The 105961-nt window shown below is 38.0% G+C and overlaps 1 protein-coding gene across 1 annotated transcript; it reads right to left on the bottom strand.

The window, feature by feature from the left end:
* Nucleotides 1-3180: 3180 nt before the first annotated feature.
* Nucleotides 3181-71284, bottom strand: SYT14 (synaptotagmin 14; the record flags this gene model as incomplete). Its single annotated transcript, XM_081314270.1, has 6 exons — nt 3181-3574; nt 11719-11908; nt 21158-21607; nt 26802-27070; nt 68219-68437; nt 70411-71284. The coding sequence occupies 6 exons, from the start codon at nt 71282-71284 to the stop codon at nt 3261-3263; spliced, it is 2316 nt and encodes a 771-aa protein (XP_081170396.1). The 3' UTR covers nt 3181-3260.
* Nucleotides 71285-105961: the final 34677 nt, after the last annotated feature.

Raw genomic sequence — 105961 nt, forward strand, 5'->3', positions numbered from 1 at the left:
ATAGAAAGTAATAGATGTTTTCCATTTCCCGTACCCATCCAATGTTTTATGCCAAATCAAAGGTTTATTATGTTTACAAGGCCATCAAACATTATTTATGTGTACATTGTAATATTCAAGCAAGGTGTATACCATTTCAAAATTAAGACAAAAGTATTGACATGACAGTGGCAGAAAAACAAATACTATATATATATATATATATATATATATATATATATATATATATATATATATATATATATATATATATATATATATATATATATATATATATATATATATATATATATATATATATATATATATATATATATATATATATATATATATATATATATATATATATATATATATATATATATATATATATATATATATATATATATATATATATATATATATATATATATATATATATATATATATATATATATATATATATAAATTGCTCCACATCTATCTTGCTTTCCAACAAAATAGTTCATTAGATGTGTCTATGATAGACTATATTTTAAAAAGAAAAAAATATAGAGGAACAATTCAGATTAAGAAACTTCCAGAATCAGGAATTTCCTGGATCATAATCACAGTTTTTCATCATTCTTTCTTCTTTAAAAATACTTTATCCATTCTTCAAGGCACTGTGATGTTGCAAGTCTTAATTCTAAACATGCATTTCAGAAATAAGCTCTAGTACATATTTTATGGTAAGCAAGTTTGGAATTGAGGCTAAAATCTATAAATAAAATCTAAATATTTAACTTTTAACCAAAATGCAACTAAGTAAGGATTTTCAAAATACAAAGCAAGGCTTGTATAAAGGCAAATTAACAAGATTTAGAACTGAAAATAATACAATAAATTGTACTATTATTCATATTTAAGTTTGCAAAAGATCCTGAACAGTGTTTATTAACAAAATTACATTTCTTGTGCTATACATTTCATGCAACACAGGAAAAAAATCATTTGATAAACCTTTAAAATCAATCAATTTAGCATCACTTTATAGTTACAAATTTAAGTGGTGGAACATGAAAGGCACTGAATAACAATTTTAAGACTACGGCTGAGAAATTTTAAGGAGGTTGTTAAAATTTTTGAAACTGGGAACGTTACACATCCTTCATGTGATGGATTTGAATCCATTCATGCAAGTCTGCAATGTCTTTGATCTCAAACATAGCAGCATTCAGTATTATTGTGGGTAAGAGTATTAAACATGTATTTAATCAGTCTACTTTTAGTATTAAAAAAATGCATTGATCCTTCTTTTTTTCAGCTTCTCTAAAGCCAAAGCTAGCACTTGAATAGAATTCATCAGCTCTGGCTATGTTTACAACCAATATAGATTCCATGGACATTGTAAGTGTTTTCAAGCTGTACTTTCTTTTATCATGATCTCAACACTATATTCATGGCAAGCAGTGTCTTAACCTTCAATATAACTGAAATCTTGTGGTCGTTGGGAAGAAAGAGGTGAAATCATTTATTGCAAGAATTCTTGAATAAATAAGCGTATAATACTTTCTTTTTGCCTTTTGGTACTGTCCATGAGGTGTCCTCTACCAGTCCTCTACCAGAAGATGGTAGAAGACAGGAAGGCCTGGAAGGCCTCATGTTGTCCATGGGGTCGCGATGGGTCGGACACGACTTCGCAACTAACAACAACAACAACACTTTCTTGGATATATCAACTATTGTAATTCATGAAACTGTCTTTTTCAAGTTTGTTTGCATGTGCGTGAGAGAAAGAAAGTGAATTAACTGGTGGGATTAAGTCATTATTTAAAATTACTCAGATATTATAATTCCAAAATGTTATCATCATTGAATTTTTAAAACTTTCTGTTTTTAAAAATATTTATGTATTTCTTGGATTCTGAACTGCCAATAACCATATTTCATATAAAGACCAAATACCTTAATTAAAAAGCATCTATGAGTGAAATTCTTACTTAAAGCATCTCTCACTGAGAGATCCATGACAGAAACTGCCTGCAAGTTGTCATCAGCTTCTCCAAGCCTCTTATAATGGGTGAAGGGACTACTTTACTTAAGTCCAGGAACTTCTGGGTGCCCAGTGAATTGTTTTACATTTTTCCTTTAAAAAGTAGACCTCCCACCACATCACACTGCTTTGCCCTACTGCGTTTTATGGAGAAATTATATATTATCGTCTTCTACTTGTAAACCTCCATGTTTTTTCCTCAGTTTCTCTTTTTTTATGAGCATAGAAATTTTATTAAGGAAAGGTGGAACAGTCACATAATATCTTTTGATTAGTACCATTAGAAACATCTATATGGAAGCACAGTTTCAAAGAAAAGAATTCTGCTTTTCAAAATCACATATCCAAAGCTCCCTTGTGCAAATCTTTGGATCCTGTGCTTTCCAGCTGGCAAATGAGGAATCAGAAAATTGAAAAGTGCTCAGTGCTTACACTGGGTCCTATTTCATTAAGATCCAAAGAAGGCACACAATGAATAATCCTGCATCATAGATATGTTAAACTGAAGACACCATCCCAGTAATTTTTAGAGGTGAGACCTACAGTCTGGTCAAACAAGTTTTACAACTTTTGAAATAATACAAAAGCCTATTTATCAAGAGTGAAAGTTATGTATCTTTACACCATAAATGGTAATTCTCTTTCAAAACAATTTCAGCTCTCTGGAAAAAAAAATTATGTTTAAAGCAGACACCACAGAGAATCTCATAAGTAATCAGTATCTAGCCTCTCTTGCATAGCAACTCTTCAGATGTACACTGTCCGAAATGTTAAATCACCAAGAATGAAAAAAAATACTATTGCAAACCTACAATATTTCTCTCCTATTGTTGAGCTTTCTTTTACCATTTAATCATACTTCTTTCCACCTCTAGATCTTCTTGATAGATCATCTACAACACAGAGCATAACACTACCAGAAGAAAATAAAACCATCAGAGAATTTCATACAAATAAAGGATTTACATAAAAGTTGCATGTTAACCAAAATAAGAATAGGTGAGAGAATCCTAAATGTTTCATGATAAAGACTAGTGGTTTCTGTCTTCTGTATCTGGTGCTTTAAAAAAATCAGTAATATTAAATGAAAATGTGAATGTTTATACTTCTTCACAGCATTTTGTGCATTTTTAAGAGGAATGTTAATCTGAAATACAAAAGCTTGTAATTTCTGTAAGAGTCTCTTAGCTGTATGAAAACAACAATCTTATTGTACGTTGACATTCAGTTGAGCTTCAATTCTACGTTAAGATTCTAATAAAGAGTGCCACCTACATATTTGTTGTCCTTTGGATTCTTTCATCTCAGTCCAATGGTTCAGCTCCTCTTCACCAGAACTGTTCAAACCTAAAGAAATCCAGCCTATCATTTCCTTTCGCTTCATGCTGCGTTTGTTATACACAGATAATATAAGTGTAACATCAGAAAGCTGAAAAAGTGCCACTTGAAAAATAAAGGTCTCCTTGTAGACTGGATTTGGCTGCCCTCTTCGGATGGATGTCTTGCATTTGGACATCTCTTGACCCATGGAATTCAGCAATGTCAGCTTAACAAATGTATCTACAAAATAGACAATTTGATACATGAGTTGTATTGGACAAACCATTTCACCCACTATATCAGACTATCTTTAAGATTATGATGTATACCATGTTGGATTTGAACAATTGACTAAACCTAATAATGTGACAGAGAAAAATATTTCATTGTGACTTTTACTTAACTGTACTTATTCTCTCATAGTAAATTGACTTAGAGGTATACCTCATAATCCTACTATTATCCCTTGCTCATTTGCACCAAGCAGACACATATAGCATTAACACTTAGCAAGCTACAACTGGCACAGCACTGTAAAGCATATCAGAGTATTTAGATCATATAAATAGGTGTATAATGACATGAAAAAAGAAATTACATGTAAAAGAATGGGATTGGAGTGCAGTGATAACATCACAGTGTTCATGATGAAATGTTTGCTTAAAAATCTCTCTGCATGGATGTGGTTTATCGTCAAGATTTTATTGGATTTTGTACAATTAAAGTGCCAAAATATAAAATTACCCACATAAAAGTTTATATTTACTCATGTGAATAAAGCCATGCATGATTTTTGCATGCAGATATGTGGTGCAATAAGTAATTAGTACATAATTCTTTTGTACTAATTTTAATGAATAGCATGTCATGCCATACTATTCAAGTATAAAATCTTTGCAATGTTTTTGTATAGGAAGCAGTATAAAATAAATTTAATAAATATGATAGTTAAAATATTCATAGTACAATAAAAAATCCTAGATGCACAGAAGATACATTCCATACCCACAAAGGAAAAGGAAGCCAACCCCCCTCTCTGTCTGAAGCTCCATGTGTGCACTGGAGCTACTAGACCGTGAATATGAATTCAGTGAAATAGCATTTATATTCAAAACTTTAATTGTTACTGTTGTGTGGAAACACTTTGCCTGGGAAAATACAGTCATAATTATTGAACTGAATACATACATCAATTTGTTTGTATTTAAAAACAGAAAGATTTTCTGTGTTTTATTTATTTTAGTAAATGCATGAATTTGAATTTTTTAAGAAAGAAATTTGGATTGTTTAGAAAAAGAAATGCAATAATGAAATTAAATGTCCAGACATTTATTCACATGTTTATTTTATAAATCTTTGAAATACCACCATCCATAGTCAGAGATCAGCTCTGTCTCCATTATAACAGTGAAATAATTATTGTACATCATCAGAAACCAACATGGTAGAAAGTGGTGGAGAGCTTTGAAGCTGGCAGATTTCTTTTGCATGAAAAAGACAACATCTAATTAGCCTCCACAGGAACTCACCTCGTATTATATAAACCTGTCCACCTATCAAGTGTTTTAGACAACAGAACAGTCCATCTGACAACGGGGTGGGGTGGAAAGCAGTAAAAGAAATAATGACCAGATGTCAATAGTTGGGTGACACAGGATAAAAGGTTAAAGTTTAAGAGGAAACACTATTCACCAGAGTGAAAGAAAACAGCATCTTAGCAAATCAGTTTTAGAGAAAAGGATCGAGCAAAAGGATGGGCAGGTAGATTAATGAATGAATTTTGTTATGTTCACTGTGTAATCTTTAACAAAAAAAAATTACACGGTTTAAAATAATGTAGTATCTTAATAGTAATTTCTGTTGGGTTTAAAACACAAGCTCATAGAGATTCATGCAAAAGATCAGGCTACGAACTAGAAATCCAATATGTTCTTTAGCAGACCTTCCTCTTTTTCATGCAAACTCCAGCTTTCTAAGTAAGGATTAATTAAATGAACTCAGACTAGGGAAGTTCAATAGAATTACAAAATTACAATAAAATAAATGATTGTTGAAAGGCATTCTGTGTGTACTGTAAACAAAATAATGAAATCTGATAAAATTAACTTAGCTGGCTACTTTATTCATTTAATGCTACTTTGCTGCATCTTCCATCTGAGAAAATGATTTAGGCTAAAATGCAAGTTTATTAGATCAAAGTTTTAAAAAATAATTCAAAGCTACATGGTTTCTTCAGTGCACATAGAGAGCTTCTCATAAGTTCAAATTTCCAATTCAAATTGTAACATTGGGATAGCACTAAATAAACAATAATTAATAAACAGATTATGCCCTATGACATGCACAAGATCCCCTAACCTAGAGTGTGAGTCCACATGAAATGGAAAATAAAAAAACAAGCATTTTTTAGCACTATCAAGAATATCAAAATAGGTTTTTATTGATTTTGCAACAAAGATCATTTTCTGCTTTCATCTAAAAATGGTGTGGACATTCCTCAGCACTCTCTCTTCTCTGCCATTTCATCCTTTGCTGATTTTGGCGTTAAACTAATCTTTTAAGCAGTCAACAGACAATTTTACTACAGTCACAGTCTGATATATTTTAATAATCCTTTTGTCAGTTGTGCTGTCAGATGACCTCTAGCAGTTCTATCAATTCAGGATCTATTGGCCATTTAAGATGGGTACATGTATACTTTTTGTGGGTCCTAGGCAGTGTACTCCAGGGCCATACAGCTTTGAGCAACAATAATTTCTGCATTGTTGATGTTTTTAATGCCACTATATTTTCCCTCTGTATAAGCTCTACATATCTCTCTGACTCAGGGAACTTGGACTGGCCTGAATACTAGTTGACCAGGCATGCCTGTATGGTGAAGCAGAAAAGAGAGAGATAATTTATTTCAGACACTTCTGATACAATTCTCTCACTAAGCCTGTCTACTGTTGTTTAGACTGCTTCTAAACACAGATTTTCAGCATCTCCAGAAATTCTGTGAGTTGAAGTCCACAAGTCATAAAAGGGCCAAGTTTGAAAACCCTTGTATTATACTTTTGTATGTCTTCTAGACACCTATCTGCAATCTAGCACGTAAGAGACATTCAGAAATTCTAAGGATGTTTTGATTAGAAATAAGGAGTGTAAGAAACAGGAAGCATCTTCTACAAATTGTGTACTTGGCAGACTCAACAAGATTTTTTAAAATGTAGTAATAACTATGGCCCCTTCATGGATTACTGCCGAAGGGGCTTGCGTAATTCAATGAAGCTATGAGCTATGCCGTGCAGGGCCAGCCAAGACGGACAGGTCATAGCCGAGAGTTCTGACAAAACGTGATCCACTGGAGAAGGAAATGGCAACCCACTCCAGTATCTTTGCCATGAAAACCCTATGGACAGTACCAAAAGGCAAAACGATATAACGCTGGAAGATGAGCCCCTCAGGTCGGAAGGCGTCCAATATACTACTGGGGAAGAGCAGAGGGCTAGTACTAGTAGCGCCAGAAAGAATGAAGCGACTGGGCCAAAGCCGAAAGGACGCTCAGCTGTGGATGTGTCTGGTGGTGAAAGGAAAGTCCGATGCTGTAAAGATTTTTTCTCCATAGGAACCTGGAATGTAAGATCCATGAATCAAGGCAAGCTGGACGTGGTCAAACAAGAGATGACAAGACTGAACATCGACATCTTAGGTATCAGCGAACTAAAATGGACAGGAATGGGTGAATTTAATTCAGATGACCATCAGGTATACTACTGCGGGCAAGAATCCCTCAGAAGAAATGGAGTAGCCTTCATAGTCAATAAAAGAGTAGGAAAAGCAATACTGGGATACAATCCTCAAAATGACAGAATGATCTCAGTTCGAATCCAAGGCAAACCATTCAATGTCACAGTAGTCCAAGTCTATGCCCCAAAGACCAGTGCTGAAGAGGATGAAATTGACCGGTTCTATGAAGCCCTACAGCACCTTATAGAACTAACACCAAAAAATGATGTCCTTATCATCATGGGGGATTGGAATGCTAAAGTAGGAAGCCAAATGATAACTGGAATAACAGGCAAGTTTGGCCTTGGAGTACAAAATGAAGCAGGGCACAGGCTGATAGAATTTTGTCAAGAGAATACGATGGTCATAGCAAACACTCTTTTCCAACAACCCAAGAGACGGCTCTACACATGGACATCACCAGACGGTCAACACAGAAATCAGATTGACTATGTGCTCTGCAGCCAAAGATGGAGAAGCTCTATACAGTCAGTAAAAACAAGACCAGGAGCTGACTGTGGCTCAGACCATGAGCTTCTCCTTGCAAAGTTTAAGCTTAAACTGAAGAAAGTAGGGAAAAGCACTAGGCCACTCAGGTATGAATTAAATCATATCCCTGTTGAATATACAGTAGAGGTGACAAATAGATTTAAGGAATTAGATCTGATAGACAGAGTGCCTGAAGAACTATGGACAGAGGTTCGCGACATTGTACAACAGGTAGCAACCAAAACCATCCCAAAGAAAAAGAAATGCAAGAAAGCAAAATGGCTATCTGAGGAAGCTTTGCAAATAGCTGAGGAAAGGAGGGAAGCGAAAGGCAAGGGAGAAAAACATAGATATGCCCAATTGAATGCAGAATTCCAGAGAATAGCTAGAAGAGATAAGAATGCCTTCTTAAATGAACAGTGCAAAGAAATAGAAGAAAACAATAGAATAGGGAGGACCAGAGATCTTTTCAAGAAAATTGGAGAGATGAAGGGAACATTTAATGCAAAAATGGGCATGATAAAGGACCAAAATGGCAGGGACCTAACAGAGGCAGAAGAGATTAAGAAGAGGTGGCAAAATTACACAGAAGAACTATACAAGAATGAGCTTAACGTCCCAGATAATCACAATGAGTTGGTCACTGACCTCGAGCCAGACATCCTAGAATGTGAAGTGAACTGGGCCTTAGAAAAGTTGAGCAACAACAAAGCTAGTGGAGGTGACAGTATTCCAGCTGAGCTATTCAAAATCCTAAAAGACAGTGCAGTAAAAGTGCTACACTCAATTTGCCAGCAAATTTGGAAAACTCAACAGTGGCCACAGGATTGGAAAAGATCAGTTTACATTCCAATTCCAAAGGAGGCAGTGCCAAAGAATGTTCAAACTATCGCACCATTGCACTCATTTCTCATGCTAGTAAAGTCATGCTTAAAATCCTACAAGCTAGACTTCAGCAGTATGTGGATCGAGAACTACCAGAAGTACAGGCAGGATTTCGAAGAGGCAGAGGAACTAGAGATCAAATTGCCAACATACGCTGGATCATGGAGAAAGCTAGGGAGTTCCAGAAAAACATCTACTTCTGCTTCATTGACTATGCTAAAGCCTTTGATTGTGTGGATCATAACAAACTGTGGCAAGTTCTTAAAGAGATGGGAGTACCAGACCATCTTATTTGTCTCTTGAGAAACCTATATGCGGGTCAAGAAGCAACAGTGAGAACTGGACATGGAACCACTGATTGGTTCAAAATTGGGAAAGGAGTCCGGCAAGGCTGTATACTGTCGCCCTGCCTATTTAACTTATATGCAGAGCACATCATGAGAAAGGCAGGGCTAGATGAATCAAAAGTTGGAATTAAGATTGCCAGAAGAAATATCAACAACCTAAGATACGCAGATGATACCACTCTAATGGCAGAAAGTGAAGAAGAACTAAAGAGCCTCTTGTTGCGGGTGAAGAAGGAGAGTGCAAAATTTGGGTTGAAACTTAACATTAAGAAAACCAAGATCATGGCATCTGGCCCTCTCAATTCCTGGCAAATAGATGGGGAAGAAATGGAGGTAGTGACAGATTTTGTTTTCCTGGGCTCCAAGATCACTGCAGATGGGGACTGTAGCCAAGAAATTAAAAGACGTTTGCTCCTGGGGAGGAAAGCCATGGCAAATCTAGACAGCACACTAAAAAGCAGAGACATCACCCTGTCAACAAAAGTGCGTATAGTCAAGGCTATGGTCTTCCCAGTTGCAATGTATGGCAGTGAAAGTTGGACCATAAGAAAGGCTGAGCGCCAAAGAATTGAGGCCTTTGAACTATGGTGCTGGAGAAGACTCCTGCGAGTCCCTTGGGCTGCAAGGCGATCAAACCGGTCAGTCCTAGAGGAGATCAATCCTGACTGCTCTTTAGAAGGCCAGATCCTGAAGCTAAAACTCAAATACTTTGGCCACCTAATGAGAAGGAAGGACTCACTGGAGAAGAGCCTAATGCTGGGAAAGATTGAGGGCAATAGAAGAAGGGGACGACAGAGAATGAGGTGGCTGGATGGAGTCACTGAAGCAGTAGGCGTGAGCTTAAATGGACTCCAGAAGATGGTAGAGGACAGGAAGGCCTGGAGGAACGTTGTCCATAGGGTCGCGATGGGTCGGACACGACTTCGCAGCTAACAACAACAACAATAACTATGGAGGAGAGATTTTCAGTAGGACCATAATGCTTCCATTAATAACCTGAATGGAAATTGATCCCTACTCTGCAATAATTTATAAGTGGGGGAGAGGTAAACCATGAGTGCAAATGAGGACTTCCTTATGCTAAGTAAATTTAGCATGATAAGTTTTGGGTTTTGATCATGGCTGGGAAATGAGATATTTGGACTTCCTTCTTTATTAATTCTGGCTGAGATGAAAAATGGGCTTCTCCACATCTAACATGAAATGTAATGATGTTGCTAACCATATAATTCGAGCAACACCTAGAGTGATCAAAAGCGCACAAGTGATTTACAAATAACTAAAACGTTATTATACCTTGAGCAATATAAGCATAACATCAGAAAGCTAAAAAGAGTGCCACTTTTATACAGGATTTAGCTGCTCTTTATAACAACTTGTAGGAACCTTAAAATACAACCGTATGTTTCTTTCAGTAAATAGCACCCTGTCGTGTTCATATCGTTTCATGTATATTATTAGTATAATTTTCTTGATCCTTTACTATAGATTAAAAATAAATTATTTAATTATTTGTTATCAGAAGGAATAAGCAATAGTTAACAGATATCAATATTATAAGGGCATCGTGTCAAGTGCTCCCTTTGGTCTCATTGTGTTTCTGAGAAGGGACCTGGTCATCTGAAAAATGCCTATCTGCAGGCATGATAAAAACTGTGATGTATCTTTTCTGTGGCTGCTTTCTGAGACTGAACAGCCTTCCCTCTGAGATTCAGACGGCCCCCACCCTATTCTTCTTCCAGAGGGCTATGAAGACCTGGCTCTTCACCCAGGCTTTTGACTAGAGGGTAGATGGAACCTCAGCAAATCTAAGGACATGAAGAGTATGAAGAGTTTATACAGGGCTATTTTTTCATAGAACGCTCAGAACGGAGTTCCGGCATCTTTTTTGGATGGAACCTTGTAGGGTAGGCAAAGCGGGTTGTATGACATGTGTGAGTTCCGGCACCTTTTTCTTTTACAAAAAAAGCACTGAGTTTATATGATATTGCCAAACCATGACTAGGCTAATTGTGTGTATTGTGGGATTCAGTTAGTTTTACTTATATTATTTTTATTTAATATTATCGTAAGTACCTAGGATTATATTATTATAAAAGATATAAGAAGTCATATAAGTTTCCTAAATAAATGTTGGTCTTGTTTAATTGTACTTTTTAGTGAACTTTTGTAGACATAGCTAGACAGTTTTGTAGTTTTATAGACTTTTGTAGGAACTGGATTTGGGTCCAGATTTCAGATGTACTTTTGATTCCATTTTGCAGAATCTGGTCATTAGAAATGTACAAATAGTTAAATCATTTATGCCAATTGTAAATATATTTGTATTTAGCTGAAGCCATCTTACTACATTATTTAATTTTATTCTTGAAAAATATACACCACACAAATATACATGACCATCATGCATATTTACTTGGAATGAAGAATAAATAGTTCTTTTAATCACCACAGAGAATATCAAATGTATATTACGACATGCCGCTATCAAATTCCCACAGATTTATAACATATTATTTTAGTATTATTAACCACAGGGATGGCAACCCATCTACATAAACATTTATCAGCACACAATTTTTAAAATACATTATAATTTTCTATAATGGCTTTGTTATGTGAGACATTAATAGTTTAGTAGTTAATCATTAAGATAAAGGCAATTTATTAGCCAGTCAATCATAAAAAATTAAAAGGATCTTGTTGAATCGCAACCAATATTTAGAATTTTAGATTACTGCCATTTCCCCAATGAAAACATGAAAGAGATTAGCTGATTATTATACTATTTCAGTTTGACTGGGTAAGGCTAAATGATAGGACTGAAGTCCCTACCAGTGAAATCCCCCCAAGTGCAGAAGTATTAAGATGAAATAATATATATATTCTACTCACTGGGTGGTCTGTTTGCTGCCAAGTTTTTGAAGTGGCTGCCTTTTATCACTTCTGCTGCTAGTCTTCCAGTTGTGGCATTATAAAGCAATCCGATGAGGATTTCGGGAGCTGAGCCATGTGCCAAAGATTGACAAGAGGAGATACTTTCACTGCAGGATGCCTCTGACATGCTCATTTGGGACTCACAGCCCTAGAAGCAAAAACAGTGTTTGCAACCATTTAAAGTCATCACAATAGTGAAGAATCTGCTCCTAGTATTAATTTCCAGAATCTTTCATTCCTAATGGTGCATAACATAATGGAAATACATAAATAAATGAATAGGGGGAACCTATAAGCCATATTTATAGCATTAAATGCAAACTAAATCTCCACTGTTTGTCACACCTTATGCCAAAGATGCATCACAAAGACTTACAGAATTATCGGCAAATGCTTAGCAGAGCTCTTTGAATAGAAATGAATTTATCTGCTTAATTGTTTGTTTACTGGGGCTAAAGATATATAATCATAATAGATTCTGAGCAGTGGCATACAAATCTAATAATCAGTTAAAAATAAATAAAATATATAAAGTATATAACTGAAAATATCTACTATTAACAGACCTTTGCAAAGAGGCATTTCCATTTAGGGGAAACCAAAATAAGATATCAAGTCACAAAGACACATTATAATAATAAAAAAAAAATAGGCCAGAAAGCGGGAATCCACAGCATCCATGACCACTGGATATCTGCTAATTTGTACACATACAACAGCATATGAAATTAAATAATATAGTTTGTTTTAAACTAGGCATTTTTTCACAAACAAGAGAAGCCCTGATTTTTGTCTGCTTGGTTTTTGTTTTATTTAAGAGCATTCATTCAAATACGGAAGACTGAGAAATAAATAAATAAATAAATAAATAAATAAATAAATAAATAAATAAATAAATAAATAAATAAATAAATAAATAAATAGGGAGGGAGGGAGGGAGGGAAGAAGAGAGGCACCATGAGGAAGGAATGGAGAGAGGAAAGAAAAGGAGGTAACAATAGACAGGAAGGAGGAAGGAAGGAAGATTTTGAAGCTCCCTGCCAACTTCCCACAAGGAAAGTCAATGGGGAATCTGGAAATTGCTCCCATTCCCACTGCTTTTTTTCCTGCCTGCAGTCATTCTGTTTCTCTGTTTAGGTAAGGAAATAGCTTTGAAAAATATCCTAATGGGACATGAGTTACCTAATCCAATTTATAACCCGGGCATTTCCTGGCGGTTTTAACTACATCCAACATCATTTTGCTACCCTGCGTTCCCCCCCCCGCCCCGCCCCCCCCCCCAAGATCAGTCACGTTTGACAATGTGATGCTTCTGGTTGTGAGAAATAGTGCTACTAGCTGTTGTTAAATACATAAAAGAAATCAGAGAATACCATCAATAAGATGTCCCTCTATACAGTTCTTTTAGATTGTTATCTGTCTGCCTTCTTGAAGTTCTCTTTCAGCTGATTTCAGCGGTGTGTTTGACTCAACAGTAGAGTCTTAAGAACATGCTATCTGTCTTTCTCAGGCTTCCAACCAAAAGGGTAAAGAGCACATGGCATAGGTATAGCCATCTCTTTAGATATTCCCTTGACTATCAGAAAACAATGAAATTATTATATACAAACCTCACCAGCCCCATACAAGACTACTTAAAGTAAAATCAAAAGTAATGTAAAAAAGCATAATTTTTAACTGAGCATAACCAGGAGACTGAAACATTTCAATATTATTATGTACAGACTTAATTTATTATTCCAGAGTCTATAAAGCTATATCAAATTTTCTTTCTGAAATCATAAGTGATATTGAAAATACATACTTAGACAAATTATTCTACAGACAAAAGCATCACACTATTCATAGATTGGTTTTATTCCCAAACTTAAACTATTAATGTATGTTGAAAATGAAATGACAAGCAGAATTGCTATACTGCAGTAAATCAGTGTTCCAATTTCCTTAATAAACATTTGACGAGGTAACAATAGGACCCATGTGCTACTTTTCTCATTTAATACTTGATCTACGATACCTTTATAAGATTTCCAATAAAACTTACATAGTATGTCATAGTGAGATAAAAATTAAGAAGATGAATTATTTAATCTCTCCGGAATATGATGTGACAAGGCAGTAAAATTATTGCTTAACTATTTTTTTATATATATTGATGCCTGACAGACAGATATATGTCTATCATATGTTGCAACTTTCACTTATAAGTCATAGACAACTTTCCATGTTAGTGCCTGCCCTCCCATGAGACACATTTTGTATTCAAACAGGAGATTAGAAAGAGCAGGGCCCAAACCATCGATTACAGTGAATGCACTCACAACTATCTGTATAGAGCAGACATGTCAAACACAAGGCCTGGGGGCCAGATCCGGCCCGTGAAGTGGTTTCCTGTGGCCCGCGAAGCCATCCTGGAAACAGTGAGGGAACGGCCCCTTCTGCCTTGGCCCTGGCCCAGGGACCCTCCTTCTGCCAGAGACCCTCAAATCTGTCTCACTCCTGCCCAGGCCCCCATAGGCACCCTTGATGCGAACGATGTAGAGCTGGCCATGCCCACCCAGTAGGCCATACGCACTCTAGCCATGCCCACCCAGTAGGCCACGCCCACCAGGCCACACCCACCCGGCCCCTTGAGGGCAACCGCAACGCTGATGCGGCCCTCAATGAAATTGAGTTTGACACCCCTGGAACTATAGAGCATCTACATCCATCTGCTGCATATTGTCCTCAGAGGCAGAAGAGCCTAATATGTCAACTAGGAGGAAGGTTCTCTTGTAGAAGGAAATGGGTAGATCTCTCCATCAGTGTTTCTCAGCCTTGGCAACTTTAAGATATTTAAGCATATTGGCTGAGGGATTCTGGGAGCTGAAATCCACACACAAATTACCAAGGCTGAGAAACACTGATCTAAATAGCTCACATGCTCTTTGTATATAAAATGCTGAAGTTGGGCAATAGCCAGCGTATCTCTCTAGACTGGTCAGTGAGGAAGAAAGCAGGTCTACTTTTCAGAATATCTAACATGTCTTGTTTTGAAGGACCTCTCCTCAGAAGGAAATACTGTGGGCGAGAAGGCTGGCATATTGTCTATGCCAGTGGTTCTCAACCTGTGGCCCCTGGAACCCTGGGAGGCCTTAATGTCATCACAGGGGGTCCATGAAGGCTTGAAGATATATTATGATTTAAATCTTGAGTTAAGTCTTGGTAGTGTGTGGCCACAAAAGGTATTTAAAGGGGGTCCGTGGTGAAGAAAAGGTTGAGAACCACCTGTTCTATGCTATAGCAGCACAAATGGTCTGACAATGCTTCATTTTAAGGAAGGGTCCCTACATGCAGAGTACTGAGGGATGGGATTATTTGCAATGTGACCAAGGAAGGAGGAAGCTTATGTTTCAGGGAGCAGAGTTTCATGTTCTGGCATTGGAGCTGCCTATTGTTTAAAGGAACACAAACTAGACTTTTTTCTAGGCACTAGCTACTGGAATCCAAGATTTTAGGCAATCTCAACCCACAGCAAGATTAAAGACTCTGAATATTCATATCAAGGTGGTGGGTTTCTTACACATTTTGAGGCAAAATTTAGAGAGAGAAAAATCTGAGCAAATTATATTTAAGATATACAGGTGACCAGTTTTTAAAGCTAATATACAGCATTATAAATAAAGAAGATATATAACAATAAGCAATAAAATTGCTGCTGAACTGGAATTGCATGCGTAGTGGAGGCACTAGAGGTCCATTGTCCATTAGTACTTGATAGAGTCCTTGATAGTCAGTTTGGTGCAGTGATTAACACATCAGGTTAGAATGTGGAGTTAGTCCTGCCTTAACACAAGATCAGCTAGGTAACCTTGGAGCAATCACTTTCTCTGAGCCCTAGGAAGCAGGCAATGGTAAATTATTTCTGGGGAAAAACTTGCCAAAAAAACTGCAGGAACTAGTCCAGGCAGTCACCAGGAGTCAAAAACTGACTCAAAGGCTCACATGTACACAACACACAAACAATAGCACAGTCACTCTATCTGAACATATCAGGTGGGCAGAAACAACTGGATAATTAAGTTCTATGGTATGAACAGCATAGGTAAAAACCAACACTTTAAATTGCACTTAGAAGCTGACTGGCAACCAGTGCCATTTGTCTATTACGACATACAGATGTAACAAGATGTGCCTATTATGGATCATGCTGCTACATTTTGAACCAGCTACAACTTCTGGCTGATCTTTGAGGGCAACCCCACATAGAGGATTTTGTAATAGTCCAATTGCAAAGTAACCAAGATGCAAGTGACAAATTATTTGAAGATTCAAGGCATTCTTCTCAAATCTTGCTAATATGTATGCCCAATGGCAAGTCTACCTTATGCCAAGACCTGCCCTGCATTTTGAACTCCTTAGCTGGGCTACATGATTTAGCATTTGTATAACTAGTCTCAGGGCTTTTTTTCTAAAAAAAAAAAGGTGCCGGAACTCTCATCTTGGTGGGTGCAGGAGGCGGGGGGGGGGGGGTGCTGCTGCGGACACGGGTGTGAGGGGTGTTGGTGGTGGGCTGCCCCCCGGGGCTGGAGCTGGTGCAGCTGGTGCTGTGGGAGCAGCGGGGCCCACTCTATACGGCAGGGCTGCACGGGCAGGCAGCGGATACGGTGCGGGCTAGGCAATGCAGGGCGGCCACTTAGGCGCGCAGGGCGAGGCGACGGTGGTGCTGGTCCAGCACTGGGTAGGCCACCAGCCTGGTTGACATGGGTGAGCACAAGGAAGGAGTGCACATGGACTCCACAGAACCCACCTCCCGCTCCTTGTCCTCTCTTACTTACCTAGTTGAGATGGTGTAGTTGGGCAACAGGGAGGAATGCAAATTTCCTGCCAACTCACCTTCGCTGCAGACAACTTGCCGGTGCAACGTTTGCTGGCTGGGTCTTTTGGCACGCTCAGCAGCAATTCCTATTGGCTTTCGAAAGCCAATAGGCTTTTGAAAGCCAATAGAGGGAGTAGGATAGCTTGTGCAAAAGCTGTTTGTGTGTGTGTGTGTGTGTGTGTGTGTGTGTGTGTGCGCGCGCGCAAAAAAGGTGCCAGAATTCCACTCTGAGCATTCTATGAGAAAAAAGCCCTGCTTTTGTTTTAATCTTATGATTTTAAAAATATATTTTTTCTATTGTAAGTTGCCCCAAACCTCACCATATGGATTGCATACTATTATTATATAATTGGTAAATAAAGGTAGAACATATGTTAAATATACATCAAATGATAATATGCTTCCCTACAAAGTCAATTCTTGCTCAATGACAGACCAAGGAGTTAACTCGGAAAGGCAAGAGGAAAATCTAGAAGAGGTCTGTGCAACTTGTAGAAGGGAAAGGCCCACACTGATAAATTAAAAATCTTTGTGGTCTGCAAAAGAATGCTGGTGAGCTAATCAATATTTGGTGACTAGAGGTGCATCTACAGGGTCAGAGCATGTGGTCATGGTAAGCCATGGAGGCACTAGGCAACATGACCTTCAGGGCAGTGGTGGTGATTTTATTACTTTTTTTAAAAAAAAAGTCTGTGCTCTGTCCAAGGGTGCTTGGTAGGCTGCATGTACAGGCCTGGTCTAGAATTTATTTATTCAACTATCTAGAGCAGTCATGTCAAACTCATGACGTCATGTGACATCACAAGATGTATCGCACTTTTTCCCCATTGCTGGCAATGGGGTGGCCGTGGTTTCATTGTGACGCATCTGGCCCACGGGCCAACAGTTTGACATGCCTGATCTAGAGACATCCGTTTTTTGCATTGCAAAGGGCCTTTCATCTGTTGTATATATGGTTTTATTTGTGTGTGCAAAAAGGATTCTAAATTGAATCATGTCCTGGTGTGAAGTCTGATAGCTTGAATTAAAGAGCCTATAAAATCTCAAATGACTGCAGTTGTTTTGTTCAAGTATGCTAATGTTCTAAGGTAAATATTATTCATACTATATAATATCCAGATGAGCACCTCAGTAGCATATTGTAGTTCTATGAGGTGTGGTGGGCTTCATAATTTGTTGACTGAAGAAACCACCATGCCATATGTATATATGCAACTGCCATTATTTTTCAAGCTACATTACTTGAACACATGGCACACATCACAAATCAGATTCCTCTGTAATGCACTATTCCTTTGCATGACCGTAGGACATTTAGAAACGCAATTACGTTCTTATGCTTCCAAAGCATTCTTCCTTATCTTCCTGTTACATTGATAACCATAAAAATACTCAAGGTCTCTTGGGATAAGATAGAATAAGTATGGTATTTAAGGAATGCAATAGAAAGCATTCATAATGCACAATGTATTTAAATTTCATTTTGTTTGAGGCAACTTCTTATAAAAGAATTGCCATTAATTTGTTTTAATAAAATAATTTAAATAAATTTTTACTTGATTTCAAATTAAATTAATTTTATTGGTTGACAATGAGATTTTTTTAGTACAATTGCCAAATGCAATAAACTGATTTTAGATATATGTGTGCACTAATTATTTCAACACCAATACATTTTAATAATACATTCTATTTGTAAATGAATGCAAATGCAAATTATAATTTTTTTGTGCAAAAATAAAACAAAATAACAGATTTAAGAGCTGTTATCATTAGTTATCCTTAGATAAAAAATAATTCCATCATCCAAAACCTGGCTATACTGTATTTAACGAACAGATGCTTTGGGATTAAAAAAAAAAGACTGACTACATTTGATTGTGTATCACCATGGCATTAAAACAAAATTTGAACAGTGTATGAAAAATAAAGGTTCCCAAAACATCTGCAGGCTATATCTATACATTTTCCTTGATAGCATTCTATTGCTTTCTTTTTAGCATTTTTTTCAACTTCCCAGCTTAAAAAAGGCAAGGTGTCCTGCACCAGGAGCTGAAAGTTTGTTTAAGCAGGTTGCCAGGCAACCTGTTCACACTTGGCCCTTCTTACCCTCCCACTTTTAAATTAGCCTGTACGGATGGCATTACCTTCAATTTGAGCCATCTGAAGATCTGTCGCTGCAATGCATTCTGGTGCTCTGCAACCTGGCTGCCTGAGGAGAATTTGGCTCTCCGGAACAGTTTCCTTTAGCTTTTGTGTGTGTGTGTTTGTGTGTGTGTGTGTGTGTGTGTGCAAAAAAAGGTGCCGGAACGCCGTTCTGAGCGTTCTATGGGAAAAAAAGCCCTGACTAGTCTGAATTTACTTTAGGACCACTGAAAAGATTTCCTCATGGAGTTCTATAGGAACTGAGCAAGTGTATATAAGGACCTTTTTTATGTCAGTTAAGCACTGTGGAAATGAGTTCAAGACCAGGTAATTCAGAGTGTGCCATATGCTTTCTATTCTAAATGTTAATAGCAAGAACATTAAGCTCACATATCTATTGATACGGGGAATTTAACACATAGTAGAAAACTAGGCTTCACTATTTCCATGCTAATGAAAAGCAGCAGTATGTTTAGAAACAGCAGCTCCCAGTTTCATTTGATTCATCGGATGCATTTTTGCAACAAAACATTAAATGACTAGAAATATTGAATAGTCCATATGAAGTATTCAAAGGAGAGTCAGAGAGATGTGAACTCTCTAAACCAGACATGTCAAACACAAGGCCCGGAGGCCGGATCCGGCCCGCGAAATGGTTTCATGTGGCCCGTGAAGCCATCCTGGAAACAGTGAGGGAACGGCCCCCACTGCCTTGGCCCTGGCCCAGAGACCCTCCTTCTGCCAGAGACCCTCAGATCTGTCCCACTCCTGCCCAGGCCCCCATAGGCACCCTTTATGCGAACGATGTAGAGCTGGCCATGCCCACCCAGTAGGCCATACGCACTCTAGCCACGCCCACCCAGTAGGCCATGCCCACCCTGGCCACACCCACCCGGACCCCTGAGGGCAACTGCACTGCTGATGCGGCCCTCAATGAAATTGAGTTTGACACCCCTGCTCTAAACAGAAATATTTAGTCTATTGCAGGTTTTCAGATATCCATAGATAGATAGGTGGCCACAGATAGATCGATTTCTTTTTCCTTTGAGTGACAGAAAGTTCAGAGATTGAGCAGACTACCACCCAACCCCGGAGCACACCACAATTAGGGTTATTTGAGCCTATAGCCCACTGGACAGATTCACTAATTGTTCTGCTACTGAAAAAGATCTCATCACGAATTGCTGTGTAAACGAATACTGTAATCTTGTGTGGGGGTTTTAGGGGAAAATGGGTATCACTCCTGAGCAAGTGTTAGGGAACAAAGAGGGAGAAAGGAAAAGTATCACTGTGTCCTAAGACTGAGTTGTAAGGGGCTACCTCCATAGAATGCAGAAGACTTAGCCCTGAGGAAACTGGATCTTAATTAGAAAATAAATGACTGGAAGAGGTGGACTTAACCCTTTCCTGTTAGCTCCATCTTTAATTATTGACAATAACCTCCAGCCATCCTGTCAATAGATGCTTAAACTTGATCAAAAAGGAGAAATTTCCTGACAATGAGAATAATTAATCAGTGGAACGGCTTGCTTCCAGAGGTTGTGGTTGCTTCAACACTGGAAGTTTTTAAGAAGAGATTGGACAACCATTTTTTTAAAAATGGTATAGGGTTTCCTGCCTGAGCAAGGGGTTTGAACTAGAAGACCTCCAAGGTTCCTTCCAAGTCTGTTATTCTATTATTTCTACTTTCTGTCATTCATTAAAAAAAATCCCTGAAGAGGCAAAAGTAGTATTCAAAAAGTAACAATATAATATACAATATAATATATATATGATAAATATATTATACAATATAGTGGAAAAACCCAAAACCAATCAACAGAAAGGACCAATTAGCAGAAAGAAATGATTTAATCACATGTATTGCAGTAGCATCAAATTGCTTTAAAAAGTCTAGGTAAATACCTATTTTTTAGCCAGGCACAAAAACATCCGTAAGATTAGTATAAGCCATACTTATAGCAAGCATACTTTACACTTCTTGAGAGCAAGCAATACTCATAACTAGAACACAATAGGAATAAATTTGATGAATATGCCTTGCACAGTAGTTGGAGGAGGCAAGCTAGTTAGGAAAAAAAGAGACCTCGTCTTATACGTGGGTTTCAAATCTTTTAAGAGCTTGCAAATCAAAATTGATACCTTGACACTGACTTGAAATGAATCTTTGACCTCTCAGAGATCACTGAATTCTCATGGCATCCAAACAGCATGATCAGTGATAAGAGATAATGAAAAGTGGTTTTTAGGATACCTTTCCTTGTTCTTACAACTACCCTACAGCAACACCTAGCTTCAAATTTCTAAGATGTGTTTAACTATATTTACTAGTGGCACCTCTTTTCAGAATCACTTACATGACTGAACATTTATTCTATTTGATTTAATACTTACAGAAACGTTGTATGCTGGTTCTAGAGTCACCGGTACTGACATCTTTCCTTGAAGATTTAATTTGGTTAAGTAAAATATCTTTTCTCCTAAAATTCTTTCTCTTTTTACACGACGTATACTGTACAATCTAAAGCGTACTGCATAATTCCCAATCATCTCAGACTCAATATGATTAAATTTAAATGTCTCAGTAAAGACAGGGCAAGGACCACGCTGGATGCTGGTTTTTGCCCTCTGTTTCTTGATAGGAAGGAGAACTAGGTGTACTTGCCACAGACTTCCACTTGTCTTGCTGTAATTTGGAATGTCTGTGACAGCTGTGACTGTTATTAGAAGCCTCTGTTCCTGTGAGTCATAGTCAAAAGTCACATCCAAGGTGCCATATTTAGCTTCTGGTTCTGGATCAAAAGATTTAGGGAGCTGTGATGATGATCCTTGAACTGACAGATCCTAAATGAAACAGAAAAAAGTAGCTTTATGGTCATGCACATGTGTTTAAGTATTTATATTACTACTGATATATATATATATATATATATATATATATATAATTTATATAGATATGGATAAATATATGCTTTTATTGCAAAGAATTAAAAATAATATCTTTGCTTGCATTATAGGAAGTTTTTGTTTATTTAACATATAGAGCAATCAAACATTCTATTAAGAACAATATATGCACAGCAACAAAAATATACTTTTGTAGATTGCAAAAAAAGTAAAATGGAACATGGGGAAGAGTATCCAAAGTCTTATTGGATCTTAGAACAGAGGGGTACGTTTATAGATTTTTATAGGAGATGTGCCTTAAGCCAAAGAGATGCATACATAAATCATTTATTCTTTAAGTATTGTCTACTAGAAATGTGGAAAAACATTTTGAGATTGAAATGTTCCAATCCTCAAATATCCAAACTATCCATTATTGGAATGGCTCATTCTGACCATATTAGAATAGGTCTGATTCAAAATAAATTGCTCTCACCTCAGTAATGCATTTCAAGAATTTTGATAGGATCAAAATGCATCCCCACTCCAATCTCAAAATTGGAATGATGTTTCCAATGACACAATTGAACATTTGAGGTTGTGACACGATAAAAACAAAACATGTGCATATCGCTACTAATATATTTACCCATATATTTTATTTCACTGACAATTGTTCACACAGCTTTTGATTTGTGGTGTACATTCTACATCAGGGGTGTCAAACTCAATTTTATTGAGGGCCGCATCAGCATTGCAATTTCCCTTGAGGGGCCGGGTGGGTGTGGCCAGGGTGGGCACGGCCTACTGGGTGGGCGTGGATGGAGTGGGTGTGGCCTACTGGGTGGGCGTGGCCAGCTCTACATTTTTGCGTCAATGGTGCCTATGGGGGCCTGGGCAGGAGTGGGACAGATCTGAGGGTCTCTGGGAGAAGGAGATGGGACTGGGGCAAGTGCCGAGGCATGGTCCACTGGAGGAGCCTCACTGTTCCTTTCAGGCCATGCGGGGGGCGGGGGGAGAGGCTGGACGGTGATGCGGAGGTCAATGCCCAGTCTAGCCCTCAAGCACCTGCAGCACTAAGCCCACCCCCACTTCCCCAAGGGGGTGCCCAGCTGCTGTGCTTGCTCTCCTTAGCCAGGTTGCTCATGATGGGTACGAGGGCAACGTCAAGAGGGAGGCCCACTTCCTCTTCATGTGAGGAGAAGTGGCTTTGTTTCCAAAGCTTCCTTAGCAATAGGATGGGAGAGCACCCAGGTTAGGCCAAGAGGAGGGGGCAAGGGGATGGTGAAAGGGCAGCAGGGAAGGACTAAGGCAGGACTTCCCTCAGACCCTCCCTCTCCTTCCTTCCTTCCTTCCTTCCTTCCTTCCTTCCTTCCTTCCTTCCTTCCTTCCTTCCTTAAGAACAGAGTGATGGGAAAATATTTGAGATGAGGGAGGGAGAAAAACAGGCAAGAAACGCAGCTGGGGAAGTGTCATCCTTCAGGAGGAATGAAGAAATGTACCATCGCCTGGAAGTGGCCAGCACATGGCCCTCTCCTCACAGCGCCAAGAGCCTGAGCCGGGTGGCACAAATCTGAAGAGAAGCACAATGCTGCCCAGCCCCTAGCTTGCCCGAAGTAGGCAGGGCCATGTGCTGGCCACTTCCAGGCAATGATGCATTTCTTCATTCCTCACAAAGGGTAAGACCTCCCTAGTGTGCACCCAGGGTGCCGGGCTGATGCGGCAGGGGCCAGTCCCTCACTGTTTCCAGACGGCCTTGTGGAGCTAAGACTGAATGTATTTCAGCATAGATGACCACCACAAAATTGTACATTGGCTCCTGGACGGCCTGGGCCAGAGCCAAGGCAGCGGGGGCCGTTCCCTCACTGTTTCCAGGATGGCTTCACGGGCCACATGAAACCACTTCGCGGGCCGGATCTGGCCCCCGGGCCTTGTGTTTGACATGTCTGTTCTACATGGTTGCATGACAGAAACTCCATACCATTTGTTTGATCCTAATAAAGATATGTACTAGGGCACAGGTCTGCAACCCGTGGCTCCAGAGCCGCATGCGGCTCTTTCAGCCGTCTCCTGCGGCTCCCAGTCCTCTGCCATGTGCAGTCCAAAAAAAAAGTGGGACTAAAAAAGTTCAGCCAATCAATTCAAATATGCAGGGTAGGTGCATATCTCGCCTTGGCTCCACTCTTCAGTCAAACCCTGTTCTCCGCATGCTTGCATGTATGCGCATGCGCACACATTTTTTTGCGGCTCCCAGTTTTTCATTTTGTGAGGGAACCGGTTCCGAGTGGCTCTTTCACTGTTTCAGGTTGCTGACCCCTGTACTAGGGGATGCAATTATCTAAGTTAGCATCTTTATTTTGTATTTTAAAGTTAGAATGAGAGCTTCTTGATTTTTGGTTAACTTGTAACTTGCCGGCATCAAGCTCCCTGCGCCCTGTGCGTTCCCACAGAGAGGGCCTCCTCAGGGTGCCACCGATCAGAGAATGTCGATTGGTGGCCCCCAGGGGGAGATCCTTCTCTGTGGGCGCTCCGGAGCTGTGGAATCAGCTACCGGTAGAGCTCCGGATGGCGCCCGATCTTCGCTCCTTTCGTCGCGATCTCAAGACGTTTCTGTTTGTACAAGCCGGCCTAGCCTGATGGGGATTGGTGGGGTTTTTTATTTTTGGTGTCTTAATTTTATCTTGGGGTTTTAGAATTGTATTCCAATTGTTTTAACTTGGGCAATCATTTAATCTCTTTTTAATGTTTGTATTTAGTATTTTATTCTGCCCTGTGAACCGCCCTGAGTCCTCAGGGAGAAGGGCGGTATATAAATATTATTAAATTAAATTAAATTAAATTGTAGAATTTGGATTATCATTATTTATAAAACTAATTAATATTGTAATTTTTGTGTTCCTTATCGAATAGTTCTAGCTGCTGGAAGTTCTAGCTGCTGGAAGACAACTAGTTAAGAGCTGCTGGATGACATATTGATGCATTCTACAGCAGTTTCAAAACATTTTTTTTCCTATGAAAATTCATTGATGCAAAACCCCTGCTCAAAGCTCTGTGCAGCCCTGATGATTACTATGTTTTATAATCCATGGTTAGAGCAATCAATGTATTCTGATTCTGAATGACAATATTCCTCTAGTATAGATTCTGTATTTTTCTCATAGTTATCAAAGATGCAGTGCTGAATTGTAGTTTTTCATTAAAATGCAATAAGGAATAACAAAACACACTGTTTCCAACAAAATTATACTGATTGCAATAACAACAAAATAAATATAAAACAGAAAACTGCATGACAAACTTTGGTCAAATTGTTATTACACAGAAGCAAGGATGCACAATGTAAGTTTTATGTGAATAGTTTTAAAAGGTAAAGATGGTGGTAATCTGAATTATGTGTCTATGTAGCAGGTAAAAGGTAAAGGTAAAGGTTCCCCCGCACATGCGTGCTAGTCGTTTCCAACTCTAGGGGCCGGTGCTCATCTCCATTTCAAAGCCAAAGAGCCAGCGCTTGTCCGAGGACGTCTCCGTGGTCATGTGGCCAGCATGACTAGACGCCAAAGGCGCACGGAACGCTGTTACCTTCCCACCGTAGTGGTCCCTAGTTTTCTACTTGCGTTTTTACGTGCTTTCGAACTGCTAGGTTGGCAGAAGCTGGGACAAGTAACAGGCGCTCACTCTGTTACACGGCACTCGGGATTCGACCCGCCAAACTGCCGACCATCTGATCGACAAGCTCAGCGTCCTAACCCACTGAGCCACCGCGTCCCTATAATGAAGCAGGTAGGCGGGTTTAAATCATGATATTGCATAAATAAACAAAAGTGACAGATTTTGTATAATGTAATGCCATTTTGATACAAATGTGGATTCTACAAATGCCTCTGGATAGTTGTATGAATAACAACTTGTCCACTTTCCTTAATTCCTTGAGTCTCTTTTACAAAATATGCATTTAGAGGAAAGGGAAGGAAAATAGGCCTACTTTAAAATGCAATATTGTGGAGTTGATGATATGTATGTATGTATGTATGTATGTATGTATGTATGCACGCACGCACGTATAATAATTTTGTCTGCTCCTCTAAGGCTGAACTTTGAATCTCAGCCTGTTATGTAAAAGTAAAAGGTAGTGTTTCATCTAATTGAGCTTGAGTTCTGGTGAATTCATTGACATGTCTACAAAGATTTTTTTTCTGTCCTCTTGCATAATATGCAACCCAGTAGGACACCCCACCTCTCTGGTTTGAGCTATTCTCAAAAAGCTAAACAGGGAAGTGGTTCGTCACTGCCTTCTCACAGGATTTTTTACAGCTTTCAGTCTAGTGTCTATAACCCTGGATTTTCAGGTCTCTCTTATCCAAGTCTTAACCAAATCAGATCGTGCTTAGCTTTTTGAGAATAGCTCAAGTCAGAGTGGTGTGGTGTCCTACTGGGTTGCATATTATGCAAGAGGACAGAAATGAGCAACATTTTGGTGGTCAAAGGCAACAATTAACACTTGTAGAGAGGACAGGAGTCCAAATACTATATAGTCAACAAGGTTTTGTTATATTGTTTTTGTTGAAATTGTGATAAATATATAATCTGGCATAAAATTAGAGCTTTTATATGTTTCCTATTCCAAAATGGCAAGAGAATGCACCACCAAAAGAGGTAGAACAGTTGGGGATCATAATATGCCTCAAAGTAGGGAAATGTAAGTATTAGCTCAGGAGCTCTACTTATCTTGTGGTACATTCTTATAGGGCCTACACCATAATACTTTAATATGAAGATTCTAAGACAGGGGTATCAAACTGCCGGCCTGAGGGCTGGATGCGTCTTGCCAAAACCGTGCCCACCCCATTGCCGGCAATGGAAAAAAAGTCATGATACGTCACGACATGTCACATGACGTTGCAGGTTTGACACCCCCACTCTAAAATGTTGCTATGCAATACAAGTATTGTTCAAACACTGGCCTTCCTTTTGCAAACACAAACTACTTCTGACATCTCTATTAACCTGAGAAAGTGTTTAAAGAGGGTTTTTTCCATTGTTTCTCAAAAAGCACATATGTAGGTCAGTGGATACCTGTCAATACATAATAGAAATGTACTTAAAAAACTCATACTTCATTTTATGCTAAACAGTTTTGGGAATTTTTTTTTACCTCTGGGCTAAGGACAGCAGTACTATCACTAGGCACATCTTCTTCATATCCTTTGTTATGGAAACTTTCTATTTCATGCCCATTACTTCCTTCACTTGGGCATTTATAAGAACATCTTGGACTGTTGCTGCACTGAGAGAATTCACATTTGCTCTCACCAACTTCAGAAGGTGTACAGGAGAGATGCGGAGAGCCACTATCATCCTGGTATGGTGGAGGCTGCAATTCATCAAGAGGAGGTGTTTGTCTCATTCTTTGAATACAGTCTGCTGTGAAGAAATGACAGCATAGTCTTTCATTTTATAAGTAATATGACTAGAGGGTAGGCACAGGATTTGTTTAGCTAGACCATATTCAAAGAGGGGTTCTGATCTAAAAAGAACTTATTCTATGTAACCTGCTAATGCCTCATAGATCCAGCTGTTAGTTTGCCCAGCTTCCAAAATGGTCCACCTTTGATAATTTTCACTGCTATTAATAGTTTAATTCAACTATATTTTGACCTTGTATATGCAATAGAAACCATTATTACATTTTGATATATTTTAACTTTGCCTTGAATAATAGGTTTGCATCTATCAATATGCATAATGCTTCTTTGACTATTATCATTTAGCTGATGTCCTGATCCCACATTCAGTCAGTTTCGATTCTGCAAAGTATACCAAATTATCATAAATGGTCTTATTTATGTGATTAATTAATTACTTAAATGAGTCAACTAAAACATTTGTTCAAAGAAAAACATACAGTAACTCTACATAGTAAGATACTTTAAAATTTATACTCATTTATACTCATTGAACTGGCATTCCACCTTCTATTTTTATTAAATAAAAGGGCTGCATCTTTTAAAATAAACTGCTTGATATACACACAAACATGCATATCTAAAAACAAACATGTATTTTTTTCCCAAAATCAGTTTCTCATCATATGCACATTAATAAAGATATGATTAATTCTTCAATTTAACATTCACAAAACTCAAATAATCTTACAGTAATTTATAGTTTGCAGATCAGTGGAATACCATAATATAGTTTAAAGCAGGAGAGACAGAAAGTACTCTAAGAAGAAATAATCAACAGATCTATAAGGAGAAATCCATTTGAGAATGCAGAATATTTACCATTCTCCTACCCTACCCATTTACCAGCAAACATTTGTTTTAAAAAATCATTATTTCATAATTTCATAATAGTAAAGTTGGAAGGGACCTTGGAGGTCATCTAGTCCAACTCCCCGCTCAGGCAGGAAACCCTATACCATTTCAGACAAATGGCTGTCTAGTCTCTTCTTAAAAACTTCCAGTGTTGGGGCATTCACAGCTTCTGGAGGTTGTTCCACTGATTAATTGTTCTAACTGTCAGAAGTTTCTCCTTAGTTCTAGGTTGCTTCTCTCCTTGATTAGTTTCCATCCATTGCTTCTTGTCCTGCCTTCAGGCGCTTTGGAGAATGGCTTGACTCCCTCTTCTCTGTGGCAGCCCCTGAGATATTGGAACACTGCTATCATGTCACCCCTAGTCCTTCTCTTCATTAAACTAGACATACCCAATTCCAGCAGCCATTCCTTATATATTGTAGCCTCCAGACCTCTAATCATCTTTGTTGATCTTCTCTGTACTCTTTCCAGAGTCTCAACATCTTTTTTAGATCATGACCAAAACTGGATGCAGTATTGCAAGTGTGGCCTTACCAAGGCATTGTAAAGTGGTATTAATACTTCACGTGATCTTGATTCTATCTCTCTGTTAATGCAGCCTAGCACTGTGTTGGCTTTTTTGACAGCTGCAGCATACAGCTGGCTCATATTTAAGTGATTGTCCACTAGGACTCCAAGATCCCTCTAACAATTACTACTATTGAGCAAGGTACCACTTATACTATACAGTACCTGTACATTTGGTTTTCTTGCCTAAATGTACAACCTTATTTTTTTCACCATTGAATTTCATTTTGTTAGATAGCGCCCAGTGTTCAAGTCTGTCCAGATCCTCCTGTATCTTAAGCCTGTCTTCTGGAGTGTTGGCTATTCCTGCCAGTTTGGTGTCGTGTGCAAATTTGATGAGTTCCCCATCTATCCCCTCGTCCAAATCGTTAATGAAGAGGTTGAAGAGCACTGGGCCCAGAACAGAGCCCTGCGGCACCCCACTACACATTTCCCTCCATGTAGATGCAGTTCCATTGTTAGGATTTATATAATGAAAGTTTCAACTAAAATGTATTAGAATTTTTAGTTTTTGGAAATGTATGTACTGTCAACAACAACTAGAGCCCAACACTAGGTTTATTCACTTGATGTGAGTAGCCAATGAAATACATACAAGTACAGTAACCCAAATCCCCTTTTTATGCTGTTCAAAAGAACAGAGATGCATTGGAGCAGGTGCCACAAAGCAAGCTTGTAGGTTTGCAATTTGACAGCATACTTATACAGTTTTAGACAAAGAAGCTTTACAGCTTTGATTATTATTAATGCAAATAGGTAAGTCCCTGCTTAACATCAATCAGCAGATAAATACAAGTATCTTTTCATTATCTAAGTTCTCCACCTCCGGGTGTGATCTTTACTGTTCATTTACTAATGGTGAATTTTCATGATCTTTGTACTTTCCAGCACCTTCTGCCTATTTGACTCAAACACTTGCAGTTTTAACTGTCATTCAAAAAGAGGGTTAATCTTTTCAAAAGGGCTTCAAATTATCCCATCATTGGCATTTACAAATATTAGCCCTTTCTAAAATTTGCCAGATAATACTCCAGAAGAAGTCTACTCTCTGGAGGGAAAAAAGAGTTGGAGAAACTATTAATGCTACTAACCAATTGCAGTGGGTTGTGAACAAGTTTATATTTATATTTAATTGATTTTCTAATTTTGCAATTAAATATTTAAAAAGCAAAAATGTCAAGTTACAACATCAGATATTTCCTCTCTTTATTCCTTAATATCTACTATCTTATATTGAATTAATATAATTCTTATTATCAACTAAGTAAAAGCATCTTTGTTACATTTATCAATAATTTTGAACTTATACATATTTAGTTGTGTTTAGATTCAATCTTATATACATCAATGTCCTGTTGTAGCTTTTCCCCCAGGCTTTAATTTCCCCTCAATATTCAACTTAACATTAGGTATGTTATAGTTTCTAAGCTTTAGGTAACTAGAGTTTCCCTTATCTCAACTTCTACATTTTCCCCTTTTTATAACAAAATCTAATATTCTAAATATACACCTTACCCATTTGCATATAGTCTTATTCTATTTTAAAAAAAATTCACCATATTAAATCAAAAATCTATTAATCTTATTACACATCTTACCCATTCAGTTATATTACTTTATTTTCTAAAAAAATATCTATATTCAACCATCTTCCACCTTCTAATCAATAGTATAAAATTCCTCCTAATAAATCAAAACCCTAGTTTCTTTCAGCCTTACTTTGGCTTTTTTCCTTTGCCAACTAGCCATCCATGTCAGTATTTTTAATTAATCAAACAGTTCTCCCTCTATTATTGTGTGTATTATCTGAGTTAAGAAAAACCATTTAATTACAAATTTTTTTGGAAGAACTAGCCCATATTTCTTTGATCGCCTCCCCATTATTCCAGTTTCCCACAGCTGTCCTAATAGGTTTATCTTCCATTCAGTCTGTTCTTCTTCCTTTTCCTCAAGTTTCTTCCGATTCATGAAAAAAATATTTTCCATTTTCAATGTTGTCACTCTCATTTCCTCATTGGCTGGATCTGTTGATCAGTTGGGTCCTCTGTCTTAATATTTAGTTGTTCCATTTCTCCTGTTGCTTTCTGCATTTGGTTGTAGTCAAAATCTGGGTCTGTATATTTAAGCTGGCATTGTTGTTGTTGTTAGCTGCGAAGTCGTGTCCGACCCATCGTGACCCTATGGACAACGTTCCTCCAGGCCTTCCTGTCCTCTACCATCTTCTGGAGTCCATTTAAGCTCACGCCTACTGCTTCAGTGACTCCATCCAGCCACCTCATTCTCTGTCGTCCCCTTCTTCTATTGCCCTCAATCTTTCCCAGCATTAGGCTCTTCTCCAGTGAGTCCTTCCTTCTCATTAGGTGGCCAAAGTATTTGAGTTTTAGCTTTAGGATCTGGCCTTCTAAAGAGCAGTCAGGGTTGATCTCCTCTAGGACTGACCAGTTTGATCGCCTTGCAGTCCAAGGGACTCGCAGGAGTCTTCTCCAGCACCATAGTTCAAAGGCCTCAAATCTTTAGCGCATAGCCTTTTTTATGGTCCAACTTTCACTGCCATACATTGCAACTGGGAAGACCATAGCCTTGGCTATACGCACGTTTGTTGACAGGGTGATGTCTCTGCTTTTTAGTGTGCTGTCTAGATTTGCCATGGCTTTCCTCCCCAGGAGCAAGCGTCTTTTAATTTCTTGGCTACAGTCCCCATCTGCAGTGATCTTGGAGCCCAGGAAAATAAAATCTGTCACTACCTCCATTTCTTCCCCATCTATTTGCCAGGAATTGAGAGGGCTGGATGCCATGATCTTGGTTTTCTTAATGTTAAGTTTCAACCCAACTTTTGCACTCTCCTTCTTCACCCGCAACAAGAGGCTCTTTAGTTCCTCTTCACTTTCTGCCATTAGAGTGGTATCATCTGCATATCTTAGGTTGTTGATATTTTTTCCGGCAATCTTAATTCCAACTTTTGATTCATCTAGCCCTGCCTTTCTCATGATGTGCTCTGCATATAACTTAAATAGGCAGGGCAACAGCATACAGCCTTGCCGGACTCCTTTCCCAATTTTGAACCAATCAGTGGTTCCGTGTCCAGTTCTCACTGTTGCTTCTTGGCCCACATATAGGTTTCTCAAGAGACAAATAAGATAGCCTGTTATGCCCATCTCTTTAAGAATTAGTGCAATTAGTGCAGGTTCGCATCCCACCAGGCTCAAGGTTGACTCAGCCTTCCATCCTTCCGAGGTAGGTAAAATGAGGACCCAGATTGTTGGGGGCAATAAGCTGACTTTGTAATAATGCCGCTTGGGGTGTGTGTGAAAGCCCTAACAAGCAGGCATATACATAGAATGAAGGCTACTGCTAAGCTTGTAAGCCGCCCTGAGTCTTCGGAGAAGGGCGGGATATAAATGGAATTAAAAAAAAAAACTTGCCACAGTTAGTTATGATCCACACAATCAAAGGCTTTAGTATAGTCAATGAAGCAGAAGTAAATGTTTTTCTGGAACTCTCTAGCTTTCTCCATGATCCAGCGTATGTTGGCAATTTGATCACTAGTTGTTCTGCCTCTTCAAAATCCTGCCTGTACTTCTGGTAGTTTTCGATCCACATACTGCTGGAGTCTAGCTTGTAGGATTTTAAGCATAACTTTACTAGCATGAGAAATGAGTGCAATGGTGCGATAGTTTGAACATTCTTTGGCACTGCCTTTCTTTGGAATTGGAATGTAAACTGATCTTTTCCAATCCTGTGGCCACTGTTGAGTTTTCCAAATAAGTTGGCATCTTGTTCCTTTATGTTGCCTCTCATTTTGTTACATGCTGAAAGAATGGTTTCATGTATTGATTTCAACATAGAAAGAATTTTTTCCTGATCTTCATCCATATTGTCTTGATAATGTATTAAATTAAGGATTTTAAAATCAAATGTTGAAAGTAGTTTTTGTAGCTAGATGTGTGACATCTATTTCACATGTTGCGAATAGTCTTATAATGAAAATTGTTTGGCAGATAAGAATTTATAGTCCAGGATGCAGCTGCCATGGACGTCTGGAAGGCGAGCTCCGTCTTCCGCGTCCAGTTTTGCTTCACTGGGGGACTCTGGAAAGGGTCGAAAGTTGCCCTGTGGAGGTGGACCAGCAAGGAGGGGATCCCCGTTGGATCACAGGAGGGCAGTAGTCCTTCCGCTTGATACAGGGCAGCCTTCCAAACCAGCGGACAAAAGACCAGCCATAGCAATATGGCTCATCACTAGGCTGCAGACAGCTGAAGTCACACTTACCACCAGGCAATTTTAAAGCAGCACGGATGAGACTGGATGAGATCTACCTCTCTTAAATCCTAACTATATTTTTTACCTGCATAAGCTGCTTAAAGTACTTTCCCCCCCTGTGGAGAGGGAAGGGAGACTTTATCCCTCCCTCTAGAAACAGTGGCAACTGATTATCCAGGGGAGTTTAAATCGTTGAAAGAATAACTTGATCCTAATTGGAATTCTATTTTTTAAAATTTGTGGACTAAAAGATTTTCTATTCTTACTGAAGATTGGGGTTTTTACTTATAAAAAAGAAGCAAAACTGAAAAGATTATAAAAACTTTGGATTTAAAAGAAAACTTTAAATGGTAGGGGCGACATCTTGTGGCTAAACCTGATACTACAATTTGTTATTGCTTAAAAGAGACTTGGCCAGCAGCCCAGACAATAGATAAGATTTATGTAACCTTGAGACATCAGCTGTGAGAAGCTCAGCTGTGTTTCATATCCAGTGACAATTTTTTTTGCATTCTCTGATTGTAAAGCTTTTAACCTAATACACTACTAAGAGAATATGGATGAAGATCAGGAACAGATTCTATGTTGAAAGCAATTCACCAAACTATTCTTACAGCTATTGATGAAATAAGAGGTTACAGAAAAGAACAAGATGTCAGCTCAGATATACAAACTCAGACTTTGACTACAACTAAAAAATCAACTACACAGAAAATAACAGAAAAGGTGGAAGACGATTTGGCACAGAAACAAAGCCAGAATAAGACTGAGGAAATTTGGGGTCTTGACTTACTCGTGAGAACTAAAATAGAATATACTCAAATAGATAAGATATGTACTTTGAATACTAGATAATGTCATGAGTTGAGATAAAGAAAACTTTGGTCATTTATAACTTAGAAGTATAAATATTAATAGTTAAATTTGAACACTGATTTGCTTATAAAGGTTAAATGTAAAGTTAATTAAGATATATATAAGCGAAAAATCTATCAATGAATGTAATAAATATGATTTTATTTAGCAATAATAATAAAAATTATTAGTTTAAATTTGAAATAGTAGATATTAAGAGAAAAAGACAGGAAGTATTAAATGTTCAAATAGGAGGAATTTTGGTTACTAAATTTAAAATATCTGGAAATTACAAGAAAATAAGAATATTATATTATATTACTAATTAGTTGATGTAAGATTGTGAGAATTCAAATAGATAAGATATTTATTCTGAACATTAGATCTTGCAATGAATTGTGATAAAGGGAATTGGGGTTATTTAAAATTTGGAAATTATAAATATCAAACGTTAAATATAAATATAAATGGGAAATTAAAAATTGGGAAAAATTAACCAGGACATTGATTGTCTAAAAAGATTGAATGTTAAAACACCTAGGATATGTATAAGCTAAAAATTATTGATAAATATAAAAAAGTTATTTTTTATTTAAGCAATATAATAAGAATTGTTTTAATTTAAATATGAGATAGTAAGTACTAAGGGGAAAAGAGAGGAAACATTTAACGTAATAGTTTGAGATCTGTACTAAAGATATTTGTATGTTATTGAATAATTGACCAACTGAGCCGCCACATTGCTTTTCAAATATTTAAATGTAAAACTAGAAAGCCAATAAAATTTTCTTTTTTAAAGAAAAGAATATATAGTCCAAAGTATTCCATCATCTCGTGTAGTAACAAAGACTTCTCATGTAAAGAAATAGGAAAACATATAATTCCCCACATATAATTCTGAAACTCAATAAAGGTTTATCTTCATAGTTCAAACAGGCCAGATAAACCGCCTTGCAGTTCCTTCTTTACAGCTGTGTTTCTCACAGGTGGTATGTCAAGGTCGAGAGGGTTTTTTCTAATTTCTGGGTTTCCAGCCAAGTCTCTTTTAGTCAATAACAAATTGTAATAGCATATTTCACCACAAGATGTCACCAATGCCATTTAAAACTTTTAAATCCTGAGTTTTAATAATACTTTTTCAAGTTTTGTTTCTTTTCTTTTTAAATAAAAGCCAATATCTCCAGTAAGAATAGGAAAACTTTTAGTTTCCAAATTTCAAACGTATATGCATCCAATTAAATTAGAATTGTTCTTATAATTACTCTTTTCCCCTAGGTAGTCAATTGCCACTGTTCTTAGAGGGTGGGGTAAGAATTCCCTTCCCTCTCTCCTCACAGGGGGAGAAATACTTTGGGTAGCTTTTGCAGGAAAAATATTTAAAGTCTTAAAGAGAAGATCAGATCTCACCCAGTTTCATCCACGTTGCTTTAAAGGTACTTGGTTGTAGTTTTGACTTCAGCTGTCAGCAGCTTAATGACGAGCCATATTGCTACGGCCGGTCTTTTCCCTGCCAGTTTGGAGAGCTGCCCCAGATCAAGCGGAAGGTCTGCTGCCCATCCACAATCAAGCGGGGGTCCTCTCCTTGCTCGTCACCCCTATAGGGTGACTTTCAACCCTTTCCAGGGTCCCCCAGCAGGATAAAACTGGACACTGAAGTTGGAGCTTGTCTCCATGCATCCGCCAGCACCACGATGGCAAACCGAAAGCCTAGTTTTTATTTATTTTATTAATCAAATTTGTACAGCTGCCCATCTCACCAAAAGCAACTTTGAGTGGGCACAACAATCAGATAAATATAAATATAAAAACAACAGATATAAAAATATAGAAAACTACATTAAAAATAAATACCCATAGAAAACAAATCTTTTTCCTGCAGGAGAAAAATAATGATTTATAATTACTAGCATTAATGTTTCAACTGTAGTCTCCATCCTGTCCCATCAATTTCAAAATGTTCAGTTGTTCAGTTTTTCTTTAATTTTGTCTTCCATATTAGCTCCTTCCAAAAATACAACATTAATGCCAGTTATTTTATATTCCTCACAGTGTCCCAAAGGTCTCTATCATCTCTTCCTATTTTTGTTCTAATGTTCAGTTTTTGCAAACTACTTTTTTTTCTTTCATTAACATCTGTAAATTGTTTCACTTTTGTGAGTCAAAACTTTTAAAGAATAGCTACACCAAATCTCATTTTGCACATTAACTAGCTTTTTTCTTATTCTTTAAATTAGTACATGAAAACATATATGATTAATTATCATCCTGATTCTATCAAGTTTCTTTAGCAATGTACAGCTTGATTATTTTTGCAAGTAATGCTTTGTAATCAGGCCTATTTTCATTCTCCGTGGTATACTCTGATACCCCTTGCTTCCCTTTTTCTGCTATTCTTTTTATGCAGCATTCTTCGTGTCTATTTTTAATCTAACCTAAGTTTCGAACGTTTTAATTCTTCAGGGGCTTCTAGCAAGTGTTAAAACAATTTAAATAAAACATGAAATGAAATACATGTTTAAAAATTAAACAAAATTCTTTAGTCTGAAATATTAAATACCCACAGAGGTTTCTACTATGCTACACCAGCGTACTGAGTGTAAATAGAATTTCCATCATATTTTAATATTTTTGGAGTTCATCTCACCAAATAACCCTGCTCTGTATCATGGTTATAGGATATCAATAATAAATATTTAATGAAGGTGTGCAACTTTTTACTTCCCCTTTCTTTTCAAACAAAAAAAATACAAGTAAAATTACACACAAGCAGGGCTTTTTTTTCTCATAGAACGCTCAGAACGGAGTTCCGGCACCTTTTTTGGATGGAACCTTGTAGGGTAGGCAAGGTGAGTTGTATGACATGTGTGAGTTCCGGCACCATTTTCTTTTACAAAAAAAGCACTGCACACAAGTATACCTAGCTATCTTACAATGAAAGAGTCATCTCAGATTCCAGTTGCAAAGGTTTTTCTTATAAAATCTATTTTCCCAATGAAAATAATAAGTATGAAAGACAACTTACAATGTGAGAAAATCAGTATGTGTTGTGAGAAGTGAAAGCAAGTAATCTAAGGCTTAGCAAAAATAATGGAAGAATTATCCAGAAGTAAGTCCCACGTACGATCAAAGTTGGCAAGCTATATAGTATTACAAGCCACATTCCACCTCAAACCTGATTTTTGCAATCTCCAAAGCTGTCCCAAAGATGGATAATGTGGTTGTGTACAATTTTAATTATTTAGCTGTTTAAAAAATAATTTTTAATATTAAACAAAATCCTTTTAAGTGGCTAGAAAAAAAAACAAGCTAGAAAATCCTGGCTACTACACATAGTTGTGACTAATTTCACTTTTTTCCTGGAGAAACTCCAGACATGGACTGCATATCTTTAGTGAATCAATAAAATATATGCAAAGGCCTACTTAGAGGAATAAAAGTCAAAATGGGGATGGGTTTAGCTATTTTTTTGTTTGGAAAATCTTCTAAAATGTAAAAAAAGAATAACCAAGGAAAATAAATTCCTTCTTTAACCAAGGAAATTAAAATTCAGTTCTTTAAAAAAAGAACTTCAGTAAAAGTTAGAAGAATAGTTATGAAAGACATGACATAGTAAGTTTTTCCATTACTTATCAATTCTATACAAGGGAGAAGGAGGGAAAAGAGAATGTGGCAGAATGAAAAAGGGAGAAAGAATAAAGGAATGAGGGGTGCTTGGTGCTGTCTGAGCTTGGTGGTTTCCTTGCAAACGTACCATTACCAAACTAGGTAACATTATCAGTGCTATGTTATCACCAGTATATTAGCATTGATGATGTTAACTAGTTTGGTAATGAAACATCTGCAGGAAAATTATCAAGATCAGGAACACCAAGGATTCCACAGTTCAATCTTGAGCTACAAATATTCTATCAAAAGGAACAAGAAGAGCCATTCACATCTGCTTGAATATAGTTTTATTCAAACAAAATAAATATTCTTCTTTTAATTCACTATATAAACATTTTTGCCTATAATTCTCATAAATTAAAGTCACTATCGTGTGTTCCCCATTCTTCAGTATTAAAAAAATAAAATAAATTAACAGACCTGTCTGTAACATGTATTTCAGTGCAATTCATACAAAAGCTACCTCATTAGTGAAAATATTGAAATTGGTAAGAAGTGTGTACTATGTATGATATGAACTGAAATTTTAATTTCCAGTTCACTTTCTTATCCCTAAACTTTCTGCATTAAAAGTGAAAATATTTATTGTGCATCTAATTTTTAGCAGTTTTTCCACTTTACTCACAGATACAGTATTTAAAAACAAAATCAATTGGATCTTCATCACCAATGCAATTAATTAATATTGGTTAATTAGTAGAAAGGAAAGTTAACAACAATAAGGGGGAAGAATCTTGGGAACAACTGGCCCAAAAGCCTTAGGATATGAATCTATGCTAAGGATATTGTCAACTTGCTTTTGTAAAATTGATTTTTTTGTAAAATAATATATGGTATGCAGGTTAGTCCCCCAACCCTCAATTAAACTTTCAAAAAACAATTTCACTGGTAGAAAATATGTTTTGATGCCTACATTGAAATTAGTTTTACACAGCTTGCAAAGCAACCCATTGGAAGGTGGTTGATAAGTAGCTAAGAAATCTCATAGTTACAACTGTAAAATGTGGGTATAATGATTCTGAAACAAACAAACAAACAAAAGAACAAAAATATTTTATTGCAGATCCATTTATAAGCTAAGTGATATTATATTTTATTAAAATGTTCCAATGGTCTCTTTATGATCACTTTGATTTCTTCCATTATAATATATTGTTATATTTTGGAACTAATTTGGCAACAAAAAGACAAAAACAAATGGATTTTCTTTCCCTTAGTGCAAGCAGAGTATATTAATCTGTTCTAACAAATTTTAAATGTTTCCATTGCCAATTCTATGCAAAAATCAACAAAGATGCAAAATTATTTAACAAAAAAGTGCGAAACAATATTAGAGACGTATTTTCTGTAGTGTCTCAAAGGCAAAAAAGTCTACTCAAGTCTACTCAAAATATTCTCATCTGAGTATTAAGGAAAACATTAAACTTCTTCTCTTTTCTTTATACAAACTATTCAAAACTTAGGGAGGAAAAAAAATTGCAGTTAAGTGAAAGAACATGGTAGTATGAATGAAATGGAATAAGAGAACTGCTAAAAATATTGCTGAATGCTCTCCTCAACATCTGTATTAGATAGAAGAAAGGAGTATGAGAAGCTGGAGAAATACCAGGGCCTGAAAAAGAAAGTAGAGAGGATGTGGAAAGTAAAAAATAAAGCGGTCCCAGTGGTGGTAGAAGCACTTGGGGCTCTGACTCCTAACCTGGGAGAGTGGCTCCTATAGATCTCAGTTAGCTCTCCGTTCAGTAGAGTGCAGTGTTAGGAAGTTATTGCACAGACCCCTAAAACTCCCAGCCATCTGTTAGAAGACCTGAGATTGAGGAAGAGATATACCACCATGTGCTGAGAAGGGAATTATTTATACACACAAACACAAATTCTATACAATTTTATATAATCCTAATTTTCATGCTCACCAAAATAGCAGGACATACTATCCTCTACTTTTTCATGCAGACTATGCTATTATTATATCATGACCTCCTATGGAACTTAAAATACCTGTAAGCAAGCAAAACCATTTGGTATCTAATTTCAAAACAATCCGAATTTCTGATTTTTGCCATGAGAACAAAAGTTGGATGAGAGAGGGGATAGGTTCAAGCAAGCGCAATATCTTCAAATATCTTGGGGTAGTCTTCTACTCCAAATCATGAGTACACAACATGAAGCACATCTAGTACCAATAGCTATTAATAATGTGTTCGTTCATTCATTCATTCATTTAAATTTCTATGCCCTCTTTTGTTGGTAAAGGTGACCAATTTACTACTAACTTCATTAAAACAAAATCTTTGGCTCAAAACTTAAAAAGTGTGCAGATAGAAATTTATTCCAAGAAGGACAAACCGGAGCCAGTGCAAATGAAATGTTTAAGAACTATCTCTGTTGACCCTAACGTCTAACATCCAGCTTAGACTGGAGACAAGAATGCCTACAATTCAGAAATGAGCTTGGAGGCTGATGGTTAAATAAATTCTGTTCTTCCCAACAGGTTTGCCACTTATAAACTGGAAATTGGTGGTAGAACAGAAGCTTACATCATTTGGACTTTCAGCACTATTTTTAATGTTTGGGGGGGGGGGGAATCAGGCTTAGCAAACAGTCCCCAAATAATGAATGATATGGAATATCAATACATTGTCCCAGAATAACAGAATTCAGCTTGTTATGGGTGTATGGTAACTAGCAAACTATTTACATACTGTCACCTTCCCCCAAGCTGAGAAAAGCATTCTTTGTAGAGTAGCTAGATGCATCCTTCCCTCTGCATTGCTAAAGGCAGGTATGCTAAAATTCCATTAATTGAGCATTTCTGCCCAAATAGTGCTCTTGAGATAAAGAGAATACAGAGTAACAGAGTTGGAAAGAACCTTGTCCTTCTACTCCAATCCTCTGCTCAGGAAGGAGACCCTATACCAGGGGTGTCAAACTCAATTTCATTGAGGGCCACATCAGCATTGTGATTGCCCTCAGGGGGCCGGGTGGGTATGGCCAGGGTGGGCGTGGCCTACTGGGTGGGCGTGGCTAGAGTGCGTATGGCCTACTGGGTGGGCGTGGCTAGCTCTACATCGTTCGCATCAAGGGTGCCTATGGGGGCCTGGGCAGGAGTGGGACAGATCTGAGGGTCTCTGACAGAAGGAGGGTCTCTGGGCCAGGGCCAAGGCAGTGGGGGCCGTTCCCTCACTGTTTCCAGGATGGCTTCGCGGGCCACATGAAACCACTTCGCGGGCCGGATCCAGCCCCCGGGCCTTGTGTTTGACATGTCTGCCCTATACCATTCCAGACAAATAGCTTCCAATTTCTTAAAAACTTCCAGTGGTGAAGCAACCACAACTTCTGGAGGCAAACTGTTGCACTGATTAATTCTCGTTGTCAGGAAATTTCTTTTTATTTCTAGGTTGACTTTCTTCTTGGATCAGTTTCAATCCATTAATTTTTGCCCTGCCCTCAGGTGTTTTGGGGAATAGGTTGATTCCCCTCTTCTCTATGACAGCCCCTCAAGTATTGGAAGACTGCTATCATGTCACCCAGTCCTCTTCAATAGACTAGTTCCTGTAACTGTTCATCATGTTTTAACTTCCAGACCCCTAATCATCTGTTACTCTTCTCTGCATTCTTTCTACAGTCTTAACCTCTTTTTTGTATCATAGTAACCAAAACTGGACGCATTAGTCCATGTGTGATCTTACCAAAACAGTATAAAGTGGTGCTAACACTTCATGTGATCTTTATATTGTCCCTATATTATTGTAATCTATTGGCTATTTTAGGTAACTCTATTGATGGCTGTTATTTAAATGGTTGTCCAGTAGGACTTCTAAAATCCCTCTCACCGTTACTGCTTTTGAGCCCAATAACACATATTCTATACCTGTGTGTTTGTTTTTCCTTAGCACTGAAGTGCATTTTGTTGGATGGGGCCCAGTGTTCAAGTCTATGAAGATCCTTTTGACTCTCTTCTAAAGTGTTGGCTATTCCCCCGTTTGGTGTCATCTGAAAAATTGATGACTTCCCCTTCTATCCCTTCATTTAAATAGTTTATGAAGAAGTTGAAGAAAACTGGACCTAAGAAAGAATTTTGGGGTATTCCACTGCATGCTTCCCTTCATATAGATGTAATTTTATTGAGGTCTACTCATTGGGTGAGATTGATCAGCTAGTTACGAATCCATCTGATAGTGGTGCTGTCTATCCCACATTTTTTATAACTTAGCAACAAGTAGGTTGTGTCAAATAGATATAATGCCATTAAGGAATACTCATTGAGTACGGTTTGTCAACCAAGTACAAATCCATCTGGTGGTGATGCTGTCTATCTCACACTTTTTTAATTTACCAAGAAGTAAGTTATCGAATGCCTTGCTGAAGTTTAAGTATACTATGTCCGCAGCATTTCACTGGTCCACTAATTTACTCACTTTGTCAAAGAATGCAATAAGATTTGTCTGGCATGGTCTGTTTTTGACAAATCCAAGTTGGCATCCAGTAATAGCTTTGCTTGTCTCTAGGTGTTCACTGATCCATTGTTCAACTATCTTTTCCAAGATCTTTCCAGGTATTGATGTTAAGCTGATTGGTCTGTAGTTTCCTCAATCCCTTTCCCCCCCTTTTTTTTTAAGATGAAAACCACTTTAGCTTTTTTTAGTCCTCTAGTAGTTCCCCATGAGTCTTTGAAAGATATGATTCAGTGATTCCCAGGTCATGGCTGCCAGCTCTTTCATATCTCTGGGATATAATCCACCTAGTCCTGGTGATGTGAACTCATGTAGAGTGGATAGATGTTATCTTAAGTCAGCCATGTTTGCTTAGTTCAGCCCTGTTATGGAAGCATGCTGGAAGACTGGACCAGCAACTTGTGAAGTTCATTTTAGAAGATTTGATACCCTACGTCACTCACTCAATAGCTAGGTTTTGTACTGACTCAGTTGAAATACTAAGATGGTTAAAATGATAACCTTCCTTGCTTTCTATTTCATTATGCTGCAGTTTTATAGATTATAGTTATATATTTCAAAAAACTTTATTTTTGGATATGGGGACTATTCCATAACGGTCTTAGATTCGTTGTGCTTTACTCCTATTGTATATAGCTTTAATATTATCCTTGAGAATAACTTTGGAATAAATACTGTATGCTGTAATATACTATCACAATAGTCTCTTCTGCTACGTGAGGTGTTTTTTAGATTAGGGTTGTAGCTTCGTATTTTCTATTTGTTGGTCTCTTATTTTGCTCTGGTCAAAAAATACTATGTCTATGGTTTCTATCAGTTCTACACATTTCACTTGTTTAAAAAATACAATTTCCTTAAAATCTTGCAAACCATGTAGAAAAGCATAGTTCTGGAAACATTCAAAAATAGTTACATTAACGCTTTATACACTCAAGTTCATTTGAAACATAAAGGCCATGGTTTAACTACATAGAATACAACACTTTGCTTGACTTATACTGAGAAACATGTATTGTAACATCACTTTAGTTAATGTTCCAATATTAAGAGGTGATCACAGCGGCAACATAATTAGTTTCTATAGCAACCAAGAAGAAATATGATGAAACACATTGCAATGTACAAAGATGGGTTCTTTACAAACAGGATTATTTTGATAAATTTTAGCTGGGATTTTTTTTTTTCATTAAAATATTTCTTCTAAATTATTCTTCTGTCTTTTAGATATCCCAAAGGTGCTTTTCTAAAAGGCAACTGGACTTTCTTAGGTTTTTTCCTTGAAAAACTTTTGCTTCTCATTCAAAAAACTTCTTCAGTTCTTTTAGACCTTAAAAATCTGGTTCAGCTTCCACACATAGTAGTTTGCAATTTATTTCCTCTCAATTAAATTTAAGGCATCATCATCCTCCATAGTGAGGGACTATCTTGATGGGATTATGGGGTTTGTGTGTTCTGAAGAAGATGAGAGCAAAGCCAGAGGTCCAACCATATTGTATATCATCTTTCACCGAAAATAAGCCCCACCCCCCAAAAAAAGACCTACCCTGATTTGGGGGGATGGGCCTAATATAAGCCCTACTCCAAAATTAAGCCCTAATTAGGACTCTGGTCACTCCGTCCCATCTCGCTGCCGCAATGGGGCAGGAGGCCTTGCGGCACATCACACTGTTGCCGACGAGGCAGGTGGGGGAGAGGGTGGAGCTGCTCCATGCACCCCACTTCCTTCAGGGGGCCCCCAGCCAGGCCATTCCTTGCTCAGCGACCTTCCCTTTCACTCCCCTCCCGAGCCGGATTGCCATGCTACAGAGGATGGGTGGGGTATTCCTGGTCCCCCTCCACCATTTTGGAGCCAGGGGGAAGTGACAGCGAAAGGCTCCGCTGCCGCTGTATGCTGCTGGAGGGGCTTTCTTTGCATTTAGCCTCACAGATTACCTGCCTGGCGGCAGCCTCCTTCTCCTTCTCCTACACCAACTCTCCCGTGGCTTGTGCTGTGACTGGGTGGCACAAGCCTCCCCACTTCCCTCCACCAGCCCTCTGTTGCCGCCACTGGAGAGAATGGAGAACGGGGAGCGGAGCAGTTAGCTGCTGCAAGAAGATTGCATAGAACAGGGGTGTCAAACTGCCGGCCTGTGGGCCGGTTGCATCATGCAGATGCCGTGCCCACCCCAGCTCCACCAATGCGAAAGAAGTCGCGATTTGTCATGATACATCACATGACACCTGTGGCATAGACCAACTATAAACAGTGGAATGACAAAATAGCAACAAAGGTGCATTGGAAGATCTGCAACAAATATCATTTCCAATCCCTTGCTCAAGCAGGAAACCCCATACCATTTCAGATAGGTAGCTTTCCAGTCTCTTCTTAAAAACCTCTAGTGATGAAGCATTTACAACTTCTGAAGGCAAGCTATTCCACTGGTTAATTGTCCTGTCAGAAAGTTTCTACTTAATTCCAGGTTGCTTCTCTTCTTGAAGGTTTCCATCCATTGTTTCTTGTTTTGACTTCTGGTGCTTTGGAAAATAAGTTGACCTCCTCTTCTTTGTGGCAGCTCCTTAAATACTAGACTACTACTATCATGTCACCCCTAGTCCTTCTTTCCTGTAGACTGGCCATATCCAATTCCTACAACCATTCTTCATATGTTTTTGTCCCCAGGCCCTTAATCATCTTAGTTGCTCTTCTTTGCACTTTCCCCCCCAAGTCTCAACTTTTTTTTTTGTAATGTGGTGATCAAAACTGCATCCAGTATTATAAAGCGTTACTAATACTTCACGTGATTGTGATTTTCTGCTTCTGTTTATACAACGAAGGATTGTATTAGCTTTTTTGGCTGCTGCTGCTGCACACTGCTGGCTCATGTTTAAGTGATCATCCACTAGGACTCCAAGGTCTCACAGTTACTGTTTTTCAGTCAGGTTTCGCCTAATCTGTACTTGTACCTTTGGTTTTTCCTGCCTAGGTGTAAAACCTTGCTTTTCTCCACATTAAATTTCACGTTGTTGGATAGGGCCTGTTGTTCAAGTTTGTTAAGATTTCTGAGCTTGTCTTCTGGGGTGTTGGCCATTCCTGACAACTTAATGTCATCTACAAATTTGATGAGTTCCCCTTCTATTCCCCCAAGTCATTTATGAAGATGTTGAAGAGTAATGGGCCTAAACAGAACCCTGTGGTACCCCACTGCTTGCTTCCCTTCATGCAGATGTAGTACCATTAAGGACAGCTCATTGAGCATGGTTTATCAGCCAGTTACAAATCCATCTACTAGTGATCTCACATTTTTTTAGCTTACCAAGAAGTAGGCTGTTGAATGCTTTGCTGAAGTCTAAGTATACTAGGTCCACAGCATTTCACTGGTTTATTAATTTAGTCACTTTTTCAAAGAATGAAATAAGATTGGTTTGGCACGATCTGTTTTTAACAAACCTGGGCTGGCTACTATTTATAACTTTGTTTCTAGATGTTCACAGATCTGTTTTTTGATAATAATAATAATAATAATAATAATAATAATAATAATAATAATAATAATAATAATTATTATTATTATTATTATTATTATTATTATTATTATTATTATTATTATTAAATTTCTATACCGTCCTTCTCCCGAAGGACTCAGGACGGTGTACAGGGCAATAAATACAATAAAAATACAATGTACAAAAGTTAAGAAAGAATTAAATAATAGCCCAATTACAATAAAATTTAATAAAATTAATATTAAAATACCCCAAACCCATCAGACCAGGCTGGCTTGTTCAAATAAGTAAGTTTTTAGGTCACGGCGGAAGGAGCGAAGGTCAGGAGCCATCCGGAGCTCAACCGGTAAACGGTTCCAAAGGTCTGGCGCGCCCACAGAGAACACCCTCCCCCTGGGGGTCGCCAGTCGACACTCTTTGACCCACGGCACCCCGAGGAGGCCCTCTCTGTGGGAGCGCACTGGACGAAGGGAAGTTGATGCCGGCAGCAGGTGCTCCCGTAAGTAATCTGGACCCATGCCATTTAGGGCTTTATAGGTCATTACCAGCACCTTGAATCTCACCCGGAGGGCAACCGGAAGCCAATGCAGCTCGCGGAGTAGAGGTGTTACATGGGAGTATCGGGAAACCCCCACCACCACTCGCGCGGCCGCATTCTGCACCAGCTGAAGCCTCCGAGTAGTCCTCAAGGGCAGCCCCATGTAGAGAGCATTGCAGTAGTCTAAACGACAGGTCACGAGCGCATGAGTGACTGTACGCAAGGCATCCCGGTCCAGATAGGGCCGCAACTGGCGCACCAGGCGAACCTGGGCGAAGGCCCCCCTAGTCACAGCTCCTATATGATCTTCCAAGGAGAGCTGTGAATCTAGGAGGACACCCAAATTGCGAGCCCTATCTACGAGGGGTAATACCTCACCCCCCATGATTAGAGGTGGAATAATCTGAATTTCCCGAGATGCCGGCACGCACAACTAGTCTTGTCGAGGTTGAGCCGAAGCCTATTCCTCCCCATCCAGACCTGGACCGCCTCCAGGCAACGGGACATCACATCGAGGGCATCACTGGGGTGGTTTGGGGTAGAGATGAAAAGCTGGGTATCATCAGCATATTGATGATACCCAACCCCAAAACCACGAATGATCTCACCCAGTGGCTTCATATAGATGTTGAAGAGGAGAGGCAAGGGGACCGACCCCTGAGGAACTCCACAAATGAGAGGCCTCGAGGCCGACCTCTGCCCTCCTGCCAACACCGACTGCGAACGTCCCAGGAGGTAGGAGGAGAACCACTGCAAGACAGTGCCTCCCACTCCCAACCCCCTGAGATGCCGCAGTAAGATACCACGGTCGATGGTATCGAAAGCCGCTGAGAGGTCTAATAGGACTAGGACAGAGGAACAACCCCTGTCCTGAGCCCGCCAGAGATCATTCACCAGCTCGACCAATGCCGTCTCTGTGCTGTGCCCGGGCCTGAAGCCCGATTGGTATGGGTCCAGATAATCAGCTTCCTCCAGGAACAAAGGGAGCTGATGCGCCACCACGCTCTCAACAACCTTTGCAAGAAAGCGAAGGTTGGAGACCGGACGATAGTTGTTTAAAACAGCTGGGTCCAGGGCAGGCTTCTTGAGGAGGGGTCTCACCACCGCCTCCTTCAAGGCGGTGGGAAAACTGCCCTCACTCAAAGAAGCAGTTATCACTGCCTGAAGCCAGCCTCATGTCCCCTCCCGAGCCGCATAAACCACCCAGGAGGGGCACGGGTCCAATAAACACGTGGTGGAGCTCAGCTTCCCCATAATCCTGTCCACCTCTTCCAGAGTCACAGGATCGAACTCCTCCAGATGATATCACCAAGACCGCCCATGTCCTCACCATCAGACTCTGCCCAGTCAGAGTCCAAACCGGTCCGGATCCGAGCGATTTTGTCCGACAGATGTTGGCTAAACTCCTCGGCACGACCCTGCAAGGGCTCCTCCCTTACCTCCTGATTAAGGAGGGAGTGGGTCACCCTAAACAGGGCGGCCGGGCGATTATCTGCGGACGCGATGAGGGTAGCAAAGTAGTTAGACCTTGCCGTCCTCATCGCCGCGAGATAAGACCTCATGGAGGACCTTAGTCGCAATCGGTCGGATTCAGACCGGTTGGACCTCCAACAGCTCTCTAGGCCCCGTCTCCGACGCTTCATCTCCCAGAGCTCTGCGGAGAACCATGGAGCCCACTGGGATCTGCACCAGGTCAGGGGCCGCATGGGTACAACTTGGTCGAGTGCCTCTGTGGCTGCCTTTTCCCAGGCTTCCACTAAGGCATCGGCCGAGCTGTGAGCAAAGGTGGCAGGTGGGGACCCAAGCGCTGCCTGGAACCGCTCAGGGTCCATTAAGCGCCTCAGGCGGAACCATCTTGTTGGTTCAACAACCCCACGACGGGGAGTGGCAAAACAAAAGACCAGTCGCAGGAGATGATGATTGGTCCATGACAGGGGCATAACAATTGGGGAACCCCCACCCAGATCATCTAACCACCGCCCAGATAGAAAAATCAAATCGAGCGTGTGACCCCCCCCAATGAGTCGGGCCCTGAATTACTTGCATCAGGTCCATGGCCGTCATGGAAGCCATGAACTCCTGAGCTAACTCAGATGATCCCCCCAGGGATGGTAGATTGAAGTCACCCAAAATCATAAATTTGGGGAACTCAACCACCAACCCCGAGAGGATGTTGAGAAGCTCAGGCAGGGCTGCTGCTACACGACTAGGCGAAAGGTACACCAGCAGCAAGCCCAACTGAGCCCTAGGGCCACATCTCAGGAGGAGAGACTCACACCCGGCTATTTGGACAATGGTGGCCTCCCGCGGACATAAGGTCTCCCTCACAACTATCTTGCTGGAATTGGCTATGTCTAGTTTAATGAAGAGAAGGACCAGGGGGGACATGATAGCAGTGTTCCAATATTTCAGGGGCTGCCACAAAGAAGAGGGAGTCAAGCTATTCTCCAAAGCACCTGAAGGCAAGACAAGAAGCAATGGATGGAAACTAATGAAGGAGAGAAGCAACCTAGAACTAAGGAGAAACTTCCTGACAGTTAGAACAATTAACCAGTTGAACAACCTGCCTACAGAAGCTGTGAATGCCCCAACACTGGAAGTTTTTAAGAAGAGACTGGACAGCCATTTGTCTGAAATGGTATAGGGTTTCCTGCCTGAGCAGGGGGTTGGACTAGATGACCTCCAAGGTCCCTTCCATCTTTATTTATTTATATTATTATTGTTGTTGTTGTATATTTTAATAGCAAGATTTTAGATTCATTTATGAATCTATTCATTTTTAGAACCAGTATATTTTTAGGCTTTTAAATACCATTTAAACTGGTACATCTTCTTGTTATCACAATTAATTACAAGCATATGTCTAAGCCTTTTATGAATTTTGCCCTTATAATGCGACCCATTATTGTGGCTCACTTTATCCCCTTGAGTTCTAAAGTATCTTTGGAGTTGCCATGGATACCAGTGATATGCTTTCTCCCAAACTGCTTTGTATATCTTACCAAACACTAGAAACTCACATAGTAGGAATCTGAGCCATCTATGGTTTTCTGCTCTCTTGATACCACTCCTTAAGTTTACTACCCCCTCAGAAACAAGCTGCACAATAGTACCTACTAGATGAAATATATCAGTAACTATTTTTGTTTTTTAAAAATAGAATCAAATTGATCAACCCCTCCCTAATGTGCAAATTCAATGAGATTGAGTTTTTACTGTCAATACTGCAGTTTCTTATGGTAGTAATTTGTGAATGTGAGAAATAACACTGAAGTTCTCAAGTAAAATACAAGCAATGTTCCGTTTTAAGACTCAGCTTAGAACACGGGACACCCACCAGTTCTGCTCATAAATATAACAGCATAAAATATTTTTTTTTATCCCATTTATATCCCGCCCTTCTCCGAAGACTCAGGGCGGCTTACAATCTAAGCACAAATCAATGTGCTTAGCAATAGCCTTCATTCTATGTATATGCCTGCTTATTAGGGCTTTTGCCCCCCCCAGCGGCATTATTACAAAGTCAGCTTATTGCCCCCAACAATCTGGGTCCTCATTTTACCTACCTCGGAAGGATGGAAGGCTGAGTCAACCTTGAGCCTGGTGGGACTCGAAACTGCACTAATTGCAGGCAGCTGGTGTTACTTAAGGAGGCATCAGCCCACTGCTCCACCAAGGCTCTTTTACATATTGTTCAGTGAAACAAACTTAGCAAACTTAGCAATTATTCCATTTATAATTCTTATTTTCCTCAGGTAAAATTCAAGAGAGCATAGATTGGGTTCTGGGGCATTGTGTAATTTAGATGCTGAATAGATCCAGATTCTTCTTCAGCAAAATCTGCCCTTTCAGGCTATACTCTGGAAGCAAAAACACCCTTTTTCATTATTCTTTGTCTTCCAAACTTCATTCTAAAAGCAGAGGATTTACACAATGTTATTTTCATACCTTTTGGAAATTTCATTCTCTTTCTCTTAAAGTTAGATACTTCTCAGGGGTATCTGAGTGGAACAATACAATTAAGGGGGTAGCTGAACCATGCAGTTGAACTCCAATCCTTTTTCTACGCACTTGTGCAAACTCCTGATCCTCTTACACTGATTTGCAAATTGATCTGAAACTACTTATTACATGCATCTTCTATAAAATCTGGATAAGACAACACTTATTTATGTATTTATTTATGCTTTTTGTCACCCTTCAAAAGCAGATTATAAGATTGTAAGATGATCTGAACTTATCATAAACAAACAGAACAGGAATAGTTAATCTTCTAGATTAAATTGTGACAGAAGGTTCATTTATGTAGCCACAGCATTTGTGAAGAAAACACACGCTTTGTCCTCTTTCAGAGTTACATGAACTAAAAGAGTGGTGATCATACAGTTTCAGATTCAACAACTGATATATCTAAACAGACAAACATAAGATTGCACTATAACTAGTAATCCTCATTGTACAAGAATAACACACCAATACAAAAATGTGTGATATTTTAAGGCCTAAGGGATACACTTGGCATCTGAATCACAACGAAGAACAACATAAAATCTGTATTTAGTTTGATAGTATTTACATTTAATTAAAATTAATTTATTTCAATGGTATTGGTTACTCCAGGGCAGGGGTGTCAAATTGGCAGCCCACGGGCCAGATGTGTCACGCGCAGGCCACGCCCACTCTGGCTCCACAAAGGCAAAAAACGTCACGATACGTCACGATGCAATTGAATTTGACACCCTTGCTGTAGGGTATTTCATAATTCCAACACCGTAAATTAAGAACTATAAATGTAATGGCTACATCCCAGACATGAACATCTACAACAAGCTGATTTCATCAAAATACACAATATGCAACAGGCTAGCACAATAAAAACTCTGCCTCTTACATATGTACATTGTAATGCAAGTACAAAAGAAGCAGAATTTGCATTACTATGTGTTATTATACCTTTTTTTCATTTGCCCTATGGCTGTCTATATCCACGAGGCTGCAGAATGTGTAACTGTACTCTGTTAAATAACCTGATTAATCCGTAATTGGATAATGGCATGCTGGCATGCACAATTATTTGTCCCCCATAATGAGGCTTTGTGCTCAGGACTGAAATCTAAGAGTTAATGTACTTTTCAGAAAATAAAAATGATCTCAAGACCATTTCAACTTCTATTTGTTTTTATCTTAATCAGTTTTGGAGCATATCTAAATGCAATCAGCTTTTTGGAAGCAGTCATTTACATCATCTGTATCCAGCTAATGAGTAAATGTATTTCCCGGATTCATAATGAATATATTGAATAATTATTATACTAGGGATTGGTAAAGTGAAAATTTATTAGACTATATGAAATTTGGATGCCACTCATATTACACATAAGACTGTATTAAAGTTGCTTAATATCCAATTGAAGGTTGTCAGCAATAGAACATGTAGCTATGATTCTTCTGCCATCTGACTGGGGAAGTGAACTGCCAAACAGAATTAAAGATAGAACATTTCCAAAGCCAGGTGGCCTTGAAACCCACAGCCACTCAATCTTGCCAGGGTTGAGCTGAAACCTGTTTTCCTCCATTCAGACACCCACTGCCTCTAGCAAGAAAGGACCTTGGTAACCCAGGGCAATGATATGTAGTTGGCTATTATTAGCATACTCATGATAATGCACTATCAACAGGTAACTTTCTCCAGAGGCTTCATGTGGATGGAATTACTATAGCATTGTATCTCCCAATTCCCTGAGCCAGCTCAGGAGAATGCCACGATCAAATGTATCAAATACTGCTAACAGGTTAAGGGCCAGGACGGATGGACTATCCCTATCCTAACCACAACAAAAATCATTGACAATCTTGATCAGTACCATCTCAATACTGTGGCCAGACTTGAATCTTGACTGAAAGGAATCCAGATAATCTGCCTGTTCCAGGCCCTACTGTAGCTGTAAGCTGACGACCTTCTCAACAACTTTTCCCAAAAAAGGGATTTGTTAGGTCCAGCAATATCCTCTTATGGAAAAGACAACCAACCGACTCTGACAAGGAGTTTGTAACCATTCTTCCCACATATAAGCATTTACTATTATCCAGACCCAATCACCTGTTATGTCCTAGAACACAGGTCTGCAACCCGCGGCTCCGGAGCCGCATGCAGCTCTTTCAGCCGTCTCCTGCGGCTCCCAGTCCTCTCACATGTGCAGTCCAAAAAAAGAAAAAAGTGGGACTAAAAAAGTTCAACCAATCAATTCAAATATGCAGGGTAGGTGCATATCTCGCCTTGGCTCCACTCTTCAGTCAAACCCTGTTCTGCGCATGTGTGCATGTACACGCATGTGCACACATTTTTTGCGGCTCCCAGTTTTTCCTTTTGTGAGGGAATCGGTTCCGAGTGGCTCTTTCACTGTTTCAGGTTGCTGATCCCTGTCCTAGAAGAACCTAATCAACCAGGAAAGACAGGGATCTAAAAACTAAAAGTCAGGGCTCAAACTCACAGCTCTAGGGACCCTGCCCTCTTTATCAGGGTCAACATTTTCAAATTCCTCCCAAATAGCAGGCAATTGGCTCAGGCAATTTACAGATCTGTACAATCTGAGTCCAACTACAAGAAATCTGAGCAATTTTATCTGACAAGTGCCTAGAATCCTCACTGTGACCCTGCAGTTGTTCTCATTGCCCCTCCTTATCTTAATCTCTAGTTTTTCTAGTTTTGGGAAACAGATCCAACTTCTCTTGGGTTCAGAAGAAAGAGACAACTATCCCTTCATCCTATTACACTACCATGCAGCAGATAATAGTCACCTGGATAGTCACTCCATATTCAAAATGTTGGGCGTGTTCAGCTTTCTATTCTTTCAGATTTACATCTACTAAATATACACTGTTATTAGCTCTATTTTTATCTGCCACTCATGCAGTATACTTAAAATTCTGAACATGTTTACATTATCCAAACAGCAGGCTAATGGATCTCCAAAGTAGGCAGTCATGCATAATTCAAATCAGTATCCTAAGGCTTGCAACTTCAAGTAAAATGTGCTTCTAAATTAGATAGGGTGTGACTTTAACATGAAAAAGTATAACTAATTTCCTTTTTTATCTGACAAATTGATGCATTTTGTAAAGAGCTGACATTAATGTGCAATATCTATATAATGGTGCATTTGTAACTTTCTGTTAAAGTGATGAACTGCTACAAAATAAAGTAAACATGATGGCTGTAAAACAAGTCAATGAACTCTTAACTATTCAAAGTTTAAAATAACTCAGCAAGTACCAGTAAAACAAAAAGGAGATTTTAAGAAAGTATTGTACAAATTCCTAAATTTCTGAATAGCCATAGAAAAAGCAGTACATTCAAAAATTCTGTACAACAATATGCCATAGACTGATTTTAAAAAAAATTAACAGAAGAAGGGGGAGAGGGTAAATTCAGGTTGCAACTGTATTACCAAAATTGGAAGGCGTTACCAGTCTTTCCTGTAGCAGACCTTGTTTTGGATGAAAAACTCCACTGATAAAAAGGGGGGAAATGCAAAATAGGGTCGCGATGACCCTGATTTAGTTTGGAACTGACCTGATATAATAGATCTGTGAAGAAGTAAAATATGGTCAAAAAGCAACAGATAAATGGAATGATTTCTTCACACATTATTATTACTATTGTTTATCATACAGCACATACCTTCATATAGAACTTGGTGAATAACAGATATAGTAATGGCCATCAATTTAGCTTAGTTTAAAAAGGATTTTATAAATGATATTTAATACTGAAGGTAATCAGTATTATTTTCAGTTGCAATGGAAATAGAAATTTTGAGTAGGACTTTGATTTAATTTAGCATACTTACCTATCATACTAATAGCCTGCCCTAGGTATTAACAGGTCCAAGCAATAGAGACTATATTAAAAATATAAACTCAAAAATCTAATACTGAAAAGAATTATTAATTATATAAAGAAAATAGTTACTTAACTGCCTTAATACAAAGGCAGAAAAGTCACATAGTAAATGTAAAACAGTAGATAGCTGCCTGAAAAACAAAAATACAAAAGCAACAAAAGGAGAACACATTTTATTAGAGCAAAGTATAGTAGATTCTGGTGGCAAAGTTCTGCAATCATCTGATCAGGGTTTTTTTTACTATTTTGCTGTTTTCCAGCAAAAAAACCCCATAATATTTATTGGATAAGCTGAATTCAGACTTATAAATATATGATTCACTTAATGACCATATGATTTGCTTAATGACTATAGTGACTTGTTTAATCACTGTCATAAAATTGAGTCAGGTCACATGGTGTGATTTAACTTACAACTGCAACAACTTACAACCAAAATTATAAAAATATAATAAATAAATAAATAAATAAATAAATAAATAAATAAAATTCCAGGCTCAGTTGTGGTTCTAAATTGAAGACTACTGTATTTAAATCCTGTTGCTATTTAAATAATATTTTTGCATCCAGCGAGGTATTAGAAACGAATATGTTTCAAACAGGACAAAAATTGTTAGTTTGTATGGCACCTTTTAGATGTCACAAACAGACAATGTTTAGAGCACCTGTGGGAAAATACAGCACCTGAAATAGACTGTTATTTGAATGCTTTCAAAGTAACTCTACAGAAAAGAACAATTCAAAATGGAGTACAAAGGAATGTAGTAAACATTCAAGTATCTGCCTAAACAAAAAAGGTATATATGTGATAAATAATGAATGATGAAGATGCCATTTGCAGATCATGTAGCTTTTTTCACTTGCTTGGTCACCACTACACACTATATTTTAAGATTTCTGAAAACCACAAGCAATAATTAGGATACTGAAAAAGAAAAAGACATAAGAAAAAAAAACCTAGAGAAGAGTTGAAGAAGAAAGAGTACAGAAATTTAGACAAAGTCCCCAATATATGTGCATAGGTGGAGGTGACAAAATCTCTTTTTGGCTTCTTTTGTCCCACATAATTTCTAACAATTCCAACTTGTAGCAAATATTTAAATCCTTTTTCCTGCAATCCTCCAAAACCTAAGTTAGATCTATAAAAAGCTAATTCACCATAATGCAGTGCTTGAAATTCCAAATGATTTTCTGAGTCTTAAGAATCACATGGACACTATAGTCCTCTTCTTTTTAAAATATATTTCATAACCTCAAGCAGAGATGAATAAAAGTATTAATGTCAAACAAGTTGCTCACTTAACAGTAAAAAGAGAAGTGAAGAAAGAAAGATTGCAGACATAATAATCCTTTACCACAGAAATTTATGGAAGCTGACAGAGTCTTTAATCTCCCCATAAAGACATATATTATGATAAACTGCTTGACTGGAATACAATTCAACTTTAAATAATCTTCAAAATCTTCAGATCAATTACAATAAATAGCTATGCAAGTGACTCCGATGGAAGGTGACCTAGTGTAGTAGAAATATTCTAATGTTCCTAACTAAAAATACATTACAAATACTGTACCAGCCTTCTCCAAAGGCCTACAAACTTTGTTGCTTTTAATTAAGACAGCTTGTAGCTAGAAGGCTTCGATGCTGAATTGTTTGAAGGGCGGGGGGAAGACAGTTGGAAAGAAAAAAGACACTGGGTTATGAGAAATGGTTTTATTTGTCTTTTTTTCCTATGCAAGTCTTTCTATTTTAAAATCTGAACTGTCATGAAAAATGTCTTAAAAGCATTTCAGATATCCCTTTGTTGTCTGCTCTTTCATTTCATTGTTATTCTCATCAATTCTTTTTAATCAGGCCTGCTTCTTCTCCATGTAATAATAATGACTGACAAATCTGCAGTTGAAAGGCTGTTTCTAAAGACGAAAAGTAGTTATTTTATTAATGTACTTATTATTATATAGATTCCTATATAGATTTTGTGTGAAAATAAGGACATGCAATTTATATACAAATTTATAATGCAGCCTGTCAGGAGTGATTTCATTTAAGGATTCGAATGCAAACTGAGCAAAACAATTAAAGCAGAATGCTATTTTAAACTCATTCATTTGAATTATATGCCAGTAGACAAATTAGATGTAAAAATATACTTTTGTTAGCTGACATTTTGGCTATATTTTCAAGAGCAAATCTAGTCAAGATACGAATAATTATCTCAGAACACTGGAATGAGAGACCTACCATGAGACTCAACAATGCTGTAAACCTCGTTCTTCCTATATTTCCACAGTTAAAAGAAAGATTGGGCTGCTACCAGATGCTGCAGCTAAATTGGGAAAGGGTGGTGGATGGCCAATGTCCAGAGGATATGATAGCAAAGACAGGCTACTCAACTCAGTCAAAATCTGTAACACTTGTAAACATGAGCTTAAGGTACTTGAGCATGAGGCTATGGCAAACACAGCACTCGAAGACCGAATAATATCAACTACTATTATCCAAAGTTAGTCTCCACACATTGATGCAGAAGAGTGTATTGGTGAGTTGTATGGTCAAGTTCAATCTGAACTTGTACAACATGCAAACAAAATGTGCTATTTGTGACTGGAATTAGAATACCAAAATTGAAAATAGTTCAGGATAAAAATGTAGTTTGATTATATGCTCTATAAAGAGAGAAACAAAACAGAACGATTTATCAGATTCTGCCAATCCAATTATTTTTTCATCACTGTTGTTGTTGTTGGCTGCGAAGTTGTGTCCGACCCATCGCGACCCTATGGACAACGTTCCTCCAGGCCTTCCTGTCCTCTACCATCTTCTGGAGTCCATTTAAGCTCACACCTACTGCTTCAGTGACTCCATCTAGCCACCTCATTCTCTGTCGTCCCCTTCTTCTCTTGCCCTCAATCTTTCCCAGCATTAGGCTCTTCTCCAGTGAGTCCTTCCTTCTCATCAGGTGGCCAAAGTATTTGAGTTTTAGCTTCAGGATCTGGCCTTCTAAAGAGCAATCAGGGTTGATCTCCTCTAGGACTGACCGGTTTGATCGCCTTGCAGTCCAAGGGATTTGCAGGAGTCTTCTCCAGCACCATAGTTCAAAGGCCTCAATTCTTTGGCGCTCAGCCTTTTTTATGGTCCAACTTTCACTGCCATACACTGCAACTGGGAAGACCATAGCCTTGACTATACGCACTTTTTGTTGACAGGGTATCTCTGCTTTTTAGTGTGCTATCTAGATTTGCTGTCTAGGAGTAAGCGTCTTTTAATTTCTTGGCTACAGTCCCCATCTGCGGTGATCTTGAAGCCCAGGAAAATAAAATCTGTCACTACCTCCATTTCTTCCCCATCTATTTGCCAGGAATTGAGAGGGCCGTATGCCATGATCTTGGTTTTCTTAATGTTAAGTTTCAATTTTTCATCACTAACAGTCTTCAAAAAAAACCAAAACAATATCTAGAGCAGACATGTCAAACTTGCAACATCACATGACATTGTGTGACATCTTGGGACTGTTTTGCAATTGCCGGCAATGGGGTGGGTGTGGCTTCCACATGACGCATCCAGCCCATGGGATGGCAGTTTGACAACCCTGACCTAGAGTATATACACGAATATTGGCAGATGTGACTTGTGACTATTGAAAGTTATGATGGGTCTCTGCAGTACTACTTATGACCCAGATTTGTTCCAGCAGCTACCCTCCTTGTGGTCACATGCTCATGTTTTGAATGCCTGGCAACCAGCCCATATATATGGCCATTTGCAGCATCCCACAATCCCATGATCACTAGTTACAATGTTTTTCACCAGAATCCAGCACTGACTTTCAGTTTCTGGCAAAAAAATACCCAATGTTTAAAATGGAATCACCTAATGACCTCGGTGTTCACTCAATGGATATGGTGTTAGTTTCAGATGCTGCAAAAGAGGTCATAAAATCAGGCGTGGTCAGTCACGTGCTGACCTGCTTAATGACTGGTGTAATTTACAACTTAATTTTGGGCAGTTATGACTGACGACTACCTTACACAGAAGTCAAATTGACTATGTTGTTGATAGAAGAGCTCAGTCATAACAGCAAAATCATAGCCAGGGGATGACTGTGGAACAAATTATGAACTGCTCACATACAAGCTCTAAATTAAGCTAATTTAGAAAATGAAAGTCAACCAATTTCCAGGTATGATCTTGAGCATTTTCAAAGAGAACATCATTTCAAGGAGAACATCATCAATTGTTTTCTAGTCTTGAACCTCATGAATAATGTACCAGAAGAACCATGACATTAAATCAAGGAAATTGTTAAGGATGAATGTGAAACAAGACTGCCAAAGAACAAGAAACAGAAAAAAGCAAAGCTACGTCAAAACAATCAAAGCTGTCAAGAAAAGAAGCCAAAATCAAGAATTTCAGAGGATTGTTAGAAGACAGAAGAAACAGTATTGCAATGATATTTGTAGAAATATTGAAAATGGAGACAGGCATGCATATAAGGAGAATTATTCAAGAGATCTCTGAACTCATAAGGAGGCTTCAATCTCAAACAACTATGCTATAGAAACCAGTGGTCAAATGTTAACTGATTCAAAGAAAATCAAACATATAGAACATCCAAAATACTTAGACATATTTCTTACTTATAAGAATCTCTTTTACTAGAAGATGAAATCAGTCCAACACTTCAGTCAAAAGTCTTGTTAACCAAGTCAAAAGGCTACAGTTATTGAGGGAATGGGGAGGTGGTGGTTCAGCAATTAAAGATGCTGAGCTTGTCAGCTGGAAACCTGACAGCCTGGGTTCAAGACCTGAGCACTGAATGATGGAGTCAGCTTGCATTACTTGCCCCAGCTCCTGCCCACTTAGCAGTTCAAAAGCATCCAAATGCAAGTAGGTAAATAGATACTATTTTAGTGGGAAGGTAACAGCATTCTGTGTGCCTCGGCATACAGTCATGTTGGTCACATGACCATGGAAAAGTGTTTGGACAATGCTGGTGGCTCCCTTGGTTAAGAAACGGAGATGAGCACCGACCCCCAGAGTTGGTCACAACTGGACAGGGGGAACTTTTACCTTTATTGAGGGAATATCTATAGAAATATGATTAGCAAGAGAAGAATCTGTAAAAGTTCTAACCAAACTGTCAGCAAATCTGGAAAATGAAACAGTAGCTAACATACCAATACCAAAGAAAAGATACCTAACAGAGTGTGTAAACTATCATACAACATCCTTAAATTTCATACATCAGCAAAATACCATTCAGCATTATTTAGCACAGTTTAGAGTCTTACATGAAAAGGGACATTCCAAATATTCAAGTGATCTTTAAATCACACTGGGAACCAGAGACAAAATAGCTGTCATGTATTGGATCAAACCCCATAAGAAACCAATATATATTTCATTGTTTATAGAAAACTTTTTATTGTATCTATCATATCAAGCTGTGGACTGTCCTTGGGAAAATGGGGATCTTAAAACAATTTGTTGTCCTATAGACAAGTCAGAAATTATATAAAATCTGGATGGAACATGACAAAACAGACTAGCTCCAGGTCAGCAAAGGAATGAGACAAGGCAGCACAGTCTCCCATATCTCTGCTGAATGTATATTGAGGGAAAACTGAATTAGGAGAATGTGGTTTTAAAATTGGGAAAAGAAACACCAATAACCTGCACTACATTGATGGCACTATTCTAACACGTGAAAGTGTAAATGATCTGCAATTTCTGTACTAATGAAAATGAAAAAATGGGTTAAAGATTAAATGTAATCTTTACATTAAATGTAATCTTTACAATTGAATCATGGCAACTGGGACAGCAACCATCCTAATGGACAATGAAGATACAAAAGTGGTAAATAATAATTATGAGAAATACACGTTTGGAGGAATCTATGATTGGGGTTAAAATTGGTGATAGAAATATCAACAGCCACCAATATGCAGATGATATAGCATTGCTTGCGGAAAGCAAGGAGAATCCTGAGTGATTAATCCTGATAGTCAAAGATGAAACTGAAAAATTTGGACTGCATCTTAACATCAAGAAAACAAAGTTAATGGCAACTGCAGAGAACACACAGGTCAGAGTGCAGATCGACAATGAGACCATCAAAACAGTAAAGGAATTGACCAAAATGGTGACTGCAACCCTGCAATCAGAAAGCACTTGGAAGAACTGCAGTGTCTGGCATGAATAACATTTGGAAGAGTAAAGACATCAGTCTCCCAACCAAATGCAGATTAGTTAAAGGATAAGGTCTATTTTGTGGCCATTGAGCCAACATTGTCCTGATGGCATTTAAAGCAAGTGTGATATGTTATTATTTTGTTAAGTGTCTTTCATTAGCTTTCACAGAAGTTCATAAATGAAGACCAGTAACAGCAATATTTACATTTTCTGTTTATAGTTCTTTAAATCTAAGATATACAGACTATGTTGGTGGCTGCTGACATATACTCTGTCTTCTGCATACAATTATAATACAAAGCTGTATCAGAGTAAAACCTGTTTAAAAGACTTGAGTAGCAGATTTTGAATACAATGGACAGTATCCTTATCAGGATAGCATGCCAAAATAATGGACTTGTCCATTATTTGGAAAAGCAGTTTCAACAATAGACTTTGATTTCCCCAAAAATGGATATGCTTCAGTCCATGTTTGATTTCCAAATGGGGGAAGGAAATTGCTAGGAAAATTGGACACATTGGTGGGATATTCCGATACTTTATGTTTATATTCCTGTTAGTAGGGAGAAATAGAAAGTACTGTGAATATGAAGTAAGGTGATGGGAAGTGTATTGGGATGATGGTGATTAAAAATCAAGAAAAGGAGGAAATTGGTCAGGTAGCATCTTGGGAAAAAGTTAAGTTGAATGTGGGTGAGAGCAGCATGTTAGGATAGCAGTTAATGTGGGAAGGAAGTAAGCTGCTGGGAACACCAACTGTTCAAATAGTAGGCTAATGGATATAAGGATGATTTAGCAAGAACAGCAATTTATTTCCTCCAACTGGTTCTTATCCTGAACAATACTTTGTTGCTGACAAACATTCGGGAAAAATTGTTCTTAATGTTAGTCTTGAGAATGAGTTCCATTAGAAGGCTAACTCTGTGACTGGAAAGAGAAAGGGGAAAAAAAGGAAATATTTGGATTTAAGATGTACCGGCATTTAAACCACCTGTTTCCCAAGCAGTCCATTAAAACAAGGTTTGGCTCTATTTAAATACCAATTTAATTATCATACAAGGTCACATCTGGACTGCAAAATTCCAAATAGTCAAGTAAGAAACAAGTAGGTCCAAACCCACTAACAGTCCATATTGTTGAAGCTTATATGTGATAGCTCATCTATCGTGTGTTTTTTTTGTACAAACTGCTGTCAATTGTACTGACAGAGATTCTGGAAAGTCTTTCAAAACTACAATTCTCAGGGTTCTTTTTAACTTAATGTCCCATAATGCACAAGGTTTTCCTAGTCTATAAACTGATTTTTTGGCGGGAGGCTTACAATTACTATTGAACACGCCTAATTTTTTAGGACAGGATCATCTGGTCAAATTCTGTATACAAATGAATGTGATCCAGCCAACTTCCAGTGTATAATGAGGGAACAGTTGTGGAAGGATACTTGCAAGTCCATGACATCCAACTAAGGTTACTAAACCAACACTTTCAGGTATTTTAACAAATTGGATCAAAACCACTTAAAGTATTATATGTAGGTGGCATAAGATTCTGGTTTGTTTGTTTTTTGGTGCAACAGACAAATTAGGCTGGCAACTACAAGTCTGTGTGGGAAACAGAAGCAGTTCTGGATAAAGGAGTTAATCCCAAATCAACTCCTTTCACAGAAAAGTCCACCTGAGACCTTTTCATTTGTGAGAATTGCTTGCAGCAGTATTCTATCTTCCAAGGCATAGCAAAGGGCCCTAGAATCAACTTCACTGAGTAGAATTGTGCCCTTATTATGAGAAAATGTCTGAAACTACTTTTAAAATGTGTTATTTTACACCTACATATATACAAATACCATTTATGCATAAAAAATATGTGGGGTTGAAATACAGCATGTATATCTTGCATTGTGATGTGTATTTTAGTACATAGCTGTTCTTAATAAAATTATCCTAAGTGTGATAACTTTGTTTTCATCAAAGAAAACTTTTCTTCTTCATAAACAATTTGTATGTGCCAGCTCTTAAGGGCTATATAGTTATATAAAATCAGTTACAGATGGAAGGTACTCCATGCAAGTTAATTTCTTAAAATCCAAACCAAGCAGATATCCTCACCAGAAGGCTGCAGTTTAGTGGTAGTGGTTTTTGTTTTTAAAAGCAAAATGCCAGAGTGTCTGAATGAGGAATTCAGTCAGGTGAAACCGCTGAAGTTTAGAGAAAAATCTCACAAGCTTTCTATAGTAATGATGTGATTAGACTATTCAGATTAGAAAAAAAAGATATAGTAAAGTAATACACAGATGTATTCAGTTATGGACAATCATTTTGTAGCAGACATCCCCTTACCCTTTATCTTGGGTCTCTTGGCTTCTTGACTGAGCCAATTTTCTACTACGGTCAAAGATTGAGAAAGTTGTTGAATATCTTCAAGAAAGTCCAACAATATAATTCACAGATTACATTAAACAGAGAAATTACAATCTTCACCATGTCATAATGTGCTATAAACTAAAAACTCAACTGAAGCCTGTCATTATCTTTAAAAATATTTTATTAGCTACTGCCTTTCGGTATAAATTTTATGCTATTTTATACTATAAAACATAGATATTAACTTTTCATTAAGTGTGTTACCGCATTGTATTTTATTGCATGGGGGTGTGTGAGAGAGTAGAAAGCATCAGTCAGAAGGGCCAAGATACAAAATAAACAATGGCATACCATTCATACATCTTTCTACTTCTGTTTTTTCTTCTTGTCTGTTGGGCAGTTTTGGGGAACTTGTTTTTTATTGTAACTGTGGCAAGTCTATCTTAGCCCTTCTATCTCAATTTTTGTAAGTTTTTTTTATCCTAAAGAGGCAGGAAAAATTGCTACTGGTTTAATTTAGCAAGAAAGCATTTGGTTAGTGGTTAAAAAAAAGGACTTTAATTGCTTGTATCAGGAATAAAAATACAAGATCTCTATTTTATCACTTATATTGTAAATTTTATGGCATTTTTCTTTCCAAGAACTGAAGCAAGATCCAATATAAGTACCTTTTTAAGGTTTGCCTTTAAATTTTACCTAAAGGTTAATCTGCAAATCCATCATTTTAATAACTTTAAACATTTCTCAATAACTTTTATTTGGAATTTCCCTTGAAGTGATTTAAACTTCTTTTACTAAGGGTAGCTGAATACTTTTTTATCTGTATAGTGATCATCATTTTGAAAAAAGATCCTTGAAATACATAGTGGACATACTTCCTAAAATATAAATATCCAAGGTCCTTGGATATTTACAGTATATATATATATATATATATATATATATATATATATATATATATATATATATATATATATATATATACAGTATGTATATATATACTGTAGTATCCGTAAAACCCTAAACAATTAAAAAAACAAATTTGTTTTTCATGAAACATTGTTCTTAAAGGTAAAGGTAAAGTTTCCCCTGCACATGCGTGCTAGTCGTTTCCGACTCTAGGGGCCAGTGCTCATCTCCGTTTCAAAGCCGAAGAGCCAGCGCTTGTCCGAGGACATCTCCGTGGTCATGTGGCCAGCATGACTAGACGCCAAAGGCGCACGGAATGCTGTTACCTTCCCACCGCAGTGGTCCCTATTTTTCTACTTGCATTTTTACGTGCTTTCGAACTGCTAGGTTGGCAGAAGCTCGGACGAGTAACAGGCGCTCACTCTGCTACGCGGCACTCGGGATTCAACCCGCCAAACTGCCGACCTTCTGATCGACAAGCTCAGCGTCCTAACCCACTGAGCCACCGCGTTCTTAAGTATAGGTAAATAAAGTAGTTCACTATTATATATCTGTTGTTATAAAAGCTAGAAAGGATGCTGTATTGTTAAACTTTAATTTTATATCAATTTTTATTTTATTCAGTATATATGTCAACATAATACATATATAAGGCCTAAACGTTGTTTTATAGTCATCATTTCTAATGTGAGGCAAGAATTTCAGTAGTTCAGCTCTGATCATTCATGAGCAGGCTGGTGGTATTTTCATCTTGTTAATGATGTGCTGGTTACTGTTTTCTCTGCCATTATGTCCTAGGATGGGCAGATATCTCTCCATTGCAAATCAAATCGATAACTGAATCTTCTTCATTAATGTTTTCCTGCATTCAAAGTAAATTCATTTGTAATATGTCATATTTCAACATGTTCTTTCTCTGAAAAAGTTAGAAATAAGCCTAAATATGCTTTGAACATTTTAAGACAAAGTGTGCTGATACTTTTGGTAACAAAATCAGTACTTATGAAATACTAAAAGCCATATTGTGCTAAACATCTATTTTTATTATAAAAGTTACTCACTTGAGTTGTTGAACATTAAAACTGCAAATTCTTGGAAAACCATAGTTCCATTTTTATTTTCATAGGGAAAAAAATCTAATTTTTGTTCCCATGAAAGAGAAATTGTAGTCATACAGGATTTAACTTTCCAAAACTGTTTATTTCTTATTCTTTTTCAACATAAAACTAATAAAAATAGATGCCTGCATGCTTATACTATATGCTAAACAATTCCAAAACAATCAACCACTTGGTTTGGAAATTATTACTATCCTCCCTTGTAAAAAAAATAATCAAATGTTGATGAACAGTGCCTATCCTGTAGATCATAGATTCCCCACCTCTGGACCACAGAATGGCACCAGTCGATGGATCACCAGGAATTGGGCCAGACAAGCAAGTGAAGCCACATCCATGCATGCATGAAATCCACGCAGTGTACGGAACCATGCTTCCCAAGGTCTGTGCAAAAACCGCCCCCTACAGAACCAGGCCCTGGCAACCAAAAGGTTGGGGGCCATTGCTGTATATACATTGTCAGAAGTGAAGCTGAGTCATAAAATCAGATACCCAAAAATATACAATATAGAAGTTAGTATTTCCCATTGATAAAATGTTGCTTTTGGTCTGCCATGTGAATGGCTGAGAAAAGCAAATTGAATGTACAATATTTTTGCTGTTTATCAATAAGAAAAATAGAAACTGAGTGTGAAATATGCAGACAGTCTCTCAGAACTCTACTACTATGGCTTGGCCCGTGAGGTGAAAAGCTGGAAATCTCAAATATCCTCTCCCTTAAGCCCTATGTGGCCAATCTTTTGGCTTGCCTGGGCCACATTGCATGAAAAGTTGTTGTCTTGGGCAGCATATAAAATATATAGTTTTATAATATAAAATCACATAATAATCTTGTGGGTGGCATTTACTAGCTTCCAGGGTTGCATGTGATGCTTGGACCGCAGATTGGACATGCCTGGAATACACACTCAGACTCTTCCTTTCTATCTGCATATAGCAGCTTGGTGGACCTCTCCCTAACCCTAGTCTAAAAACCCTTTTTACAACAGGTGCTGTTATTCTGATGAGAGATAAAATTAGGGAAAAAATGAGATAATTTCAACAGAACCACTTCCCAACATGTTACTAGAAGCTTCCAGCTCTTTCACTCACTCTTTTCGGGAGACACACCAATTCATAAAAGTGACAAAAAGAAAAAAAGGATCATATAAAACATCCAATTTTAACTGCAAATTCTAACATACAACAACACACCCTCATGGGGAGAAGGATGGATTAAAGGTGGATCAAGGGTCTTGATGAAACAGCTGTTTTCAGACTAAACGTTTGCAGCCAAATCGCCAAGCTCGGAGATCAAACCAACAGCCCCACAACTGTTTTCAATTGAGACAATCAAAGATGCAGCATTGCAGTTTGACCACAAGATGGTACTGGTCAGCAACAAACTGCTAATATATATACTGTATGTATGTCTCTCTCTCTCTCTCTCTCTCTCTCTCTCTCTCTCTCTCTCTCTCTGTGTGTGTGTGTGTGTGTGTGTAATTAAATCCTGTAAAAGACAATAACAATGCAAAAAATAATAATAATCAAGTTTATTTTAAGAAATCTGTCTAAAAGACAACCTCCTCCTTGAGCAGCTATTTTCCTACAAAGACCTGAGTGGTCTTTAAACAACTACAGGCTTTGTATCCTGCAACTGATTACTATATCCCAATAATTCAACAACAAACACTTGTCGTGGCCTTGGACTATTAGCACGCTTGCTCAGCACTATTCCCACTTTCTGTTTCATATCATAACATAAACAAGTAGAGCTCCACTCATAGCCTGAAGCTACTGTATGGCATAATCTTTTGCATAAATACAGTATATTCTAAGAAAAGGTATCTAGGTTTTCTAGGTATGGATCCAGGTAACCCACTTCCTCCAGAGCCTTTTGTAGCTGCAGACCTACCCCCTTCTCAATAACCTTTTGCATCCCCCCTCCACTTTGGGGGAAGGGTGGAAATTGGAGCCTCTTCCAATCCTCATAGGTAATCCAGAAGTATATCAGGTCATTGATAATGAACGCCACTGGATGATATAGGAGGCCAGGATAGTTGCATCACCATCATTCTCACTTCATTAGAGGTCACTGACAAGCATGAGCGATTTTGCATCAGTATTATGCCCCAGACTGAAACCTAACTGATAATGCAGACAATCCATTTCCTCCAGGGTCCTCCGAGCCACAGCCTGACCACCTTTAAACAAAGGAAGGTTGAAGATTGACAAAAAATTGTCCAGTACTGCTGGGTCCAGGCATGGCCTCTTGAGGAGGGGGCAGACTATCACCTCCTTTAAAGTAGGTGGAAACTCCTTTTCAGCAAGGAAGCTTTTATCATAACTTGAATACAGCTGTGTATTCTCAGGAGCCTTTAATCAGCCAGGAAGGACATGGGTCTAATACGCTGGTGCCAGAGCTTACAGTCCCAAAGATTCTATTCCACTTTTTCAAAAGCCACCCAATCAAACTGAGCCCAGATAACCAGACAAAACAAAGGACCACTCATCTTCCTAGGACCAGAACAGCTGGAGGTCAACGCTGAGTGCATCCTAAAACAATTTTTCAACAGATGCTTTCACAGTGGCCCTAGAAAGGTTTATCTAACCACTTCCTTATCCAGAAAGGACCAGATCACCTGAAACAAGGTCACCAGGAGACTATCAAAGAAACAGGCATGTTTCACCAACCCTTATTGCTACAAGTTAGTCCTTAATAAAGGCTCTTACTTTATCTGGTCAGAACCATTCTTCATCTTCCACCAGAGACAATATAAGCATCTCTTATGAAACTTCATCTCCCAGAGTTCCTCTGAGAACCAGAGGGACATCTGGGCTCCAACCACATAGAGAGTTTGCATAGGCATAATCTATAAGGCTGCTGTCCCTTGTTCATTCTAAACAGTGACTAAGGCCTCGATTGAAGCATAGACCAGAGCTGCAGGACTTAGCCCAAGTTTCCTCTGGAACTATCAGGTCTATCAGGCAGTTAAAGGTAAAGGTAAAGTTTCCCTTGCACACGCGTGCTAGTCGTTTCCGACTCTAGGGGCCGGTGCTCATCTCTGTTTCAAAGCCGAAGAGCCAGCGCTTGTCCGAGGACGTCTCCGTGGTCATGTGGCCGGCATGACTAGACGCCAAAGGCGCACGGAACGCTGTTACCTTCCCACCGGAGTGGTCCCTATTTTTCTACTTGCATTTTTACGTGCTTTGGAACTGCTAGGTGGGCAGAAGCTGGGACGAGTAACAGGCACTCATTATGCTACGCGGCACTCGGGATTCGACCCGCCAAACTGCCGACCTTCTGATCAACAAGCTCAGCGTCCTAACCCACTGAGCCACCACGTTAGGATGGATTAACTGAATAGGTTGTTCCTCCTCTTGCAGCAGGGGCAATCTGGTAAGCTCCAAAGCTAGCAGGAAGTGCTCCATCAGGTATTTTAAAATTCAGTGATACCTTTATTTTACAATAAAGTTTGTATGCAAATTTCCATAGCAATTTATGTCATTTGCAGTATGCCATCATTATACAACTTTGTCATTTCTGTAATGAAAATAAAAATTTGAATGAAAAAAATGTCATTTATTTAAATCATGAAATTGACATAAATTGACATAATGTAATTTGCATCAATGCTCATAATGTTGTTCTCATGCAATTGACAGAAAATTGTTCTGATGAATGAACGATTAGAATAACAGACAACCTTCTTTACCAACTGGTCTTTTAAACCAAGATTTCACATTTATTGCTTTCTTTCAGGTTGACTTTACATATACTAAGCACTCAGAAAACAAACACATTTTAAACATCCAGGTTTTTTTACCCACAAATCCTAAACTATTTCCAAAGTACAGTCATTTTTAGGGTGTACTGTTATCTATAATTTTTATCTTACAAATGCAATGTCTTTAAAATACTTTTTAATATGAGAAACAAGAACTATAGCAAATCATGTCATACCTTCATCTACAGAGGCTTCACTACTATACCCATCATATTCTGCAGACAAAGGACTATACTTTTGTCTGGTTTCCCAAAGATAATTTTTCTGTTGTCTACTGTCGCCTGCTGGTGGCCATGAATTTTGTGTTCTTGACAAGGCTTCATGGTATTTACCCAGTGCCTCATCTTCACTCTCCGATGATGAACCATGCTGGTCTTTATTTCTATATAAGTTATCTATTTTGGGAAAAGAGAAAAAAATTAACAGATGGTGATATATTTGTTATATTTGGCTAGACACTGAGTAGCTTAAATATCAAAATAACCAGACAATCAACTAAATGTATTCATTTATTAGTTTTATTAATGCTTCAGAAAGCACAAAACCTCTAGTGGAGAAATAATCAGGTTCTAAAGGAATATCAGGGTTATCTCTGTTGTTTTGTAGCTTTTTGATATCATTTAATTCCTCCATTTGCGTTTTATTTTGTCCCATCCCAATATTTCACTGAATTTCTTACTTTTCTTTCTAGAAAGGGTATCAGATTTATAAATAACATTGAAATAAGTAGTTTACATTATTCTCTCTATTGGATACATATTTTTATTAACAAAACCTGTTTACAGTTGTTGTTTTTTTAGCAGAAAACGTCAGTAGGATCAGATCTTATTAATATTTGAAAAGAAGATCGCAAGAAAATTCCAAGGCTGCAAGCTAGTTTGGGAAGTCAAAAAATACAGAGAAAGAAAACAATAAGAAACTAGTTCTATATTGTTGCTATGCAGACTAATGGATGATTCCAGGAAGTCATCAGGAGTTGTATGTCTAAAGCAAATCTTTTTCTTACCAAGCAGGAGAATGACTTCATTATGACTTCATAATTTCTATGTAGGTTCTCTTTTACTATTATTTCTGAGAGATTCATATGGGTACCGGTAGTTCTTGAATTACAACCATTTGTTCAGTGATTGTTCAAAGTTAAAGCAGCTCTGCACTAATGGTACTTACGCCTGGTCCCCAAAGTTATGCTGTTGTAGCACCACTGTGGACATGTGATGAAAATTCAAGCCATTGTAGTCTGCTCACACTTATGACGGCACAGGGGCTTCTACTCCCCACACCCACCTAATTCACCCCATTTCTGGCTTTTTGCCTCCCTGCATTCACCACCCCTGCCTCCTTGCATTCCATTGCTCCAGCTGACCAAGCATATCCAGCCTGGTTCTTCATGAGGCAGCAGCTGGCCATGTGAGGCCTTCTTCCCATGCTCCTATGTTGCAATTTCTTCATGAGACCGGAAAGAAGGGCTCACACGGCCAGCAATTCATGAACTGGGCATGCTTTGTCAACTATGGAAAGTATTATTTTTATTCAATATGATACATACAAAGATCAAGGAAAAACAGAGGTAAAATGTGAAAAAAGTTCAATAGCTGGTATTTAAGATAAATAGCAATGTTTAGTACAGAAAAAATGTTTTGAAACCTTAGAGGTATGAGGGTGAAGCTTGTTCTCCAAGCTTGTGGGAGAACGAATCTTCACCCTCATCCTACACCCGAGCTACAGATATTCACCATCTTAGAGGTATGCCAGTAAATTGTGCAAATCAGTATTCAGAAATTGTATACAGTGTTAGCAAGAATATAATGCAATTTAGGTAATCATTTTTTCACTGACTCTCTGAACCTCTGTTGTTGCCTGAAAACCTCTCAAAAGGATTTGAAACTGGGGGTGTATATTACTTTGGATTTGAACACAAAATGATATTTTTGGAATACCTGGGAACATAAAAAAGAGTAACTATCTACCATTCCTTAAACAAAATGCATCTTCTTTTGGAGGCTGCACAGCATCTTTTTCTACAAAAACATAGCGTATTTCGAGGAGTGGCAGGAGACAGATATTAAATTTGTGCTGCTACATACTCTGGAGGACCTTTATGCCTTCAAATCCAAATATTACACAGTCTTATTAGAGAGCCCTTCTGAGCCACAGAGACAAAATTGTAAGTGGTGAAAGAAGAGAAGGAGCCATTTTATGAATTGTACTTTTCGTTCATAAAAATAGAGCTACAGTTCTAGAAAAATACACATCTCATAAAAAGAACTGTTTTATAGATACATGAATTCCATAAAACAGCTAAGAAGAATGTAGTAAAAGATCTGGAAAGGCTGAATGAATTAAGTATGGCTATGATATGACACCTCACCTTTTTCTGGTGTCTTCTTACTACTCACTTCTTTTAAAAAACTTTCTGAGTACTTATTCTTTTCCTTTGAAATATCAGATGTTACATTTTCTTCTTGCTTTGTCACAAGTGTCTTGTATTTGTTTCCTTTTACTTCATGACAACGGTTTAGTTTTTCAGATCTTGAGTCTGACAGTTCTAGTGTTTGTTCCTCAGTTTCTTCCAAATTCCTGAATGAAATACTATGTACTTCTTTAGTGTTTTTCAAGTCAAGTTCCGTTGGGTTTGGCTTTATTTTTTCACACACACTTTCATTAGATTGGTTTGACACAGTATGTGACTGTCTACCTGATTCATGATTAAGAAATTCCTCTGGCTTATAAGTACCGTAATTCTCTCTACAATCTTTTGGTATCTGTTTTTCTAAGTACCGGTAGTTAATTTTGCACTGAGCATGTTTTATATGTGACTCACAAATTTTTGTCTCAATAAAAAAATTCTTTGGTTCAGGAACATTTTGCTGAGAATCTACTTTGCCTTTATCAGGACAAAGCCCCCTACCATCATCTGTACATATTTCTGAAGAAGCACTTTGTCTGTGTTTTTCTTCTGGTACACATTCTTCTCTCACAAAATTTTCTTTAACGTTATTTAGTGAGGTCACTTTTTTATCTTTGTCTGGCAGAAGTTTACCTTCTTGCACTCTACTAGTTGTGCATTCTGTCTGAAAACTGCTCAACATGCTTGTTACCTGCTCTGTAATAGAGTCAGCTACTGTGTAGCTGACATCACCAACAGCACTAGTAAAATCATCTACAGCGTTACTTAATGTGTCAACCAGGGAAGACACAGAAGGAACTCTGAGATTTTGTTGCAAATGTTTGAAAAATGACATATTTCAATTGTATACTAATAAATTAATATGTTACAAAAAATCACAATATTGTGAATGTGTCACTCCAACAATTTATTTATCTTTAACTAAAGGGCAATTAAGATTAGTCTTCTGGTTTGATTATCTTGAAAGGAATAAATAGGAAAAGATATTTTCTTTATGAAGCCAGAATCAATCCTTTTCTAGGATTTTTACAATATTATAGTAAAACATGAACTACATATAACCAGATATTTAAAATATTGAACAGCAGATACTGGATTTTATTCTACACCTGCAAAGGAAAAGTTTAAATATTTAAAGAATATACCAAAATGAATATGCTTTGGGTTACTACAAAACAATAATTAATAACATGCATCCCCTGCCTTTTTCCTAGTATAAAGAACTTATACTAGAAGTTATGCCCTAATATAACTTCATTCCAGACTGCAAACATTCTAAAGGCATGGATATGATCTAAACAAAATATAAACATAAAAGCCTAATTTAAATTAATGGGTTTATCTAATTTCTGGTTGCACTCAATGTAAATAAAAGTTAAAACCCATCCACCATACTCATTAGTTAGATGTAGTGTTTTGAGACACTGCAGCAACATCCAGGTCAGGGCTATGATGGTGCACTCAGTAGTCAGAAAGGACAATGTATCAGAAAGGAAATAACTCAATAACTAATCTTAGCTTCGGTTGGATAGTCTCTAGCTTTCTTTATATTGAGTCATCTATAAGAACATTCTCCCATATATCTTGGAAAATACATTTGTTTTGCTATATATTAGTATGATGGTATAGTTTATTAATTGTATTTAGGAAAGTGTTTTTTTTTCCAAATGTTTTAAAAGCTCAACACTTCAACTAAATAAAATAAAATAATTTCCCTAAATAAATAATAATGACCAAGCACTATAGACACATTGATAAAAATATTGAGTTTACCAGATATGTTTTTATTTCAACCAAACTTTCATTCCATGATACATTACTGCCCTAGAAGTTTTCTACGTCTTTCAAAATCATATGTTGCAGAATTTTATACTTACGCAGTTTGTCCTGTGAATTTTTTTGGGAACTGCAATGGGAATTAAGGTCTGGGAGACCTCCAATATTTTCAAAACACATCTTCTTGTTAATATACAGAAAAAGAATCAACAGCAAGATGATAAGTACCCCAACTGCTGATAGAAATCCAACTGCCTCAGGAGATACTAGAAGAAACAAAACCATAATCAGAGTGCAAGACCAACACAATTTATAAAAACCAGATTATCATATCTTACCCTAAATTATATGCAAGTACATAATAAGTAGTCCTCAACTTATGATCATAATTGAACCCACGATTTTGGTCATAAGACATGATGGTCATGACTTATGTGACCATGCTCAATTTTATAATTTTTTGTAGTGGTTGTTAAGTAGACGCCATGATTGTTAAGTGAACTTATTGATCATTATTGGGCGATTTTTCCAGAAATCAGAAATAAATGCCAGTTTCCAGCAAAACTGTCATGCAGGTAGTCCTCAATTACAGTCAATTACTGTTTAAATTACAGTGGTGCTTGCAACCATTGCTTGAAATTATGGCCATGCAGTGCCTCTGAAGCTACGTGATTGCGATCTGGGCTCTTGGCTTGTGGTTGCACACTTTCAATAGTTTGCTAAGCCCTCTGTGAAAATGTGATTGGCATTTGCAATCTTCCCTTCTAGCTTCTGGTCAACTGGGAAGCCAGCAGGGAAGGTTGCAAGTTGCTTTGTTTTTACAGCATAGTGCACCAGCTCCCCTCCCTGCTGCGGGCTAGAAAGTCCAGGGCAGATAGGACAATGCTGCTGCCGAAACATGAAACTCTCCTAGTATCATTTATACAGTGCATCACACCAGCTTCCTGCCCTGAGAAGAAAGAAAGAGAGAAAGAGAGAGGGAGGGAGGGAGGGAGGGCCAGCATGCTGAGCTAGAGAAAGGAAGCTCGAATCATCGTGATCCCAAGCTTCCTTTCTTCTTTTGCTCTATTCTTTTAGCAACCACATCTGGGAAGGCTGGGACAGCAGTAACTGAGCAAGGCCTCCACATGGACACCTCACTTCATGACTTCAATGACCTACAATTGTATTGGGCAGACTCCATTACAGTACCAAGTTTAGGACTACCTATAAATCATGGTCACATGACTGCAGGACACTGGAAGCAGCCCTAAATATGGGTCAGTTGCCAACAGCTCAACATATGAGTTATGTGACAGAAGAGGGCACCCAAATATTGGAACTTTGAATCCAGTATCATGAAGGCTTTAGATTCTGAATCTGATGATGACATGGAGCTAGCTCCTGAGGTATCTATGGAAGGCAAGCAGTTGGCACCAGTTGAACAGCCAATTGAGTGGCAGAAGAGGTGGGGCTGGTCAAAAGACAGAGGGAACAGCTGCTGCTGTTATGCAGTGAGGAAGATGAACTGCCACCCCTTTCCAATGCAAGGGCACACAGAGCAAAGTGTAGGGAAGAGCAATGGAGGTCAGTGAGGCTACTTGTGAGAAAGCAACCCTACTTTCCCAAATGAGACACACTGGGCTGTTCTGAGGAGCTTGGAATTAGAAATGATGTCAAAAAAAATCCTTTGTTACTCCAACTCTTTGTGCCTTGCCTCATTTCACTTTGCCTTGTCTCACCTCGTCTCACCTTGTCCCTTTGCCTCATGCTTTTGGGAACCGACCTGTCCACAACCTCTTCTATGCCTTCGACTCCAGAACCATCTGACCCCTCTTATGCTGACTTCCTGGAACTTGGAACTCTTTATTTATCCAAGCTGCTAGACACGTGGGAACTTGGTTACTTTACATGCATTGGAACATGGCTTTTTGTTACACGTTATAACTAAAAGTTTGCAACTGCCTCATGGGTGTGTGCGTGTGCTTGGCCCGAGACAGGACATCTGAGTCATAAGTAGCTTTTTCAGGTTGCATTGTAACTTAAAATGGTAGCTAAGTGACTGGTAATAAGTTCAGGACTAGCTGCAGGATCTACTGTCTGATTTTAAAACTTAAATCTGACTTGATTACCAATCAGTGACAAACTCTGGACTCTTATTTTAGAATGCCATCAATGATTTCTCATATAAATTCTATCAACCAATCACTGAAGGTAGATTATCTTTTCCAATGATCCCAAAGAGTAGTTGGAGTCAAACTTTTTGCATCATGACAGGTCTCCAAATTAATTGCCTGTATTTCTGTCTGGTTTCTGCAGTTCCCAACGCTATCCTTTGGACTACAGCAGGGCTTCCCAAACAGGGGTGCTCCCACCACCCTGGGGGTGCGAGATGATAATCCAAGGGGTGCAAAAACTTGGGATTTCAAAATTATAGTGCATATGCATAATTTGTTGCCGTTATTTCGAACCTTTGTAAGGGGTGCGAGAATATATCAGAAGCGTTCTAGGAATGCGGGGTATAGAAAAGGTTGGGAGCATCTGGACTACAGCATCAGAGGAAACAGCAAGTAGCAATCTTAGGACCATCAGAACTAACAAGACAGTATGTGAAACTGTACGTGGAGCTGTTCAGGGAGGAGGGGAATGTAAGTTAACTTATGCTCAAAGCAAAACCAGTCTAAAAGGCAACACTGAGTACCTATGCAAGTAGTCCTTGCTACCAATGGCAATTAGGACTGCGTTACTAAGTGATGCCGTTCTAAAGTGTGATGCCCTATGATCACACTGAATTACAATGGCAGTTGTAGCATTCCTGTGGTCATCATTAAGCAAGTCCTATGTGGTCATTAGGAATGATGTCACATGATTGCTTTTTGGAACCTCCTGCCATCTTCTCATTGTCTTTGCTTGTCAGAAGCTGAAAGCCAAGGTTGCAATCACATAACTACAAGCTTACTGCCAACCACTCGAAACATGATCATGTGACTGCAGGAATGTTGCAACAGTCACAACTGCAAGGACCGGTCATAAGTCTCCTCAAACTGTCACAGTTTGTTAAAAACGACTAACTGTATGACGTCTCCTAATCTGAGAGAAAAAGCTTCTGATTCTGGACTGTGGAAATAATATTTTTGGATATTTTTTTGGAAAAATTGAACGTTTTTTAAAAATTAATTTTTACGTTTTATATAATCATAAATCCAAAATTTACTTAATGGTCTGTTATTGTCCTTTATATATTCAGATGGTAGCAGTAGTTAAGAATTATTTGAAGCACTTGTAACTGGGGTGTCAACTTTTTTGTGCACATTTGAAAAACAAATGTGAATTTTGATTTATTTACTTAGTTACAATTAAATATAATTAACATAAGAAACAAAAAACAAAAAAAATCCTCTTCTGTCATATTTCAAGTTATCAAGTTATAATTTGATAAAAATGTTTGAGATCTCCGAGAACCATATTCAAAGTTTTTGTAGCTGCATGTAATGCTGTATCCTCAAGTAATGGATCCTTGCCCTACAGACCTAGATATCTTAAGGAATGTCTTTTTCCATATAACATTTTCTTTCATATTTATGTAGGAAATTTGTTTCATATTCTTTTTCTATTAGATATGCAGTGATAAATTATAAATGGCAGGACTTTACAGTTATTATTTGTAATATTCTTTTTGCCAACAATAGTTAAAGTGTTCTTAATATATTACACAGTTTGCAACATGTGTTTTTTAAAAACTGAAAAAATGAATACAATGTTCATTATTAAGTTTGATATCAAGTGACTTATCTTAAAAAACATTAAGAGCACAAATATTCCTTTCACTTTTGCTAGAAGCTTGGCTCTAGTTTAACCAGAACTCAAATTATTTTTTCACTATTAACAGTTGTAACACGTTTGAATGAGGTTAGGAAGAAAGTTTAAATCTAATCCTTTTCTCAAGAGAAACTGACATTCTGGGATAATCCTATTTTGAAAATGGCAGGAAAACAGCAAGAAAACTATTGATATTCTGGATCAGCTAACCATTAAACTGTCTTTCAAAATAGTCACTATTGCAGTTTGTGATCCTATCAATAAATACAAGGAATCCTGTTCATCACAATCAGGAATCAAGGCAACATGATATTATGATACAAAGCATATTTAATGCAATCAAAATATTAATTATAAAGCTGTAATCAAGTATATTTACTTGTCCCTTTACTTGTCCTAAATAAACCCTTTATTTAATGCTATTTAATGGGGTTAAGGGAATACAAGAAAGAGGGTGAAACTTTAGCATCATCTAGATCAGTTTAATGACAAATGTATGTATTTGGAAGATGTATCTTGTATCAATTGGCACACTTGGATCATCTTTAAGGAGTATAAACAGCCTTTATATAGAAGACATGAGTTTATATTAATACATTTAATAAATCTATAATTCAATTGAAAAATGGCATCAAGCAGCATTTCTATTTCCAAATAAAGAATGAGGTACAGTGCAGTACATTATGCTGTATACCACCTCAATATAGTGGTAAGCATTTAAGTGGGCATAAATGAAACAGAAGCAGTATTTTTTTTTTTATTGAAAAGTTTTAAAAATACAGTTTTCCTTTAAAAAACCCCCTTCCCCCTCCCTCCTCCCCTCCCTACCTCCCCCCTTCCCCCCCTCCCCCCCTCCCTCCTCCCCCCCCACCTCCCCCTAACCCCCCTCCCCCCCCCGGACTTCCCAGAGCTAAATACAAGGTATATATATATAAAAAAGCAATCATAAACAACCATATACTAACAACTATAAATTCTAAAATCCATCACTCTCTAACTTATACAGGATCAAACAAAACTTAGCATTATTAAATATATATAGAAGACAAAATAAAAAAAGAAAAAAGAAAACGAAAGAAGACTTATTCAAATGCTAGATAAAACTTCTTGACCCTATACTTATTCTGGATAAACTCAATCCATTTTCTCCATTCCATAATATAATGTTCTTGCGAGTAATCTTTCAAATAGGCCGAAATCTTCGCCATCTCTGCCAAGTCGGAAACCTTTAAAATCCACTCTTGTATAGTCGGCAGTTCCTCTTTCTTCCAATATTGACCTATCAAAAGTCTTGCTGCCGTAACTAAATTCAACATCAACTTAGAGTCCACAACTGTAGCGTCAACAATTATTCCCAACAAAAAAAATTGCGGACAAAACTTTATCCTCCGTTTAAAAATCTTCTGCATATTCCACCAGACTTTTATCCAAAAAGCCTTGACCTTTTTACATGTCCACCATATGTGAAAATATGTTGCCTCTTCATCACCACACCTCCAACATTTAGGCTGATAATTCGGATACATACTTGCAAGCTTTTTAGGATCTAGATGCCATCTATAAAACATTTTGTAAAAGTTCTCTCTTAAACTTTGAGCTTGAGTGAATTTTACATTCCTCACCCAGATCTTTTCCCACGTGTCCATTGTAATAACTTCCTGAATGTTTTGGGCCCATTTTATCATACAATCCTTAACAAGCTCTGTTTCTGAATCGATCTCTATCAATGCAAGATATATCCGTTTAATATGTGCTGGTCCTTGATTTCTAATTTGCTTTATCAAATTTTCATCAGTCGTTGCAAATCCATTTTTTTGGTCTTCTTTCCACCTGGCCTGTAACTGAATATATTGAAACCAAGTCTGAACAACCTTCTCTTCTCGCAAGAAACTATATGATTTCAAGCACCAAATATTCCTTTCCAAACTTAAAATTTCCTTGTAAGTAGTCTCATCATGTTTGAAACCAGCATGTATATTTTCTATTGCGTGTTTTGGGATTGCCCACAATGGTATCTTGCTGCTTAACTTATGTCTATACTTCTTCCAAACTCTCAGCAATGCCTGTCTTAAAATATGCATCCTAAACACAGTATCTACCTTCTTATCATACAACAAATATGCATGCCAGCCAAACAACAGATCATGGCCCTCAAGATTTAATAACCTCGATTGTGTCAAATTAATCCAATCACTTATTCCTACTAGTGCAGCAGCTTCATAATATAATTTAAAATTAGGCATTTTAAGGCCACCTCTCTCACGAGTATCCTGCATAATCTTAAGTTTAACTCGTGGCTTTTTCCCTGCCCACACAAATTTATTGATACCACGCTGCCATTCCTCCAAGTTAGAGTCTTTCTTAAGAATCGGTATCATTTGAAATAAGAATAAAAATTTGGGCAGGACATTCATTTTCACTGCTGCAATCCGTCCCAACAAAGACAATTGCAATTTTTCCCAACTCTCCAGTTCTTTTTGAATTTTCCCCCATAACTTTTCATAATTATTTTTATATAGCTTTGTATTAGAGGGCGACAAAATCACCCCCAAATATTTAACCCTTTTAACAATCTCAAATCCAGTTAATCCTTCTAGGAGAGCCTTCTGCGAAACTGTCATATTTCTAGCCAAAATTTTAGTTTTCTGTATATTTACTTTAAATCCAGAAACCTTCCCATATTGTGTTATTATCTCCATCAGGTCCACAACAGAGTTCTCTGGCTGGGTCACTGTAACAACCAGATCATCTGCAAATGCTCTCAATCTGTAATCCTGATCTCCAACTTGTATCCCCTTAATTTTTTCCGAATTCCGAATCTTAACCAATAATATCTCTAATGTTAATATAAATAACAAGGGCGATAGCGGACAGCCTTGCCTTGTGCCCTTCTCAATATTACATACCGTTGTCAAACTATTGTTAACTATAATTCGGGCAGTTTGTTTTTGGTATAATGCCCTAATCGGTTGTAAAAAATTTTCCCCAAAATCCATTTTGTCTAAAACTTTCAACAAAAATTGCCAGTTCAATTGATCAAAAGCCTTTTCAGCATCTAAAAAGATTAGCGCAGCAGAGATCTGGTTGTGCCTTTCCAAAAACTCTAACACATCAACTATATGTCTCACATTAGTTTTCATTTGTCTTCCACTAATAAACCCCGTTTGGTCCCCATGAATCACCTGTTGCAGAACCCTCATCAGTCTATTAGCCAAAACCTTAGCAAATATCTTATAATCTGTATTTAAAAGCGATATCGGTCTGTAATTTTTAACTAAAGTAGCATCCTGGTCTTCCTTCGGAATCAAAGAGATAAAAGCTGTTCTCCAAGACGGGGGCACCTTTCCCCCCCTCTGGATTGTCTGGAACAGTTCCTTTAACGGTTTTATCATCTCTAATTGTAAGTTTTTATAATAGGCCGCAGTCAAGCCATCAGTGCCTGGTGCTTTATCCACCTTCAGTTCCTTAATAGCTATAAAAATTTCTTCTTCTGTAATCAGTTGGTTAATCCCCTCTTTTTGTACTTGCGTAAGAACCGGGATGCTAGCCTTCTCCAAATACGTATCAATATCTTTTGCATTAATGTCCTCTTTAGTATATAATTTCGAATAAAAATCCACAAAGGCATCCTTAATAAGATTCTGTTGATACACAACCCTTCCTTTATGCTCAATCTTATCTATATTAGATGCCCTTTGTTTTTTCCTCAGTCTATAAGCCAACCATCTGCCTGGCTTATTAGCATTGCAAAAAGTATTATGCCTAGCAAACCGCAGATTGGTCGCCACTTGATCAGCCATTAATTTATCAAATTGTCCTCGTAACAGTCTAATAGCCTCCTTGATCTTCACCTCCTCTGGGTTCAAAATCAAAGCCTTTTCTTTTTCCTTTATTTCATTCTCCAGTTCTTTCCTTCTAGTTTCCACTGCACGTCTATGTCTATTATTCATATATATCAACACCCCTCTCATATAGGCCTTGCTAGCATCCCAGACCATATCCATAGAGGTACCCTTATTCATATTCATCTCAAAAAAATCCTTCATCCGCTGTTTGCATTCTTCCACATTTCTCTGATTTCTAAACAAATTCTCATTTACGCGCCATGAGCGTCTATCTCCTCTTTCCTTATCAATCTCCAACCACACTGGACTGTGATCAGAGATAATTCTTGCGCAGATTTTCACCTTTTTAGTTCTCAAAAGAAGATCATTAGTCAACAAAATAAAATCAATCCTCGAAAAAGATTGGTGTCTATCAGAATAAAATGTATAATCCTTCTCCCGCAAATGTCTCTCACGCCAAATATCTCGCAATTCCAGGTCATCCTTCATTTCAAAAAAAGATTTAGGCAGTCTAGCGTGACTTGGAATGCGTTTAAAGGCTCCAGCCTTATCCAACTGTACATCCATAACTCCATTCCAGTCCCCCATAAAAATAAAGGATTTATAATCCAACTGGGTAAGCTTTGTATGAAGTAAACTAAAAAAGTCAGCTTGTTGTTGATTTGGAGCATATAATCCAACTAAAAGCGTCTTTTTACCTTCAAACAACAGCTCGATCATAACATATCTTCCATGCTTATCTGCTTCAATTAGGTCCGCTGTTAAGGCACTTTTAACATAAACAACCACTCCATTTTTCTTATTCTCTGCAGAAGCAACAAATTGCGTACCCAGCCTCGAGTTCAATAAATACTTTTGATCCAAAACTCTAATATGCGTTTCTTGCAGGCATATAACATCTATCTTAAATTGTTTTAAATATTGAAAAACTTTCTTCCTCTTCTGCGGTGAGTTTAGTCCATTAACATTCCAGGTTAAAAATTTAGTTGCCATGTATATCCTCGAGAAGCTCTTGGACCACAGCTTTGATAGGACTGGTTACTTTAGGCCGTGCTCCTCCCACAGCTTGGCTATGAATGCGATGTGAAGAATCTGAAGACTTTTGCTGATCTTGTTCTTTTATTTTCTTTGCTCGTTTTAAAGCAGCACGCGTCACTCTTTGCTCTCTAGGATCATCCAAAAAGATTGTAGCTTGATCTCCTCCAGCACCATTTTCCTCTGTTTCCTCCTCTTGTTGTTCTTCTTCTCCAGATCCCTTTCCAGCTTCCAGGAGCGTTAATGGGGTTGCTTTTAAGACATTATTGTAGAAATCACGTGCTTGTTTCACAGTAATCAGCCTATACCTTTTACCTTCATACATCACCATCAGCCCCTCTGGAATCTCCCATCTGAACCTTATATCTCTTTGCTTGAGCTCTTGCACAAGAAATGTATAGTCCTTTCTTCCCCTTAAAATCCTTGGAGGAATTTCTTTTAAAACCAAGACTTCTTGTTCAGCAATCACAACCTTAGCATCATAGGCAGCTTGTATAACTTGATCTCTATTTTCTCTTTTTGCAAAATAAACCACCACATCTCTAGGCAACTTTCTCTGTCTGGCAATCCATGAATTCACCCGAAACACTTTATCCATAGCTGCTCTTATTTCAGATGCTGGCTGGTTCAATACCCCTTCGAGAGCCTCAGAGATCAGCTGCTTTAAATCTTCTTTAACATTCTCTTTTAAGCCTCTAATTCTGACAGCAAACTGCATCTGGTAATATTGGGCATGGCTTAACTCCCTTTCCAACTTGCCTCTTTCAATTTCATTCTCCCGTGCTTTTACTTCTAGTATAGCATTCCTTTGAGCCAAATCATCCACTTTTTCATCTAAATCTTCCACACATTCCGCCACTTTATGCACTGAAGTCAAAATGTCTACCTTCATCACGCTGTACTTCTGTTCCATCCTCTCTTCCATTCTTTCCTCAAATTTCTCCAATTTCTCCTCCATCTGTGCAAATTTATCAGCAATTGATTGATTAATTGATTCCAAAAGTACCTGGGCATGTTTATCCAAGGCATCTCGCAAATCCTTCGATGTCAGCACTTCAGGAGGGTGCAATGCCTGTAGTGATGATTGTTGCACCGGCGAGGATCCTCCACTCCGAAGAGTTTTAGAGGGAGGTTTAGCCGCCATCTTTTAATCCTCAATTATGACGCACTTTCAATTAAAGTTTAAAAAGTCCAACAAGTTAGAGAGTACAGTAAAATAGTCCTCTTCACCTTTTCCTCTTGTACCGCTCTGCCTGCTCCTTTAAATCATAGTCCTTTCTTCAGGCAGGGATGGTTCGCAGACGCCTGGCTCTGCTCCAGGAAGTTCGGAGCAGAGACGACGGCCAGCTGGGAGCAACCCAGGCTTCGGGGGAGTTCGATCCTTCAGCCGCCCAAGCTCGAAGCTCAGGCGGCCTCGGAGAACTCTACCCCTACCTGGGGCCTCACCCCCTCCTCTTCTCCCGAGGAAGGGGCTTCAATTTCGCCCGAACAGCTGATCGGCGCTGTTTCGGGCGAAAAAACAAACAGCTGAGCCGCGGGCAGCCAGGGGAGGCTGTCTTCAGCGCTGCGCCGCCAGCGGAAGTCCGAAACAGAAGCAGTATTAATTCATTACAGAACTGACTCCTCATCAGTTTAAATGCCAGGAATTGATACCAATTATATAGATGACATCTACAGTGACATCCTAAATAATTATTCAAAATTGTATCCTGAAAGCTATTAAAACATTAAAAAGTAAATTAAATGAATGATACATTTTCTAATTATTATCAATACTTTAAACATTTTTAACAAGCCTGGATAGTTAGATTTAACATTGTTAATACATACAGAAATACAAAGAATGATTAAGATTTACTAATTTTTACTATATCTATTTTTCTTTAGCAAATTAAAATAACATACTCCTTTACCACAAAATCAATATTTCTTTCACACTTAAAATTCCAACTATACTTGAATATAGACCTAAGAATATTATTTAGTAAGATAAAATAGATAGAATTATATTTGCAATGTTTTCTTAACTTACATAACGTGTTGACTCACAATTTCCAATGGCATATGCCTTGTATATTTATCTCACTTCATGTCATTGATAGCTTAATTATTAATGATGTCAGTGAAATGTTATCTGCCTTGTGTACAAATGAAACTAATATGGGCTTTATCTGAAACCCATCATAGCCAATTAATATACTTATGCTTTAAAATTCCATTCAATTTGAAGTTAAACATAACATAAAGAAGAAATCTAGCAATTGACAAGTGTAAAATGCAAGCATTATTTATACCAGGAGCAAAGCTCAAATTTTATACATCTTTTTCGTGCCACGCAATCAACAGGCTGAGGGAATCACAATTCTGGAAAGAAGTGGTGGCTACCTGTGTCTTGAAATGTAAGTGATTTATCTAGTCTTGGGTTAGCTTCTAACTTTGATCTGGCTTCATTGCAACTTAACATTGAGTTGAGGCATTAGGCTAGGATGAGAATATGAGATGATAGGTCACAATACGCAGTCCTGGAAGAAAAGCCTCCATAATGGGCCAAGGTGTGGAATGCGAAGGGCCAACCTGTCATGAAGGCTGGTACGGAAGCAAAATGTCATTATTTCTCTGGAAATAATGTAAGCACTATTATGTCGTCCTCCACTACCTGCAACTAAAGAAGTCCTTATTAACAAAGCAGTAGCACACCCATCCATAGATGATAGGATTCTAACAATGTTAAGAAAATTGCATTAGCTCAAAATCCATTTCTCACAGGTCATGATGAGCACTGAGGTACTAAACATCAATGGACCAGTGCAGAGATTTCAGGATGTAAAGTGAGATATTCTTTTCTTGTCCCTAATCTCTCAACTCTGGCAATATACATAGATATACAATATACACAGCATAATTAAAAACTAAGTGAAATAAAACCAAAAAGTATCAAATTCAAATATACAAAAATGCAAATTACTGTCATTAAAACCAAGGCAGTTGTAATTCTAAGGGAACAGAAAATACCAAATTTACTGTTGTAAATAACCACTTTGGAATAAAAGCAATAGGAAGAACTAGAGCTTAAAAAACCCTAACAATATGTAACTAAGTATATCGAGTAAAAATCAAGTGATATACAATAGCTTTATTTATTTATGCTACAGCAATTATGAAAAGAATCAAAGAGATTCCCAATGTGTCAAATCTAAAGCGCATTTGTATTGTGAAAGGGCATGTTTTTCGATGGTATTTTTTTATACATTTCAGGAATCAGCCATTAGATGGCATTAGAAGTCAACTAATGATACAAAAGGCTTCAGCCTACACTTTAAAAAGGGTTTTTTTAGTTCCTCCAAATTACTGGAATATTCCTCTTAATATTGGGCAAAATCAAGTTAAAATTAATAAGCATTATTTTTGAAAAGGAAAGATTTATTTATTTGCTTAGATCCCACTTCAATCAACAAGTCTTGATGTTTCAGGATCCAATCTGGGTCGGTCACCCGGACTAGAGTTTTGACTTGTGAGCTTTCGTACTTGTGCTGGAGCCCATCTTCAGGGAACTTCTCTCTAGCTAGTCCAAAAGCTGGGTAGTCAAAACCTCTGATCAACCCAGATTGGATCCTGCAACATTATTCTCGGACACGTATATTTACCTTCATTTGTAAGTCTTGAAGTTTGCTATCCTATATAAATTTATCTGGAAGTATATTCCACAAAATTCAATGGTATTTACTCTGATTAGATTTATTGGTTTTCAGTGTTTAATTTTGAATGGATTATGACTATATAATCCTGCATTATAAACATAAATAATAATACAATTGAGCACTACCTATTATCCCTGGCACTCAATATCTATGGAAGTTCTGAGTCATGCAGGCCATAGTTATTAATACTAATCCACACAGGTCTCTTACTATACTAATATTTAGCTTTCTAACTTCTGCTGTAAAGTAACATTTTTTATTAAAAAAAGTAAAATTCTCATTAGGAATCATCAAACTAACATATAGTAATATAAACTTACATTTCATTTATATAACATACATCATTAACACCAATGCTTATCAAGGTGTTCAAAATAAAAATAAAATTATGCAATGCAATGCAATGAAATGTTAGAAAGAAATAGTTAATTGCTGCTTAATCAGAGAACTCTAAATAATAGTTATATCTGCATTACACCATATTAAAATGTTTCTTAAAATGTTTAAACATTTTAGATTACATACAACCCTACTAACAATACAATACACAGTACAAAACTAGTTTATATATTACAAAACACTGAAGAGTGGGAGAGGTGTTCCTAAGAACCATCTGGAATGATTGAAAATCATAATTACTGCAAGAGTAATATAAGCTGAGCCACAAGTCATGTGAATTAAAAATCATAAAGCCCCATCTAAAACAGGCACTTGGATTTCATGATAAAAAAGCATCAGCCTTCACATATATATCAGTTACTCCAAGATACTTAAATTTTTGTCATGATGCTAAAATCCAAACTAAAATTGTGTTAGGGGCAAAAGTATTTTGCCTTAACTCTCAAGCAAATTATCCAGGTGAGCGTCTAAGAAAATAAATTCAAAACAGATGTAGATGCACCATGCAAAATGTGTCTGTAGGACAAATTATAAATTTACCAAAGATAGCCGTATCATATAAGAACTAAACGTCACCACAGCCAATGATAGTTTCCAGGCTGTTGGGTTTTTTCCCCCAGTGCTGAATTTTTTGATAGTTGATTTGTGAAACTCTGTACTGTAATATTCAATACCTTCCAACATTTTACTGTGAAATATTCAGAAACAGTAAATATTTAGATTTTTTTTGCAATTGTGTCTCTGTACTAGTAGAATGGCATTTTTCAATAAAACAGAATTATTCTTTTCCTCTCGAACTTTCTGAACAGATTTGAATTGCCAAAGGATAAGAAAAAAATGGAAATCTATCCAAGTAATTTTGGAATCTATCCATATTTATAAAACTACCTACTTTATAATAATCAGGTAATAATAACAATAACAACAACAATAAAAAGTTGGAAGGGATCTTGGAGGTCATCTAATTCTATACCATTTCAGACAAATGGCTGTTCAGTCTCTTCTTAAAAACTTCCAATGTTGGAGCATTCACAGCTTCTGGAGGCAGGTTGTTCCACTGATTAATTGTTTTGTCAAGAAACTTCTCCTATATATATATAGGTCTAACTTTAATCCATAACTAATTTCAAAAGAAATATTCAGGTTTAGATAAAAATATTAACTATATTTCTTATATAGTCCATGAACTCCACTGCACAATTGAATGACTTTGCTGGGTAAGGGTTCTTTTAAGATGTTACCTATATCAAAGGTGCTTGTCATGTTCTCTACCATCGTTCATACTCTCATGTGTTCTATTTACAATCAGCAGAAATTCTACAAAGTAGATGAAAAGGGGGAAGAAAAAGAAATTATTTCTTTGCTTCCAGTCCATACATTTTAATGATAATGTCCACTTATGTATTATGAACTTTGATTCTATTGGCAAGGTATGATTAATTCAAGAAATCCATAAGAAACATGCTTATTTTAGCATATGATACAGTAGTGGAATAGGGATGTGATGGCTTTCCACTTGTCAGGTGGAAAGCTGAAACCCTGGGTTTCAGACCCGACGACTGCATGATGAGGTAAGCTCCAATTCCTTGCCCCAGCTCCTGCCCATCTGGCAGTTTGAAAGTAGGCAAAGACGAACAGATAAATAGGTACCATTTTGGCCACATGACCATAGAAATGTCTTCAGATAACCCTAAAGTAATTCCAATGTTATGTCCTTGACAAATCAAATCTATTCTTTCTAATATTAATGATAGTGAAGGACCACCAAAACATACAATGTTTCTAGTATTGTAAAATAGCCCTAGTGAACTTAAGTTTTTTTCCCCTAAGTTAAAAGTGAAACTTTATACTAAAGATAAAATATAACTATGGACTGGGGATGAATAAGTATGGTCTGACTGATTGTATTTCTCTATTGTTAAATGTCCCAAAATGTATTACTTACCACCAAAGCATTCATAGTACAAATAATTAAACAATAAACAATGAAATCTAAACATTATTGTACTAAAAGATAAAATGCTAACAAACCATTATTATAGGAACAATGTTAGTTAGTCAGCATATGCTCTTTCATAAAATTTGAATGACAGTATGAACGAGTTCACAGTGTACATCAATCAACAGCCAGGAACAGAATGTAATTTATTATTTTCTTTGTTGTAAAATTATCAGGTAACTTCATATATGATACTCATTATTTATGTATTACTTAAATTTGTTATAGCCATTCAAAGTATGGCATAGAATCCTTTGTATACCGAAAAACTTGGGATTTATTAACATAGAATTTATTTCTATTACTTCAATTTATATTTGAAAGGGGAAGAATAACTTCAGCCAAAGCTGGGTTTGGACTATATCACATGATCTGGATCAACACAACTATATGAATAATTCTATTAATCAAACAAAGCTTAATGGGGCTTGTGTTTTTGGAACTGAGTGTCACAATAGATTGATGGCGGTTAAGATTAGAAGAAAAGGAGCGAAAAATGTCTATGAACAAACTAGTTCTTCTTTTCCTGTAAAATATTTTAATAAAGAAACCATTTTTATTTATCAAATTCAAAATGTATACCATTTTTTTCTCTACAGAACAGCACACATTGAGAAAGAGGGCTCTGCTGTTATGTAAGTGATGAATAATTTGTCAAAATCAAGAACCATAAATAGGTATTGTGGAATATGAAAGAGACTACATGTAGGAAGGCAAGAGGTAACGTTGGTGTTGAAAGAGCAGAGGGAGAAAACACTTTTTTTAAAAAAAATCTTCCATTTTACTCGACTTTAAATTAATCAGGTTTAATTTTTCTTAACCATCTAAAATCATTTAAAATTAATGCTACTGATAAAGAAGTTACAGACCTCATTCAAAAACTGGAGGAGAGGGCTACAGAGATCAACCTTGGGATAAATTGTCTATCTAGCATTTTGTTAGATTGAAAGTGGTTGCATGATCATTCAGTGACATTCAGTATACCAACTTTCTATTCTCTAGTCTACAATTGGCTACAGTTCATTATGTTTAAATTTTCCACAAAATTGTAAAAATTTGTTTCAGTAATATTTCAATAGTTATTTCAATTGTTTATATTTTTTAATGATTTAGTGTTTTAAGGATTTTATTTTAAAACATATAAGGAACGGTTGTTGGAACTGGGTATGTCTAGTTTAACGAAGAGAAGGACCGGGGGGGGGGGACACGATAGCAATGTTCCAATATTTCTGGGGCTGCCACAGAGAAGAGGGAGTCAAGCTATTCTCCAAAGCGCCTGAAGGCAGGACAAGAAGCAACGGATGGAAACTAATCAAGGAGAGAAGCAACCTAAAACTAAGGAGAAACTTCCTGACAGAACAATTAATCAGTGGAACAACCTGCCTCCAGAAGTGGTGAATGCTCCAACACTGGAAGTTTTTAAAAAGAGACTGGACAGCCATTTGTCCAAAATGGTATAGGGTTTCCTCCCTGAGCAGGGGGTTGGACTAGATGACCTCCAAGGTCCCTTCCAACTACTACTACTACTACTACTACTACTACTAATTATTATTATTATTATTATTATTATTATTATTATTATTATTATTATTATTATTATTATTATTATTATTATTATTATTATATTGGGGATGATTTGGGAAAAGGGGTATATCAATTTGACCACTAATATTTTCCTTTTATTGCCTTTAGAAGGACCTTTGGTCAACCACACCTTGCAGCTTGGGGATGAGCACCCTTCCTTATTGCAGAGATGGCTCTTGGTGGGACTCTTTGGCTAATCTTTCTAGCTGCTTTTTAGTCAGTGAATGGCTACCTTCCCAAAAGGGGCTCCCTTCCTACTGTTTGCGTATCCAGAAACACTAGCACGGTAAGCCAATAACTGGTGGTAAATCTCAATTAGAGCTGTCCAGACAGTATTCTAGAACCAAAGCTGTGCTAACCAATTGCACTAAGACTATGCAATCATACACGTCCTGGGAAGCCCATAATTCAGAACTTATTGGCAAGCTTTCTAAACTGATTCAAGGCTTCTTGACATTCTCTTGACTTCCTCTACCATAAATCTATGACCCTGAAACCATTTTGAATAACTCTTACGAAAGTTGAACTGTTGCTGAATTGCAGTCTGAACTACTTTATTCCAGCAGCCTCCTGGGATGAAAGACTGCTAAAAGTGTTCAAGGCCTTACCAATCAGAAAGGCATGTTGCTCTAAATCATTCTGAGCTTATGGTTGGCACATGATGTCTTGCATACTAGCTATTATTACACCTACTCTATAAGCCCTGTAAGACAAACCAGACTAAGAAACCAATTCTATACTGATCTAAAACTACTTTTATTGGAACAACTATATTAACATAATAGCTGTTTATTTATTCAATTTCTATAGCTACCCAACACAACCAAATGACTCTAGGCAGTGTACAATTCTAAAATTATAAAACAATTAAAACTACTTTAAAAGCATTAAAACAATAAAAATATCCACAAAATAAATAAATACAAACAGCAGCCATGATGATGAATCAACTAATAATAAAGCCAAGTAAGAGGGCCCTTAACATATTCTGAGCCTCAGGCCTCGGTACATAGCCAGGTTTTTAAAGCTTTAAAGGTAACAACCAGTATCTTGAATTGCACCTAGGAACACAGTGGCAGCCAATGCATCTTACAGAGTAGTAGTGTTAGGCACCATCTATTATTCATACAGCCACATTTTTTACCAATTAATGTTTCTGAATGCTCCTCAAGGGTAGCCCTATAGAACATGTAACAGTAATCTAAGTGGGAATTTAAAAGGGCATGGGTGGTGATGATGTGCAGGGCCTACTGGCACAAACTGATACACTAACCAAAGGTGCACAAAAGCTCTCATAGCCACAGCTGCCCCCTGTTTTTCAAGTAGGAGCTATGAATTTTCAAGGACCTCCAGATTGCGCACCCTGTCTGGAGTAGTGCCACACATCCAGAACTAGAGATGAAAGAATCTTGTCTCTGGAAGGTCCAAATACCATCACTCCATCTTGCTCGAGTTGAGTCAGAGCCCATTTTGCCCCATCCAGACCTGAATAGCCTCCAGATGCTGGGATAGGATGTCCACAGCATCAGTCAAGGAGGATGGAGTAGAGATATAATACTGGGTATCATCCGTGTATTGGTATCTCACCCCAAACCAATGAATCATCTCACACAGTGGCCTCATATAGATGTTAAATAGGAAAGAAGACAGAACCAAGTCCTGAAGAACCCCATAAAGTAGGAGGCGTGGCCCAGATCTCTTTCTGCCTATCAACACTGACTGACACCAATCCCAGAGGAAGAAGAACTAGTACAACACTTAGTCCCAACTCTCAGAGTTGGACCAGAAGGATACCATGATCAAGGTATCAAATGCTGCTTCAAGGTATCAAATGCTGCTAAGAGGTCAAGAAGAGCCAGGATAGATGTACTATCTCATCCTGCTCCCGCCAGAGGTCATTCATGAGTACGATCAATGCCATCTCAGTCCCAAACCCTGGCCTGAACCCCGACTGAAAGTATCTAAACAATCTGTTTCATACAAGGTCCTCTGCAACTAGCACATGAGCACTATGTCCACAGTCTTCTCTAAGAACAAAAGATTAGAAACTGGGTGAAAACTGTCCAGCTTGGTTGGGTTGAGCAATAGTCGCTTGAGGACTGGGCACACCACCATCTCTTTAAGAGCTGGTGGGACTACTCTTTCAAGGAAGAATTAACTACCACCCAGACCACAATTCATTCCCTCCCATGCAGCTTTAATAAGTCAGGAAGGGCATGGATCTAATATACAAGTGGCTGATTGTTGGGGGCAATTAAGCTGACTTTGTAATAATGCCGCTTGGGAGGGGTGTGAAAGCCCTAATAAGCAGGCATATACATAGAATGAAGGCTACTGCTAAGCTTGTAAGCCGCCCTGAGTCTTCGGAGAAGGGCGGGATATAAATGGAATTAAAAAAAAAAACTAGGAGCTGATAACGCCTTAATCCACTTCCTCAGGTTCCTCTGAATGTGTTTTCCCTCCCTACATTATCTTCATTTGAATTAGGGAGGAGTTTGTCTGAGATGCTTTTTCAAATTAGTTTCTGGGAAAGGACTGGAACATAACTAGCAGAAATTCCTCCTGTCCTTCAAAGCCATTCCCTACAGCCTATTCGCTATATACCCTCTGCATGTAGCCTGGTGGGCAGATGGAGCTGGATCCTTTAAAATTGGAGCTTGGGCCGGCTCAATCAGAGGCGTCATCATCCTGATTTATCTGTCCATCTTTGCACTGGTGGCTAGCTGTTATTGCTGAACCAACTGAGAGAAAGCTCAGGTTTTAGGATGTAGCTTTCCTGCACCCAATACACATTGTCTTAATTCCCAAAAGGGTTCTCTCTGATATTCTTTTCATGGATCAATTGCTTGCACATTGAGGGTGGCCAACTAATTATTTGTTTTTCATTAAATTTATGTGCCACACATCTCGCTATTCAGAACTATTCTAGGCAGCTTACAAATTAAACCTCTTCTTCATCTCATGTTGGCGCCAGAGACCTTTGTAGACAGAAAGATGGGAAGCTGATTAGTGAGTATCAGAAAACAAACGCTGGACTCTCCAAGATGTAGAGAATCTGCTCAAGTTTATCCCTCTGCATCCCTTGAGCATTCAGGGATAGCAATTGAAAACAAAACAAATTCAACAACTTAAAGGAGCACTCCAAACAAAATATCAAACCAAGGAAGTAAATGGATTTGACAGCAACAATTTGAGGCTTGTTCTCCTGCTTTCACACCAACAGACTCAATAAGACTTGCAGCCCTAGCTATGAGCACATAAACAACTCGTTCAGTACAGTAGTTTCTGGACACTTCCTTTCTTCTGATTTCCAGCATAAGGAAATCAGACTTTATGCTCAGCAGGCAATGAGTGTGCAGGGATTCATGCTGTCCTTTTGTAGCTTACTAACAAGGTGGCCAATGTTTTCCTTTTACCATGAAGTATTATTAGTAATTATAATAGCTAAAATGAAAACTAGATTAAATTTAGGTAAATTCTTGAAAATATGAATACCTGATTTAAGAACTATCCATTTACATAACAGCCAGTTCTTACATGAATCACATGCAATGCGGCGGATTTTTAAAAAATATTTAAAATTATGTTTACCTTTTCTAATGCAAATTAGTTCATGTACACCACAAGTTCTCTCTCCACCTGTTGAAAAAATATTGAAAAATAGAAGAACTATATAAAATAGATTATACTATTTATACTCTTATTGAAATCTATACTCAGGCATCAACAATTACTTTATAACTTTTAAAAATAATTTAGAAACTCAAAAATTCAAAATATAGTAGTTATTGATTCCATATCTAAAAACACTTTACATGAATTTCAAATATATAAATTGTACCTTATATTGGAGCAATCTGTTTCCTAAGTAAGCATTATGCAGCTTAAGTAAACAATTACAGTATAAAGAGCATTTTGCTGTGCAAGAAAAATAAGCTAATCAAAATAAGTTGTTCCATGTAAGTTAGTCAAAAACCAAAAAAAAAAATGTGAGGATCTGCTAATGCTAGTCTTACTTTGGTATAGATATTATTTTTAACTTAACCTGTTACATTTCCTCCTTTAATTGCTCAGATATGCACAGAAAACAAGAGAAGCTGGATATAGGGTATGGAGAAAGAAAAGCAGGAATATCATTAGTGTTGACGCCATTTGGATTTTGAAATATTAACGTATCAAATTTAAGCAATCTTTTCACATTTCTGCTTTAATATAGGAAATACAAATATTAATAACAATTAGCAATTGTTAACAATAAACAAATATTGATAAAACAGCTTTGTCCATTATCCATAAGTTGTTTAAACTGTAGAGGAATTGCCAGCAAACATTCTACAAGAATATAGCTTAGAGGTTCCCACATTCTTGGTTTACAGTATGCTTAGTATCTCAGTAATTCTTTTCGTGGCAATCCTAGACCCCTTGCTTAACAGCCGCGGCAAAACATGTAACAGAATCAGGCGCGGTCATGGAGTGATTCACTATACGAGCATCAAGGCTTACAACTGAAATTGCAGGGTCAATTATGATTGTAAGTTGAGTACTACCTGCTTGCTAAACTGCTTATTCAGACTACAATAAGAAGAAATTAAAATGAGCAATCTGGATAATGTAAACTTGGAATAGCAGTATAAAATACAAATACTATACAAATATATACAGTACTGTACATATAAGCATATACAGTACATACACACACTCAGACAGACATATACACACATGTATATTCATAAATAAAGGAATAACATTATTCAGAAGAGATATAAGAGAGATATAATAAGAATTATAAGTTTCTAATTACAAACTCCTGTCAAACCTGAGAAAAATGGAGTGCAATAGCTGAAATGGCATGTTCACTTCAAAGTCAGTGTTTAACACTGAACCTGAGCCACTTCTGGCTATCCATATTCAAGCAAATGCAATTGTGCTTAATTATTCTTTGCCTGATTTTTCAGGCTGCCATGCAAAACCTGATCACCTTGTGTGTTATTTCAGGGTTGATGTCAGAAAGTAGAAATTACTTATTTTGCTATTCTTTTATCCTATTTTGCTAGTCAGGAGTGAGGTAATTAGAACATTTTAAAGTTTCAAAACTGGCAATAGAGAAGAATATGTTCAATAGTTTCTACCTATCCTGAATTACCAGGGAATACTTGTAATGAGTATGGAAACTTTTTGTATCTTCCAGCCAGTGCTGAAGGGAGAATGGGCTGTTTATCTGCAGGACTGTCTCTCCCCAATTATAGCTGCCTACTATAACTAGTAGAGCACACCTCAGGCGTATAATAATGGTATCTTACGGGACCTCGGAGATACATTTTTTCTATGTTTGCTTCTGTCCTGTAGGATATTGTTCCTTTGTTTTAAATTTGTTCTTTATTATATATGTTACATTATATTATGCTGTCATTTAAGAAAGTCCTTAAAATATTGATTTTTTTTTGCTCTGTGACCTTGCACTGATACTGGGATTTCCCAATAGAGTAATACATATATTGAATTGGTTAATTAGTTCAATAGATAAATAAGATCCATTTATTGGAAGAAACTGAGATTACATCCTAATACATAAATAAAAAATAACATCTAATGTTTTGAACACCTTGTTATTTTCTTAGGAAATAATATAAGTAATATTACTCAGGAAGTAATGAAATCTCAGCATAGCAGCACCTTGCTGATTTTGTCTGGGCTACTAAGCAGAGTCAGGGCCAGTTGGTAGTTAAATGGGAGATCATCAGAGAAATCATGGCCATAGGCTATATTGTCAAGTAAACAAAATATCCAAAAAGAAGGCAATGACAACTTATTTCCATACTTTGCCGAAAAAACAGCAAGAGTATCCCTACATAGTCAACAAGAATTAAGTTCAACTAGAGGTGTCTTAATATAACAGAATTTAATGGAGTGAAATTTAATAATCACAAGAGTAAATGCACAAAACTAATAGATATGCCAGCACCAATACAAATAAAAAAACTGAAAAACTACCACACCTAACAATTACAACCACCCTACTATGGCGCTAAACATGGCACTAGAGGTTTAATTATTGAGATGGGAAAAGGAAATGCAGCTTTATGTAACATTTTTTTACTAAGCTACAAGGGGTGCTAAATTATTAATCTTAGTTGTCTCTATGCCGCATGTGGCATTCCATGCCAATGGTAAGGTCAGTGCTGGTCAGTTTCTGTATTTCAACTCATATACCACAATCCAACCTAATCCAAGCTCTGCTCCAAGTATTCTCATGCTGTCTTTTATAAGCCATCATCAATAAACATTGTTGCCCACTTCAGCCAGGAGGTACATGCAATGTACTAGCATTACATCCATAAAATACATCCATAAAAGTACATCCATAAAAATATATTAAGGAAAACAACACAGATAGTAATAGCTGTTACTTAAATTGATCAAGCATTATTATTTTTAACGCTAACTAATGTAAAGATTTATTATATAATTCTAAACAACTAATCTTTGTCACAAATCAGAGAGCCACATAGTATGCTAAATGTTTCTATAGTTGAGCAAATTGGATAAATAAACAAATTCTCATTTGTCAACAGATCAAATGGGTCTAAGAGGCTGCCACAAAGAAGAGGTCAACATATTTTCCAAAGCCCCTGAAAGCAAAACAAGAAACAATAGATGGAAACTAATCAAGGAGAGAAGCAACCTAGAACTAAGGAGAAATTTCTGGATAGTTAATCAGCATAACAACTTGCCTCCAAAAGTTGTGAATGCTCCAACACTGGAAGTTTTTAAGAAGAGACCGGACAACCATTTCTTTGAAAAGGTATAGTGTTTCCTGCCTGAGCAGGGGGTTGGACTAGAAGACCTCAAAGGTCCCTTACAACTCTGTTATTGTTATTCAAAGAAACTATAGAAGCTATATCAAAATCCCATGCTATTATATGAATATTGAAAATCTCCAGCATAGAGTCTATTGTCAGCATAATGCACACACTAAGGTTTATAGGCCTAATACAGGTTATGATCTGCTGCATTTTGATGGTATTAAACATATCAACAGAGTACACAGATGTAGCCTGCTACCATACTATATAAGATGGAATACTATATCAATTGTACCTAATCACATTTTTTAAAAATAAAAACAAGACCAATGTGACTCCCCCCCCAAAAAAAAACACAGAAAATTTTCACACAAACTCAGCATTGGGTAAGAGTTGGCTATCTGAAGGACCTATCTTCAATCAAATTTGCCTGTCCAATTCAGCCAAGCAGGCTCGCGCTCAAGTGTCATCAGTTAAAAATTGTCATTTGCCCGGACACAGGACTTGCATCCAATCTGTAGCAATTCCTGCCCTTTGGAATGAGCTCCTCTCAGAAATTCACTTGACTCCTCCTGCTTGAATTGTTTAAGATAATCAGTAAAGACCAGGCCTTAGGACACAGTGACTGTGGAGCCCGTTTTTTAATGTGGAATTTTTCTCTTTAACTTGATTGAATTTCTGTACATTGATATTTTTTTAATTGTAAGCCATCTAGTGTCATTTGGGGTTGGACAGCCTATTAAATATAATTAAGTAAATTAAAATTAAATTAAAATATCAAAATCAAATAAGTTGCTGCATTTTTCTTGAAGATATTGATGACACTTTTCAACCTATCGATAGTTTTTATTTCTGTTTCCTGGCTTCTTAAGGCATCAACAAATTAATTATTCCAATTCTGCACAGGTTCAAAAGTATATTTCAAAAATTGGATAATAAATACAGATCAATGGCCAATGGAAAAGCAGACGATGCTTGATTTCCTTGTAAATATTTAGCTTTGAATCACTTGTTAAAAACTCTCACTCAAACAAATGCTGTGTCCTTTTAATGAGAAGCTTTTATTTGTGTTTTCCATTTTTTCTCAATCCTCCTCAAATTTATGTAGAATGGAAAGAGAAACAGATTATGAAAACTTAAAGTCACATTTCTGGGAGACACGCATAAATAAATGAATAAAGAGAAAAGGGGGTTTGAATAGTTTTTTCCAAGCACACACACACAATCACAAAGCCTTCTTGAGTCCTTATTTACCTTACACTTTTAACCCAGCAAAATAAGGATTTACAATAAAGAAAGAAGGAAGGAAGGAAGGAAGGAAGGAAGGAAGGAAGGAAGGAAGGAAGGAAGGAAGGAAGAAGAAGAAAGAAAGAAAGAAAGAAAGAAAGAAAGAAAGAAAGAAAGAAAGAAAGAAAGAAAGAAAGAAAGAAAGAAAGAAAGAAAGAAAGAAGAAAGAATCTTTTTTACCCAATTATTTTCTGTGCATCTTTAGTCAAAAAAATGCCTGTGGCTTAGGGCTGTAAGGTTGTTATAACTCCCAAAGAAAATGCGAAAGAACGGATAGTGACCGTTGGCCACTACTATTCCAGAGATTAATCTTATCTGTAGCATTTTTTAAAAAAAAAATCGCCTCTGAAAATATGCACATCTTTAGCCAGACCATTGATAAAATTCCGCCCCGACTCAAACAAAATGATTAGCGTCCTTACATACAATTACATCGGGATGTTGGGGGGGGGGGAGGAAGAGCGCTGATTCTCGCTTTCTGCAATTATGACAGTGGCAGCGCCAGACCTACCGGGGTGGGGGGGAATAACGAAGCGCCCCCTTCACCCCCCCCCCCGCTCCCCAAGCTCTCTGCTTAAGAGCCCAGGAACACAAACCAACCGCGCCCTTTTTGTTTATTTGTCGTCTTTCCCCCCCCCCCGCTTCCCCTGAGGGAGCGCCCCTTCGCGCGGGGTCGCCCCTCCCCGCGCCCGCTGCCCAGGTGAAGAGGGGGGTTATTCCAGAAAAGAGGAGCCCGTTATTGGCCTACTTACCATCAATCGCCATGATCTTCCAGGTGGGCCGTACCAAGTGGAACGCACGTAGGAGGCGCACACTGTCAAGCACAGGCTGGAAGAAGCGGCGGCGGCGGCGGCAGAGAAAGCTTCAAAAGGTGGGGGCAAGAGGCAGCCCGGGTGGCAGCAAAGTGGAAACGAAGCGCGCGCGCGGGTTGGGGGAGGTGTAAAACTGAGTGGCGCGTGCCGGAGGTATGAAGCTGCGCGTGACTCCTCCTCCCTTTCGCTCTCTCTCTCTCTCTCTTTTTCTTAGCTTCGCGCGCCCAGATTCGAAAGTATCGCTGCTCCGTCGTTTTTTTTTTGTTTGTTTGTTTTTCTGTCCGCGCGCGGCGGGGCCCTTGGTGCGGCCTCGCGAACTAACGGTCCTCGACTCTTACTTGCCCACGCCATTCTCCTTCAGTCAAGCGGCTCGGAGGTTAAGGATGCTGCAGCCACTCCGCGCGAGCCAAACTCTTGCCTTCCAGCCTTGCATCGGAGGCGCTTGGCCTCAGATTTCGCGGGCACAGCTCTCGTCCTCTACGCCTCCCTCATTGAAGGAAAGAGGCAACAGGTAGATACCGATAACGTCGAAGAAAGCGATGGCTGAATCACTTAATTTTTGGAAAAAAATGTTCGCCTACGCTTAAGAAAACAGCATGTACATTTTATAAAACTATTATTGACATATATAGTAAGAGTTAGAATTATTATGAGCATGCCGTCTCCCTCAGCCCTGTAACTATTCCAGAATCAAGATTTTAAAACGTGTAAAATACCTGCTGGCTGAATACCCATAGGATGGAATAGAGCCCACCAGATTTTCAAATGTTATGTGGTAGGTTGTTTTTTTTCCATTCCCAGCAGCCTATATGGAACTTTACAATTTATAATCGGCACGGCTAAAACACTGAAGATTTTACAGAATAAAATTCAGCAAAAGGTTGAGGATCTAAATGTTAGCAAAATGGAATGTATTTCTTAAAAATACATTTACAGCGCAATATGCATATTTAAAATTTGTTAGCATTGAGATATAATGAGTCTATGTTACTACTGTAGTTTCTTAAAAAGTTAAGTGTAATATTATGCTAGGATCAGCCTACAGCTAACAACATTCTTTGCAATAATCCCAGTTTAAGGACACAATGGGTAATCAACAGAAATTATGCAACATCTATTTTTTGCTCCAAGTGATAGCCAACATTATGTTCAAATCTTTGCCTACCTTCTGAACAAACATTAAAATGGTGTCACCAGAAGCTGTTGAAGCAAATTAGAATTAAAATGTACTCCCACATTTAGCTTAAATCTTAGATACACAGGGATCTTTTCGTGATGGCCAATATTTATTAAGTGGTTCAGCTGCTTCTGAGTCTGTGACTTCATAGATACCCTTTCCCCAGGACTATCAGCAACTTTATTTAGTATTTTTATAGTATATAAAATTTTTATAATATATATTTGTAAGTTTATCCTTGTGTCTTCATTAATAGCATCCAGCCAACTTGTTTTCTTGGCAGCCTCTTTTTCAATTGCTTTTTATTTTTTTAAGACATTAGAGTCTTTTCCAATGATTCTTGCCTTCACATTATATGTTGAAAATACATAACCTTTAGTTTCACTACAGTACTGGTATTTGTGTTTCTGGTCAATTTTCTGATGTCACTGAAAGATGTGTTCTACGTGTCCAAACTATTTTCTCCAACATCATTATTCAAAGATATTCATTTTTTTCCTTTTATTTATTTATTTATTTATTTTATTTTATTTATTATAACTGAGAAAACCAGTCATGGAGAAATATATCTTAGTTGTCAAGGTGATGGCTCTGTACTTTTAATATTTTGTCTTATTTTGTCATAGCCTTTCTCTCAAGTTGCAAGTATTTTTGTGAACTTTTTACTCTAAGAAGATAAAGTCTATTAGTTTAGCTCCATATCTATTTGCATTGGATTGGCATTGCATGTTGACATAATCTTTTTGGGGAAAAAATATTGAGCAGCAGATTGGCTTTTACATACTCCTCCTGCACTTTTAACAAAAGGTTCCATAAGTATTTGAATTGTAGGAATATTTGTTTCTCCAAGCAATTTTATAACGTGTATAAATTAAATAAAGTGACAGCATATAACTTCAGTGTACTCGTTTCCCAATTTTGAACCATTTATAGTTGTTCAACATTCCATTCTACCTGCTGCTTTTTGGTCATCTAATTCTTCAAACAGGTAAATAAGGTAACTACTATAGCCATGATTTAAAGGCTACTTACAATTTGTTGTGGAGCTCATAGCCAAAATCAATAAAGAAAATGGAATTTTTGGAACTCAGTTGCCTTCTCCATTATCCACCAGACAAATGTGCCCATTGGAGAAGGAAGGACAACCCTTCTAGTATTCTTCTAAGGAATTAAATGGCTATTCATAACCAGGCCAACAGTAGGTTTGCACAGTAAATGATAGAATGATAGAAACCTTCAGATTCAAAATGATATTGCCAAAATATTGACAGAGGCTAGTTATAAGATCAGCTGAATGCTTTATTAAAAGAGTTTCACTAGCTAATTATCTGTTTAGGAAACCATAGAAATGTTGGTTATAAATAAAAATACAGGCATCTTTAGTTACAATCATTTTTTCAGCAATTGTTCAAAATTATGATGGCCCTGAATGGTACTTCTGATAAGTCTTTGTAGTTCCAGCTGTCACAGTGTCCCTGCAGTCACATGATCATGATTTCTGACATTCTCTGCCAGCTTCCCACAAGCAAAATCAATGGAGAAGTCAGAAAAAAGCCACATTTACGTGAAGTCCTCACTTAGTGATCTATACACCTCATTTAATGACAGAAACTGGGACTACTGGAATTGCCATCATTAAATGATGCAATCATATAAATGTCGTACTTTACTGCAGCATTGCATAGCTATGGCAGTTGCCATCCCAACTGCCACTGTAATCCAAGGACTACCTATAACTTCCAGTGGTCCTCTTAAAAAAATCTAAACATTGTGCAGGTGTGGACATAAGAAAAAAAATTTGTAATTGCAAGCAAAGTACAGTACTGTACTGTATAATAAGAATAAAATATGAGATAAGTACCTTGGGTGTACTATAAAAACTAAAATATATATCAAGTAAAAATTCAGTGATATAGTCAGTGATAGAATGGTAATGCAGGCAGAAAGAAACTCATAAACCAACTGACAATGTGTTTATATTTTCTTTTTGCTTATGTTATGTAATGGCAAAAAAGACAACATTTTTTAAGAGGAATATGCTTTGGTATTATAAAAATAACAGGAGTAGCCAAAGCAACCATAACATAATTAGAATAAACTGAAACTAAAGTATATATTCTTAACAGTCAGCATTAAAAAATTAAGGGCCCAATATATTGATGCATCATTAGATATGATGAGCTCAACAAGTTAAGAACAAAGTTTACAGATTTTTTTTACCCTTTTTGATAGCATGTAAATAATTCCTGGTTCCACTGAAGTCAATACAGTATGTATTTTAAATTGCATTGATGAAAAATATTTCCACCAGGGAAAATGTAAAAGTCAGTTAAACTTATGAAAGCTAATTGCATTTAAAAGACAGATATGCCCATTCCATTAGAATAGGCATACTCTGGGTCTCATTGGTGAATATAATATCACCAGGGAGCTCCAGGAAGCATGCCTTCCTTGTCATGGTGTCTGTCTTAGGAACAACTTCCCACCTGAAATACGAATGGCCCTGATCCTATTGGCCTTTTAGAAAGCTGTCAAAACCAGGATGTTGATGGAACACTGATATGGGTGTGGATTTGTTTAATTATAAATGTAGTTTTTAGGGCCATCAACCCAGTTTCTTTTAAACTGGATTTATATACTTTAGTTATGTTTTATTACTGTTTGCTGCCTAGAATTCCTTGGGTTGATGGTTGGTTATATACATTTGTAGAATAAATAAGTAAATTGGACTTAAATTTGTGTCATATCATGAACTTCAATCACATCACTGGACATTCATTTATTTACAGAATGAAAAATCACTCAAATGGTAGTGTTTGCCTGGAATGTCTAGCATGATGCAGAAGTTTCTGAAGAGAATGTCTCAAAAATAGAGGTCTCAGAAAGCAAGGCTTAGTAACAGAAGGAAGTGAATGTTGCAGGACCTGAGACAGCTCCATGTGAACATTTTAAACAAGTTGGACTGTTTAGAAAAGTATAAATAAAGCATAGCTATAATGGCTATGAAAGTAAAATCAAATTTATATTATAGCAAAGTCTGAAGTAATAGTAAAAAATAGTGTGAATATTTTTGAATTCTTAAAAATTAATTATTAAGATAGGTAAATAGGAGGCTGCATTAACTCAAAGAGCACTTCCAAACCACATAATTCCTGCTCCCAATCCCTGACAAAGCAGCTGGAATCCAGCCTGTGACCTCCTTCATTTTTCTTGATGTCCAATACAGCCATAGGAAAACCATGATAGTATTCACCTCCATTGGACAAATAGCCCTCTCCATTGAAGCTATTATGAATTCTCAAAAAAAACTACACAAAACCCAACTCATTCCAAAAAAAGAAAAGAGAAGTAAAACGAATAAATTGCTAACACTCCCCCCCCCGCTGTATGTAACATATGCTTTATTTACATTTATATCTTGTCCAGTTTCCAGAAAACTGATTAGATAACTTTCAAATAAAACTCATAAACTCTTAAAAAGCAAGGTGTTTGCTTTGTAGAAAGATAGGAGTGGAGGGAGGGCATATGGATTTCAGGAAAAAATGTCATCTGCAAAACAAGATTCTGAGTAGCTGCTATGAGGCAAAACATTTTGTCTACAAAGATGACACTCCATAGCAAGCTATGATAAAGAAATCACGGTCTAACTGCTAAATAAGACAGGAGTTCTGGAGCAGTGCAGATGTTTCTAAGAAAGTGACTACAGTTCTGATAATCTACTACATGGCTCCAACACTGGTGTCTCTGAGACCATCCACTCCAAAATGAATGTGCCCTTTTGGTAAGAACTTAGAAATTCTGCTGAGAGTTCTATCAATAAGAACCCTATATTTGGGCATTCTTAATAGTAGTATTCCTCCTGTGGAAAAAGCTTGTCCTTATATGAGGGCAATTCAGAAATAAACCTCCATTTGGTTATCAATGACAAACACTTGCAGATATAGAACTTTTATTATATACATTATAAAACTACAACATTACATTACTTTTTGACATAAACACCATTCAAACTGAGGCGCCTATTACATGGGCTATAGGGGTGTGTGATCAAAAACATCCCAACAGAACTGCTTCAAAAGTTCTTGGATACATCTAGCGGTGTGCAGGTGAGCATTATCGTGAACCAACACCACACCAGAAGTTGGCATGCTCTGACACCTGTTACAGATGGCTTGTCTGAGTTTTCATAATGTTTCACAGTAGACTTCTGAGTTGATGGTTGAACCATGCTCCATGAACTTCACTAGCAATACATCTTTGGCAACTTCACATGTGGTAGGATTTTCTACGGCACCACTTCCGGTGTGATGTTGGTTCATGATAATGCTCGCCTGCACATCACTAGATGCACCCAAGAACTTTTGAAGCAGTTTTGTTGGGATGTTTTTGATCATCCCCCCCCTTAGCCCAGATTTGGCGCCAACATCTACTACTAAGGAATTTCAAATCTTGTAAAATGTTATGACAAGTGCCTCAATTTGAATGGTGATTATATTGAAAAGTAATGTTGTAGTTTTCCAGTTTGTTTAATAAAAGTTCTGTATCTGTGAGTATCTGTCATTGATAACCAAATGGAGGTTTATTTTCGAATTGCCCTCGTATATACGAGCTATCTCCTTAATGAAGTATGGTTTCAAAAAAGAGCATTTGGAAGATGTAAGACTTCAGTACCTATCCTGTTATTCAGTGCTATTGTAATTTGTATTGTTTATTACTATTGTGTTGTTTAGCACAACTAATTTTGCTTTGTATGCCGCTGTTAACTGGTAGTAGAATAGCATAGACACTTTATTAATCATTATAACCACAGAATTAATCTCTAACTGGTACTATTTTGGTTTCATATAATCTTTAGACTTCTCTTAGGACTGCTGTTATTTATTATTTATTTATTTTATTATTACATTTATATACTGCCCTTTCCCGAAGGACTCAGGGCGGTTTACAGGGTGATTAAAAAACCAAGATACAAAAGTTAAAAACAAAAAGTTAAAAACAGTTATGAAGAACAGTCTTACATTTTTTTTACAATATAAAATCTAACCGATATTCAGCACTTTATCTTTTGGCAAAATATATAAATTACTTGTAAGAAAAAATGGAGACAGAAACAAACTGGAATATTTTGATTTGATTTGATTTGATTAAATTTATGTGCTGCCCTTCTCCCTGAGGACTCAGGGTGGCTCACAACAATAAAAATTAAAAAACAGTAAAAAATTTAAAAGAGAATTAAACAATAAATGCAAAATTATGAGACAATTTAACCCAGTAAAAAGCCTAATTAAAAACCATAGTCAGTCCAGGCTTGCTTGTTGGAACAACCAGGTCTTCAGGTCACGGCAGAAGGACCGAAGGTCAGGGGCCGTCCGCAGCTCCGGGGGCAGTTCATTCCAGAGGGTCGGCGCGCCCACAGAGAAGGCTCTCCCCCTGGGGGTCACCAGCCAGCATTGCCTGGCCGACGGCACCCTGAGGAGGCTGACTGTGGGAGCGAACTGGGCGATGGGAGGTTGACAATGGCAGCAGGTGGTCTCGCAAGTACCCCAGGCCTAAGCCATATAGGGCTTTAAAGGTTATTACCAGCACTTTGAATCGCACCCGGAGGGTAACCGGAAGCCAATGCATCTCATGCAGGAGTGGTGTAACATATAGGGCATCTCGGTCCAAAAAGGGGCGCAACTCGCGCACTAGGTGAACCTGTGCGAAGGCCCCCCTGGTCACGGCCGTTAGATGATCTTCCAAATTAAGCCGTGAATCCAGGACACCCAAGTTGCGAGCCCTTTCTGAGGGGGGGCAATACCTCCCCCCCCATCAAAAGAGATGGAACTTGTTGGACAATACGAGATGCCGGTATCCACAGCCACTCGGTCTTGGAGGGGTTAAGCCTGAGCCTGTTCCTTCCCATCAAGACTCGCACCGCCTCCAGGCACCGGGACATCACATCAAGGGCATCACTGGGTTGGCTCTGGGTGGAGATGAACAACTGGGTATCATCCGCATATTGGTGATACCTCACCCCAAAGCCACGTATGATCCAGCAGCTTCATATAGATGTTAAACAGGAGGGGGGAGAGAACCGATCCCTGAGGCACCCCACAAGTGAGGGGCCTCAGGGTAGATCTCTGTCTCCCTGCCAATACAAACTGCGAGAGGTAGGAGAACCACCATAAAACAGTGCCTCCCACTCCCAACCCCTCGATCCGTCACAGCAGGATACCATGGTCGATGGTATCAAAAGCCGCTGAGAGGTCAAGTAGGACCAGGACAGAGGAACAGCCTCTGTCCTGGGCTCACCAGAGATCATCCACCAGTGCGACCAATGCCGTTTCCGTGCTGTAGCCGGGTCTGAAACCAGACTGGTAAGGGTCCAGATAGTCCACTTCGTCCAGGAATTGCGGGAGCTGATGCACCACAACACTCTCAACAACCTTCACTACAAAGCGAAGGTTGGAGACAGGACGGTAGTTATTCAACGAGGCCGGGTCCAGGGCAGGCTTCTTGAGGAGGGGCCTCACCACTGCCTCTTTTAAGGCGGAGGGGAAGACACCCTCCATCAAAGAAGGATTGACAACTGCCTGGAGCCAGACCCCTGTCCCCTCCCAGGCGGCCGAAACCAGCCAGGAGGGACATGGGTCCAGTAAAAAAGTTGTAGTGCTCAGTCTACGCATGATCATGTCCACATCATCCAGAGTCACAGGGTCAAACTCACCCCAAATGGTATGATCAAGACCTGCCCTCTCCACTCCGCCAGATTCCGCCCAGTCGGAGTCCAAGCCAGTCCGGATTTGAGCAATTTTGTCCTGCAGATACTGTACAAATTCCTCAGCCCTACCCTGCAAGGGGTCATCCCTCGGTCCCTGATTAAACAGGGAGCGGGTCACTCTAAACAGGGCGGCTGGGCGGTTATCTGCGGACGCAATGAAAGCGGAAAAGTAGACACGCTTTGTCGCTTCCATCGCCACTAGGTAAGACTTAAGATAAGTTCTTAGCTGTGTTCGATCAGATTCGGATCTGCTGGACCTCCAACAGCTCTCTAGGCGTTTTTTCCGGCGCTTCATCTCCCGGAGCTCCTCGGTAAACCAGGGGGCCACCCGGGATCTGCACCAGGTCAGAGGCCGCAAAGGCACAACTCGATCCAAGGCCCCAGCAGCCGCCCTCTCCCAGGCTTTTACTAGGGCCTCGGCAGAGTCGTGGGCAAGGAAAGCAGGAAATGTCCCAAGCTCCAACTGGAACCTCTCAGGGTCCATCAGGCACCTGGGGTGGAGCCACCTGGTTGGTTCTGCCTCCCAGCGGCAGGGG

This window comes from Vipera berus (assembly GCF_964194415.1).
Source record: "Vipera berus genome assembly, chromosome: 1".
In the NCBI taxonomy this organism is placed as follows: Eukaryota; Metazoa; Chordata; class Lepidosauria; order Squamata; family Viperidae; genus Vipera; species Vipera berus.